This window comes from Osmerus mordax, chromosome 20, assembly GCF_038355195.1.
Source record: "Osmerus mordax isolate fOsmMor3 chromosome 20, fOsmMor3.pri, whole genome shotgun sequence".
Classification (NCBI taxonomy): Eukaryota; Metazoa; Chordata; class Actinopteri; order Osmeriformes; family Osmeridae; genus Osmerus; species Osmerus mordax.
Window position 1 is genome coordinate 13,459,313 of NC_090069.1, and position 144,179 is coordinate 13,603,491.

At 42.9% G+C, this 144,179-nt stretch overlaps 1 protein-coding gene across 1 annotated transcript; it reads left to right on the forward strand.

Moving 5' to 3' along the window:
• Positions 1 to 27,849: 27,849 nt before the first annotated feature.
• depdc1b (DEP domain containing 1B) lies at positions 27,850 to 83,086 on the forward strand. The gene is made up of 11 exons (XM_067258519.1): positions 27,850 to 27,963; positions 47,068 to 47,333; positions 47,476 to 47,617; positions 47,721 to 47,848; positions 47,969 to 48,099; positions 49,423 to 49,470; positions 49,800 to 49,940; positions 57,153 to 57,319; positions 58,673 to 58,849; positions 72,841 to 73,026; positions 81,733 to 83,086. The coding sequence occupies exons 1-11, from the start codon at positions 27,916 to 27,918 to the stop codon at positions 81,901 to 81,903; spliced, it is 1,605 nt and encodes a 534-aa protein (XP_067114620.1). The 5' UTR covers positions 27,850 to 27,915; the 3' UTR covers positions 81,904 to 83,086.
• The last annotated feature ends 61,093 nt before the right edge of the window (positions 83,087 to 144,179 follow it).

Consider the following 144,179-nt stretch of genomic DNA (forward strand, 5'->3'; position numbering starts at 1 on the left):
ATATTGATCATACTTGGTTAATGTGATTTCTGCTCCTGAACCTCAGCGCACAGCGTCTGCACATCAGGGCTGTATGCCGTCACCTTCATCTTCACACAGGATCGTAAGCTGTCATCTGTGAGGCGTGCGCGATGTTTGCTTTTAATAAAGTTCATGTTGGAGAACACCTGCTCACATACATATGTGGATCCAAAGATCGACAGGACTCCAAGTGCATACTTTTTCATGTTCACATAAACGTCGGGGATAGCATTCCAAGTTTCGAACACAAGTTGGTCCGTTTTGGTGAGGTTTTCAATGTCACGCCATTTGTGACATTGAGCAAGAACGGCCTTCTGACGGGCAACATCTTCAAGGTCTGCTGTCAAGCGTTTAAACTTGGACACCCATATTTCTTTGTCGGCTATGTCGGCCAGTTCAATCTCAAGATCAGGTTGACTCACACCTGCCAATGCAGTCGTATTCAGCAGGGATGAATCGAGGCTTAGGGGAGTGATAGGGAAGGATAATGTGTTTTTTTCCTCTCTGAACTCACAGAATCGTTTCCCAAATGATGTTTGCATTGCGATGATTGCAGAATGTAAATACTCCGAATTTATCATGTGAGCTTCTTTGAACTCTCTCAAATTGGGGAAGTGTGACAGTGTACCTTTCTGTAAATCTCTGGCAAGCACTGTCAACTTGCGCTCGAATGCCAAAACCTCCTCCAGCATGTGCAGGGCTGTGCGTCCTTTCCCCTGAAGAGCTGTGTTCAGCGTGTTCAGGTGCGCTGTCATGTCTACCATGAAGTGTAGCTTTTCCAGCCACTCTGGCTGTTCCAGCTCAGAATATTTGAGCCCTTTGCTGCCCAGGAAAGTTTTCACTTCTTCCAGACACGCGGCAAAACGTTTCAGCACCTCCCCTCTGGACAGCCACCGGACTTTGTTGTGCAGCTGGAGATCAGAATATGTGCTTTCCAGTTCGTCCAATAACGAACGGAACTGACGGTGATTTAAACCTTTTTCCATTATTTTATTGACAATCTGAATGACAACATTCATTACTTCTGTGCATTCCGGACGAAATGTTTGAGCACACAGTGCCTCTTGGTGCAGGATGCAATGAAAAGTCAGCAGCTTTCTGTCCAGCGACTTCTGCAGTAAAGCCACAAAGCCCTTCTGCGCTCCTGTCATACTTGGTGCTCCATCAGTAGCCACTGACACCAGGTGGGTGGTGTTTATTCCTTTGGCTCTTAAACAATTCAAGACAGCCTCACAGATGTCCTCCCCCCGTGTTTGGCCTTTTAGTGGTATCAACTCAATAATTTCTTCCTGTGGCCCAGCAGAGTTTACATACCGGCAGAACAGCGCTATTTATTCAATATCACCTTTGTCTTTAGATTCATCACAGGCAATTGGGTAGGCCACAGCTGAATTGATGTCTTTAATTTGCTGTCTGGTGATGTCTTCTGCCATTTTTATGGTTCTGTCTTTGACAGTCTTTGCAGAGAGGGGCATATCCTTGATTTTCTGCACAATTTCACTCTTGTTTTTAAAGTCCGTGAATAGATGTTCTGAAATCTTAATGAAAGATTATTTTATATATTCTCCATCTATGAACGGCTTCCCGTGCCTGACTATTTCCTGAGCGGCTACAAAACTCGTACTTGTACTTGAATTTGCAGACTTCATCCACTTCTTGAAGTGATTTTTACTCAGATCAACCTTCCACATCAGTTCCAAAACGGCTTTTTTTCTCTCATCTCCATCCGGATATTTTTTAGCAAAGCCTGCGTGTTTATTCTGGAAATGTCTTGCGACATTTGACTTTTTGTTGTTTCCTAGTTTCTCATTACATATTAAGCATACTGGTAAACCAGTCTCGTCAGCAGTGAAAGCAAATGAATCTGTCCACGTACCATTGAACGTTCTGTTTTCTTCAGACACTTTTCTCTTCTTAGAATTCTCCATAGTTGTCCTACCTGGGATTTGAAAAGTTCAAGAAATCGCGCGCTGGCGGGTGTCGCACATTGGCGGTTGTGACGCATAGTAACAGCGTAACAGCGACATAACATTTTTTAACACGTTTTATTTAGATGTTACAAGATCACCATAATCTTCAAATTTAGAATTACATTTTAAAAACGAACAAACTAAAATACATTTTAATTAAATACTCATTAATTATTTTCAAAAGCCACAGGGAGCCGCATCAGAGGGATGAAAGAGCCGCATGCGGCTCCGGAGCCGCGGGTTGCCAACCCCTGGGCTAGGTATACATCCACGCTAAAATATCAAGGTGAAAGTCATCATAGCTTGCGCAGTATAGACCCGGCTCCCAACCCAACTTTGAGAATAGATTAACGGCAATATTTTTTTATCGCTGATAAGAGTCGCAGCGCGTTAATGCCGATAACGGCCCACCACTAATTAAAAGTGAACTATTTTCTAAGCATACTTCTTAAAAGTATATCAAAAGTGAACTAAAAGTGTACTATCCATATTTTAGTATACTTATAGTATACTTTAATATACTTCTTTTTTGTAAGGGCTCCTACGGCGTCAGATGGAAGTGACTTATTACATTTACATTTACATTTAGTCATTTATCAGACGCTCTTAGCCAGAGCGACTTACAGTAAGTAACATCCCCGATGTTACTTACTGTAACATCGGGGATGTTACAGTAAGTAACTTGTCTTACTTACTGTAACAGTAAGTAAGACAATATCATATCCCCGAGGCAAGTAGGGTGAAGTGCCTTGCCCAAGGACACAACGTCAGTTGGCATGACCGGGAATCGAACTAGCAACCTTCGGATTACTAGCCCGCTTCCCTCACCGCTCAGCCATCTGACGCCTTATTAGAGGACACTACAGTTTTGAAAAACCCAGCTGCTTTGGAGAAGTTTGGAACCGCATGCTTTGGAAAAGCTTGGAAACCTAGGAAAAATCCAGGAGAACGGGGATTGCTGGTTTCTTGGAACGCTGGACAGTTCGTGACTTAAGGACACATCTGGACTACGGAATTAACCTCGACCAGTTGTGAGTAATGTTGGATTGTAAAACGGGCCGCCGTGCTCATACGATGGTTTGAACTCGAGCCACTGCGCTCATGCAATGTACTGAGTGGGCCTTTGTGCTCGCGTTTGGTTCTCCAATGGACACTGCTGCATAATCCCCGAAGTTTAAGTTTAAGAATCAAGTCTTTAAGTTGATGTTGAACATGGCTGACAAACAGCCAGATGACCTAGGATCATTGCAGCACGATCCTGATCAAGAAGCGTTAGAAGAAAAGGTACTTTTTAAGTTGATCGCAACACGGAGGGGGAAGCTCTGCGTTTTAACACGTAAAAGGAACGAGATTGACAATCTTATACAAAGTGGACAGCCAAAAGAAACTGTTAAGCCACTAGTCAGAGCGTTTCAAGGATATTTGGAAGAATTTGTGAGCTTGCAAGCATCTGTGCAACAATCGTTAAAGGACGAGCACGAAAAGGAAGCCGATCGCCTTGACTGGTACGAGCCCAAATGCCAAAGTCTCGAACGTTATTTAGGGTCTGTTGCGGAATGGGTCAATGATGATCAAAACGAGGATGATGAAAATTATGAAAATGTGGAGGAAGAAAGGCCAGGAGAGGAAAAGGAGAAGCAGGACATAGAGGACGACATCAACCCTCAAGATAGCGCGTCCCAAACAGCGCCCAGTGTTACGCACAGCCGAAGAACGAGAAGCGCTCTCAGCGGTGCGTCCCAAGCATCCTACCTAAAGGCCGAAGCCGAATGCGCGGCTATGAGAGCACAAGCACTCCAAACCAAACACCTGCTTGATCTCAAGGAGGCAAAGTTAAAGGCTCGAAGAGAAAGGGCAGAGTTTGACGGTGAACTTGCTGCTGTAGAAGCAAAGGCTAGAGTATACAGAGAGGCCGAGGAAGAGTGCTCATTGACTGGCTTACCGGGGTACCGTACACCACCAGAGTACATCCCTGTAAGGTCTATGAGAACCCGTCATGGGGACACCTCAGCTCCTCCAACTGGAACTCGAACTCGCTCTGCGCAAACCGCACGCACACCGCCTGTTGACGCTACTCCTTCACAGCCTACAGGCAGGTCAAGGACAAGCCCAAGCACAAGCAGTTCAGGTGACAGAATTATCACAGATGTTTTCAAAAGACAAACTGAGATCACTGAAATGTTAGTGAAACAGCAAATATTGGCACTTCTCCCAGACATAGAAATCCCCATATTTGATGGTCATCCGCTACAATACAGGACATTCACGAAAGAATTTGAACAGTGTTGAAAAGAAAACTGATTAAATGAGTGACAGACTGTACTACCTACAACAGTATACAAGGGGTCAGCCCAGAAACCTTGTTAGCAGCCTACTGCATATGGATCCTGCTGTTGCATACGAGGAGGCTAAAGAACAGCTTGAGTACAATTTTGGAAACTGCTTTAAGGTTACATCAGCTTACATGAGCAAAGCCTTGAACTGGCCTCCCATCAAGCCAGAAGATGGCAGAGAGTTAAGATCCTATGCTCTTTTTCTGCGTGGCTGTTACAACACTATGCAAGACATTGATGGTTTGAGAGAACTCGAAAACGCCACCAACGTAAAGCTCATAGTATCTAAACTTCCATTCAGGATGAAAGACAAATGGCGAACAACTGTGTGTAGCTTGCAAGATAAAACCAAACATAGAGCAACATTTAAGGACTTGCTTGAATTTACAAAAAGGCAACCAAGAGCAATGCTTGATCAGATTTTTGGTGACATACAAACCCCAACTGAGAATAAAGTTCCAAAAACCTATCACAAGAGCTAGTACAAGTGGTAGATTCTCCAGCGTTACCACTACAGTTGCCCAATTACCTGCACTTAAAGGGAATGAATCATTGGGAAACAAGCAGAAAACAAATGCCCTTGAACTGCCTTGCTTATTCTGTGAAAGGAATCACACATTTGAAAGATGTGATGTGTTTCAGAAGAAACCAAATAAGGAAAGAATCGAATTCCTGAAAACAAATGGAATGTGCTTTGGTTGTCTGACCAAAGGACATGTAAGAAAAACCTGCAAATGTAGAATGAAATGTGAAACATGCTCTTTACTACATCCAACAATCTTTCACATTCATACCAGAAGGGAGAAGGATTGGAATAAAAGTGACCAAGTCCTAACTGGAAGTAAACCGCTGAATAGCGCTGTGGTGTCTGTGGAAGATGATGACCCAATGGGGCCAGTCAGTCAAAGCAATAAACTCTTGCCATTGTACCAGTGAAAGTAAAGATGTCAAATTCAGACACAGTGATACACACACATGCAAAATTCTGCAGGACCTCTGCAAGCACAGTTATGCCTGGGACAAAGAGCTACCAGACCACTATGTCAAGCTGTGGCAAGAATGGATGGCAGGGTTAAGTCCCATCAAAGAGCTTAGTGGCTGAGCGGTTAGGGAGTCGGGCTAGTAATCTGAAGGTTACCGGTTCGATTCCCGGCTGTGAAAAATGGCGTTGTGTCCTTGGGCAAGGCACTTCACCCTACTTGCCTCGGGGGAATGTCCCTGTACTTACTGTAAGTCGCTCTGGATAAGAGCGTCTGCTAAATGACTAAATGTAAATGTAACATTGAAGTACATTCAGAATGAGAACAAAAGATTCAAAACATTTGTGGCAAACAGAGTGAACACTATCAGAGAAACAACACAAATCAACAGTGGAGATACATTTGCACCAAACGAAACCCAGCAGATTGTGCATTGCGTGGTCTTAAGGCTAACACACTTCTGAACTCACACACTTGGCTGAATGGCCCAGAGTTTCTCAAAGATAACGAATCAGAATGGCCTAATTCTGACCTTGTTTTACAAGCATGTAAAGTGGATGATGATGCAGAAGTTAAAAAAGGTGCTCTCATCATGAATGTGGTAGTTAAATCACAACACAATCCAACCCATGAATTCCTACACATCACTCAAAGTGGAACAAACTCAACACAGCAGTAGCTAGGCTTCTTAAGCTCAAAGACATACTCTTGCAGCTGAGTCAGTAAAGAAAAGACATACTAGCCAACATGAACTCAGATGTAGAGACACGATACGTGGTGAACAGAAAAATGCAAACAGTTAAAAGATGCATGAAGTTACAACCCCTCACACTGGATGACGTCAAAAGAGCAGAGAGGTCAGTCGTACGCTTCATCCAAATGGAAGAATTTCCATATGAAATTGAAACATTACAAAGGGAAGGTGCCCACGTACGTCGTCAGAGCCATATTCGCAAGCTTGATCCTATTCTGCAGGATGGACTTCTTCGTACAGGAGGTAGATTAAGCAGAATGTCTGTGCCAGAGGACCAGAAACATCCCGTGGTTCTTCCAAAGCGCCACCACGTGTCCAAACTGGTACTAAAACACATCCATGAACAACTAGGCCATTGTGGACGCTTGCAGACTCTTACATTCCCACCTAGGAGAGCAAAAGATGGCAGACTTGCCAAAAGAAAGAACAACACCGGATCTACCACCCTTCACTTACGTTGGAGCAGATTACTTTGGCCCAATAACAGTCAAAAGAGGACGCAGTGAAGTGAAAAGATACGGTGTCATTTTCACATGCCTCACAACAAGAGCAGTACATTTGCAAATAGCCAATTCGCTTGATACGGACTCATGTGTCAATGCAATCCGCAGGTTCATAAGCAGACGAGGCCAGGTAAAGCAAATAAGGTCTGACAATGGAACCAACTTAACCTCAGCTGACCGTGAACTCAAATATGCCATTAGAGAATGGAATCAAAGCAGCACACTCCAAACTGCAGTGCAACAGAAAGCAAGGGCGTAGGTTTGCATAGGGTAAATAGGGACTAGTCACGACCAAGTTTGGGAAAGACACAATTGTCCCCACCAATATTTTGTTAATTTTCTACAATAATATTTTGCACAATATATTTGCAAAACTCATTCGTATTATTATCTATACTATGTTCGTCGCCCAGAAAAGTTAAAAATACATTTCCAAGTTAACCAATGCGCCTCGAGCCTGCAAGACAAGATTATGTCATTTAACTGGCTGAAACTTCGTGAATCATGACTTGCAGAAAGAGGGCAGTAGTCTGACACGGTAAGCTATTAAATACGCCAGGAAATAATAAAGCCTCATATTAGTATTTCGTTTGGTCTCAGCATTGATATTTTTTACCCTTTTGTGCTTTGTAGAAAGGAAAATCAAAATGCCATCCAAAAAAAAGAGGGATATAAGAAGTTTTTTCCCCACCCAGAGAGTAAGTAGCTAACGTCATTGTGTCCAATCCCGACCGGTTTTTAGCTAACATTCTGATAAAATGCCACTTCAAATATTGATAAAAATGATTGTATCACGTTTTCAGCTGATTCACTGATTTCACGTTAAGCTTTAATTACATTTTGAGCTAAATATTGTAAAAAAAAATTGAGTTAGCTTCGCCTTTACTAGAGCCGGTAAAAAGACGCTGGCGCCGGTAAATTAGCCGTGCGCTACCCTTGTCCAAACCCGACCGCACTTCTATCCTCGTAGTAAACACTCGCCGCTGCTGTTTTTACGGGGATATTAACTTGATCCAGGGTCACCAAACTGACCATCAATGCTGTCAACATATCCGGGGACGTAGTTATGTCCTCCACAATAAGATATCACGCTTCAACATCTCCAAACTATGCGAGAACATCGCAATTTGACTGTATACCACCACCTGCTGGATGTTTTGTTGAACTCTTCTCAAAGTTTGCTAGCCCCCATCCCTTCCTCCCCTCGACTACAGATCACGTCACACATGATCGTGTATTTTCATTGGCTAGACAAAGTAGTGTTAAGCTAGCGCTAAGCTGCTATATAACCCATATAGTAGCAGTATGATGACAACACAGACACACTTGTCAGAGTAAAGATCGTTGCCCAAGTGTCGCCCGAGTGTCGCCGAGTGGTCTTTCGGCCAAAGTAACTTTCCTATATTATTTAGACATGTAAACGTCCATATATGTTCATAAAATTTGACACGTAGATTGTTTGGTCATACCAAACAATCTACGTGTAAATTTGTCGCAATACGAAGGTGGATCACAATGACTGATGGGTCAGAATGACCCGAAGATAACACAAGGGTTAAGCACAGCGCGATATGTTAGCCTATACTTTTTGAGAGGATAGCCTATCGTTTTTTTGTGAGGGTGTCATTTACATAATACATTTGTTGAAACCACATCATATGACATTAAAGATGATGAAAATATTAAAGTATGAAAATAAAAACAACATAGGCCTATAGCTTACTGTAATAAGCGATAAAACGCGTCACTCCTCTACATTTAATTTGGTCTGCTACTTTTTGCCAGCCCTCTTTCTTGGATTTTGCAGACTTTGAGGTGTTCCCTGGCGTTCTGATAAAATCTTCAAATTCGGAGTAACCTTCGAGCAAGCTGTTGCTATGTTGGCTCTGTTGCGGAAAAAACAGGGCGCTCATTTTGGCCACGGTGAGCAGCCATTGACTTATGTGAGCAGCCAATAGCAGCGTTGCTGATCAAGGTTTCTACTATCGATACATACCCCCTTTTAGACCAACGTATAACTCAATCCAGCTATACTAATCATAAACAACAAGTGTGTTCGAAGAACCGAATTAGCCAGATCATGATAAACAAGATGATGTCATCTTGGATGTGTCATTTGATCTCGGATGTAATAAGCGACGTACGGAGAATGGGCCCCAGGTCTGCTAAACTGACTCTCTGGTGCTCAGGTCGTAATTTCAATCACACAGCACGGAGCTACAGAAATATCTGGACCACAGCCAATCAGAGGCAAAGACCCACCCCATCTCTGTCTCTGATTGGTTTAGACCACGATATGATCCAACCATGAGTGTCAGTTCCGTCTTAGGATAACAAACGCTTCGTTTCTGGAGAGACAGTGGATGCGAGGAGGTTAGGTGCACCGGTGCGACCTAGAAAAAAATGTAGTCGCACCCGTACACATTTTGGTCGCCCTGTTATATTTATTGAATATCAGGGGCAGAAATACGCAAATATTCAGTGACACTGAAAGTGAGGATGAACCAAGTGCCAAGTTTCCACAGAAGGACCGGTCAGTCATCTCTAAAGGTTTGCCACCTGCACCTGTCATTAGACCTCCAGAGGACAGAAGAGAGACTCCTGGGGGGTATTCGTCGTAGCTCGCTAAGCGGTTTAGCGAGCTAATTTTTAGGCTAAGATAAAAAACGCCCCTCTTTTTGGTTCGTGGAAGCAACTTTCGATAAATCACCATAGTAACATATCAATTAGCACTAACCTGCTCCAGAGCAGGCTAACGTAAGTGTAGCTGGATAAGCTTGCCACACCCCCGGAAAATAACATGGCAGCTCCCTTTTTGAGAGACCCAGTTGACCAAGGAGCTATATTTTAGTTCGATTAGCTTTCCATACCAATAGAGTTCTTCGCGATTGCCAAGATCCTTTATTTCACACGGATGAGTTCTTGTTTGAGCAATAGCGATTCAGCCGACAAGGACTCATTTATTTGCAAGACCTTCTCGGGCCGTACATTGCAAATATATCACACGCCGCAGCAAGCTTTATGCTTTATTATGAGCTTATGCTGCTGTATGTGAATATGTAACGCTATGTTTTACGAAATGTCTTGTCTTATCTGTTGTGCCTGTGCTTTTTATATGTTTCACTGTGGGAGAGTGGGAAACATCATATCGATTCCTTTTTATGTCTTGACATGTGAAGAAATTGACAATAAAGCTACTTGACACTTTAACTGTGCTTCAGACTGCATAGCCTTGAGGTTTTTTGCGTCAGGTAGGCTATCGGCTACATTTTTATACAGTATAGGCGATGCAGAAAACATTGGCAAAGCCGCAGCATGCGTTGCTGTAAGAAAAGTGTACTTGGCGCTTAACCAGCTGATGAATCAATTCATCATATTCCCTGGCCATGTCCCAGTCAATGAAATCAAAGAGGGATTTACACATAGGCCTACATGCATATACACATATATAGTACATGATATAAGCGCAGTAGCCTACATATATCCTCATAATTGTCTATGAATTCGTATCAATTAGATACTTGTTGGCCTTGTTTTTATCTAGCCTACTTATTCTGAAAGAGTTGAGATCATTATTTTCGCTAGCAAGATCTCATTCGATTATTAATTTCCATTAAGTCTATACCAGCAGGCACATTTAAAGAAATGTGATCTGATTGATTGGGGTAATGAGGCACTTAAGATGAGCCTATACATTTCCCCAAAACTTTCGCATTTAGCTTATTGGCAATTTTTTGCCAAGCTGCTTGTCTTGCTCTGGCAGCGGTGTTTGACTTAGCCATGATAATATGCTTATTGTCTTCTTAGAGGCTCATTATAATAGTTTGCTCGGATGGCGACAATAGCCTATCACCGCTCTCTCTTTCGTCTTTTCCGCCATCATACCGTTAAAAAATCACGGTTTTGGTGATCGACCTTTCCTGCCTTTTGAAGTAGGACGTGCACGTGCAATTTCCCTGATAAGTTTAGCCTGATTGAAATTAACCACATGATTTGGATGCGGATCAGCCGTTGACGAACCGATATTTGCTGTTCTCACTCATCTCGCTAATGTTAACGGGCTAAAGGGACAATTGATTAACTTAGCTTCAACCCTTACGACGAACGGGGCCCTGGGACCTCCAATACACTAACAAGGACTGAGCCAAACATTCAACAGCAGCAGCTATGTGATCGTAAGTGTTACTTGTGGCTCCCACCAGAGGTTTGAAACTGGTGGTGCGAAAATTGTATTCCGCTGACCCACTGGAACATAATTCAGGGATCTTAAATTGTATCAAAGGTTTGTCTTTAGATTACCGCTGGTGATGTTTTCTGATTGGCAGTTAACTCTGTATGACTCGAGACAACTATTACCTTGGCAGACATCTTCCCATGGTATGCCTGTGCCATTAATTGTATGTCGCGTTATATACAAGCGTAATATATAAGTTATCCCTTACCCCACCAGGAACAATACTGAACCCAGTATTGGAACCCCCAAAAATATTTAACTACAGCTCAACTTTTACATTGTTACATTCTGTATTGTATTTTTGCAGCTATTCTTCGTGAGATATTAACCTCAATGAAGATCCTTAAACAGCAGCAAAGGCAGATGTTGCTTCAGTTGCAAAAGCTTCAGGCAAATGCATCAAATTTGGATGAAGTTCCAGATTTGACCGACCTTCGACTTCCAATGTCCTTGCTGGAAGATTTGAAGAGAGTTGAGGGACAACTTTCAGACCGAGGCATAAAAAAGAATTTGGTATGTAGCCAAAACATTATAAACTGTCACATGCATTGATGAAAAGTAATCAACCAAGCCACAATCTGACCAAGTAGGCTGCAATTCATAAGCTTTCTTCAAATTGGTGATATCATCGTCATATACATTTTTTGTTTTTCAGACCGCATATTTGGGACTGTCTGGAGGGATGACCACCAAGGAGAATGTGTGGAAAATCCTCTCAAAGCTCCTTACAAATGCCCTGGCCATGAAAATTAATTGGAGAGGGGTCAATGGGAAACAGGCTTTTGAACCTTTTGCCTTAAAAAGTGTTCTTATCGGTAAGATTAGTTTCATGACCACTGCCTGGTGCAGACGCACAATGTCACAGAAATTATTATTTAAATCGAACAGGCTGTTGTTTTGATTGTCAGCAAAGGAAATTCATAATAACAACACAGTTTATATGGCAACGCAGTTTCTGTGGAAGAAAGAATATAATGATTGGGATATATTTTACAAAAAGCCCTCGATTCAAATTTTTATAATAAGGGATATCCATTAACTATTAGTAATATTTCAAGGACTATTTGAATACATGTTAAATGTTCTCTCTTTCTAATAAGGTTCTGTGCGTCGTAACCGTTCTGGAGTTCCTGATTCAGAAATTGAAAAGGACATCAAGAGATGGATGCAGCTAGCCCCAGACAGAGATGGAGAAAGAAAAAGGAGAGAGCGAGGGAAAAGTGACCAGACCTTGGAAGAGTGATGCATATCCCAGAATAGCTGGCACAGCTATACAAAATAGATTGTAAACCCAAAAATAAAAATTATATTCAATTAGGCTAGCGTTAAAAACGTTGTGGATTGGGATGAATTTGTAGGCCTCTGTGTAAAATTAATAATAGTACTTAGCGTAATATTTTATTTAAAAATCCACTTTTGGATTAATTTGGAATTAAAATTTAGTTAAATGTCCATCAGGCCGCTTCTGGGTGGATTCTGGTGAGATGCTGGCATTGTCGGTTATATTCCGTTAGACGGAAACGGCCCGACTTAAGGCTGATTTATACTACTCCGACTCTGTTACGGACAGAAAGACGGATGGAGTTGGACGGATTCGTTGAATTTATAGTACTCCGAAGGCTGTGGGTGCTGAAAACAATTCACCGCCAGAAGAGTAGTTGGTGCTACATTTACATTTAGTCATTTTGGCAGACGCTCTTATCCAGAGCGACTTACAGTAAGTACAGGGACATTCCCCCGAGGCAAGTAGGGTGAAGTGCCTTGCCCAAGGACACAACGTCATTGGCATTGCGGGGAATCGAACCGGCAACCTTCTGATTACTAGACCGATTCCCTAACCGCTAAGCCACTTGACTCCCAGTGCTGCACTGCAATGCTAGCTAGGTTCTGTGCACTTCTACACAGCCATCATTGAGTCCATCCTCACCTCTTCCATCACCATCTGGTACGCTGCTGCCACTGCCAAGGACAAGAGAAGACTGCAGCGTATCATCCACACTGCTGAGAAGGTGATCGGCTGCAATCTGTCTACCCTCGAGGACCTGCACACCTCGAGGACCCTGAGGCGTGCGAGGAAGATTGTGGCCGACCCCTCCCACCCTGGTCACTCCCTGTTCCAGCTACTCCCCTCTGGCAGAAGGCTGCGGTCCATCAGGACCAAAACCTCACGCCATAAGAACAGTTTCTTTCCATCTGCTACTGGCCTCTTCAACAAGGCCAAGGACTCCCATTGACATTCATTCACTTATTTAACTATTATAGGTCCATCTAATGGCAATTCAGTATGCATAAGCCACTTTATCTCAGTATCCGATTGCATTATGTTTACCATTCACGCTGTTCATTATTCTTATTTTTATATATATATTATTTTATATTTAAATTGTTGTATTCTTAGATTGTTTAGTTCTTAGAAATAGTTAAACTTTTGTACTTTTACTTAATTTAAGATCTGTATATGTTTAGTGTTTTGCACCTCCCTGCCACAGTAAATTCCGTGTTTGTAGTATAACATACATGGCGAGTAAACCGAATTCTGATTCTGATTCTAGGTTATCGAAAAGTCGGAGCAAATTTACAAATTTGCCGTTTCATCAATAAAATAAGCACATTTTCAGCAACTACACTGCCCATTTCTCGTCACATTTTAATTCAGATGCTGATTTACATGTACTGTTTAGCACCACCTTACCGCGGTGGAGGGGTTTGCGTGTCCTAATGATCCTGGAAGCTATGTTGTCGGTGGCTTTATGCCCCTGGTAGGGTCACCCAGGGAAAACAGGTTCCAGGTGAAAGACCAGACAAAGCGTGGCTCAAAAAAACTACCATGAAGAAACACAACAATGGTTGCCCTTGCCCGGACGCAGGTCACCGGGGTCCCCCCCTGGAGCCAGGGGTGGGGCCCGATGGCAAGCGCCTGGTGGCCGGGCCTTTTCCCATGGGGCCCAGCCAGCTCAGCCCGAAGAAGAAACGTGGGCCCCCTTTCCAGTGGGCTCACCACCTACAGGAGGGGTCATGGGGGTCGGGTGCAGTGTGAGACGGGCGGCCGAAGGTGGGGGCCTTGGCGGTCCGATCCTCGGCTGCAGAAGCTAGCTCAAGGGACGTGAAACGTTGCCTCGCTGGCGGGAAAGGAGCCTGAGCTGGTGCGCGAGGTAAGGAGGTTCCGGCTAGATATAGTCGGCCTCCTCTCGAAGCATAGCATCGGCTCCAGAACCAGTCTCCTTGAGAGGGGCTGGACTCTCTTCCACTCTGGAGTTGCCCTTGGTGAGAGGCGTCGAGCTGGGGGAGAATGTCCCTGTACTTACTGTAAGTCGCTCTAGATAAGAGCATCTGCTAAATTACTAAATGTAAATGTTTCCCCTCGGTTCGGCGCCTGTACGTTCACCCCGGTGGACAAGAGGGTAGCCTCCCTCCGCCTTCGGGTTGGGGGACTTGTCCTCACTGCTGTTTGTGCTTACGCATCAAACGGCAGCTCAGAGTACCCACCCTTTTTGGAGTCTCTGGGGGGAGTGCTGGAAAGCACTCCTACTTCCTACCCTCACCTATGGTCACGAACTGTGGGTAGTGACCGAAAGAACGAAATTGCGAATACAAGCGGCCAAAATTATTTTTCTCCGCAGGGTGTCCTGGCTCTCCCTTAGAGATAGGGTGAGAAGCTCGGTAATCCGGGTGGGGCTCAGAGTAAAACTGCTGCTCCTCCGCGTCGAGAGGAGCCAGTTGAGGTGGCTCGGGCATCTGATCAGGATGCCTCCTGGACGAGGCCCCTGGTGAGGTGTTCTGGGCACCTCCCACTGGGAAGAGGCCCCGGGGAAGACCCAGGACACGCTGGAGGGACTATGTGTCTCGGCTGGCCTGGGAACGCCTCGGGGTCCCCCAGGAAGAGCTGGTGGATGTGGCCGGGGAGAGGGACGTCTGGGCCTATACTCCATTATCGCACCCTTCATCCTATCCTCCATTGGTTCAACTTTTGCCCTGGCTTCTGGCCTGGCCTATTCTTCTTTGCTTTCCTCCTTTTCTCCTTCCTCCCTGTCCTCTTTTCTGTTATTGGATTCTGAAATAGGACGTACATGATTATTGTCATCATTACTATTATTCATTCCATCTGAAGTTGGCAAATTAATAATGCTAACTAGCTTTTTTATTTTTAATGATAACTAGCTAAGAATTAGCATCGCAAATAGCATTAGCCTTGCTCAATATATATGTCTTTGTTGAAATATCTAGCTAACTATCTAAATTCATAAGGGGTATATAAAAAGGGAACTCAATTTCCCCATTACAATGATTTAAATGGCTGCCCAGTTTGCCAGAAATACCCCAGCTAGCATGGAGGAATCGGCCCAGAAGTGGCCCTTTTCCGGCCGACCAGAACTTATTGAATCGGCCCCGAATCGGCTGTCCGACTCGGGCCGGAATCAAAATGAATGACTGCCCAGAATCGGCCCGTGTAAAGGCCAAATTAGACTACTTGGTTTTTACGGAGACGGACACAAGGAACGCCCTCTACGATGTTGAACACCCTCTCCGAGCCCCTCGGAGAGCTCTACGTGCACCTCCTGATTTTCTTGACTATCCGTCCGCTAGTCCATCATTTTACGGATACCCCTTGGGTGTGATTGGTCCGTATTAAGAAACGCTTGCGTCAGGGGCGGGGTTGCCGTGACCAACAAGACGAACATAATCCTTTGACCGATGAGGCGACGGTCAAAGGATTATGTTCGTCGGTTCCTAATACGGACTGTAGAGCCCTTATCCGCCCAAGTACTTCTACAAAATCTACAATGTGTGTCAAAATAATATATCCTGACAAGCCATGCTGATCAATTTGATCTATAAGGGCCAGCATGCGATCGCTGACATAACTAATGTCTTCCATCATCTACCGAATCTAGGTGTCCCTATCTGCCTACGATCTTGTGCAACTGCGTTGGTCTGAAGATAACCACGCCACTCTGGTTTGCATGTGAGACTGGAAATAAATACAGCACAGAAATAAATGTGGTGCTCGGAAATATATGTGGCATTATGAAATAAAAGTCTCAAAAAATAAATAAATGTGGCATTAGGAAATAAAAGTCCCATGAAATAAATACATTTTGTTTTTTCAAAAACGTAATTTTGAAATAAATAAACTTATTGATTTATTGATGTTTGTAAATGGATTCAGCTATATAATTATATAATGCTATATTTATGTTTATTGCCATCTTTTTTTAATTTCAGAATTTATTTTATAGCCATATTTATTTATGTATGTATTTATCTATTTATTTACCTAGTTATTTATTTATTTAATTTTGACTAACCTGGCGTTCCATATGATGACACTTGACTGCTCTCAGTTCTGACACTTTTGTAATGTAGTCTACATGAATTTCAATCACACACAATATTAAATATCCCATGACATGCTGCTTTTGGATGCTTTTATCTAGGCCTTATTGTCCCTAATACTGTACTTGAAGTCTCTTTCCCGAAATTCAGCCTTGGTGCAGAATTACAGCCGCTACGAGCATTCCCACAATGAGCTTTCCTCAGGACGTGCCGTTTCTGTGTCTGTAGCTTTAAATGCTATGAGGAAGAAATAGGCGGGGCTAACTGCCATGCTTCGGTCGTTTGCAAGCCATGATGAGGAAAAACCAATATCGCGCTCGCACGCTCGTAGCTCATTTTCTCATTGGTGGGCAAATGTTCTGTGCGGGCAAAGCAGAGAAAGGGGAGGTAACCTTCCTCCTTATGACAACATAAGGAGAGGATTTTCAAAACCGAGCTTTTCAGCTTTCATTTTCTCAAAGACGGAGAAGAATACCCAGGGCTTGGTTTACACCTATCGACATTTCTAGCCACTGGGGGACCAAAGGCAGGCTAGGGGAACTCATATTAATGTTAAATAACCTCCTAAAGTGAACATTTCATGTCATGGGAGCTTTAAATGTTGCATCCCAGCACCTATAAATGTAGGCAATGTCATGTAGTCCATGCGCAACCCAGCCCCAGCATGTCATTGGTCATCAATGTATGTTCTCATATGCAGAAACGTAGCTTTAATAAATAGAATAATTCACTGAATTTGGAATATAATTTTGTCTTTCATTCTTTACTATAAACATACAAAAGCAATCAATTGGTGATGTGTAACATGATTAAGCAAACATTTTTTGTATAGCACACCAAAGCTGTATGACACACAATGCACATTTGTGCTCCAATAATTTTGTAATAAAAAAGTGTTAAATGTGATAAAAAGGCAAAGCAACTCTTAAGAGTTTCCTTTCCAAAGACAAGTCATCACAGAATATTACAGTTCTTCCTTAGCAAACCTGATTGGTATATTTGAGGAATACATCAGAATCGGCCTGTCAAAGCAACTACAACAATTGTATAATAATATATATTCTATTTATACAGTACATTTTCGTGCAGAGATTGCCTATGAAGGTCTGCTTTCGCCGTTATCTATGCGAGCTGAAGCACTGAAGCAGCACAGTTGTCAGTAGGGGCTTCTAGGACTTCAGCCTCTCCAGCCTCCTGGTCATGCACTTACTCTGCTAGCCTTCATCTTTCAGCAGTTTTACAGTCTGGACCAGTGGGTTCTTTCCTGTCCATACCATCTCTTTCAAGGAGCTTGGAGCTCTCCCCTTGCTGTTCAGAGAAAACCAGGTAAAAGTATGAGAGACGCAATGATAATTTGCAGCCAATTCTAGATATGATGTTCATTCTTTGTATTTGAATAAAATATCATTTTCCATAGGCTTAGGGCACTTTCACACCTATTAGTCCGTTTGCTTGGTCCGAATCAGTGGATGAGTTGCTACTTTGTTGCATTTTTCACTGGGTCCGGTTAGTGTTCACACGGTCCTTTCTTAAGCGAACCAACATTAGAAAAACAATGACGTTTGTAAAAAACGATGACACAAGGTCGTACAGGTTGTTTATCTATTGGACAGAACATTTTCGAGGGAAATTCACTTCCTAATAATATTGTCACGGGCAATGGAGCATCAGCACCGTATTACGACTCTGATACTATCGTTATTTATTTTGATATGGTGTTACAACCTAATAAGAACGGAGTACGAACACGAGAGCATCTCGAGACGATATGTGGACTACCTTCACAAAAGTCCAAGAGAGTACTGAAGGAGAAGGCGGGCCCTTATGGATGCCGACGAAACGTTGTCGGTGTACTTATTACACAGAAGACAAGTGAGGTATTTTTATTCAACGTTACATGTATTAAACTGCAAAAAAGTAAATTAGCCAGTAGGGATGGATATTACAGTAGTGTAATATTACCAGACATCCCAACCTGCAGAGACTCATTTCCGGGAGGTGATCCAGATTCAGGACACAAGATATGCACCCGTTTCGACCATAAATGATCATTGCACAGTCTCGCGCACGCTCTAAATACAAAATTCCGAATTCCAAGAGATTGTATAGCATTTGCGAGCGTCAGGGAGCCGCTATTGAAATGCGGGAGACTCCCGGAACTTCCGGGAGACTTGGGATGTCTGTATTACTGACGTTCGGTTTGGGGCAGAGCTCCTCAACACACAAACCCACATATGTTTACATAGGCCTACACACACCCTCCGTCCCCTTTCTCTACTAGCAGCACATCAGCAGCAGGAGTAGGCTACAGGATGAGTAACTAATTCATAATTTAAAAATAATATATTTTTTTAAACAACTGTTTAGCAATGAACAGATACTCTCAGATAAGAGTCATAGTATCGATAAACTCTTAATGATACCCATCCCTACTAGCCAGTTATTTACAGATTTTTACCATAAAACTATTAATTAATCAATCAAATATTATATGAAAATTATGTGTCTCTACAGAAGCATGTGGATCTATAGTCCCTGTAGTTGGTGGCAACACATTAGCGACGCCTGGACTGACAGATTGGTTAGTCAATTTCCGAATGAAGAGGCACCTTCTTGCACCTGTGTCACATCCTGCGGCCCAGCCTAACACACCAGAACACCCAATACAGACACCCTGTCCCTGTGGAGCTAAGAGTATCTATATGTCTCTGGAGATTGGCAACTAACTTGGAATTCAGATCCCTCTCTCACTTGTTTGGTGTCGGCCTATCCACTGCCTGCATGATTACACAAGAGGTTGTGACAGCCATAAATAAAGTCATGAAACCACAATACATCAAGACACCTTCATTAAACCTGCCCACACATTGGCAGGTTTAATGAAACCAGGCGTTGACGCTCGCGTAGGGCATTGTGGGAAGGCGAGCGGAGCGTTGCAAGTTGGATTTCTCAACTTTATGTAAATGAGGAGCGTGAAAACGCTAGCGTTGGCCAATCGGATTGGTTTCTTGTAACGTAGCAACTGTTCGTCATGGTAAACATTTCTAGGCTTGACAATTTCAAGATGGAGAAACTTTTCACATGTGTCTGCACACCCAGTTCTGTTCAGAACAAAGTTACTAATGTGACGAGCCTGAATTTAAAGAATACATTAAACTAATAATGCATGGTGCATGGTTGCCGATGTCGTCATTGTTCCTAGTGTGTTTTTATAGCCTACTTTTAAATTTAGTCTCGTCACATTACGTGACTGTTCTGTGCCACTGCTTGCTCGCTAGCCCAGCCTACAAACGACTGGTTGAGTGACCGGTGGCGTAACATGTATTCTACTGTAATCTTGCACTAGTAAAATCTTGCACTTACATAAATGTTGTGTAAAAGTGGTATTTTGATCGATATTGTGAGTACATGAACCCAAATCTGCACGCTTGGCCATGACTACAACAGTGACCTTCGAGAACTACAACTCTGTATTAACTTGTCTAACACGCCCCGAGCATGGTGTACTGTGGGAAGGCAAGCGATGCAGAGCGTTAAAAAACGCTGCAGTGTGAACGCAGCGTAAGGTAGCTACCCCGAAGGTTTACCTAACCTATTTTGGGTTAGTCATATTCTACCCTATTTTATACATGCAAATCTATAGTTCATTATTAGAATAACTTACCCCAGACAACTCTTTAAACAAGAAAGATATCGTTTACTGAACGATAACGGAGATGTTCAAATGATATTTGACATCCGATTGAAAACAAAAAAACATAACACAATTTACACCCTTCAAATGGGCTATACTAACGGCAATATTTCTTTAGATGATATTACTCACAATTATCCCTTTCTTTATCTGTTTCCACTTAAAACATTACAACTAAACAAAAATATTCATCCTTAAATCAGTTTAAATGCAAAAACGTTCTCAAACATATTAACCCACTGTGGAACCACACAAACTCAGACACATGCGTTGCAGGCCTGATGGTAGCTCGTGTGCGATGTTTCCGATGGACGTTTTTTCTTCAGGGAAGCATACCCACAGAAATCCAACCTACAGTTAGTTGTTAATCCAAGAAACACAGCTCCAACACGAAAACCGAAAACCAGTCACAAGATACGGAAAAGTCCTCTTCAACAGGAAACCACTGTCGTCCTCTCTGATCGGAAATCAGCGTCCTCTGAATCAGCAACTCTCCGCCATTAGCTCCAACTGTTAGCCAGCCACACTAGCACAAAATGTGTTCTAAACACTGCGGTTAGACAAGAAAAGTGCCGTAGTGTACCCCTCTTAGCTTCGGTAATCCACTTAGATCTTCTCCAAGCTAACTATTTTCGTGTCTCTCGATGTTTCTCAGCCTCTTATTTCTTTTTCCTCTTCTCCATGTGGCGAATCTATCTCTTCCTGTCTTCCTCGTCCGTCCGACCGTTGTTCTTTCCCCCCTTCTTTCACCCTCCCTCACAATCACTCACCACAGACGACATTGACTGACAACAACACTGACCAATAGTATAACATAGTGTTGTAAAATGGTGCGGCTCCTTTAAGAACAGCACGTACAGGGTGGGTGTGGCAGAGCGAGGAAGAGAGAGAGAGGGAGAAGAAAGTGGTGATGCTAACGTATAAGTTTGGTATGCAACGACCGGAGCATACGTGTGTGCATGTAACTGGATTTCAGTATCAATAATAAATCGAAACCAAAGAACACAGTGGGCATTTATTTGCTAACCAGCAGCAGACAGAGAAGAAAGGGAAATTAACCCCGAAGTCTAGCTAATACTTCGGCCCTGGAACGTTTACGTCTCCCCTGCAATCTCCAACTACGGTCAGAGACAGCTGGAAAGGTTAACAATAGGCTACTTAAAAAATAAAGGAATACGCATAACTATTGTTCCGTTTACTCAACTGTTAATGTTCCAAACTATTAGAAAAATTTATATTAACTCATAGCTTTTAACATCTTGCAGAACTTTGTTTAATTTAGAACTTAAATGTTTACTGACTGTCTCCCCACCTTCAAGAAAAGGCTCAAGACGCACTTGTTCCGGGAGTACAACGGCACTTAGGAATGCTTGGCTGGACCTGATGTTAGTTTCCTCCAGGATCACAATGACTCTTATTGAGAGACTTGTTGCTCTTGTTGGTTAGTTGTAACGGTTTCAAATATTGTACGCGCTATGAAATATTTTACTGTTGATTGTTTTTTTTCTACAGGTACACTCTTGCACTCTTGTGGGGAGTTTCATGTTGTTCAATTGTAACTTGTTTAACTACATGCTCTTATGGTTCTTCCCTTTGGCACTTATTTGGTTTTCCACAATGTATGCTTCATGTTTTGGCTGCTCGCAATGTTTTGGGCTATCTCGTTATGATCAGTAACCTATGCTCTTTTGTAAAGCTCTCTCTTGGAAGTCGCTTTGGATAAAAGTGTCTGCAAAGTGGTAAATGTAAAATTTTAAAACTCAGTTAACCCTTTTTGTTTCTCTTTTAAACTAAATGGCTTTCAGTTAAATTGCATTACTACATTTTTGTTTCCTAGACATACTAGAAACGAATGTAGAAACTAAACGGTTTAAATCCCTTAGATTTACACCAGGGCTACACTCTCCCCCTTCTAAAATATTTGATGTCTTCATCAAATTACATTTTAGATAACTTGAATCTGCCTATACCTACTAGCAGTATTGAAACTATGACAGTCCCGGCATAAGGCCATAGCATGACACCAGACTGTCCGGCACAGACGGCATCTTGACTCTCTGAAGGTCCCGCCTCCCACAAGCACACCGTGGCTTAGTACAGTCAAAGGCTGGTCAGAGGGTTTTCCGAGCTCATCATAACTGAAACGAACCGCTGGTTTCTACACTCTCTTTGAACGTTCTATAAGGTAATGATCTTCATACACAGTTTCACCCGCTCCCTCTTCTAACTCTCTGTCTCCTTCTGGATCAATAGTAGGGAGGCAGATCAGCGTTTGGAATGTTGACAGTATCTAGACTTTGGTCAACTTCTGCGATGCTCCCAGCTGGGACCGCATCAAGGACTTGAGCCAGAGTCTGTTGTGTTGGGACAAACCATGGCCGTGTCGGGACAAACTCTGGCCACGACAAACACTCTCCCCAGCCCATGGCTAGTGGTCGTGGGTTAGATCCAAGATGGAGCCGATGAAGGCTGCCTCGGTCGTTAGGTGCGCTCTTTTTTGTATCGTTTTGTCTGTTAATTCAGTGTTCTGCCAAGATTTCCATGGTTCTCTAACAAGAGAAGTACTTCTAAACATCAGGACTACAACTCCTGTGGATTTATTTCCCACTTTTCTGCTTCCAGCGGCAGAATTAGTGGGAATTATAGTCAAAGCCTTTGACTCGGCTTTGTCCTACCAGCGAAGCGTCGTAGGAGAGGCAAACGAGCCGGTGCATTGGTGCGACTCCGCCGGCGTGGGGCACGCACAGCTCTTCCGGGGATATTTCTCTCCAACGTGCGTTCACTGAGCAACAAACTGGATAAACTTCAGCTACTGGTGTGGGAAAACAGAGACTTTCATTCATCTTCCGTTTTGTGCTTTACGGAGACATGGCTGAGTGAACTGATCCCAGACTCTGCGCTACAGCTAGCAGGTTTCAAACTGCTGAGAGCGGATCGTGACCCTGTGCTCTCTGGCAAAACGAAAGGCGGTGGTATTTGTTTTACACTAACAGTGGCTGGTGTGAAGATGTGACAGTGATTCTGCAGCACTGTTCTCCTGATCTGGAATCATTTTTTATTAACTGTAGATCTTTTTACTCGCCACGAGAGTTTGCATCATTCATTCTTGTTGGCGTCTACATGCCTCCGCAGGCTAGCGTCAACGAGGCTCAACGTGTGCTCGCCAGCCAGATACTGAGTGTGGAGCATGAAAATCCGGATTCCTTGGTTATTGTGCTAGGCGACTTTAACAAAGGCAATCTCACTCAAGAACTCCCAAAATATAGACAATTCATCAAATGCCCTACGAGAGAAGGAAACACCTTGGATCACTGCTACTCTACAATCAGCAAAGCATACCATGCGGTCCCCCGAGCAGCACTGGGTCACTCTGACCACGCCATGGTCCACCTGATTCCTGCATACAGGCAGAAGCTAAAGCGCTGTAAGCCTGCTGTGAGGACATCAAAACAGTGGACCAGTGAAGCTATGGAGGATCTGCGGGCGTGCTTGGACTGCACTGACTGGGACATGTTCACGACTGCTACCAATAGTCTGGATGAGCTCACAGAGGCTGTGACATCATACATCAGCTTCTGTGAGGACTGCTGTATACCAACACGCACCAGGGTAAGCTAAAACAACGACAAACCCTGGTTTACAGCTAAACTCAGAAGTTTGAGGTCAGAGAAAGAGGCCGCGTTTAGGAGTGGGGACAAAGACAGTTTCAAGGAGTCGAAAGAACAGGTTTAGCAAAGCGGTGAGGGAGGCTAAACGACTGTACTCGGAGAGACTAAAACACCAATTCTCTGCAAACGACTCTGCTTCTGTCTGGAGAGGGCTCAGGCAGATTACCAACTTCAAACCCAGAGCCCCCCACTCCACGAACGACTCCCGCCTGGCCAACGACCTGAATGAGTTCTACTGCAGATTTGAAAGACAATTGGACAGTCCTGAATAGGGATGCGTATCGGAGATAAAAACTTTCAGTTTCCTTGTGTTCAAGCTTCTATTACTCAACACCAGTAGGACTTACAGGGGTCCTAACAACAGGGGAAATAACTTCAGTGTCACCTTTCAAAAGAGACCATTTACATGCATGTACTCCAAATGGTTCAACAACAGCTTTCAATGTACTTTGGGTATGTTGTTTAGGCGTTTTCAGGCACATTTAACAGGACTATTAAAAGGTTAAACAATTAAAATGCTAAGTTTAATAATGGATTAAAAATCGATATGCTCAGTTTAATAATGCGACACGCGAACGTTTGCTGATAACACACGCCGCCCCGATAACGTGAAATGATCAATAAGGTCAATACTAATGGGAGACGAATGCCGGAGCTAAAATGTATGCTTCAAACGACGGGACAGAAGATAACTAGATCGACTACACACAATAAAGGCAAATTGCTTCACACAGTAACAAGTGGTTGTGATCACTTTTGAGCAGTTTAGCACTACCTTAGATAGTTAGAGATGAAGCGCGAATGTTAGCTGCGCTGCTGCATGCATCGAACACATGACGTTCCAGTAACTTCATTCCATGCTGTGTGTTCAAATGCTTCTTCATATTTGTAGTATTTCCTCCCTTTGACGAAATAGACTTTTTACACGCGTTACAAGTGGCGTTGTTGTCATTTTGTCGTGTGAAATACAACCAAACTTTAGAACGCTTCTTCCCAGTTGCCATGTTTTCTGCAGTCTATGCGCAAACTTTTATAGTTAATTCAGACAGACGTTCGCGTGTCCCATTATTAAACTGAGCATATCGATTTTTAATCCATTATTAAACTTAGCATTTTAATTGTTTAACTGCACAGAGAATCGTTAACAGAATCGTTACGGAATTTTGCTAATGATTCCAAGGAATCGATTCACTGGGAACCGGTTCTAAACAAGAACCAGTTCTCGATACCCATCCCTAGTCCTGAACTACGCCTTCCCACCCAGGAGGCCTCCCACCTCCCCCCCTCTACAGTGGCAAATCTCTCCATTCAGGAGGGTGAAGTTAACAGAATTTTCAAGAGGCAGAATCCCCGCAAAGCAGCTGGGCCGGACTCTGTCTCTCCAGCCACCCTCAAGCACTGTGCTGACCAGCTGTCTCCGGTGTTTACCTACATCTTTAACACCTCCCTTGAGACATGCCATGTGCCAGCCTGTCTCAAGTCCTCCACCATCATCCCTGTGCCCAAAAAGCCAAGGCCAACAGGACATAATGACTACAGACCCGTCGCCCTGACCTCTGTGGTAATGAAGTCTTTCGAGCGCCTGGTGCTGGCACACCTTAAATCCATCACAGACCCTCTACTGGACCCCCTGCAGTTTGCCTACAGAGCAAACAGGTCTGTGGATGATGCAGTTAACATGGCCCTCCACTTCACCCTACAGCACCTGGACTCCACAGCATCCTATGCCAGGATCCTGTTTGTGGACTTTAGCTCTGCCTTCAATACCATCATCCCGACCTGCTTCAGGACAAGCTCTCCCAGCTGAACGTGCCTGATTCCACCTGCAGGTGGATCACAGACTTCCTGTCTGACAGGAAGCAGTGCGATAAGCTGGGAACACAAGTGTCTGACTCCCAGTCCATCAGCACTGGATCACCCCAGGGCTGCGTCCTTTCTCCTCTGCTCTTCTCCCTGTACACCAACAGTTGCACCTCCAGTCATCCGTCCGTCAAACTCCTGAAGTTTGCGGACGACACCACCCTCATTGGGCTCATCTTTGGTGGAGACGAGTCTGATTATAGGTGGGAAGCGGCCAACCTGGTGACTTGGTGCAGCCAGAACAACTTAGAGCTCAATGCTCTTAAGACAGTGGAGATGGTTGTGGTCTTCAGGAAGAATACAGCCCCACTCACCCCCATCACCCTGTGCGACTCCCCAGTCAACACTGTGGAGTCCTTCCGCTTCCTGGACACCATCCTCTCCCAGGACCTCAAGTGGGAACTGAACATCAGCTCCCTCACCAAGAAAGCACAACAGAGGATGTACTTCCTACGGCAGCTGAAGAAATTCAACCTGCCAAAGACAATGATGGTGCACTTCTACACAGCCATCATTGAGTCCATCCTCACCTCTTCCATCACCATCTGGTACGCTGCTGCCACTGCCAAGGACAAGAGTAGACTGCAGCGTATCATCCGCACTGCTGAGAATGTGATCGGCTGCAATCTGCCTACCCTCGAGAACCTGCACACCTCGAGGACCCTGAGGCGAGCGAGGAAGATTGTGGCTGACCCCTCCCCCCCCTGGCCAGTCCCTGTTCCAGCTACTCCCCTCCGGCAGAAGGCTGCGGTCCATCAGGACCAAAACCTCACGCCATAAGAACAGTTTCTTTCCATCTGCTACTGGCCTCTTCAACAAGGCCAAGGACTCCCATTGACATTCATTCATTATTTAACCCAGTATCTGATTGCACTATAGGTTGACCACTCATGCTGCTCATTCTTATTTTTATATATATTTTATTTTATATTTAAATTGTTTTATTCTTAGATTGTTTAGTTCTTAGGAATAGTTAAACTTTTGTACGTTTACTTAATTAAAGATTGGTATATGTTTAGTGTTTGCACCTCCCTGCCACAGTAAATTCCGTGCTTGTATAACATTCATGGCGAATAAACCGAATTCTGATTCTGATTCTCTATTTTCATAGAAATATATTTCCTTTTTATGGTGTAACTAGTAAGGTTTCACTCTTTATTAGTGTAGTTCACTATGTCTAAATTCACAAGTCCTGTTTTCCCTTGGTGATTTTTGGTGCAGAGATTATGGAAGTCCCTATGGTTTATACATTTAGTTTCAGGAAAAACTTTTTTTACTTTTCATTGATAACAGGCACATGCTTTAACATGATTTGAATGTTTTTATAGGAAGATAATAGTGTCTTGCTGTTGTTATGAACAGGGTATATGAAAAGCCTTACATGGGCCAGAAGCCCTGGGAATTGGTGTTTGGGGGCATTTGTTTTTCAGAACACTTGATCCATAGCTGTCAGATGTTTGCCATATGGTAACTTACTGAAATAACATATGACTGCATGCAGAACTTAATGAATAGTTCAGGTTTGTTTAATGTTAAATGTGTAAAAAAAACGTTTTAAAGATGTAATTGTAAAATTTGTAATGTTGTGTGTGAAGACTTTAGAAGCTTTTAACATACCTGCAAACTTGTCGCTTTTTGGCGAAAATCGCAGTTTTGAATGGGAAAATGTCTCCACGTGAAGCGTATAGATCCGAAGAGTTTTTATTTGTGTGTGTGTGTGTGGGGGGGGGGGGGTGGGGGGTGGATACAATGTAAAAAATGTGTCACCTATTTCAGCCCTTCTGAGTTTGCAGGTATGTTTTAATGTTCTTGAAGGAGCTGGCTTCATGTGCCCATGGTGAATGAGAACACCAAATGTGGAAAAAGCTTACATCTTACGTCAGTCTAACAAATACTGTGTATTTTACTGTTTTACTGAAGACTACCACATTTAATGTAAAACAATTGTTTTATGTTGTAATTAATTATTTGCATTAATCTTTGTGTGAGCTTTAGTGGGAGTTAGATGGCTGAGTGGTTAGGGAGTCGGGCTATTAATCAGAAGGTTGTTGGTTCGCTTCCCGGCCATGCCAAATGACGTTGTGTCCTTGGGCAAGGCACTTCACCCTACTTGCCTCGGGGAGAATGTCCCTGTACTTACTTACTGTAAATTGCTCAGGATAAAGAGCGTCTGCTAAATGACTAAAACGTAAATGAGCTTTAGTTTAGGTCAAATTTGCATAATTGGTCAAGAACGTTATTTCAAACCTATGTTGTCGAATGTTGGCCATCTCCTGATAGAGAAACATGAATAAAAAAAGATATGAAAATGAAATACAATTAATAATGAAGGTCGAATTTTGTTACCAAAATCTCTTCAACTGCTTGTACAAAAGTTGTCTCGCAAAGTCACGTGGGAAGTCTTTCAGCCAATGACATTGTTCAAATCTTACCCTCAAGATTTGAAGTTTGTTGTGAGCCAGCGAAGAATGCAGTTTGTAAGACCCAAGTAGAACCCAAGGTTTAAATCAAAACGGCAAAGTATTTCGCCTATGAATGTTAAACTGTGAAATTTAAACTCTAGAATGGAGGGCAAAGTGATTGGGCCGGGTCCCTACAGGGCAACGAAACTGGTGAGTACTGTATCTCCTGGCAGTCGACTTTGGGTTGTACATACTAGACTACTAGCTAGATGTAGCGCTGTTGAGAGTACTGCATTTCTACTGTGTAGATTAGTTGTGGGCTACAGTGTTTACCTTTGATTTTCCCAACCGAAAACTCGATCAGAACAAATGAGATGTACTATCTACTCAGCGTAGTTATCAAACGCAGAGGACAATACAAAAACTAGGCTACCTACAGTTCCTAGCTAGCATTGTTAGTGTAAGGGGTCCAATTATTGTCCAACTAGCTCTCGACGCTCGTTAGAAAGTTTACCAAAATGACGATATATTATATACGACATTATCGTCCACCCAACCACTTTCAATGGAGAAATGTCAAGTTTGACGCTGCGGAAGGCAGATGCTACACATACGGCTTGAGACCGTATTTACATACTCAAATCTTAAAGTAAGAAGTTTTAATTTGGTGTGCAACAATATAAGATGTGTACTCATCGATGAGTTAATTTATTTCGTTGCTGCTGCATAATCTTCTTTAAGAAATTAACGGAAGAAACGGTTGTGGACGATAATGGGGTCTGGAACGTTGGCGAGTTTGAATGGACGATAATGGGGCCGCTTGCTCTATAGACTAGTTTGCAACTGTATGTCCTGTCAAAGAGCATGGTTTCGAGATGCGGGAGAGGGCCTATTTGCAGTAATGGACGGTAAATCAGATTCTGATATGTATTCATTGTAATGAATGAACAGATACACCCATTAAATTGTGACATGGGCCAACAGTGTATTCCCAACTGCAGTTACAAAGGAGTATGCAAGGACGTCTGATAGGCTCTCTCCATCCATACAGGATCTCACCATCTCACTGACACACACAACTACTTAAACCATCCCCCTTGAGTCTTCCTAGATTACTGCTATTTCATGTTTTCCAGGGGCGATTCTAGGATCAGACCTTTAGGGGTGCTCAGCCCCCAATGAGAATGTGACATGAATACAGTGCTTTGCAAAAGTGCAAAACCCCTTTGCTAATAACAGGCATGCAAACAGGTCAAGGGTGGAAAAGGTGAGAAGGATACAGCGAACCCGGGGTCCGGGGGCATGGTCCCCCGGAAGAAAATGTATTACATTTATAAGTTAAACGCATTAATCTGGTAGCCTGGCTCTGCTGAAATCCCAATTTCTTCCACACTGCCCTCCGACGTACTTCCGCTCAATTTAGATTTTGCTTCTGTACTGCGTCTGGGCTTGAGGTACGTAAGTCAAATGTCTCAGTTTAACTTTCTACCTGTCCAATCAGCGAACAGAGGGAGTGGCTGAGAACGATGACGTTGATGTTGTGCGCTAGTTTGTGTTGTCGTTCGGCGTAGTGTTGTAGTAATGGCGACGGAGAAAGATGCAAGCGAAACCATTCGGTCCGTTATCCAGAAGTTAAAGAACAATCTTTGATCTCCACGGGGTTCGTTGGATTTTCCAGCTAGCTCCGTTAGTCGTGAAGGAGTTGGCTAAGGCGAACGCTAGCGATTGGTTATGGCAGATCCAGAGTGGCTCTGGGCAGAGCCAATAGTTTTAAACTTCAACAGAGTACCCGCCTTCAAGGAAGTTAACGCTTGTCAATGGAGCGAGCCCAGACTCTGTACAAATGAAATGTACGAGAGTCTGGTTAGGACCAGGCTATGAATGTGGTGCACTTTGAGAGCAAAATTAAGAGGCTAGATCTATGTAGAATCTGTGCTCTTGTAAGCAATTTCATGTTCTTTGAAACATAAATACATTTTTTGTATAGCATACATCATAAAAAACAATGAAACAAACAGGATTACCTGTGTTGAACTACTTTAAAAAGCAAAAGTCAAAAGCATCACTTACTGTAAAGCTAACACACACCCAATCAACATCATTTTTTAATATTGGATCAAAATAGTTTCTACTAGATGATGTAAAAAATGTTTTCCTAGGTCGTACCGGTGCACCTAACCTCCTTGCATCCGCTGTCTCCACAAACGAAGCATTTGTTATCCTAAAACTGAACTGACACTCATGGTTGGATCATATCGTGGTCTAAACCAATCAGAGACAGAGATTGGGCGGGTCTTTGCCTCTGATTGGCTGTGGTCCAGATATTCCTGTAGCTCCGTGCTGTGTGATTGAAATTACAACTTGAGCACCAGAGAGTCAGTTTAGCAGACCTGGGCATTGTGTGGCCCGCGGGCCATAACCGGCCACAGGCTGTCTCAATCCGGCCCACGTGAGGTAAATCAAAAATTTTAAATAAATAAATGTGTTGAGTGGTAGTAAATATGTAGTCCTGAAAGACTACAGTGATCAGGCGATTTACATATGTGCGCTTGCGCAACCTCACCGACAGGAGAGTTAGCTGTTGGTTAGCCCTCAAATGAAAAACTTTGCCACTGATTAACTTTTAACAAGACATGGACTTCTAAGTATCTGTTTACTAAGGTCAAAGTGAAAGCTGTGAAGAAAAAAAACTAACGCGGACATAATAAGAACTTGACTGATTCAGTGGGCGCGGGCTGATGGTTTTCTAGTTGAACTGCAGACCCTGATCATTACCTGTCAGCTGTCCTTCGCATATCCACCTCAGACATTCAGACAGATTTCAATGCACTTGTTCAAGCCCAGTGGATTTCTCTCACAGAACAAAATGAACTGAAAAACCGTATAGCTTTTTGTATAAAGTTGATCAATTCCACATCTTTAACATACTGCAAAACAACTTTTCAGTGTTTGTGAAGATTAACTGGTTACAAATAAAATGAAACACTTGTTGTTGTTTATACTGTTTATTACTTCTATAATCTTTCCTATTTGACCTACACCAAAATCTAAAATATTTATATAAATATTTACAGAATATCCTTATTCTTCTGATAACCAGTAGCAGCTAATCAAAATATATACTTTACTGCTTTTTACAATGGGAGAAAATGAATAGTGAGCAAATTGATGACATTGACATTTCAGGTTTCTCATGTGGCCCCTTGTAAAAATTGCGGACCTCTGAGTTACGAAGCTGGGCCATGGAGCTAACCCATGGAGCTAGGATTTTGATGGGAGAGTGTGGCAAGATAATTTAGCCAAGGCCATAGGGCAAGAAGGCCAAATTACAGGTGTTGGCCATCTGAAGGGCATGGGACAGCAAGGTGGGACCCGCTATAAGACTTTGAGCCATGACATGTTAGGTCTCAGTTCAGGGAAGCACTTTTAAACTGTAGCACTTTCTATTTGTTTTATTTTGCTTAAAATGTTTTAGTTTGGTAGCTCAGTGAAGCACTTAAAAGTTGTTTTTTTATATATATATATATATATATACAGTATGATTGTGCTTCAAAAAAAAACCTTATTCTTGTTTAAGATCATTTACATAATATATATGAATGTATATGGAGCGTGATAAAAAGGTGACCTTGAAATTGTGGCGACGCAATAAAAAATTTGGGTGCACCTAAATAAAAAAGTTAGGCGCACCAGTGCAACCAAGGCAACAAGTTAGTCTGGAGCCCTGGGTTTAGGAATTAGGAGTGATGATTGGTTTCAGAGCCAGTTGTAAAGTTGGGAAGCACGGGTAAAACGCTGTGTTGGCCACGCCCCCCCCCCCCCCCCCCCCCCATCGGATCTGCATGAACACGTAGGTTACCCATTTTGGTTTCAAAAAGGTGAGCTCGCCTAAAGGTGAGGAGTTTGCATGCCTGTAATAAATCCCTAATTTCACTGGTTAACAATTAAAGGTGACATGACATGAAAACTTAGCCTGCCTTTGGTCCCCCAGTGGCTAGAATTTTCGATCGGTGTAAACCAAGCCCTGGGTGTTCTTTTCCGCCTTTCAGAAAATGAAAGCTCAATTGCTCTGTTTGAAAATCTCCTCTTTGTTACGTCACAATGAGGAAGGTTACCTTCCCTCTCTCTGCTTTGCCCGCCCAGAGAATCTGGCCCGCCCATAAGAAACTGAGCTACGACCGTGCAAGTGTTTTTATCCTCGAGAGACATCATGGCTTGCAAACGAACGAAGCCTTACATTTGCTCAGTTTGGATGTACAAAGGAAAACAAAAATATTTTTACAGTTCCTTCATCCGAGCCTCTGTAGACCCAGTATCTTAATTTTATTTTCTCTGGAAATGCGCCTACACAACTTCTATTGTAAGCGCATTTGTTTTGTATGTCTGCGCCAAACACTTCAGCCACGACTGTTTCCTCAACTTGAGCTAATACAAAACTGGCCTTGCTGAAATTAAATTCTGGATCAGTACTAACTCTCTTTCGTCCAGCTACTAACCTCGGACAAGTAAGTTAACTAACGCTATATAATTTTGTAGCTTTACTGTATATGGTTACCTAGCTTGCTACCCTTAGAATGTGGCTGTAACATTAGCTCTGCAACTAACAGCTGAGTTACCGTCGCTAATGGAAAGGTAGATAGCATCAAGTATGTGTGTGAATACACATGCTGTAACGTGAGTGTTGTACACTTATTTGTTATTTGGATAACCGTTCTGCTGTTGGTGTTATGGCATGCGCAATATCCGCCTTTCCCCTCATTGAAATGACTGAGTGTGTACCTCTGCAAACCAGGGTTATCAGATGAGAATGGGCAAATTCGAGGCATCTTACAGCAACGGGGCTACAGCCATTGCGATACATCCATTGTAAACATTAGCGCATGGTGCCGCCCCTCCGCTCCTCATTAGCATTTAAAGCTACAGACACCAAAACAGCGCGTTCTGAGGAAATCTCCTTGTGGGACTGCTAGTAGTGGCTGTAATTCTGCACCAAGGCTGAATTTCGGGAAAGAGACTTCTGATACAGTATTAGGGGACCACTAAGGCCTATATAAAAGCATCCAAAAACAGCATGTCATGTCTCCTTTAATACATTTATTTATTATATGGCAACGACAGTACGAGCGTTCTGATTGGCTAGTGGGTCGTCATGGCAGCCGTGTATTGACTTCCTTGCCGGTCTGATACAGATTTTTATTGCCCTCTGACGTCGTCTTCAAAATGAGCGATATCTAGGAGTCAGTTTTACCATCCAGATGATAATAAAGACATCAACAGCGACGAGGGAATTCTTAACTTTCTAAAAGAGCATAAAAGTGAGAACACTGAGAAAACACACCTGAAACACACCGTGGAAAGACTTGAGATATGAACAAAACAACATGTTTTCTATTTACAATTACCATTTATTTTCATTTACGAGATGAAAAGAGCTAAAAATGCCATATAATAAACAACTTACTAACCTCGACCGTTCGGTTACTAAGTAGTTAGTATTATTAGTCAGGTGGAGTCAGGTGGCAGAGCGGTTAGGGAAGCGGGCTTGTAATCAGAAGGTTGCCAGTTCGATTCCCGGCCAGTTCGATTCACACCCGTGCCAGATGACGTTGTGTCCTTGGGCAAGGCACTTCACCCTACTTGCCTCGGGGGAATGTCCCTGTACTTACTGTAAGTCGCTCTGGATAAGAGCGTCTGCTAAATGACTAAATGTAATGTAAATTATGCAAAATATTGAATGAATGAAAAAACTAAGGATGTTCCTTTCTTCATGAACTACCAGCTTCAAATTATAATAAACAATAATAATTTTTATTTGTTATTTTTATATTATTATTTTTAGGGGTGCTGAGATGAAATTTAGGGGTGCTTGAGCACCCCTAAAAAGGGTCTAAAATTGCCACTGCTTCATTTCATTTGCCTTTTATCATTTCACAATTAGTGAGGGCATTTTTATGAGGTGAGATGTCCTCTTACATTGTGCCCTGCAATATTCAAACTAGGTGGAGAGCCACGCTCTTTGCTATGGGTGCATTATTGCTGGACAAATGCAGGAAAATACTTTATGTTAAGGACAAAGAAGCCATTATATAATATTACTTAAGTATTAAGTCAACATGCTCAACTAAGTAGGTTTTCATTGAGTCCTCTGTACAAGGCTCGATGCCATTTGAAGTGCTATACAAATTAGGCATTCTTACGTTTGAAAGTTAAAAGAGGAGTCAGGTGGCTGAGCGGTGAGGGAGTCGCGCCAAAGCTGGGGAACATTCGTCTATCTGGGGGGGAAGAAAGGAAAGGAGGGGGGAGAAAGGGGAAGAAGGAGGAAAAAAGAGGGAAAAAAGTGAGAAAAAGAGAAGGAAGGGATTTTTATGGCCCAGACCTACATCACCAATGTTTTTTAAATGTTGAGGTATATCAGGAATCACAATTAAAACCTTATATTTCTATAGACATATATATGGGGGTCAGGTGGCTGAGCGGTGAGGGAATCAGGCTAGTAATCGAATCGGGCTAGTTCGATTCCCGGTCATGCCAACTGACGTTGTGTCCTTGGGCAAGGCACTTCACCCTACTTGCCTCGGGGGAATGTCCCTGTACTTACTGTAAGTCGCTCTGGATAAGAGCGTCTGCTAAATGACTAAATGTAAATGTATGGGATAAAAGTTAATCCCAAGGTTCTGGTTGGACTAAATTGTTCTAATTTTTATTCTTGGAAATCACATAATCACTGTTTGGATAATAACAAAACAATGGTGATACTAATAACTGTTAAGTGAATATTTAAAATTAAGTTTATGTATTTAGCAGAAACTTTTATCCACAAAACATACATTTACATTTAGTTATTTAGCAGACGCTCTTATCCAGAGCGCCTTCAGTAAGTACAGAGACATTACCCCGAGGCAAGTAGGGTGAAGTGACTTGCCCAAGGACACAACGTCATTTGGCACGGCTGGGAATCGATCTGGCAACCTTCAGATTACTAGCCCGACTCCCTCACCGCTCAGCCATCTGACTCACAAACGAAGCATAGGAAAATACATTTCTGTTGTGATCAAACTTTTATTTTCAGTCATCACAAAGCCATTATGCAGTAGTAAGTGAATCTCTCCATTCACTTATTCAACAGTAACTACAGACAATAACTTAAAGGGGTGATTGACTGGGTTTTTGGGGTATTTCACACTGTTCCTTAAGGTCTCCGAATAGGGTATGTAACATTGGTTGGGTTGAAAATGGCCTGGGTGCTGTTCTATGCCCCCTGATAGATCCTCTGAAATTTTCCCGGGAAAAAACACTAGCTTTTCTCCTTTTATGGTATGCTCCTTAATATTTAGATGAGCTGCGCGCTGATTGTTTGGTTTTCAACGAGTGAAGCTGGGGAGCAAAAACGCAAAACGGCCAACAGCACTCACTGAAACACTGAAGGTGGAGACTTGAAATAAAAACGTGCAAATAAATCTATTGTGTCTACACAACACTGTTTTCAACAGATTTACTAGATATAATTTGAAATGATAGCGTTAGTTGTTTCCACTACTGTTGTCGAAGAAAACTGGATTGACTTAGGTGGGTAGAACGTTACAGCTTATAGCAACCAAACTATATCGTGATTCAACTCAGCTTCAGTTAGCTAGCTCTAGACATCTTGCTGAAAAATAACCTGACAAAGATCTGGACAAACATGCATCGTGAATTGTAGATTTACATAACAACACAGGTTATTTATTTGAATGAAACAGTCAGGAACATGAAACAACTTTAGCCCCATTGCCAATAAACTAGGCTAAATCACCATACATTCTACCTATGCTCTTGCGTTAGCAAGCTAAACTAGTTTACATGCCTACAGTCTAGGTGTTTTCGCTATCTAGCTGTTCTTGCATTCCTTGCAAATCAGCGTTAATAAAAAGCAGATGAGCTAGAGTGTAGATAACATTGACTAGACGGGCATGGCTGATGTTTGTCTATACCGTAGCGTAGAAGATCCCTGTGCAGTTCGACCCTCGACACATTTGCGCGAACCATTTCACCGAGGACGGTTTTGAAAACCTGGGACAATGTAGCTAAAGCAGGATTTGCTATGAAGCTGTTGCTGAAAATAGAGGTGCGTTCCGACCGTCATCACAACCGCAAGCTGTAGTATGATTTTGTCGGTAACGGTTATTAGCAATACTAACGTATCCTGTATCTAGCACCTGCCTTTCTCCAGTTCTTTCAAATAGATAATCTAGACAGGCGTTAGCAATAGGCCAGACTGCTATTTGTTTTCTGGCTATTTTTTCGGAAGCTTCCCTTCTAATGCCGACTGCAGCTAGTCGAGCTAGAGTCATTTGCTAAGTAAAGTATGTTGATGTGTTTAGAAACGTATGTAGCATTCTACCTATGCTAGATACAGGAGACGTTAGCATTGCTAATAACTGTTACCGACAAAATCATATTGTAGCCTACTTACAGCTTGTGGTTGCGATGAGCGTACGGTCGGAACAGCACATCTTTTCAGGTTCAGCTTCTTAGCAAATCCTGCTTGAAATTGTCCAAGGTGGTCAAAACTCTCTTGGGTGAAATGTTCAGAGCAAATGAATAATTGTGTCGAACTTCGCCGGGATCTTCTCATAGACAAACAGCAGCCATGCCTGTTGAATGTTTGGCTCCTTGGGAAGACTATGAGTGTTAGCCTTACCTGTACAGCCTGGAACACAGCATTTACGACCGTGGTCCATTTTCAATATCCTTGTTATACTTCAAAACGTTATTCTTTGTAATTGCTTAGAAGTAGCCTACACAGAGCAGCATACAGCTAAACTAGCATCGGAGATCTACGCTACCTCGGACTGGGCAAGAACACCAGTGAGTGGGCTGGTCTGGATGTACATTTTTGGGCGTGACAAAGATACAGACCAGAGCCAAAAAAGGCGGTCCCCGGACTGACGTCAGTCCGGTGGCTTTGTTGAAAAGCTAGCATTTTACAGCCAAACTTTTTCATTTTTAAGATTTGCATAGGAAAGAGGTGTCAATGGACTTTGAGGTTCACTGTATGTTCATTTTACCCACCGAACTGTCGTTATTCAACTATGACAAGGTGAAATCGGTTTTGCAATCACCCCTTTAAATATATACAGAACAGTAGTGAATCCCTCCATTCACTTATTCAACAGTAACTATAGACAATAACGGAAAACATTAACAGAACTATTGACAAAATTAAAGTGTTCAGTGTCCATGCCTCTGGGAGGGGGGTAGAGGGGCAGTAGCCCAGCGTCCATGCCTCTGGGAGGGGGGTAGAGGGGCATCTACTTTTTTTTCATGTCCTCCAACCACTGCTCCTTGGGAACAGCCTCTACAGAGGGGGGTGTACACGGTTCCTTTGTACTGACTGTGTCCAGTCTGGGCTGTCCCGCATTTCTTGCACGTGTTGTGGAGTACATGGTGGGTTAGTTTTCGGACCGGAGCAGGGAAGATACCTCCCAGGGCCTGTGGAGCAGCAACGAGGACAGGCACCTGTGAGGTCACCGGAGCCAGCACCAACAGACGAGGGGCCGAGGGTGGAGCAGGGAAGAGCTGACGCTGGGCATGCATCTTTATAGCCACCAGTGTCACATCTGTGGGCGGGACCATCTGTGGGTCGGCTGCCGCAGACAAGCGACTGGGCAAGTTCAGCCCCTGCATAACCACAGCGTTGTCCTGCTTCTTCACCCTCTTGTTGTGCCACTGCACAAGGTTGGTGTGGCTTACATCCACTAGCTGCAGTGTGGTCTGCTGCATGACCGTCCCATTTGCCAAAATGCGCTACCTGATTATCCTGTAGTCATCCAGGATTAAATTCCATCTGGACACTGCGCCAGTCCCCTTCTTCTTGGGAGACCGATGGATGGCACAGAGCCTGACAAAGATCAGTTCAATCAGGCGGCAGCAAGCAGGCCATTGGGCAAGCGGGGCAGTGGTGGTGAGTGCGTGCCTCTTCATGCTCTCCACCCCTGGAGTGAACTCCTGCCTCTTCTTTGGAGACTTGAACCTCCCTCTATCCAGCCTGTTCTGGTGTCTGGCAGCAAAGGAAACCCTCTGCTGGTCGTAGTCCAGCAGGTTCTGCCACAGAGCAACAATGTTGCTTACCTACACAGAGAGAACACATGAGAAGACAAAAAGATGTGCAAGTGTGAACATTTTTGGCAGGGCACAAAGGGAATGTAGCAAGACAATAAATGTTATTGACCTGCTGGTTGGTGAGGGCCAGAGAGGACTGGTTCCTCAGCTCCACCAAACGCTCTGCCAAGCTGTCTACTCTGTCCAAGCCGAACATGCCAGAGTCCACAGCCTGAAAATAAATGAACAAAAATGAGCATCACAATGGAAGGTCAGTGAAGTGGGACAAAACGCAGATACATTGATTTTCTTAAGATACCAGGGAGGGAGCAGCCATGGAGGCAGGAGGCAGAATGGGAGTAGCCATGGAGGCAGGAGGCAGGGTGGGAGTAGCCATGGAGGCAGGGTGGGAGCAGCCATGGAGGCAGGAGGCAGGGTGGGAGTAGAGAAGCTTGGGTCATCCAGGAGACTTGACACAGCAAGACTTGGTTTTTCCTGGAAGCCCTCATCTTCTTCCTCACCCTCATGAACATCCTCCAGCATGCCCTCTGTCTCCTCTGAGTCGGGGTTCACGTTGAGAGACTTCCCAGTCTGACTCAGCAGGTAGTCAACACCAAGCAGCTCTCCTATAAAATAGCACAGACAGTCACACACATTATTAGCTGTATTTGTAGCATTCTATATAGATACTGTTTAATATCAGAGTAGTGTTTCTGTATCATGTTATGAGCAAGTAAGTGTATGGTTTGCTTTGGTAATGGGCATAGTAAGATAAAGCCTTGTTGAACTTAAGTTAGAACACAGAAAACCCACAAACAGTATTATATATCCAGATATCAGCTTGACATACCAGTGTATTTGGCAGGTGGCGTAAAGGTTGGCACAAATGCCCGGCCAAACGCTTTCAGGCTGTTTTTACAGTGCTGCAGGTGTTTACACAGTGGGCCACACCCCCGGAGTAGGTGAGGAGGGACGATGGCTTGCTGGTCACTGCTGCAGTCCCCCGATCCTGGTTCCACCTATTCAGGCCTTCCAGGAGGTACAGCTGGAAATTCAGTGCGTGTTCCTGAAGAAAATATATAAATGATGTTGGCCAATTAAAAAAAGGTCTTGCTTTTCAATCTGAATAATGGTTTCATAAAAAAACATAAAATTATTGAAAACATACATAAGAGAGACACCAACCTGGAATGAACCTGTTTTTGAAACGACTCCAGGGATGTGGACCCCCTGGCACAGCGGTACCTGGTCAGTACGACGCCCCCCTTGGTGGTGCTTCCAACCTCAGTGTACAGCTGCACCCCTGGCACGTCCTGGATACACTTGACGGTGTTTCTGCACACGCCAGATGTGCTCCATGCGCACCTGGTCCAGCAGTGGCACCCCATGAGGTCTCTACCTCTTGCAACCCCCAGTTCCTGCAGCAGCCGGTCGATGAGGCTGATGGTGGTCTCTTCGCCGCGTGTCTTCCTGCGGCAGTAGAGGCTCAGCTCCATCTTGGAGATCTTGGTGTCCACCACAAGATCCGTTATGGATGGCACACCCTCCTGCCTGAGCTGCGCTCTCTTTGCCTGCCGCAACAGAGTGAAGTCCCCTGCATCCCACTCAAAGATGCAGGCAGACAGAGAGCCCATAAAGGTGGGGTAGAGTGGGTGAGCGTCGGTGGTGCAGCCGATAGCCATCCTCCTCATAAAGTGCCAGATGTCCAGCCGTATGTGGAGGTCTGGCCACTCTCCAAACCTGGTCTGCAGCTTGCTCGGCCCCTCGCTTTTGCAGCAACCATAGTCCACGCACAGCAGCACTGGGGGTGAAACAGCTGCCTGGTGGTACCGCTCCATCACACCAGACACCATGTGATCCAATCCTGGCCCCTCCTGCACCGTCAGGACACTGGTCAGGATCTGTCCAACCTCGTTCCCAAGGGAGGTCACCCAGAGAGCTGTCCCCTTGCCATGGCCAGACAGCTTCTTTGTGATCTAGAATGTGACAAAAGTTAATGTTTATATGAGAGTAGGGATGCGTATTGATAAGATTTTAACGATTCCGACTCCTTATCGATTCGATTCCTTATCGATTCTCCCCTCTACAGCCAACTAGGTCTGTGCGTCCTGCACCCCCCCCCCACACACACACACACTCGTTTTAAACAAATTTCTCAAACTGGCTTTGACTGGCTCTGAAATGAGCTAATACCTACCGCCTCTTCAGGCCTCTGTTTTCAAAACAAAATCTAGTCGGAGATAGAAACTTTCAGTTTCCTTGTGTTCAAGCTTCTATTACTCAACACCAGTAGGACTTACAGGGGTCCTAACAACAGGGGAAATAACTTCAGTGTCACCTTTCAAAAGAGACCATTTACATTCATGTACTCCAAATGGTTCAACAACAGCTTTCAATGTACTTTGGGTATGTTGTTTAGGCGTTTTCAGGCACATTTAACAGGACTATTAAAAGGTTAAACAATTAATGTACACAGTAATGTACAATTACAGTCAAATGATGTATTACCTTTTTGGTTGAATCAATTTTTTAAATGGAGCCAAAGTGGAGGTGATGCTGGCCTTCGGACAGCAGCCAACGACCGGTGGGAATGTCGATGGGCTCAGAGGGCTCCTGGCAGAGTACTGGGAACAGACTGGGTCGATCCACAAAGTCAGCACACTCCCCGAGATAGTGTGCCAACCGGGTCAGCCATCCCTCCCCATGGTTCTCCTTGAGCTGCTTCACCAGTCGTGTTGGACTGTTGCCAAGGGTCCTTTCCCGAAGCATCCGAATGACACGAATGTCACAAGCATACCTGACATGCCCATTGTTGGAGTGATTAGTTACATGTTTATTGGAGAGTAATGTCTGCCCTGGTTCCCACAAGCTGGGCAGAACACCCTCACCAAAGGCGGTAGGGCATCCACACCATCAGCCGATGGGTGATGAAGTAGTCTGGTGTTGGTGTTTGATGATATATTAGTGCTGGAACAGGGGGCTCATACCACAGCTTCAAATCTGTCCGCAGTTTGCCAGAGTGAAAGAGGGTGTTGGAAATCCACCTCTGATCTTGAACAGGGATCGACTTGCTCAGCTCACCCGGCAACCAGACAGAAGCTGTAGCCCCAGTAGCAGCTGGATGGATTTCTCCTGCCCCATCCTGTTTGGAAGACAACAGCAAATAAGAATGTTTTTTTGCATTCAAAAAGGCTACTCTCAAGATGACTTGAAACATAACCAGACAAAAGGAGACGCTGTACTCACAGTGGCTACTTCCAGGCTGGTGCTAACAGCAGGGCTGGGGGTCCTCACAGAGGTGGTAGACGGGGTCCTCAGTGAGGATGGAGGAGGAGCAGGACTGGGGGTCCTCACAGAGGATGGAGAAGGAGCAGGGCTGGGGGTCCTCACAGAGGTGGTGGACAGGGTCCTCAGTGAGGATGGAGGAAGAGCAGGACTGGGGGTCCTCACAGAGGATGGAGAAGGAGCAGGGCTGGAGGTCCTCACAGAGGATGGAGAAGGAGCAGGGCTGGGGGTCCTCACAGAGGTGGTATACGGGGTCCTCAGTGAGGATGGAGGAGTAGCAGGACGGGGGGTCCTCACAGAGGATGGAGAAGGAGCAGGACTGGGGGTCCTCACAGAGGATGGAGAAGTTAGGGTTAGAGACGTTACCACAGAATAATGTGTTATTAACTACCCATCCAAATTCGAATGAAAAAATAACACCGACAAGTATGTTAAATTACGCTTTGAAATCGTGAAAAAATCATCAGTCTTCTCTGCTTGAGACTGGGGGGGCGTGTTGCCTGAAGGAGCTGAAGCTCCGCCCCTCGCTGCCTAGTGCCTACCTCCGACCCAGATAATGGACGCTATGTCAAGCCGAACAAAACCGTATAGAATTAGAATTTATTTGTTCAATGAGTGAAACATACAGATGCATATAAATGAAATGTTCCCCTGAGCTGTAACAGTAAAAATGGACACCAGAGACAGCAGACAGTGAGCTCTCCAACTAGGCTACTTCTAACACATTAGCTACCATATCACCAAAATACCATCATTCTACACCGAGTAGCCTAATCAATTTAGCGGTTTGCACCAACTCATAGCAGAGATACCTCTGGAAAAGTTAGCTAGTATAATTATAACAAGCACACAGAACTGAGTGATGAACTGCTGGCGGCGGTGGATGGTCCAGGTGCGACCGGAGGATGAGCGGCCGGAGGGGCGATGCTCGGTACGGCTCCGCGCTGCAAGAGAAGCCGTGTGTTGGTGAACCCCGTCTGTCTCTGGTCCATGTTAAAACTGTCCGCCGTGAAATGGTCAGTGCAGAGGCGGCTGTTGGAGTTTATCCGAAGCTTTCCATGAGCGTGTCTCTTCACAAAATCTATCCACCTATTTTTCCTTTCATTATCAATAGGGAACTTAAATGGCGTTGCAGCGCAGCTGGATTTCTTGCATCCAGGGAAGATGCAGTTGTGGGTGGTGGGAGACATCATGAAGCTAGCTAGCTAGCTGATTTAGGCTACAATAACAGTACAGCAGGAGGAGCCATTCAGTGATCTGGCGTAGATAGGGCGAAATGACGTAGATAAGGCTTTTTTTGGCTCCGCCCATTAAAACCTGATCTGAAAACGGAAGAGAAACTGTTCTTTGGTTTAACTCCACATTTCAGTGTGACAAAGTCTTAGCGCTTTGCACATGCTTTCAGGAACTCATTTCACACGTATATAATGTAAGCAAAACATGGAATTTACTTTACAGGATTTTTAACATCCTGGGGCTGGGGACCATACAACAGAACCGCCCCTGGGAGTCAGGGGGCTGAGAGGTTAGGGAGTCGGGCTAGTAATCTGAAGGTTACCGGTTCGATTCCCGGCTCTGCCGAATGACATTGTGTCCTTGGGCAAGGCACTTCACCCTACTTGCCTCGGGGAGAATGTCCCTGTACTTACTGTAAGTCGCTCTGGATAAGAGCGTCTGCTAAAAGATTAAATGTAATGTAAATGTAACATGGGCATTGGAGTGTTCTTGTTTCTCGTAACGTAGCAACCATGGTAAACATTTGTAGCTTTCAGTTTCAAGATAGAGAAACTAATCGCCTGTGTGGCTGCATATCCAGTCCTGTATGATATGTCTCTGTATTTGTACAGAGACATTAATAAAAAGAATGAGGCCTGGCGCAGGGGTCCGTGTACTTTGCGGCCAATGGATTTTCGTTTTCAAATTAGAAAGCCAAAATCGGGAAAAAAGCTGTTTCCCGACTACCATTTAGAAATCGGAAAACTACCCATTTTCCGTTTTTTTGTTTCGATAATAGAAAAAGAAAAACTGACCCGTTATCTGATTTTCTTTCATGTCCTTAAACATGGAAATTGGGAAGTAAAATAGTGTGTGGAAATCTTCTTTCTCAATTTTGCATATATTTTTGTGTTGTGACCCGGAAGTTGCTCCCATGAACTTGACAGTCACTCTGGTCCACATATTCAGGATGTCAGCAGAGGGTGTGCTGCCATTTGTATGGAAGCAAATCAGTGACATCATGTTTTGAATTTTAAAATGCATTGAATACTTAATATTTACATTTACATTTAGTCATTTAGCAGACGCTCTTATCCAGAGCGACTTACAGTAAGTACAGGGACATTCCCCCGAGGCAAGTAGGGTGAAGTGCCTTGCCCAAGGACACAACGTCAGTTGGCTTGACCGGGAATCGAACTGGCAACCTTCGGATTACTAGCCCGATTCCCTCACCGCTCAGCCACCTCACTCACCTGTCAATATTGAAATTTAAACAACACCGAATTCACATATGAATATATGAAACCCCACACACCAAGACAGCGACAGCCCCCCTCGTTTGGAACATGAAATCTGTTCCAGGGGAAGAGAACTCTAAGTTATACTTATAGAATAAGGATGGAAACAACCCGTCCCCCGTTGCCTCCAACTAGTAACATACTTACCTTTAACAGTCGTAGAATTGACTAAACAATAACGTTTTTAACCTAATTTTAAATGTCGAAACAGTATCAGACTCCTTAATTGAGACAGGTAATTTGTTCCAGAGAAGAGGTGCTCTATATGAGAACGCCCTACCTCCAGCTGTTTTTTTCTTAATTTTGGGAACCACCAGATAGCCGGCATCTTGAGATCTAAGTGTCCTTGCGGGGCAATAGGGTGCAAGGAGACCGGAGAGGTACAGTGGTGCCAATCCATGCAGAGATTTGTAGGTTAGTAGTAGAACTTTGAAGTCAGCTCAGGCTTGGATAGGGAGCCAGTGTAGAGAGACAAGAGTAAATGTTATGTGATCAAACTTTCTTGTTCTGGTCAATAGTCTAGCAGCAGCATTTTGCACTCGCTGTAAATTTTTTAGGTGGGTAATTGGGAGGCCAGAGAACAACACATTGCAATAGTCCAATCGGGACGTAACAAATGCATGTATTAGTTTTTCGGCATCATCCTTTGAGAGAAATTTTCGTATTTTGGCAATATTACGTAGATGGAAAAATGCAGTTCTGGTAATTTGCTTAATATGGTACTCAAACGAAAGGTCTGGGTCCATTGTGACAACTAAATTTTTTACCAGCTGGCTTTGAGAGACTTTGACGCCGTCTAGGTCTAAGGTCAGATTGGACAAATTATTTATATATTTTTTAGGACCGAAAATTTGAACCTCGGTTTTATCCGAATTTAGAAGAAGGAAATTTGCAGTCATCCAAGCTCTCAACCTAGAAGCACATTTTTCCATAGCATGTGGACGTTCTCCAGACTTTATAGACATATATAGCTGAGTATCATCTGCATAACAGTGAAAATTTACCCCAGAGCTTCTAATTATGTTTCCTAAAGGCAGCATATAGAGTGAAACTAACAGAGGGCCTAGAACTGAACCCTGTGGTACTCCGTATTTTACAGTGGAGCTCCTGGATGAGCAGCCATCATAGTGGACATATTGTGATCTATCAGATAGATACGTTCTAAACCACTGAAGTGACGTACCCGAAATCCCAACATAGTTCTCCATACGTTCCTTGTCAAAAGCTGCACTTAGGTCTAGAAGAACCAGGACAGAGATAGAACCCGCATCAGAGGCTAACAGTAGATCATTGACTACCTTGGCAAATGCAGTTTCAGTGCTGTGGTGGAGACGAAATCCAGACTGGAGAGGTTCATAAAGCTGATTTGAGGAGAGGTGCTCAGTGAGCTCAGTGGAGAGAAATGGCAAATTTGAAATTGGCCTGTAGTTGCTAAGACAACCTGGATCCAGGTTTGTTTTTTTAAGAAGGGGCTTAATAATAGCTTGTTTGAAATGGTTGGGGACTTGGCCAATTACAATAGATTCATTAATAAAAGCATGGGTGGTCCAATAATAGGGAGAAGTTCCCTACAGAGTTTGGCAGGGAGGGCATCGAGAAGGCAGCTAGTGGGTTTCGAGGAGTCTATCAGCTCGATGAACGCTTCCATAGAAATAGGGTTAAAGTTAGTGAGAGCCTCAACATGCAGCATGCTTGGTATAGGGGCAAGTTCAGTGTTGATGGCCACTCCTCCAGGACTAGCCTGTAGTTTGTCCCTTATTGCATAGATTTGTTGGTCAAAGAAATCTAAGAAATCATTGGGAGAGAGATCTGAACTAACACAGAGTGTACTTTTCTTAGTGAGATTTGCAACAGTATCAAATAGGAACTTAGTGTTGTGTTTGTTCTTACTAATCAACCTAGAGAAATATTCTGATCTGGACCTGATGAGGACTTGCTTGTACTCCATTAGGCTGTCCTTCCAGGCCAGGCGGAAAACCTCCAATTTAGTGGTATGCCACTTACGTTCTAGTTTTCTAGTGGACCTCTTAAGAGTGCGGGTTTCCTCTGAATATCATGGAGCCAGTTTCTTGTCCTTTCTTTTCCTTGGTTTGAGAGGGGCAACAGAGTCTAGGGATAGCTGAAGAACCAAATTCAGATCCCTCGTTTTAGTATTTAATGATTTATTTGGGACGTCAAGTGCTTCTAGTGCAGCGGGTAGAATATTAGCCAGTTCCAGAGCTGTGTTTGGGGTTATGCAGCGGCTAGTATAAATATTCTTAGTGCCTCCAAGGCTCTGGCAGAGGTCCATTTTGAAGGTGACCAGGCAATGGTCTGATAATATAGGATTGTGGGGGTGGACAATGACGTCACTAATCTTAATTCCCCGCGTGAGAACTAAATCCAATGTATGCGAGTGAAGATGGGTAGGTTTGGAAACCACCTGAGTGAGACCTGTGGAATACATTAGAGCAGTAAAGGCCTTACATGACCCTTGTGCTGCCTTCGGGTCACATGACCCAAAGGTTCATAACGAACCATTGTTGCATTTACCAAATTGTACCTATTACAAAAACAAATAAAAATATTTTTCTTTTAACCTTCGCAATGTTGGGGGTCTGAGACAGCCCAACGGTTAAAAGAAAATGCTTCACTTTGTTTTTGTATGCGTTAAAGTTGTCGCAATACGATGGTGGGTCACAATGACTGATGGGTCAGAATGACCCGAAGATAACACAAGGGTTAAAGGATCTTTTGGGTCATCCACATGAATGTTAAAATCACCCATAATTAAGATGGTATCAGTATATGTCACAAGATCAGCACTAAAATCTGCAAATTCCTCCAGGAAGAGGGAATACGGGCCGGGGGGCCGGTATAGAGTAACTATACAAAATGAGGGAGGGGGGCCAGGAGTAGTAGCATTATTCCTTTTTAAAATAGTTGGTGGTTTCATGCAAATTATTTCAAACGATTTGAAGGTATTTACAGATTTTAGGCTGAGGTTGAAGCTTGCTTTATATATCATAGCAACACCACCACCTTTCTTTGATACATGAGGGATGTGTGTGTGTACGCAAAATCCGGAGGCGATGAACTGTAGTTATAGAGAATACAACAAGATCTGTAAAGCAATACCGATACCATTATTAGTTAGTTCAAAGCACATTGTTACATGTAAGAATAAGACCCTTACCAACTTTACCAAATGTTTTTCCAAATGAGACTTAGAGTAATATAATAAAACGTGTTTACCAGTGCTAGGAATGTTTTGTAGCAGTGGGGGCAGGCCTGTCCGACTGTTATTTTGTATTATTTTAACTGGGACAAAATGGGCAAAATAGGTTGATTGCTGAGAAACAGTCTTAGGTACAGTACAGAAAGCATTAGGATATTATTAAATATTTAACACGAGTCTTCCTGTTTTCAACATGCTTTACAAAAATTTGCCTCGCAGTGGAATGAAACCATAAAGCTCTTCCGTGGGGGCATGCCATTGAGAAGACACTGGGCACACTTCCGTATCTATGACACCAGCTTCACAGGCTCCGAGGCCATTGATTGGCTGCATGAGATGCTGCGGCGGAACCATAACTTTGGGCCAACGGTGACTCGATACCAGACCCTACAGCTTCTCAGAAAGTTCCTGAAGAATCACATTATCGAAGACATCAAGGGCCGCTATGGGAATGAAGACTTTGAGGACAGTGGCCAACTCTACAGGTGATGTTCTCTTAGGATATCTGAATGCAATCTTGTATTTCCTTCATATAGCCGATCAATAAAGTGGCTGCATTTTGAAACCACTGTCATATAAATTATATGCCCTTTGTTCTTATGCCATTGTCTTCCTCCTGTCCAATAGATTCCCTCCACTATCGCCCCTGAAACCTGTGCCCCAGAGACTCCCAGTGACAGAGCTCAATGACGTGCCCCGGCTGATCCGCTGGGATGATTATGAGGAGCTGCCTCAGCAGGAGAACCTACTCAGAAAGCCTCAAGCGCTGGTTAGAGTAGCCATGGTCTCTAAATTCTCAGTTTTGAAGATCAGTACAATGTGTGACAAATGTGGGGGGCATAACACTGTTTATTTATTTTGTTATCAATCAGAACTCTGAGTCCTGGAATAAGAGGCACAGCATTGCCATTGGGGAAGTGCCCGAGTGCAAACTCATACGCAGGAGAGAAATCACACCCAAACAAATGGACCGTATCTGGAAGTCAATGACTATAGCACAGTATGCACTTCCTCCCTCTCATGCTTCCGTGTATACCCTTTCAGTGTCCTGATGTTAGTACTCCTGGTCATACTCAATACCATTTTTTTGCCAGCTGTTTTATAACAACCTTTGTGTCAGTTTGCAGAGAGTGCTGGGTTTGAAGTCAATGGACGGAGTGCTGGACGGAAGATATGTAAATGCCGAGCACATCAATCACAATGTGTCCAGTGTCAACCTGACGGGAATAGTTGTCCTGAAAAACAAAGCAGGTAACTACCAGAGCCTGATTTACAAACCATGTGTACAAAAATATGTGTGTTGACTGTTTAGTGAATTAGGGCTATTTGTGCCTTGATTTTGGTTCGTATTATCCTGATTTGTGGCTGTTGAAGTGGTGGATAAAAAAAAAGTGTTAATCAACATTAGGATTAGTTTTGTATGTCATGATCAGGGTTCTAAATTAACACCCGCCAAATGCGGGTTAAAATTAATTTTGGTGGGTGTTAATAAAAACTCACTAGCCAGTTTGGCCGGTGATACATGTTCTCGGCATGGTTCTCGGTCATTTATCCCCCTGGCAGTACTTCCTAAGTTTCCCATGAACACTGTGCCGTAATGCTACGTGACAACGTTTTATACACCCATTGGCTGCGCGCAGTTGAAGTGAAACCGGCGCGAGAAACCGTGGAAACGAACGGAGCATCCACCAGAAAACACAAGGAAGAAGTAAAACGAAGCATAGCGGATCATAGGAGGTAATAAGAGCTAGCTAGAGTAGTAAAGTAAAGTAAAAAGTTAACTTAATGCGGCGGTGGTTAGGACAAACTTCTGGGGGCGAGAAGAGGAACGAGGCAGGGGATGAGGATATTGATAGCACTAGAGAAACGAAGAAAATAAAATGTAATGCAAAATGGCTGGCGGGTCGGGAATGGCTTGTGTTTGACAATGAAAATGTTGTCATGTTTTGTAAGGATTGCCGCATGTAGTCTACACATAAGAAAAATTATGTTGCTTACTGACACAGTCTTCTATAATGTAAATGCACTGTTATTAATAAAGAGTATATTAGGTCAGTTTAATTACTGCCTGCTTAGGACAAAACGTTACTGTAAATGCATGGGCAGGAGTCAATCTCATGACGCGAATGGACGTTTTAGCCATTTACAATAAATCGTGTCCTTACTTAGTCACCTGTTGGTGATTTCACATTCCCTTGCATCATACTTCTGTTCTTCATTTTACTTCATTTTCTGTGTTTTTCATGCCAACAATGTTAATAAAATGATCAAATGCATTCAGTGAAACTCATAATTGTTCTTATTTTCACCGGAAAGAATTTGGCTAGTGGGAATTCTCACATTGGCTGGTGATCAAAAAAGTTAATTTAGAACCCTGGTCATGATTATAAATGGCAACTTTTTTGTGGAAGCATGACTTTGCTTTCCATTGTTGCCTGCAATACACTATGAAATATATAGCAGATTTTATAAATGAGATTATAAAATAGATATTTAAATTGGTTATTTACTGTACTTGCTTGCATATGAACTTGTATTAAACTCTCAAATTTTTCCCTCTTTCTGCATTACCAGACGACATGCCCTATTGGGTTCTGTCAGCTATGAAATGCCTTGCCAACTGTGAGTATGAATAGCCCAACGATTATAAACAGTCAACATAAAAGCAACAAAACTTCATTTTGGTTGTGTTCGAAAATGCTCAACGACATTGTATTGCACACTGTAAACCTTGCCCCATTTCAAATAAACGGTGGCCATTGGTCCATCCAGATTTGGTTTGGGGGATATCTGTTTGAATGGGAAGGTGGCCAGACCCATCTGCCAGAGCAAATAAAGCATGAGCTTGCAGATTAATCTGGTCCCCAGGCTAGGCTTCATCCATTACCGTTTATCATGGCAAAAATTCATTATGTCCGTACATATTTGAATATTTCTCTTCTCCACCCCAGGGCAGAATGAGGGTGAGACTAGACAGCCCATGTACCCAGGCTTCGAGAGAGATGTCTTGAGGACCGTGGCCGAGTATTTCCAGAGACTAAAGGAGCCGCTGTTGACCTTTCACCTCTACGAAGTTTTTGTCAACATACTCAGTGAGTGTTGCATGATAATAAAAAAAAATAATTATACTCGGTGTTTCCCACAGAATTACATTCTATTTGTGGTGGTAGGCCATATGTTGTCAACATTAGGGAGCTCAACAAGTAATGTGAGCACACATAGTGCGCAAGCAAATTGTTTTCACGGTAATTTGTGCTCATTTTTTGGAGCTTTATGTAATAGAAATATTACGTTGGAGTCATATTGTTATATTTGATGAATGAAGCGCCACGATCGGCTGTTCACAGTAGACGCACATTTTACGTGCCGGTCACCAAGCCTTTCACCTTCTCTGAGCTTTCCTTTTTCACATGTAAAGCTGACATGGTACATAAACATGGCATAGGCTATATTTTGGCAACTTGTTATTCCAACAGCCGTCGCAACATCATCTCAACATAACGCCTGGGACACACTGGTTGCGAATCGCCCTGAAGCGCCACGATCGGTTACGAATGGCGCGAGGTTGTTCACACGGCGCGCATTTCTCGGCACCGGTCACCAAACCTTTCACCTTCTCTGAGCTTTCCTTTTTAACATTGAAAGCAGACATAAACATTGCATAGGCTTTATTTAGGAAACTTGCTGCTCCAACAGCCATTGCAACAACATCCCAACGTAATGTGGCAACATTTGTCTTTTTTGCCGTAGGCTAGTCTTCAGGGCCGGCCAGACCCAATGAACAAACTAAACATTCGTTTAGGGTCCCGTGATTGGTTTGGGGCCCCCCCAAAAACTAAAGTTGGCATTCAAAAGGGCCCCATACACAATTTTTGTTCAGGGCCCCCAAAACCCTAGGGCCGGCCCTGCTTGTCTTTGTAAAATAAGCTATAGTGCTGTGGGTCATACAACTCCATGTAGGCCTATGCTACTCAACTTTGATTATTAACTTTGCATCATCAATCTTCCAAAATTTCTCAGCTGGTTTGTGATGTAAGGCAGGGTTTTTCCTGGGTCAAAATGGGTCTTCGGTGCTCCAAAAAAAAAATATATGTTTTCTTTTTTCTAATCAATGTATTTATTCCCAGGTGTTTTGCACCCCCCCCCCCCCCCCCCCCCTGTAATAGTCTAATAGCTAATGTAATATTGCACATATTGCACCTATTTCCCCTAAAGCAACAAGGTTAGGCTACTTAAAGACACCTTACACTCATAAAGTATGCTCTAAATGGCATAAATGCTGCCAATTAATAATTGACGTAACAACTTATTGTAAATGGTCAGTAGTAGCCTAGCCTATCGATTAAGGTAGGCCACTCTGAAGCATGTACACTACCTGCTTCATTTGATCTTGATAGGCTAAGTATTCTGTAGCAAATAATAACAATAAACCCACTTTTTATTAATTAAAACTACTTCAGCACCTAAAATACAAACCTGAGCAAGGGCAGCAATCGCTATCAAATCAACAGACAATTTAGCTAGCAGGGGAAGAATGCAAACAACGAAAATCACCAGTTAACTTGATTTAAATTTGCAAGAACTATACAGGGCTCTCAAGTTTTGAAGACAGGCAAGAGTGACATTTCCCCTCCCCCAGCCCCCCCCCCCACTCAAAATGTATTAATTAATTAATAGCTTTTTACCTGACATCTTTGAAAGGCAGCAATGATTAATGCATCCATGGCCAGGATATAATGATAAAGTATGACATGATTTTAAAAGTCACCTATAACATCGACTATGCAAAACACTTAAATGTATTTAGTGATAATAAAATTATTAAGCCTATTTCGAAAAATATGTTTATAATGTGACAATATGTCAGTCATCGTGTGATAACGAAAATATGACTAGGCCTACACTCAGGGGCGATTTTAGGATCAGACCTTTAGGGGTGCTCAGCCCCCAATGACAATGTGACATGAATACAGTGCCTTGCAAAAGTACAAAACCCCCTTGCTAATAACAGGCATGCAAACAGGTCAAGGGTGAAAAAGGTGAGAAGGATACGGCGAACCCCCGACCCTCTAGGGGGGTCCGGGGGCATGGTCCCAATTGATTACATTTTAAAGTTAAACGCATGAATCTGGTGCACTTTGAGAGCAAAATTAAGAGATCTATGTAGAATCTGTGCTCTTGTAAACAATGTCATGTTCTTTTAACCATAAAGACATTTTTTGTAAGCATTGGTTCCAGAGCCAGTTGTAATGTTGGGAAGCATGGGTAAAATGCTGTGTTGGCCACGGTCACAAATCACTAGGTTACCCATTTTGATTTCAAAAAGGTGAGGAGTTTGCATGCCTGTAAATAAATCCCTAATTTCACTGGATAACAATTCATACATTTATGTATTATTATGCAAAATATTGAATGAATGAAAAAACTAAGGATGTCCCTTCATGAACTTTTTAATTATTATTCTTTAAAGGGGTGCTTCAGCACCCCTAAAAAAAGGTCTAATCGCCACTGCCTAGACTACTTGTTCTGTACAGGTGTTGTCAGTGAACAGGCTGTAAAACCGTTGGTTTAGTTACAGACACTCATGAAAAACTGATGCTAATTATCTGGGAAACATTTTCTAAGTTGTCATTGTTTGTGTTAAACAAGTTGTGAATTAGTTGTAACATTAAAACAGGAGATCATGACTTACTCTGTGCTCAAAGTGATGCTCGAGCTCCAGTGGTTTCCTCTCTAGGTGAACAAAACTTTCAGAAGACGTTGTAGCAGAATCACGTGAACAATTCCAGAATATGATTTTTTTCCATTGGTTGTTGCGTTAAATCTTACCCAGATACAATAGTGGTATTTTCTGATTAGCTATTGTGTAGACCTTTTCTTTTTTTGGATTGGGTGATAAGTGGCAGGCTCAACTAAGAACTCCAGGGGAGACTCGCTTGATTCCTGCCGGTTCCATAGTGAGAGAGGCGCAGCCAGAGAAATTTTGTTTGGGCGCTGCGGCATATTAAATATATTATAAATAGTTTTTCCGCCTGAGAAATACAATGTGTGGTGGGAGTGCGTGACAAAAGACCGAAATGAGTGACTGTCACGCTCAATGCGTGACAATTGAGAGCCCTGACTAAAGATTTATACAATAACAGGCTTAACAAGCAATCTCAACTGCGGTGTGAAGTGCGTGTCCGTGCAATTCTCCGACAAGCACTCTAACAATCAATGCTGATAGACGGCCTAAAATGTTGTACAGCCTGATTTCTGATACCGTGGTGGCAGAAATGTAGCCATAGAGGGAACACTGCACTATATATTATCATTCCAGGTTAAGAATACCAATGGAGGCTGCGTTGGAAATCGTAAATCAAACTTTTGTCAGCATTTTGAGTGGAAATTTCATTTGCATTTGTACAGGTGTATTCGTGCACGTCGGGCTGGCCCTCGCAGCGGAACGACAGTTTACTGGCCGCTCTGTCCATTCGCGCACCTCAAAGTTGCGTATTGATCAGACAAGAAGACACGCTTATCAACTCGATTACTATTGATCAAAACAGAACGAGGGTTCGGCTGTAGCCTACTTGAAACATACTATTGAGAACATATTCGCTGACATGCATTGCACGCGTGATGAACACAGCTTTAAAAAAAAAAAAAATTAGCGCAGACTTTTGTTTGCCTTTGGCGCTCGGGATTTGTCATTGGCGCTCGGGAAAACGGCTTTGGCGCGCGCCAAAATTTTCTCTATGCAGGAAAAACCCTGAAAGGTTTTGGTGTATCTTTTTTTTGAGTGTATGCCAGCTCGTCTATCTCGCTCTTAAACACACTGTTTAGAAACAACTCACTAATATGTTGGCTTGACAGTCAACATAATCATCAACCTTTTTTTTATGTTTACATTTTGAGAATTACAACTAACGTAATACAATTTTAGGTAACACTTTAGAATAATGGTCCGTTGTTAACGAGTAGTTATGCAGGAAGTAATAGGTAGTACTACATTAACACCGGATTTGATACTATTAACTAATATGGAACCAAGGTTAACTAAGCAGTAAGTAATAGCTAATTTACTACAAAGGTAGTTCTTTGGTAGGTATTTGGTTATTACTAAATACATATATCCTCATTGAGAACTACTTGTGAACTATGACCAATTAAGAAAGAATAACCAATTAATTACTAATCACAAAAGTAACTTGTCTAAAAAGTGAACAATTCGTTTTTTTTCACTCTGAACATGGTCAAATAGCATCAAATAGGTTCTTTGTGGAAACCAGTTTATGAATATTATATCCCCCCAAATACGTAGCTACAGGTTGAGATTGTGACTTCTCTTACCAAAGGATGGATGTATGTTCTCTGTTTATTTCAAACTTAAACATGGTATAATACAAATAATGATTAATTTGTTTTAAAAAAATTATAATTGTGAAGTGATGCTGACACGCTCATGATTGGATTAGTTCACTATTATGAGCTCTTGAGTGTCAGTTCAATATATCTCAGACTCCAAAGACCTACCTTTATGTTACAGTATCCATCTGAGGAGGACTTCTCTTTAGGATATTAATATAAACATGTTTTCTTGTCAAAAACAATTTGCATCCTGCATTTATGTTGCGATAAGCGCAAAACCACATCTTCCAGATTACAATGCTTGTTAGAATATCACTAGTGCCTCACAGTATGTGTATAAATATAAAATTAGACTTATATTACTTGTGAAAACCTTGTGAAAACTCCTCACTAATTACTCAAGCATTACCTTGTCATCCTGCAGGAATTACTTGTGATGTGGACCATTATTTTAAAGTGAAAAACATGTTAACTCATCACTAATTACTTAAGCGTTACCTTGTCATCCTGCAGGAACTACTTGTGATGTGGACCATTATTTTAAAGTGACAAACATGTTAACTCCTCACTAATTACTCAAGCGTTACCTTGTCATCCCGCTGTAATCTGGACCATTATTTCAAAGTGAAAAACATGTTACCTCGCAAGATCTACAACATAAAACAACTGCAGATTGGGCAACATTTCTTTTATTATATGCACTGGTAGATTTCCATGAAATCGTAAAAGAAAATCCTACTTAATGCAAAAATGCACATGGGCATGCAAGAATAAAGCACTTTGTAAAATAAGTCTGAAAAAAACATTCTTTGTTTGGCACAATGATGAAACCTAGAATTTAAAGAAAAATGATGAAACTAGAATTTAAAGAAAAATTCTGTATTTTGAATGAAACATTCAACACATTCAACAAACTGATGAAAAACTGAGTCAAACATAATGGCTAAATAAGTATTAAGTAAGTAACGCTACATGCCTAACCCAAACCAACGTATAACGTTAGGCCTATACTCACTCTGAGTATAGCATTGGCCCCTACTACGAAATACAACAGCAACACAATTCCAAAGGGATGAAAATGATGAAGGAAGAAATAACAAATGGCCCAATTCAGAGAACAGGAACATGGCCCAAAACGCTAGCTACAGTTGTTGCTAGCTGTAAAGCCAGGCTAGCTGTCGACTAGCTTGTAAAAAGTCCCATTCATACAAACTGTATATTATTGCAATCGAAATTCGCACTAATTACACAATTCGAAATTCGCACTAATTCTAGCCTACAATTCGAAATTCGCACTAATTCTAGCCTACAATTCGAAATTCTAGTGAAATTCACCTAGTCGTTATCTATGGGATTATGTTAGTCAAATACTGGATATTTACCATCCATAAAAATGTGCCAAATGATTTCGTGCTACAAACTCACTAATTGACGTTGCACCAGAGTATAGGTATAGGGAAAACATGACATGGATTTCAGGACAAACAGGTTTCGGTAAGCCAAGTCGACTGGATTTGGAAAATGGACCGGTCGGGATTTGATATTTTCGGAGCTGCAGAAAGACGTAATAGCAGTCGCATCGAAATTGCATGCATAATCATACAGTATGATCAAATATTGGGGAGGACATGTCCCATAATCATACAGTATGATCAAATATTGGGGTGGACATGTTATAACGTTAATCATAGTCATTCATAAACTGGTTTCCACAAAGAACTCATTTGAGGCACAAGCTTCTGAAATGTTATGACCATGTTAATAGTAAAAAAAACAATTGTTCACTTTTTAGACATTACTTTTGTGATTAGTAATTCATTGGTTATTCTTTCTTAATTGGTCATAGTTCACAAGTAGTTCTCAATGAGGATATATGTATTTAGTAATAACCAAATACCTACCAAGTAACTACCTTTGTAGTAAATTAGCTATTACTTACTGCTTTGTTAATCTTGGCTCCATAATAGTTAATAGTATTAAATTCGGTGTTAATGTAGTACTACCTAACTGAAACTGAAACCGAAACTGAAACCCATAGGTTACATCACAAACCAACGGAAACATTTGGGAAGATTAACGACACAAAGGTAATCATCGAAGTTGAGAAGTAGCCTATAGGCCTACATGGAGTTGTATGACCCACAGCATGTATTTTACAAAGGCAATGTCAAAAAATACAAATGTTGCCACGTTATGTTGAGATGCTGTTGTGATGGCTGTTGCCTCAGAATCAGAATTCGGTGTATTCGCCATGTATGTTATACAAACACGGAATTTACTGTGGCAGGGAGGTGCAAAAACACTAAACATAAACATGTTATAGGCTATATTAAGTATATGTACCATGTCAGCTTTACATGTGAAATAGGAAAGCTCAGAGGAGATGAAAGGCTTGGTGACCGGCGCGGAAAAATGTATGTGTAGTGTGAACAGACTCGTGCCATTCGTAGACAATTATGGCGCTTCAGGGCGCTTCGCCGGCAGTGTGTTCCAGGCATAAAGGGATGGGGCCTAACCGTTAGTAAACTCCGGATTGATTCTCCGGCCGTCTTTTCTGAGGGAAAAAGCCGTTCATCCCGCACATTTATTTAGTGTGTGCACAGAAAAAGGGGGCTATTCAAAGACGGGTCATTCGTAGTGAGAGAGAGAGCGAGCGGGGCAAGAAGGGGCTGAGAATCAATGGGCTGTGCGCAAATCTACAATGAAATATATTTTTGCTATATATGTTAAACAGTAAAAACAAAAAATCATCAATTTGTGGCAGCCAATTTTTTTATGTGGCAGGCCGCCACAAAAGTGGGAAACACTGATACTACATGTTATTGGAATATATTGTGGTTACTGTCAGTGGACTGACTGAATGTTTGTGAGCTTGTGTCTTTATTTGGGTGTGACTGTGTATAGTTTGTGTGTGTTTTTACTCATAGACTGTTTCTGTTTTGCCCCCTTCCCAGGCCTGCTTCAGCAGCGTGAGATGGCATTGGATGCTCTCCAGGTGTGCTGCCTTCTACTGCCCCCGGAAAACCGGCGCAGGCTCAAGCTGCTGCTCCGCCTTATGGCCAGGATATGCCAAAACCCTGCCTTGCCACCCCTCAATGACACCATCGCCACACCCACCCTGGTACATATCCACGTCCCTTCTCAAATACCCAAACTATTTTTATAGCATAGTCTCACTGGCTTTTCTCCCCATGAGGACAGTACGGAAAAGTTGGTTAAAAGAGTACAAATTTTTTTGGAAATAAAGCCGCGGCCTGTATCCTGATTTTACAGTTTTCTAGTGGTCGTACGACTTATATTTCGAAGCGGCCTATAGCCTGGTTTTAGAACAAAACAACAGAAACACTTTAGGGGGTTATACCACTCTTATAACCCTATTCAATCGATGTCACAAAACCGCATTCAAATTTTAGCCATGTGAACATAATAATATATACTGAATAATTTCAGTAAATCAAAGAAAACCCAGTGAAAGGTTATATACATTATACATGTTATATACAATCGCTAACGAGCAATTGGCTAATTCAACTTCGGTAGTGTAACCGAGCTCTTTGTAGGTTTGTTTTAGATATAATTTGATATGGTCGTATGGACAATAAGACACGGACGCGGTCTCTTTTTACAACTTGTATTTTCCCACTTCTCTTCTTGACATCGCCATTCGAACAGCCCTCACTGACTTCACGTAACGCTTACGTCAGCATCATGCCTACGGCAACTCCCGAGGGACAAAACACCCTTTTCCGTTGAACATAGAAAGGTCTGCTACAGTAGGCTGTCCTCAGGATTTGCAAGATAGCTAAACTTATACTATATCTAAAACAATAAATGTTGCCACTAGATGAGTGACTTGGCTTTTTATTTCTGGACATACTATCCACAACCGAAGTGTGTTGCACAATGCTGTAAGATCGCCTATACTCGTGCATTGCTTGGTATTGTAGCGACAATGCTCTTGGTACCCAGAATGCCCTGCGGCCAGCTGAAAAGCTACGAAGTTAAGGGCATTAGCTTAGTTAGATAAGCATTGTTCGGAGTTCTATTGTTGTGTTTGTTCTGTTTTGATGTGATGCTATGGTCTGTAGTTTAGATAATTTGAGTGGTCACCCTTATCGTGAATGTTGTCTAGTTAAATCACTATCCAAGCTGTCCAATGTGAAAGCGTTCCTGGATAAATAAACAGTCGGCTTATATTCCAGTGCGGCCTAGACTCGGATTTACAAACTCAAAGCTTCCATTTTGCTGGATGTGGCTTATAGAAAATGCGGCCTATTTCTGTAAAATACGGTAGTTCACAAATGGGTTTCCTTCATTACTTAAACTTAGAAAACTTTATCAAATTGTATTCAGTCAAATTGAAAGGAAGTATCTAGCTCCCCTTGCAATAACAGTGTTCAAAGTGCTCAGAATCTTCAAAATATCTGCAGTTTCTCTCATACTTTAGCATTTTGTGTTTGTCCTTCCCTGTCAGATGGTGCAAACTTTTTCACGCTCCATTTTGCGCTCCGCTGATGAGGTGGACCTGGACGAGCTGCTGGCCACCAAGCTCGTCACCTTCATGATGGAGAACCATGAGGATGTACTCTGCGTCCCCCACAGCCTGCATCGCCAAGTGGAGGGGCACCTCTCTCACCTCCGCAGGGTTCAGGTCAGTCGGGCTAGATCTGAATATCTTGATTAATATTGAAAACATCCTTTGTTTTGGTGTCACATACGACACAAGGTTGTTTAGATGTCAGTGAAACACAAATACAGATTACTTCAACTATGGATACAGCTGGTGATGACAGTTCTTCTCAGTGGCTTTAGTACGTATATTTCCTCAGTCAAATTCTGTCATCTCTGAAGTACTTGTTCAACTTCCACATCATTTATTATTATGCCACCCTTAGACACAACGCGAAGGCCGAGGTTCCTTTTTCATAGATGTTTAATGTGTTGTTGCTTCTTCAATACAAACACCAACACTGTAGAACTAAATACGAAAATAAAAAATATACAACAAACCATCAGTCACACATTCAGACACATGTAAAACGCACCGTGAACTTGTAAAAACTCAAATACAGTTACATATAACTTTTGCTTGCTTGTGTGCTAAGAGTGGGGTTTATATTCTTAGGTTTCTTGATCGGATGGCTTATAATTGTAAAGAAATTACAACTTTTGACACACTTCTTCATTCTTTTCCTTCTGACAATAAAACAGGAAGTCACATACCGAAAACAATTACGATGGGAAATGAACAATTACGTATTCGTACGGTCATGGAAAACCTGGAAAAGTCGTGGCATTTCAAAATTGTGTTTTCCACGACTGGAAAAGTCATGGAAAAATAAAAACATATTGAAGTCATGGCAAAGTCATGGAAATTTGTTATTTTCATGTTATTAATTAATACTTTTTTCCAACAGAAATATTCTAATAAAAGATCTGCCATGACCTGAACAAGGATCACTGCGCCAGCTCATTATGTACGTTATAGACCTATGCTGAATCCCTGGTGGTTGTTTACAGGCTGTACTGCAGTTTGCCTCCGACTATCACGTCTCGAGCTTGTTACAATATCGCATGCTGACCACGTCAATGATGTAGTGTTGGAGGTAACGGTTTACCACAGATATTAGCACAACGTTAATGAGCGAGCAAGATAAAATTACAGTTGCTATGCCAGGCAAATGTACATTCAACAATGCTTGGCTACATATGCCACAATTCTCATTGTGGATATCTGAAGCTCAAAACGTATCATGTGCAAAATGTAGGGTTGGGTACCGAAACCCGGTTACACTATGGAACCGGTTCCTACGCAACCGGTAGGAATGGGACCAGATTAGAACGCACATTTCAGTTCCTCATTTCGGTTCCACTTAATGTGTTTACTGAAATATTTTATCTCTGTCCCTCCGAAACGAACGTAAAAATATCACACTTTCTCTGTAGTCTACCATTAGCTAGCTACCTTAAATGTAGGCTAGTTTTAAAATGCCATATTGTCCCTATGGGCTCACCAAAACGGACGCAAAAGCATACTAACCATTCACTGCACGTGATCGCTAGTGAACATATTACACTTGCTCTGCTAGTCTATCGTTAGCTAGCTAGCTTTTAGTGCATTTAAAATGCCTACAGCGAATCAGTCGAAAGTGTGGCTGTATTTCACAGCCAAGGATTCCGACATCGCAAAATGCAACAAATGTTTCAAAACAAGTACGTGCAAAGGGGGAAGCACGTCAAATTTATTGAAAAAATTTGGCGACACACATGATACTACTTAATGCAATACTTTCAAACTCATACCTGTGTGTACAGGCCTCTTCGACACCATCTGAAAGAGTTTTCTCCTATGCAGGACATGCCATAAGTCAGGAGAGGTGTCGTATCTTGCCAGAGAAGGCAAATATGGTCATTTTTCTACAAAAGAACTGCTCGTTTGAAGCTGGTTTAGTTAGTATACCAACTAAAAATTTATTTTGTTGTTACTTGTTAATAGTGTAACTGTTATTTATTAGTTAATAATTGTAGTTGTGTGTTAGGTGACTTAGGTTTACTTATTATATATTCAAGTAAGCTACTTTAAATTGTTAATATATTGTTACATTTAAATATTTTTCAATAAATAAATAAAAATCTATAAAAGAGCTTTTTTTTATGCCATTTTTCAGTTATTCAAGAATCCGAATCGTTTAGGAATCGTTTTAAAAGTACCGGTTCGGAATCATAAAAATCCAAATGATACCCAACCCTAGCAAAATGTTAATTTTGTGGAAAAGAGTTTGACGTTTCCAATATGGGTAAGGCTGCGCTAACTAGCCATATGAAAGGCAAAAACACCTATGCCGCGACCGAGACAGACAACACTCTCATCCCCAGCTACTTCAACCCAGGACCAGCCACTATTCCCACTACGAATTCCACTACAAATCCTTCTACCGCTGTTCCCACTACGAATACTACTACAAATCAAGCAAACATCCATATTGGCCACTGTAAATAGGAATGAAGTCCTAGCTGCCGAGGTGTTGTGGACTTTGAAGGTAGTGAACTCTCATTATTCATACAAGTCATGCAAAGATACATCGGTCATATTTCCCAATATGTTCCCAGACAGTCAAATAGCATCAAGATTTTAATGCGGTGAAAGAAAATGTGCATATATCAGTACATTTGGACTCACACCTTACTTTAAGTCCCTCACAGTGCGAGAGGTGTCCAGACAAATTGCCTATACAATGCTCTTTGACGAGAGCTTGAACAAGCACTTACAATGAAAACAGATGGACATGCGTGTCAGAATATGGGATGGTGGAGGCCAAATACATTGGCTCAAAATTCATGGGACATTCCCCTGCTGACGACATAATTAATAAAATGAGCGAAGTCTTGTCTGAGATTGGAACTAAGAATCTCCTTCAACTTTTAATGGATGGGCCAAATGTCAATTGGAAAGTTTTTAACACGCTTCAGAAAACATGCAGAAAGATGTCAACAAAGAGCTTACAAACTAATGTGGTCTACACATACTACATAATGCATTCCGGGATGGATGCAAAGCCATATTATTATATATAGAAAGTTATTCAGCATGGAATTTTGTCGAAAAGTCATGGAATTCCATTTGCCAAAATGTGTATGAATCCTGAATTAATCACTCAAGCACCCTCTAGTGGTAATATACAGAAGGTTTGTGACTGCAAATAGAACTTGAGAGGGTACATTTTCTGGGGAAATTGTGGGGTGTGCTTGCGTCGGTTGCAGATGGGTGCGTTTTTTAGACTTAAATTGTACAAGTCATATTTGGGTCATTAAAATAAGCATGCATACTTATTATGATTCCTCCGTTCCACTACTAACGCCCACACAAAAAGTGGCCCACATCAGACCATAGGAGGTGCCACAGGCCACGCCCAAATGTCTAGTTTACAAAGGGATGGCATTGCAACCCCATTGCTCCAATTCTTCTGAAACTTGGTGTACATGCGTCAGTTTTCATGACGAGCAAAAAAGCCTCAAGGACCCATAAGGTCCGCCATGATGGATTTTCCTGTACAGTGGTGATTTGGGAAAACTGGCTGAAAGGGGTGTATTTATGTAAATGTCCACATTGCCTCAATATGTTTGTGTCACTAAATCAAATGTTATTTTGAATGATGGTTTTTCAAACCTAATAGGCTTTAAGGTGACACCCCCCTGAAGTACCGTGCAAAGTTTCACCTTGATATGTGAAAATGTGACAGAATTACAGCTGTTCTAGCTTGGACCAAATCTGACAATGCTTGCCATAGGAGAAACGTCTTATTTTATTATCCAGTTACTGAACATAGTAAAGTCCAGGGGCCTCATGTATAAACGTTGCGTACGCACGAAAAGCTTGAGTACGCTGGTTTTCACGCACACGGTGTGATAAAAATTAACTTGACGTGAGTGTGCGAGCCATCACAGAAACTTTTGAGCAGACGTGAGAATGTGCGGACCGTCCGCAAAGTCTTGTCTGGCTCTGTAACATGGCGAATTCTAACTGAAACGTACCGAAACTCACAACATTACAAAATAAAGTTTCCACTACAGTTAGGCCTACTGTCATACGTCTATGACGTTGACTATTCAAAAAACATACAATACAAGTTTGATCATTAATGTGGATGATTCACATAAAAATGCCAAAAACAAAATGGAAAATGCTATTAACTGTTTAAATTCCCCACCACTTAATAAGTAAGTAAGTAAGACTTTATTTATATAGCACATTTCATACAAGAATTGTAGCTCAAGGTGCTTTACATAAAATCTATAAAAACAATAATACAAGTGATAAACAAAAGAAAAATCCCAATAAGATCTCTGTTCAAGAGAGAAAACAACTTTAAACATGCATCTTAAAAGTAACATATACATTTGGTTCACCCCTGGTCTGTATATATAAAACCATACACTCTGTTAACAGATCCTTTCCCCAGGTCAAGAGTATGGGCCGTATTCTCTGTTAACAGATCCTTTGCCTCAGATCAAGAATACAGATAGTTTTACATATGTGTTTAAATACTTCACGTGACCAGAGTTCTTGTACGCTATCAGAGTTCGCCAACTCTGACCTAGACAAAGTAAAATTAGCAAGTCATATAATGACCCAAATTTACTAAACCAAGATTCTACAATAAAATAACTAATAAAAGTAGGATTACAAGTAACACACATACATTTGGTTAATTTAACTTATGTTAAACTTGAGTGTCAAACGAACAACAAAATCCCTCAGGAAAGGCATGTTACGCTAACTCTATCTGCCAAGCTGTTACGATGCGACACCACTCGTTTCGTAATTTCGAGTTTAACATCTGACCTTTTTTTCTTAATTTCTGCCATGGTCCGGTTCTCCGAACCCACAGCATTTACGGCCCTAGTAGTAATAATAATGATAATAATAATAATAATGTTATTTGTAATGCACTTCAGTAACCTTTTCCACTGGTGGCACTTGCGCTACTAACATTTTCAGTTACTGGCGCAAAACATGATTTGGTCGCACAAATTATTTATAGTAAGCCGCTCTGGATAATAATGAATAATAATGAACCTGTATTGCATACAGATGTGCACTCTAAAGGTCCCATGACATGAAAACTTCACTGTATGAGGTTATTCAACATTAACATGAGTTCCCCTAGCCTGCCTTTGGTCCCCCAGTGGCAGAAACTTCGATAGGTGTAAACCAAGCCCTGGGTATTTTTCTCCGCCTTTGAGAAAATTAAAGCTCAAATGCTCCGATCTAAAAATCTTCCCCTTATATCATCATAAGGTGAAAGGTTACCTCCCCTTTCTCTGGTTTGCCCGCACAGAGAATTTGGCCCATCAATGAGAAAATGAGCTACGACCGTCCGAGCGCGATATTATTTTTCCCTCAAGAGACATCATGGCTTGCAATGGCAGTTAGCCCCGCCTCTCTCCTCCTCATAGCATTTAAAGCTACAGACACAGAAATGAGGGAGTCAGGTGGCTGTGAGCGGTTAGGGAATCGGGCTAGTAATCAGAATGTTGCCGGTTCTATTCCCGGCCGTGACAAATGACGTTGTGTCCCTGGGCATGTGCGACCTACAAATTTGGAATTTATTGGGTGTGCACAACTGTATCTGAGACTTCAGATACAGTATTAGGGGACCACTAAGGCCTATATAAAAGCATCCAAAAATAGCATGCCATGGGACCTTGGCATCTTTTAAACCACATGCCTTCTTGTTTTCTTTAACATTGATTGGGATAGATTTACTGCAATACAGTAGTATTATACAGTAGGCCTACATTATGAAGTTCAAAATGAATTTATTTTAAATTTCAACATGTTATGGTTGGGGCACAGATGGGCAGACTCCTGAAATCTTAAGGCCAGACACCACAGGTTAATAGGGTAAAATGTTTAAAAGATATCACCATTAAACTTCCCCAGTTGATTACTTAAGACAATGTTTTTTTGCATTAAAAGTTTTCTGAATAATATATTGAGATATGCAAATTATATGCAAATGAGGCATCATATAATTAAATATGCATACTTTTCCAGAACTGAAATCTGATTATTGGTTAAAGCTAGGTAAAAACTTTGTGTCCTTGTGTTGATACTTTGAATATAACGTTTTTTTACAGAGGATATATTCTGCCCTTGCAAAAGAGTCCCCTTCTTAAGCTTAACGGTTAGATAAACTCTTTCCAGTCACCGTAGAATTGAATGATGATTTATTGTCACCAGTTTGTAGGTACAGCGTTAGGAAATGGTTATCGACTGGAAAAGGGTGGAGTGCAATCTCCGGGTCGGGGAAGAGATCTTGTCCCAAGCGGAGGACTTCAAGTATACAAGGGAGTCAGGTGGCTGAGCGGTGAGGGAAGCGGGCTAGTAATCTGAAGGTTGCCAGTTCGATTCTCCGGCCGTGCCAAAAAATGACGTTGTGTCCTTGGGGAAGGCACTTCACCCTACTTGCCTCGGGGAGAATGTCCCTGTACTTACTGTAAGTCGCTCTGGATAAGAGCGTCTGCTAAATGACTAAATGTAATGTAATGTAAATGTAAGTATCTCGGGGTCTTGTTCACGAGTGAGGGAAGGATGGACCGTGAGATCGACAGGCGGATCGGTGCGGCGTCCGCAGTGATGCGGGCTCTGCATCGGTCCGTCGTGGTGAAGAAGGAGCTGAGTCGAAAGGCGAAGCTCTCTATTTACCAGTCGATCTACGTTCCTACCCTCACCCATGGTCACGAACTGTGGGTAGTGACCGAAAGAACGAGATCGCGAATACAAGCGGCCGAAATGAGTTTTCTCTGCAGGGTGTCCGGGCTCTCCCTTAGAGATAGGGTGAGAAGCTCGGTCATCCGGGAACGCCTCGGGGTCGGCTGGCCTGGGAACGCCTCGGGGTCCCCCAGGAAGAGCTGGTGGAAGTGGCCGGGGGAGAGGGAAGTCTGGGCCTCCCTGCTTAGGTTGCTGCCCCCGCGACCCGACCCCTGGATAAGCGGAAGATGATGGATGGATGGTTAGGAAATGAGTAAAACTGAAATAAATAAGGAAAACCACCATGAGTATGCTGAATACTAAGCTTAATTCTCAATAATAGCACAGCATGTATTTTCAGAAACTCAGAAATATTCTGCCGTATACAAAACAATTCCCCAAACATGGCAAGATCAGTTACATAGGACAGATATCTCCAAGCATGCAACAATCAAGAAAATATGTAAATCTATCACATAAACGATTATCCATATAAAATGTAATCATGAATTGAAAGGTAAGTATGTTCTCATTGATTCTACTTACAGACAATGCTTCTACAAAATAATTGCAAGAAGGATAGAGTTTGATAACTCTGATCTGCAGCTTCACAGAGTGGGTGTCACCATTTTTGTGCTAACCAGGATCCTTCTTTACAGGTTGTAGAAACTTAAGCAAACAACAGACCTTTTCAGAAACAGCACCACCTATTGGCTAAATGGAATTAACTAAAAATATGAACTCAAACCAACCACAAGGGCCAGAACAGGATATCTCTTTTTATCACTTCAGAAATCAGAAAATACTGTCAACACTCATAAAAAAGCGATTTTCGCCACTTTCTAAAATAAAATTCCCGATAAATCAGGCTATGAAATATTTATAAACAAACCCCTCAGTAAACTCCTAGACAAAGTAAATAGGAATATAAATAGAAAGTTTGATGTATAAGTACTACAGACTAAAGCCTTTATTTTTATCAACGTTAGGCTACACCATTCCGGGTGGGGGTCGCGGGGCTGAAGCCAACTTCATCTGTTGAATGCTCAGAGCACGTTTTAAAACGTATTCTTAAAATACACATTACTGTTTTAATAAATGCTCATAATAAATCATGGCATATTGCTAAAACTTAAGGTAAGCACAAAAATAATCAGTGATACATTTGCGGTCGCAATGGCATTTCAAAAGGTCGCAAATGCGACCATTTTGGTAGCAGTGTAGTGCCCTGCACTTTATATTTAGCTAAATCTCAAAGTGCTACAGGTTTAAACAAGAAAGGGCACAGTGACAGTTTTCTACTCCGCCGACTTTCTTTTGTTAAGAGTATGCTATTAGTTTTGCTCATATCTGATGACAGGCCGCCAAACAGGATACATTTTCTCGCCTCCACCTCGGTTGTTAGAACCTCTATCTCACAGTCTGTGAAATTTTAGTTTTTTGAGTGTTTAGACATTTTAATTCAGAAAAAGAAATGACCTCAGGAGCGCATTTATAGGCCATCTGCATATTCATTTATGGGAGGAGGCAAGGCGGGGTCAGTGGCTCGTTCACGTGCGGTTATCTCACGTTGATTGTGATTTCGAAAGGAAAGTTGCGCAGGACCTGGCGTACGAACGGTTTTATGCATGCGAAAATTTCTGTGCGTAGGTACTTTTCAAGTTTTGGCTGTACTCCATCTTTTGGCATGAAAGCTGCGCAGTCTTTTATACATGAGGCCCCAGGTCTGGGAATGGCTCAATTGGATGATAAGTTTTGCTGCTAAGCGTATGGTCGTAGGTTCAAAACCAGTCAGAGGCATGTTTTCTTTTATTTATTATTTTATTCTGACAGAACGCTTTCTAGTCTTCTGGTCAATCCTCCAGTTGTAAAACATAGCAATGAGTGTTTATTTGAGCCCATCACAACACTCCGATCATCTGTTTAGCGAGACTGTGTAAACCACTGCAAAACAAGCCAGGTTCACCACAGTAGCTAGCTACTTGTAGTGTACGCATGGTAGTGTCAGATTCACAACCGAGTTAGCTCTAATGAAGTATATTTATTGTTCAGGTGGATCCCTTGCCTGTTGTGTAAATTCATTTCAGTAACCTAAGCTAGGACATTTACATTTATTCATTTAGCAGACGCTTTTATCCAAAGCGACTTCCAAGAGAGAGCTTTACAAAGTGCATAGGTCACTGATCATAACAACAAGATAGCCACAAAAACATTGCGAGTAGCCAAAACATGAAGCACACATTGTGAACAACCAAAGTAAGTGCCAAAGGGAAGAACCATAAGAGCATGTAGTTAAACAAGTTACAATTAAACAACATGAACCGCTAGTGCAAGTGTACCTGTGGAAAAAACAAGCAACAATAATAAAAACAATATATCACAGTTAGTACAAATATTTTAAATCAGTTACCACTAACCACAAGAGCAACAAGTCTCTACACACATCGCCACTGATCCTAGGCATAATTTGAAATTCCCTTCCATGACAAGTTATGGCACCTCAAACAACCTTTTTAAAGCACTACGATTAAGTTATTCTTTACAGCAGCAACCCAGTCATCCCGTTGTCCCGTTTTTATAGGAAATGTACATACCTTGATTGTGGACAACTTTTTCTTCCCCAATCTCAACGAATAGCCGAACACAGCAACAGGATTGACATTGTAAAAAAAATATATATATATACCACAGTAACTTGCTCACTTCTTATGCTTCTAAACTCCATCAAAACAATCATTCGCGCGTCTGAAACCTAAAGCTTTCAAGGGCCAGACTTAACAAACGAAAATTCTAGAATGTTCATCAAAAAAGGTCTATAGGTATTCTATACAAATTCAAAGTTTTACACATTGCCGGTAACATTTAGACTACAATTTTTCTATATCACAGTAGCCTAGGCTATGTCACCGTCTGTAGCTTATCTAGCTAATAGGCTTGAAATTTGAATTTGGTCTCTATGTTGCGATTGAGTAATGACGTGTTTGAAGAAGGAGATAAGATAATTATAGAAGTAAGGGAGCGTTTCTTATCTTTTAACATTTACATCAATGGCCTAGTTTGTGTTTTTGTGCAATACAGCATGTCCTATATCATATGGTATCGCCCAGGTGAATAAAGATGTGCCGCACAGCTCAGTTGGGAGAGTGGTTGGCGTGAGCAAGTCCTACGGGAGTAATTAAGATTAAAATTAAAGCCTATTTCGTTTCATGGAAATACTGGTGTGCCTCCGTGCATTCTTCAACTCAGACCGAAACAACCGCTCGGGCACTCCTTCACATTTGGTGGCAGCGAAAACTACTAGCGTGCTCAGGTCAGACTGAAAGATGCCAAAGAAGCAGCAAATCCTTGAAGATAGGGGTGGGCGGTATACCGGTATGAACACGAATACCGGTATTGCGTTGTGCCATGATATGGATTTTGCCATATCCTGGATATCACGATATATTAATACAATTTAAGTAAAGGTTTTCTGTTTGGTATAAAATATGAGTCAAGTGTTGCTGCCTAGGGGCTAGTTCAAATTTGTATCTTTTACAAAAATAACATGCAGCATGGACGCTGCACACATTGTGCCAGCCAATGAAAGTAAACAAACAAGCTAGCGCAACTCCAGAGGAAGCAAACATTCCTATGAGTAAATTGCTTTTGTTGGAAAGCATTAATGATGTCTGAAAATAACGCCAGTGGGGTTGATTTGCCGGACGAAGAAGAATTGGTAAAAAAAAATTAGCCTCTTCTGTCATTTGGAAATGGTTTGGTTTCAAGTTATCCGACATCGACCAACAAACAGTAGCCTACTCTGTAAGTTGTGTTGTCGAATTGTACTAGCCAAAGGTGGAAACACTAGCAATCTTTTTCACCACCTGAAAGCCATGCATGTGTGCGAAAATGAATCTACCAGAATGCGTTTGACAAATACAATGCCAGGTTGGTTAGAATTGCCAAGAGCAGTTGTGGAAAGGCATGGTGCACCACTTCAATGTGCTCCAAGAGGAAGTGCGGCAAGAGAGAGGAGTGCTCAGGAGGAGCCAAGGGGCAACGGCAGCTCCAGGCTCATTGGCAGCGGCTCCAGAGTGGCCAGTAAGGATGCCAGTGCAATTCACGGGTTGGAGAAGACCCAAAATGCAACAGTACACTCAGGATGAAGATATAGAGCTTTCCTATTGACATTTGAGCACATTGCAACAGCAAGTCTGTGTCCGAAGACAGAGTGGGCACTTAATCTGATGTCACTACTCACCGGCAAAGCAAGAGCAGCATATATCGCAATGGACTTTACTGACTCAATGGACTATGAAAAAATCAAAGAGGTGATCCTGGAGAAGTTCGAGATCCATCCAGAGACCTACCAGCAGCAATTTCAATCCACACAAATATAACCGTATGAGTCATGCAAATTACTTTTCACCAGACTGCGGGAGCTGTATGAGAAATGGGTGTGTCCACAGGCCCATACAGCAGAGGAGATTGGCGACATGCTGGTCCTAGAGCAGTTCCCGAGGATGGTGAACAGCGACGTAAAGCTCTGGATTAAAGAACAAAACCCCAAGTCGGCAAAAGAGGCATTGGTGCTGGCCGAGTCTTTAATTGCTGCACACAGAGACTTAAGACCTTACCAGATGGCCGGGGGGAAGGAGAGCCACGCTGCATGGCCAGGTAAGTCTGAGGGTGGTCGGGATAGTGGTCATAGTAACAAAAGCCCTAGAACCTTCGATGTTAGTCCAAAGGAAGTTGTGTGTTATGACTGTGGTCAGGCAGGGCATATGAAACTTGTGTCCCCGCAGAAAGCCAAAGAATGCACAGGTTGTGTTTATCCCAAAGACCAGTAAGGGGGGAGCCACTCTAGATCAATGGGAGTCCCTAATAGATGTACGGGTGGATGGGGCTCAGGCTCTGGTGGATACGGGAAGTTGCAAAACTATTACATTTAGCAGACGCTCTTATCCAGAGTGACTATTGTAAGGGCAGACCTGGTGGCCAGACGTAACGCACTGTTAAATGGGGAGGTGTTCATCCATTGTGTACATGGGGATGAGGTACCCTACCCTACTGCAGAGGTTTACCTGGAGGTGGATAACGTGTCATATTTGATCGCAGTGGCAGAGAAGCTACCATACCCAGTAGTCTTGGGGAAGGATATTCCAGGGCTAGCAACACTTGTAGATCAGGAGCAGAGTTGCAACGTAGCAGTCATCTGCTTACAGATGAAAACACAAGACAGGGATAATTCATGGGACATGGGTTACCTTTTGCTGACTCAAATAAATGCAAGACAAGGAGCCAGAACAGAAGAGAGAAGTTTATGGATACTAAACTTGGATGAATGGATCCAAACCCTGAGTTTGACAGGGATTTACATTTACATTTAGTCATTTATCAGACGCTCTTATCCAGAGCGACTTACAGTAAGTACAGGGACATTCCCCCCGAGGCAAGTAGGGTGAAATGCCTTGCCCAAGGACACAACGTCATTTTGCACAGCCGGGAATCGAACCGGTAACCTTCAGATTACGAGTCCGACTACCTAACCGCTCAGCCACCTGACTCTCATTTGAATAAGGCAAGACATAGGTAAAGCTCAAAGAGCAGATATGTCCCTGAAACCATTCTACACAGGGTTGGCTGAAGATGAGCATGGGGAGGCTACAGGCCCCAAGTTTAAGCTAAAGGGAGAAATCTTATACCGCCATGGGGATGAGAGAGAGCAGCTGGTTTTACCAGGTCCTCTCAGAGCTATAGTTATGGAGATATCACATGCTAGTGCATGGGGAGGGCATATAATATGTTTATTTTTATATTGTAAATTACTGCAACTTATATTTTATTGTATTTTTTATTTTAATCTAATTCCATTGCTAGTTATGTACCCTTAGTTTGCTAGTTATGTACCCTTAGTATAGTTAGTCCTCATATTTAAATTTTAGATTCCTATACAGTCAGGGCCATAAATATTTGGACATTGACACCATGTTCATCATTTTGGCTCTGTATACCACCACAATGGATTTGAAATGAAACAATCAAGATGTGCAGACTTTTAGCTTTAATTTCAGGGTATTTACATCCAAATCAGGTGAACGGTGTAGGAATTACAACACATTTTATATGTGCCCCCCCCTTTTTAAGGGACCAAAAGTAATTGGACAATTGGCTGCTCAGCTGTTCCATGGCCAGGTGTATGTTATTCCCTCATAAAGGGAGTTCGTTATTTCATTGACAAGGAGCAGATAAAAGGTCTAGAGTTCATTTCAAGTATGGCATTTGTGTTTGGAATCTGTTGCTGTCAACTCTAAATATGAAGTCCAAAGAGCTGTCACCATCAGTGAAGCAAGCCATCGTTAGGCTGAAAAATCAAAACAAACCTATCAGAGAGATAGCAAAAACATTAGGTGTGGCCAAATCAACTGTTTGTACCCTGAAATTAAAGCTGAAAATCTGCACTTAAAGCACATCTTGATTGTTTCATTTCAAATCCATTGTGGTTGTATACAGAGCCAAAATGATGAAAATTGTGTCAATGTCCAAATATTTATGGACCTGACTGTATGTTTAATGTTTGCACCTTCCTGCCAAAGCAAATTCCTTGTCTGTGCAAACGTTCATGGCGAATAAAACCCATTCTGATTCTGATTTAGGCCAGAATAAAACATGGGACAGGGTTGTTGACCGTTTTTATTGGCCTAATATGTATGCAGAGCTAGTTCAGTTCTGTAAATCCTGTGCAGCAGGGGGGCGTGCTAGTTTGTGCAATAAACTAATGTGTTCTGCAGAGAAGGGAGTCTGTTGTTGGTCACGGTTTGGAATGGAAGGGAGAAAACAGAACAACGGCAAATATCGCTATAAAAAAAAGTGAATTGAGTCTGGAGCCCTGCGCTTCGTGAGGTGTATAGTGCGAGCTCAACATGGCTGAAAAAATCCATCGCAAAATTGGCGGCGAATTATGTCAGACTTACCCATTTTTGGCCTAACCTTATGCATGTGTAATCATACTTGTTAGATGGCCGGGTGTGTGTTAATGCCATATTTTACGCTCATTTAAATGCATAAAAAGCATGGGAATTATAAAGGGAAAAAAAACTTGTATCTATTGGTCAAAAGGTGTGGGAACCCTATTTTTTATTTCACTGTGTGGTCAGTAACTTTGGACATTTAATTAAAATATTCTGATTATCCAAAATTGTTTCATTTGCATTTATTTCTTAAGATATTCTGGACTTAAAATTCAGAGGTGCCAATAATTTTGACCATGACTTTTGATTATTCAACTAAGGAGGTTATTCAGGTTATTCTTTTGCAATAACCTGTAGAATTGCAAACTGTTGCAAATGCCTGGAGACACAGCCGTCTGTATTTTTTTCCTGAAATCCTACATGTTTTTCTAACCTCAGATAAAGTACCTTGGTGCGGACGCAGACTCCTCCATGGTGTCCCCAGCCTACTGTAGGCAAATCAGCAGGGCGGAGTTTGAGGAACAGAGGGTCTCAGGCTCCCAGGGGCCCCTGCAAGAGCTACTGGAGGGACTCGTTGCTGACCGAGGGCTCTCAGCTATGGACAAGAGAAAGAGACTCAAACAGGTAACCAGGAGAGGAATGGTGTGTAGACAACATAACTTTGAACATGACTATATTCCTATAGCTAATGATTATGGTTAACAGTTGAGTAGGACTCCCAATATTTAGAGGCACAGAAATTCAAATTTGAATTGCCATGTTGGATTTATTTTCAACTATTGCATAGTGCCTGTGATGCAGTCGGTGGTTAAGGTGTCAGTGAAACATACACGCATACAGATTACTTAAACTATAGATAGTGCATAGTGCTCGTGATAAAATCGGAATTATAGATGTGGTGCAGATGGTGACAACAGTTCTTCTTAGTGGTTTTGATACCTATATTTCTCAGATCACAATTGAAATTCTCTGTCATCTCTGAAGTACTTCACATTTGTTCAACCTCCAAATATATTGTAGTCAAATTACCAATGTTGTGGTAGCCTACATTCATGCAAATGATTATTTGCTTATGTTATGTTGATAAAAATGTACTGAATGTACTGAATGGAAAAGGTATTTAGGTCGATTATTCCTCCCCTTCAATAATACAAATATAATTATACAATATAAAATGTATTTTATATCGTTGGAAAGCCTGATTAGTCACCTTTACAACGAGGTACAACTTGAAAGGATCTTGCGTTCGTGGAATGAGCAACACAGCTAACCGTGTGGGTAGCGGCCCAAAAAAATTTGCCAAAATCCCCTGCAATATTCTTCTGTTGGTGTTCACTCTCGTTTTGAGTTGCTTGGTGGATTGGATGATTGCACTCTCCCACAGTAATAAGGAAAAAACAACACATATTGGCCATTTTTACACTTTATTCATTTTACACTGTCAGGGACCTCAGTAGCGTGTGGAAGATCCATACGCAGCCACAACAGCTTGGCACCTCCTCCTCATGCTGGTCACCAGCCTGGTCACACACTGCTGTTGGATGGCATTCCATCCATCCATCATCTTCCGCTTGTCCGGGGGTCGGGTCGCGGGGGCAGCAACCTAAGCAGGGAGGCCCAGACTTTCCTCTCCCTGGCCACTTCCACCAGCTCTTCCTGGGGGACCCCGAGGCGTTCCCAGGCCAGCCGAGACACATAGTCCCTCCAGCGTGTCCTGGGTCTTCCCCGGGGCCTCTTCCCAGTGGGATGTGCCCAGAACACCTCACCAGGGAGGCGTCCAGGAGGCATCCTTATCAGATGCCCGAGCCACCTCAACTGGCCCCTCTCGACGCGGAGGAGCAGCGGTTCTACTCTGAGCCCCTCCCGGATGACCGAGCTTCTCACCCTATCTCTAAGGGAGAGCCCGGACACCCTGCAGAGAAAACTCATTTTGTCCGCTTGTATTCGCGATCTCGTTCTTTCGGTCACTACCCACAGTTCGTGACCATAGGTGAGGGTAGGAACGTAGATCGACTGGTAAATAGAGAGCTTCGCCTTTCGACTCAGCTCCTTCTTCACCACAACGGACCGATGCAGAGCCCGATCACTGCGGACGCCGCACCGATCCGCCTGTCGATCTCGCGCTCCATCCTTCCCTCACTCGTGAACAAGACCCCGAGATACTTGAACTCCTCCGCTTGGGACAAGATCTCCTCCCCGACCCGGAGATTGCACTCCACCTTTTTCCGGTCGATAACCATGGCCTCAGATTTGGAGGTGCTGATTCCCATCCCAGCCGCTTCGCATTCGGTTGCGAACCGCTCCAGTGAGAGCTGGAGGTCACGGCCCGATGAAGCCAACAGGACCACATCATCTGCAAAAAGCAGCGACCCGATCCTGAGGTCCCCAAACCGGACCCCCTCAACGCCCTGGCTGCGCCTAGAAATTCTGTCCATATAAGTTATGAACAGAATCGGTGACAAAGGGCAGCCCTGGCTGAGTCCAACCCTCACCGGGAACAAGTTCGACTTACTACCGGCAATGCGGACCAAACTCTGGCACCGGTCGTACAGGGACCGAACAGCCCCAATCAGGGAGTCCGGTACCCCGTACTCCCGGAGCACCCCCCACATGAGCCCCCGAGGGACACGGTCGAACGCCTTTTCCAAATCCACAAAACATGTGTAGACTGGTTGGGCGAACTCCCATGCACCCTCCAGAACCCTGCCGAGGGTATAGAGCTGGTCCACAGTTCCACGGCCAGGACGAAAACCACATTGCTCCTCCTGAATCCAAGGTTCGACAATCCGACGGACCCTCCTCTCCAGCACCCCTGAATAGACTTTCCCAGGGAGGCTGAGGAGTGTGATCCCCCTAAAGTTGGAGCACACCCTCCGGTCCCCCTTTTTAAAGAGGGGAACCACCACTCCGGTCTGCCAGTCCAGAGGCACTGTCCCTGATGTCCACGCGATGTTGCAGAGTCGTGCCAACCAAGACAGCCCTACAACATCCAGAGCCTTAAGGAACTCCGGGCGGACCTCATCCACCCCAGGGGCCTTGCCACCGCGGAGCTTTTCAACCACCTCGGCGACCTCAGCCCCAGAGATAGAAGGGCCCCCCCCAATGTCCCCAGACTCTGCCTCCACGTCGGAACGCGTGTTGGTGGGATTAAGGAGGTCTTCAAAGTATTCCTTCCACCGATCCAGGACGTCCCCCATCGAGGTCAGCAGCGCACCATCCCCACCATATACAGCATTGACAGTGCACTGCTTCCCCCTCCTGAGTCGCCGGATGGTGGTCCAGAACCTTTTCGAAGCCGTTCGGAAGTCATTCTCCATGGCCTCGCCGAACTCCTCCCACGCCCGGGTTTTTGCCTCCGCGACCGCCAAAGCCGCATTCCGCTTGGCCTGCCGGTACACATCAGCTGCCTCTGGAATCCTACCAGCCAACAAAGTCCGATAGGCCTCCTTCTTCAGCTTGACAGCTTCCCTCACCTCCGGCGTCCACCACCGAGTCCGAGGGTTACCGCTGCGACATGCACCGACCGCCTTGCGTCCGCAGCTTCGGTCAGCCGCCTCAACAATGGAGGCCCGGAACATGGCCCATTCGGACTCAATGTCCCCGGCCTCCCCCGAGACATGGTCGAAGCTCTCCTGGAGGTGGGAGTTGAAGCTCCTTCTGACAGGGGATTCTGCCAGCCGTTCCCAGCAGACCCTCACATTACGTTTGGGCCTGCCAGGCCTGACCGGCGTCTTCCCCCACCATCGTAGCCAACTCACCACCAGATGGTGATCAGTTGACAGCTCCGCCCCTCTCCTCACCCGAGTGTCCAAGACATTCGGCCTCAGATCCGACGACACGACTACAAAGTCTATCATCGAACTGAGACCTCGGGTGTCCTGGTGCCAAGTGCACATATGGACACCCTTATGCTTGAACGTGGTGTTCGTTATGGACAAGCCGTGTCTAGCACAGAAGTCCAAAAACAAAACACCGCTCGGGTTCAGATTGGGGGGGCCGTTCCTCCCAATCACGCCCCTCCAGGTCTCACTGTCATTGCCCACATGAGCATTGAAGTCCCCCAGGAGGACCAGGGAATCTCCGAGAGGAGCGCTTTCCAGCACCCCTCCCAGAGACTCCAAAAAGGGTGGGTACTCTGCATTGCCATTTGGTGCATAAGCACAAACAACAGTGAGGACCCGTCCCCCCACCCGAAGGCGGAAGGAGGCTACCCTCTCGTCCACCGGGGTGAACCCCAACGTACAGGCGCCGAACCGAGGGGAAACAAGTATTCCCACCCCAGCTCGACGCCTCTCACCGAGGGCAACTCCAGAGTGGAAGAGAGTCCAGCCCCTCTCAAGGAGACTGGTTCCGGAGCCGATGCTGTGCGTCGAGGCGAGGCCGACTATATCTAGCCGGAACTTCTCTACCTCGCGCACCAGCTCCGGCTCCTTTCCCGCCAGCGAGGTGACGTTCCACGTCCCTAGAGCTAGCTTCTGCAGCCGAGGATCGGACCGCCAAGGCCCCCGCCTTCGGCCTCCGCCCGTCTCGCACTGCACCCGACCCCCATGACCCCTCCTGCGGATGGTGAGCCCACTGGAAGGGGGTCCCACGTTGTCTCTTCGGGCTGTGCCCGACCGGGCCCCATGGGAAAAGGCCCGGCCACCAGGCGCTCGCCATCGAGCCCCACCCCCGGGCCTGGCTCCAGGGGGGGGCCCCGGTGACCCGCTTCCGGGCAGGGGCAACTGAGAACCATTGTTCGTTTTCTTCATGGTAGTTTTTTGAGCCACGCGCTGTCTGATCCTTCGCCTGGAACCTGTTTGCCTTGGGTGACCCTACCATGGGCATAAAGCCCCCGACAACATAGCTTCCAGGATCATTAGGACACGCAAACCCCTCCACCGCGGTAAGGTGGTGACTCAGGGAGGGGTCACACACTGCTGTGGGATGGCATCCCATTCCTCAACCAGGATTTGTCGCAAGTCAGCCAACATTAGGGATGGGCGATATGGCCTAAAATCCATATTGCGATATACATTGCAGCCTATTGCGATAATGATATATATTGCGATATTTAAATTATAATAGAACCATTTCAGAACAGGTTACATAGACCCGTAAGGAAAGCCAAACTGCTAAATGTTTTTTTTAAGAAAGAAAGAAACTTAAAAAGAAAAGTACACTAGCTGCAGAAACCTTTAACAAAGAAAAAGCTTAAAGTATTGGGTTTCTTTCCTTTAGTGCAAACCATTCTAAAAGGCACTACACTTTAAGTCCTTGGTTCTTAAATTCCACCCAAGATGCAAATAACATAAAAAACATTTAGGCATGTCAAAAAAAAAAAAAAAAGACAATTCTAAGTGTAGTGCACAGATACTTCAAATGAAAACATAATAAAGTGCAAAATGAAAGCACAATAATGTATTTGAATAAACCTTTTCACGGAGCTCGCATACAATTTTGGCATCTCTGTTTCTGTAAAGTATTTGTGGCTTGGCACCTCGTATAATCAATCAATAGCTCTGAGGAAAAGTGCCTTGTGCGCACAAAGGGAACTCAGTGCTTGTATACAGTGGTTGTATTTCACACAACAAAATGACAACAACGCCACTTGTAACGCGTGTAAAAAGTATTTTGTCGAAGGGAGGAAATACTACAAATATGAAGAAGCATTTGAACACACAGCATGGAATGAAGTTACTGGAACGTCATGTGTTCGATGCATGCAGCAGCGCAGCTAACGTTCGCGCTTCATCTTTAACTATCTAAGGTAGAGCTAAACTGCTCAAAAGTGATCACAACCACTTGTTTTTGTGTGAAGCAATTTGCCTTTATTGTGTGTAGTCGATCTAATTATCTTCTGTCCCGTCGTTTGAAGCATACATTTTGGCTCCGGCATTCGTCTCCCATTAGTATTGATCTTATTGATCATTTCACGTTATCGGGGCGGCGTGTGTTGTCAGCAAACGTTAGCGTGTCCCATTATTAAACTGAGCATATCGATTTTTAATCCATTATTAAACTTAGCATTTTAATTGTTTAACCTTTTAATAGTCCTGTTAAATGTGCCAGAAAACGCCTAAACAACATACCCAAAGTACATTGAAAGCTGTTGTTGAACCATTTGGAGTACATGCATGTAAATGGTCTCTTTTGAAAGGTGACACTGACGTTATTTCCCCTGTTGTTGGGACCCCTGTAAGTCCTACTGGTGTTGAGTAATAGAAGCTTGAACACAAGGAAACTCAAAGTTTCTATCTCCGACTAGATTTTGTTTTGAAAACAGAGGCCTGAAGAGGCTTAGAGGTGGTACGTATTAGCTCATTTCAGAGCCAGTCAAAGCCAGTTTGAGAAATTCGTTTAGAACGAGTGTGTGTGTGGGGGGGTGCAGGACGCACAGACCTAGTTGGCTGTAGAGGGGAGAATCGATAAGGAATCGAATCGATAAGCAGGAATTGATAAGGAGTTGGAATCGTTAAAATCTTATCAATACGCATCCCTACTCACGAGCCCTACTCACCCGGCGTCATCGAGCCGACCAGCTAAATACTTATTTAGCACTAGCATTGCTACCTGCATATACCTACAGCTGGCAGCTGTGTTCCGTTTAGCTCCTAGATTCAGACATAGCCCCGGTAAATAGTAGAGCTAGGGTCAGTCTCTTGTCCAGGGCCCAGTTCGGAGTTTGGATTCTTTCATTTAAAAACTTCTCCATCACCACGACCTGTCACAGGTCGTCAGGGTGACGGGAGTCAGATGGCTGAGCGGTGAAGGAGTCGGGCTAGTAATCTGAAGGTTACCGGTTCGATTCCCGGCTGTGCAAAATGACGTTGTGTCCTTGGGCAAGGCACTTCACCCTACTTGCCTCGGGGGGAATGTCCCTGTACTTACTGTAAGTCGCTCTGGATAAGAGCTTCTGCTAAATGACTAAATGTAAATGTAAGTTCTTGGTCACCTCCCTGACTAAGGCCCTTCTTCCCCGATCGCTCAGTTTGGCCGGGCAGCCAACTCTAGGAAGAGTCCTGGTGGTTCCAAACTTCTATTTACGGATGATGGAGGCCACTGTGCTCATTGGGCCCTTCAATGCTGCAGAATTCTTTCTGCACCGTTCCACAGATCTGTTCCGCGATACAATCCTGTCTCTGAGGTCTACAGACAATTCCTTGGACTTCATGGTGTAGCGGTGTATGCTCGTTTAAGATTAGCGATACTTAATTTATAATAAAGTATCTAGTTCTGGGGGGCACCACCTCATAATTGGTATAAAGGGACTCAGGAATCTTATTTAATAATATTTAATAATTGCGTTCGTCTATAATCGTAAGTAATGAATTCTATGACAGTAGAGTAGATCAGATAATGTGAGGGATAACGCGAGTATTATACACAATGATTTATTTTAAGAAATTTTAATTATAATGAACAAATACCAGAGAAGTTATGGGTTAGTTGAGAGTGAGTTGAGTTGAACAGTACAGTAGGCCTAGCCTATTCTATAATGAGAGCGGAATACACAGTGGCGCATGGGGAGGGGAAGGGAGAGAGAGATAGACTGTCCACCATTGTTCTAAAGAGGCCTATGGTAACTAATCCTAATGAAAGTTAGGTTAAATCATTTGTAAACTAAATCAAACATAGACAAATTAAATCACAACATGCCAATGTCACAAGTAAAAATGTAGCAATATCGCAGTTACTGTTGTCGGTTTTGCAAGAAGAAGAGTCAAAGTTCCGTTATCGTAGTCGAACGAATAGAACAAAGGAATCTTTCGTCAAAGTTCCTGGTGGTCCAGTGAGTTGCTGATTGAGAAGGATAGGTTAGACATGTTGCGAACACTTCAGGTGAATCCTTACGAAAAAGCAGGGTTTGCTTGTGCGTCAGGATTTTATAATCCACGCGAAAGGGGGGTATCCTTTTGAAGGTGAACCCTTTGATTGGTCAGTTAAGGCTTATATATGCTTCTGCGTTTTTCGAAAAACGGACACATGGGAACGCCCTCTTCTCCGAGGAACGCCCTGCCCTGCCCTCTACGATCTCTCCGTCAGCCCTCGGAGAGCCCCGGAGAGCTCGACGTGCACCTCCTGATTTTTCTATCCGTCGTGAGCGACGGAGAGCTACGGAGACCCCCTTGGCTGTGATTGGTCAGTATTAAGAATCGCTTGCGTCAGGGGCGGGGTTGCTGGGATAAACAGGACAAACAGAATCCTTTGACCGCCATTGCTGTAAGTTTTCACAATTCATATTTCAGATAAACAGTACATGTAAATCAGCATCTGAATTAAAATGTGACGAGAAATGGCCAGTGTAGTTACTGAAAATGTGCGTATTTTATTGATGAAACGGCTAATTAGTAAATTTGCTCCGACTTCTCGATAACCTAGGTAAATAAACACACCACGACGATTTACAAAAAACCGTTGCGCCACCTACTCTTCTGGCGGTGAATTGTTTTCAGCACCCACAGCCTACGGAGAACCATAAACGCAGTCTATCCGTCCGTATCCATGCGTATCCGTGCACCCGCCCATCCGTAAACGGAGACGCAGAAGCATATTGCGGCCTTTACTCCAATTTGACATCGTCCTGAGATTAGCATATAGGTGTGAAATGGTTGGTAACTTTGAGTTCTGTTATTTCAAATGTCCATGGATTGCTTATACTTCAAAATATAACATATATAAAATTGAGTAACGTAACTCTTTCTGAATGGAAGTTATAATCAAACATCAATTAAACAACATTCTAAGTAAATAAGAAAAACACACATTATAACACATCAACTACTGTCATTGAAATAGTGTCCATGAATGATGTAGTCCTTGGGGAATGTTTTATAAATCCAGGAAAAGTCTGTTTTCCTCAGACTCTTTGTCTCCATACTGCAAGACCATTTTGTTCTATCTTCTGGTCCCATGCTGGGCTAGAAGCTTTGAAGCTCCTCCTGGAATATAAGAAAAAGGTGGAAACCCTTTTCTCTTGTCGGGGGTACGAGAGGGTGTGAATAGTTAGCCTGGTTTGTCTGTGGCACTGCGTTACAATGGCTTGGTTCGTGCTCTGACATGCACTGTCAACTTAGGGACCTTATATAGATCGGTGTGTGCCTTTTCATGTCCAGTCAACTGAATTTACCACAGGTGGACTCCAATCAAGTTGTAGAAACATCTCAAGGATGACCAGTGGAAACAGGATGTTTTTTTTACTTTAACATTGTGTGTAGGATTTTGAGGAAAAAAAAATATTTAATCCATTTTGAAATATGGCTATAACATAACGTGGAAAAAGTGAAGCAGTGTGAATACTATGTGGATGCACTGTATGTACTGTAAACTAACTGTCCGCCAATCCCTCAGTTCCAGAGGTCCTACCCAGACATCTACCGCCGGCGTTTCCCTACAGCGCAGAGCGAGGCCGCTGTCTTGCCTGAAAAGGAAAGGGGCCTGCGACTCAAACCACAGCTCATGTTCCTGGCCCTAAAGAAACCCCTCCAGCCTTTCCAGAGAAGCTGGAGCTTCAGGGCTTGAAACTTTTACTTCTGGATGATCTTTTACTTTTCTGACTGCCAATGGCTGACTTTCATTGGGCCACCAGGGAGGCAAGGGGGATTGTGGGTGTTGCAGTGTTCAGAGTAAATTTGTGTCTCTGCAGACTGAAATTACAGAGGTCAGTGTTTCCCCTACCATTTGTTTTGGAGGGGCACCACCCCCCTCCCACACACACCCACCAAAACGACCTTCCAGCCCCCTAAAAGAATGACAATAGATATAATTAGGTTATATATTCAAAAAAACTAAAAACGGACGTGCAAGATAAAGCTGTTTTCACACATACAGGCAATTAGCCTCTTGCTCGTCACCTCAAGTTACATTCATTTGCGACTAAAGTTTGCTTTAGTTATGCTAGCTAGTTTCGTTTTGACTGGCAACATACTAACGTTGCTCGTCCACAAATGCCCTAATAAACGCATAGAATAGGGTTTGCTTCTCTTGCTCGGCTACCTGTTCGCGCTGCCAGGTATCTCACACTGCCTTGCGGGGCCTGTCACGTGACTTCCATTGAAAATGAATGGGAGGCCACATTTTTGTCTACCGCCCCCCCTTGAAAAAAGTCCCAGGGGAAACACTGGAGGTTATTTACCGGTGATGGGTTATGATCGTTGTTGTTAATTACGCTACACTGACTGTACAGGTAAAACTACATAAAAATGCAAATATGAGATTTGGTTAAAGGCAGCCAACTGGAAAAACAATATTATGTACTAACAAGTACGTATGACGATGTCTAAGGGCAATTGTAGGTATTTTTTTAATCATAATTACGGAGCCGGAAGGAGGGGGGGTAATATTCCGAGAAAATAACCCGAACCCTGACGATAGAGTCAAGACTAAACCATTTCACCATGGTGGTGTGCAGACTGCAAGAAACTAGTTTTATATTATTCTTAACGATTTTTCAAAAACCAGAAAATAATTCAACAGTATGTCTGTAAAACTGTAGGCCTATATTCACAGTATTATGAATGAATTGTGGTTTATTTGGTAGCGTTTTGTAGTGTGTCAAGTTCTACTAATAGCATTACAGTACAAAGTTGGAGGTAGATTTGATAGATTACCCCTGCTTCCAGTGGGGAGACCTGAGGCCAACCTATCAACGCCCCCCCTCCCCATGTCGCCTATGCCTAAATCTGCCAATGGCATGGTCCTCATGTTGCACATGATGAATTTCTATTTAATTTTACAGAAATGGTCTCTGTGTAGAATAAAATATTTTGTGTTTTCTTCTGAAATGATGGTCTTTTCATTGAAACTTTATCATTCAAATACATTTCGGTTGTTTCATTTCATCACGGTACTGGAATTGTCTTTGTTGATGTAGTAGCACATAGTAGCACATAGATGGACAATTTAATTAGGGTAGGAGGAACCCTGATCATAACAACGAGATATCCCCTAACATTGCGGGTAGCCAAAACATGAAGCATACATTGTGAAAATCCAAATAAGTGCTAAAGGCCAGAACCACAAGAGCATGTAGTTAAACAAGTTACAATTAAACATGAACCTCAAAAGTGCAAGAGTGTACAGAGTCAGATGGCTGAGCGGTTAGGGAGTCGGGCTATTAATCAGAAGGTTGTTGGTTTGATTCCTGGCCGTGCAAAATTACTTTGTGTCCTTGGGCAAGGCACTTCACCCTACTTGCCTCGGGGAGAATGTCCCTGTACTTACTGTAAGTTGCTCTGGACAAGAGCGTCTGCTAAATGACTAAATGTAATGTAAATGTGTACCTGAAGAAAAAAGCAGCAACAATAATATATTTTGCAGCGAGTACAAGAATTTAAATCAGTTACAACTAACCAACAAGAGCAACAAGTCTCTCAATAAGAGTCATTTGTGATCCTGGAGGAAACCAACATCAGGTCCAGCAAATCATTCCTAAGTACCGTTGTACTCCCGGAACAAGTGCGTCTTGAGCCTTTTCTTGAAGGTGGGGAGACAGTCAGTGTCTCTGATGGAGGTGGGGAATTGATTCCACCATTGGGGGGCCAGACAGGAGAAGAGCTTGTGTTGGGACCGGGCGCTCTTGAGCTGTGGGACCACCAGACGGTTGTTAGAAGAAGACCGTAGGTGGTGGGAGCATTGGCAGCCCAAAGGTCCCACAATTCTGATACATGTCTTTCTATAGGCTGGTAAGCAATAAGGAATATATTACAGAATTGCATTTACTTATGTTAATAAAACTTTACACGTGTTGCACATATTTCATGTGTCCATAAATAAGTGCCACATTGACCTATGGACTAGATCTTTTCCACACACGAGGAAGACACTACAAAATGTTACCATGTGCGAAGGCAACTTCATATCTCCAAAGATGATTGAATTAAATGAATGGATGGTTGTGGATCTTGGTGTAATTGTGTAGGGGGTTAAATATTGGCCAAACAACCAAAACCAATTTCCATATGGTTTAAAGGAAGATGGGGAAACTGAACAGTGTAAACATGAACCAAATAATGCCTACGCAAATGAATGAAATCAATTACAAGGCAAGGCTTGCTCACCTCTTGCTTTCTCTTTGCTTTACAATGATCATGGTAGAGTCGGTAAGATATAAAGCCTTCATTTTGTAACATGTTTGCCTTGTAATTGATTTCATTCATTTTCAATGTTATTAAATGTATATTTCATTTAACCTTACTTTGACCATTCTTGCTCTGATTTAATCCATAGTCAAATAACTGTAATTTCCATTGGTATTGGCATTATTTGGTTCAAGCTAATACGCTGTTCAGTTTCCCATCTTCTTTTAAACCATAGGGGAATTAGTTTTGGTTGTTTGGACAATATTTAACCCCCTACAATATCATCTAGCATAGATTAAAAATGGCAATTAAAGCAAAACAGTGTTCTTGGGTCTAAAATAAACAAAACACATTAAACTGAAATAAATATAAATACAAGTTCAACCAATCTACATTTACAGGTCAGGATCCATAGTGAGTTTAGCTGAAGCCTAGGACATTTACCACCAACTCTATAAAAGGTACATACTGTTCCACAATACCCATACTCATCCACACAAACCAACATAGGAACCCATGGATGGACAAAATAATATGCACTGTGTATATGCTAAAGGAACTGGCGCAGCAACAAATAAACTGACCACAACTGAATGTTTTAACTACATCAAAGACTAAACACAGGGGCAATACAGTAGTAATGTAGCAATATCACAACTTGGACCTGAATTAAAAGTAAATGTAAGAGATAGTTAGAATGACATGTAATCACGTTTCAAGTTTAAGGTTTGTTTGTCTTGATGTAGGCTCAGCATATGCTGCATACAAAATGGAGGAGGCCTACCCTTTCCCAGATCCCAACATTTTGACTCGGTCTGGCCACTTCTTAGACAAGCACGACACAATCTACTTTGTTGTTAGAATAAAACACTATAGCGTGTGGGCAGAATACTTCTGCCAAGATCCCAATGTTCCACATTTCGGTGTGTCCCTGTCTTTTACAGAAGTTACACTGTCTAGTAGTGGGCTGCTGGGGCTTGGGGTTTACCTCGGTCACCATTTTTATGGCAGCAATGTGTGGCGGATCAGGAGCACGAACATTCTTTGTAGAACGCGGTTTGGGAATTTGCGCACCAATTCCACTGTCTGTGTCTGAACACTCAGTAGAATGTGAGCCAGCATGGCTGGTCTCGTCACTGCTTTTGATGGCGGTGTATTGCATTGTGGCACAAAAAGGGGTCGCAGCTTTGAGGACAGAGTTGGGAAGACATTTGCCAATTAGATGTTGATATGCAGATTTTCTGTGTACATAGAAGCTTGAGTCTCTGTAAGGTCAAGAGATCATGCAGCGAGGCCCCCTCTGAGCAGAATATAGCACACAGCCCAGACAGTTAGGGGAAAGTAAGGCAAAACATGTACAAATAGGGTTTATGTGATTAACGACCACTTCACCTGTCTTGTACGTTCTACTGTATCGGTGTACTACCACTAAAGACCCGTTAAAGGGGTGATTGACTGGGTTTTGGGGGTATTTCACACTGTTCCTTAAGGTCTCCGAATAGGGTATGTAACATTGGTTGGGATGAAAATGGCCCGGGTGCTGTTCTATGCCCCCTGATGCATCCTCTGAAATTTTCCTGGGAAAAAACGCTAGGTTTTCTCCTTTTATGGTTTTCTCATGAATATATAGATGAGCTGCGCGCTGATTGGTTGGTTTACAGCGAGTGAAGCTGTGGAACAACACGGCCAACACTCACTGAAACAACGAAGGTGAAGACTTGAAATAAAAACGTACAAATACATCTATTGTGTCTACACAACACTGTTTTCAACAGATTGACTTGATATCATTTGAAATTATTACGTTAGTTGTTTCCACTTCTGTTGTCGAAGCAAACTGGATCGACTTAGGTGGGTAGAACGTTACAGCTTAGCAACCAAACTATATCGTGATTCAACTCAGCTTCAGTTAGCTAGATAAAAAATAACCTGCCAAAGATCTGGACAAACATGCATCGTGAATTGTAGATGTACATGTACGGGTTATTTATTTGAATAAAACACAGTCAGGAACATGAAATAACGCGTTAGCCCCATTGCCAATAAACTAAATCATCACACATTACCTATGATCTTGCGTTAGCAAGCTAAACTAGTTTACATGCCTACTCTAGGTGTTTTCGCTATCTAACGTCACTTTGTCCAATCCCGACCGCTGTAAGCTACTATTGTCCAAACCCGAACAGGGTTTGGACACTCAGTTTCCGGTCTTTTTGCCAGCATTTTCTTTTGCTATCGCCAGCAAAGTGTAAGTAGTATTATTTTAGGCATACCAAACAATCTACGTGTCAAATTTCATGAACATATATGGACGTTTACATGTCTAAATAATATAGGAAAGTTACTTTGGCCGAAAGACCACTCGGCGACACTCGGGCGACGATCTTTACTCTGACAAGTGTGTGTGTTGTCATCGTACTGCTACTATATGGGTTAGCATATGAGTGTATTTAAACGCTAGCTTAACACTACTTTGTCTAGCCAATGAAAATACACGATCATGTGTGACGTGATCTGTAGTCGAGGGGAGGAAGGGATGGGGGCTAGCAAACTTTGAGAGTTCAACAAAACATCCAGCAGGTGGTGGTATACAGTCAAATTGAGATTTTATTGCATAGTTTGGAGATGTTGAAGCGTGATATCTTATTGTGGAGGACATAACTACGTCCCCGGATATGTTGACAGCATTGATGGTCAGTTTGGTGACCCTGGATCAAGTTAATATCCCCGGAAAAACAGCAGCGGCCAGTGTTTAGAAGTGCAGTCGGGTTTGGACAAGGGTAGCGAACGGCCAATTTACCGGCGCCAGCGTCATTTTACTGGCTCTAGTAAAGGCTAAGCTAACTCAATTATTTTTTAAACAATATTTAGCTCGAAAGGTAAGAAGTTAAAGCTTAAAGATCCTGTAAAGTAAATTCCATGTTTTGCTTCTAAGTACATTATATACACGTGTGTAATGAGTTCCTGAAAGCATGTGCAAAGCGCTAAAACTTTGTCACACTGAAATGTGGAGTTAAACCGAAGAACAGTTTCTCTTCCGTTTTCAGATCAGGTTTTAATGGGCGGAGCCAAAAAATGCCCTATCTACGTCATTTCGCCCTATCTACGTCAGATCACTGAATGGCTCCTCCTGCTGTACTGTTATTGTAGCCTACATCAGCTAGCTAGCTAGCTTCAGGATGTCTCCCACCACCCGCAACTGCATCTTCCCTGGATGCAAGAACTACAGCTGCGCTGCAACGCCATTTAAGTTCACTATTGCTAATGAAATGACAAATAGGTGGATAGATTTTGTGAAGAGACACGCTCATGGAAAGCTTCGGATAAACTCCAACAGCCGCCTCTGCACTGACCATTTCACAGCGGACAGTTTTAACATGGACCAGAGACAGACGGGGTTCACCAACACACGGCTTCTCTTGCAGCGCGGAGCCGTACCGAGCATCGCCCCTCCGGCCGTTCATCCTCCGGTTGCACCTGGACCATCCACCGCCGCTAGCAGTTCATCACTCAGTTCTGTGTGCTTGTTATAATTATACTAGCTAACTTTTACAGAGGTATCTCTGCTATGAGTTAGTGTAAACCACTAAATTGATATTAGGCTACTCGGTGTAGAATGATGGTATTTTGGTGAAATGGTAGCTAATGTGTTAGAAGTAGCCTAGTTGGAGAGCTCAGCTGTCTGCTGTCTCTGGTGTCCATTTTTACTGTTACAGCTCAGGGGAACATTTCATTTATATGCATCTGTATGTTTCACTCATTGAACAAATAAATACTAATTCTATACGGTTTTGTTCGGCTTGACATAGCGTCCATTATCTGGGTCGGAGGTAGGCACTAGGCAGCGAGGGGCGTAGCTTCTGCTCCTTCAGGCGACACTCCCCCCCCAGTCTCAAGGAGAGAAGACTGCTGATTTTTTTCACGATTTCAAAGCCTAATTTAACATACTTGTCAGTGTTATTTTTTCATTCGAATTTGGATGGGTAGTTAATAACACATTATTCTGTGATGTGGCGAACTTAAAACTCGTTTCCAGGTCCACTTTACAGGATCTTTAACGTGAAGTCAGTAAATCAGCTGAAAACGTGATACGATCATTTTTTATCAATATTTGAAGTGGCATTTTATCAGAATGTTAGCTAAAAACCGGTCGGGATTGGACACAGTGACGCTAGCTGTTCTTGCAAATCAGCGTTAATAAAAAGCAGATGAGCTAGTTTAACTAACATTGACTGGACGGGCATGGCACATGTTTGTCTATAACGTAGCTCTAGCGTAGAATATCCCTGTGCAAGCAAACAGGATCGACTTAGGTGGGTAACGTTAGCACTAGCTACAGCTTAGCAAACAAACTATCGTGAGTCAACTCAGCTTCAGTTAGCTATACCTATCTTGCTGAAAAATAGATCTGGACAAACATGCATCTTGAATTGTAGATTTACATGACAACACGGGTTATTTATTTGAATGAAACACAGTCAGGAACAAGAAATAACGTTAGCCCCATTGCCAATAAATTAAATAATCACACATTCTACCAATGCTAGATACAGGCAGGATACGTTAGTATTGCTAATAACTGTTAGCGACAACATCATACAGCTTGTGGTTGTGATGAACCTAAGGTTGGAACAGCAGCTCTTTTCAGCAACAGCTTCATAGCAAATCCTGCTTTACATTGTCCCAGGTTTTCAAAACTCTCCTCGGTGACATGGTCCGAGCAAATTAATACTTTGGCGTCGTACTTAATAGTGTTGCGATCTCAGTCACTGCGCAGAGAGGTTTTTCTGGAATGATCGCTTTATTACTTCACATCAATGCACTGCTACTAAACCGTGAGCACGAAGAGGCTCATCAACCAGAAACACATCAATTTATTCAGGTGTCCCCGCCCCCGTAGTGCATAGCAACCCCCACATGAGCTTCCGCTGCTGCCAGAGCAAGGACACCAGCACACAGGCACACATACATCACAATGAACTTGAACAAATCAACACATACAAGACACTTCAATAGGGATATTCCCATAGATAAACATCAGCCATGCCTGTCTAGTATCTTGTTCTTTGGGAAGATGGTGAAAAGTGTCAGGATTCCCGGTACAGCCTGGAAAACTGCATTTACGGCGCTCAATTTTCAATATCTGGAAAACTTATTAACTTTCTTATTTGTATGTCATGTGGATGTCAAAGCAGCGCGCCGCTAGCTAAAAAAGTGTCGGAGATTTAGGCAACCTCCGTTTATGTTCCTGGACCAGAAAACCAGAGGGTGGGTAAATGTAAATTTTGGGGTGTGACAAAGTTGATGCTGCCTGTTTCAAAATCTAGCGTTTTCAAGCTTCAGTTTCAAAAAGTGAAATTTTGATAGGAAAGAGGTTTCAATGGACTTTGAGGTTCACTGTATGTCTATTTTACACACCAAACTGTCATTTTTCAACTATGACAAGCTAAAATCGGTTTTGCAATCAATCGCCCCTTTAATTCTAATTCCACTTAGTATTGCTAGTTATGTATCCTTAGTATAGTTAGTCCTCATGTTTAAATTTAAGATTCCTATAAATCCCTTTCTAATGTATGCACCTTCCTACCAAGTCACTTGTTTTGTATAGCTGTCTGGCTAGTCCTGTCCTCCTGGGGGGTGTTCCATCAACGTCGATTAAGGAAAAGCTATACTTATCTCGCCAAGTCTCACTTACTTTAGCGAGAGTTCCGTTCCATTAAGGTGGCTTATTTTAGTTCTAGCTACGTAACCAAGGTAATTTATACTTCGGAACTAGCCTGATCCGTGTCAGGCTAAAAGTCAAGCTAAACTAAAATGTGTTGCAAATAATTTCAAACTGGCGGAAACAGAATCTCAAAAGATAGTTCCGTCGAGTAAATTCCTGCGCGCAAACCACTTTAGTCCGTGTTCGGAAACGTAAATTCAGACTTTTTGAAGTGCAGACATTAATGATTTAGCTACATGTTTACTTAATCTCCAAAAAATATATTAATTTAAATAAACAAGTTAAGAAATAATGTCACTTTTGTTTTCAAAAGCCATTGGTTAATTGACATAAAATAAGGACTTAGAAACTAAGCAGAGCGTCTAGACAAATTACAATCAATTATGGCGTATCCGTTCTTTGACAACCCTGTGGTGGATGAAGGTGCTCAGATTATACAAAGAGCGATTATCCCACCAGCCCCAAGGGTCTTCAGAGACAGAAGTAATGGTTCCCTGACCAGTATCTGTGCAAGAAGTATAGGTTCAGCAGGCCCAGCATAGTTTATCTAGATAAATGTAATTGTCATTCTTAAAAATAAAAATAAAACATAAATATATATATATGAAATAACACTTTAGCGACTCTTAAGGATGGCAATGAACACATAAGAGCAGCCTACCATCCTTTGTAAAAAGTAATAGAAAGGAGAGTAGACTATAGTAGAAAGGAGGGTAGTAGACTGCAGTCTATGTAGGTAGGCCTAGACTATGTAGTCTGCTGGAATCACACACAAGGAAGCAAACCCACTGTAGCCAAGCCTTGACACTGTTCAGTCTGTCTGCATCTGTCTATGTCTTTGCATGTGGGACATTCTTGAACGGGCAACTATGCCAGGAAATATGAAGGGTATACCTTGCTTCAAAGCAGTACCTGAATATTATCATCAGTTTTTCAGGTAATCTTGAAACACAAAGAATCAAGGAGGACTTTTTATTCAATTGTATAAAGTATTTTCATTGTTTAAAGTAGCCTATATGTTGACAAGCCTGTATATTACCTCTCCTCTGGCTTCCCCAATATTATAGGTGCAATATACTGTCCCCATGGGTATATCCAGGCCCATTGGAAGACTCGGGTGACTGCCTGGTGCCCCCATGGTTGAAAGCGTTTCTAAAATGCCCAGAGTGGCAAAAATTAGACCAAGTGCCCTACTGTCTGCCATTCACATTGTGAAATATGCTTGAGTGCACAGGATGCCCCGTGCAATAAATGACAGTGTGCCCTCTATAAATGTAAAAAGAGTTCCTTTATAGTATAGAAAATGTGATGCAGTACCCTATAAGGTGCCCTTACAATGGCCTAAATTGGACTGTTCCCATGCCCTTACTTCCAATGGAAAAAGGTGCTGTTATGAAGTGCCCTTTATGCTGCCCCTACATGACAGTGTCCCAAATGTTGCCCTTTCCAAAGAAGACAATTAGATTCTGTGCCCAACAGTCTCACCTAATGTTCCCAGTAGGGCATGCTTTCCCAAAGTGAGGCTGTGACAACACTTGGCACAGCCACAGTCTGTCACTGTCCAAGCCCCCTCTGGATCTGTGGAGGCAGACTATGTTAATTGGAAATACTCGTAATATAATAATGATAGTCATGCTGAGCAATTTTAAATGACTGTTCTGCCAAACAAAGTGTGCAGTTTGGGTCACCTTCTGATCTAAAAAGTCAGTGCTGGATCTGTGCAATACTAGTCATTTCAGTGAATCCCCATTTAAGTCATGGTTATCTTTCCCTTTTATCTTAAAGCTCAGCATTTAACCTATCAGTTAATAAATGTGTGTGGCAAAGTTATTTTGAAGTAATGTTTTATTTTGTTCAAGATGTGAAGACAAAAACATTATTAGCCCACATCAAGTGCAATTAACCATGGCCTTCTTCAGTGTTTTGAATTTTATCCTACAATTTTCAATTGCTGCCACGTTCTTTTTTGGGCTATTATTCTCAATCTCCTGTTGAGAATATCGACCATAGGCTAGCCTGCCAGAACGGTTTCAGACAGCTCATCAAATTACGCTAATTATCAGTAGGCCTATATATATATATATATATATATATATATATATATATATGTTAAGTAGATTTGGTAGGTCTACAATTTACGCATTTTAACGGTCGTAATGGTTTGACAAGTTGTGTCCCTTGCCATGTTAATTGCGGCAACATTGCCCTTTTAGGGAACAAAAAAAATCAATTTACGCTGCTGAAACAACAAACCTCTGCTGCTTTACGCTATACTTTTTGCGACATAACTCCTCTTTTCGACGATCGCCTGATCTGGGCTGCACAGTCTAAGCTTATTGAGGTCTAGCTTGAATTAGCGTTGCCTGTTAGTGGAACGGGACGTTAGTGGAACGGATTGAGGCTTAAGTCTAAGTTGACGTTTACCCAAGTGAGACTTATTCGTGTTAGCGCGACTTGCGTTAGCGACGTTGATGGAACACCCCCCAGGGCTCCTGACTTCTCATCATCACACTTGTAGTGTTAACTCTTTAATAATGAGCAAGCTCAAATTAACGCCGCTAAACTAGACCTTATAAGGCTTTGAATATTGCGTTACTGAATGCGGTTATGTTACTGAAGCCAGCAATCTCAAAGAGTTGTTTAACAAGCTTTGTTGTAGTTAGCCTAGAGCTACCACTGATATATTTTGTCATGCTAACAGGTTAGAGATCATGGCGACGAGCGTTCGCTGGAGCAGAGGTCTATGGAATATGGGGGGTGATTAGTGCCATGCAATGTTAACAAAGCTAGCAACCGTCGCTACGCCTGACAATGATGCACGCCGCTACGCCAAGCGTCTGCAATGATGCACGCCGTATGGAAGGCCTAGTGGGCAAGTATGGACGCCGACTTTGCATGCAATGACGGCGTCCATTACGCCGACTTCCATACAAAGTCGGCGTCTTTTTCGCCTCAAATTGAACCGTGTCACGTGACACGTTCAAAGCACGCGTTTATTTAGACGCGTGCTTTTTTGAGACGTGTCTATCAAACCACACGAAGTTAACGCCTGGTTTGGCTCAATCAGCGTCTGGTTTTCCAAAATTAAAGTCTGCTGGCTTGAATCTCCGATGGGAAATTATGACAATAATTGTAACAACTAATACGTAAAGTAGGTCTGAGGATGCTCGTGCGAGCTACTATCAAATACAATGTTGGTTAGCTAGTTAGCTATTAGTATGAAGTTGGTGGTCACAATTGCAATACTCTATGATATAACAAGGGATGCAGAGACAAATAAATGCAGTAATATCAGGCTGGCTAGCTGTCTGGCTTGGAGCTTTGTGAACTTCCCTTGCACTGCGATTGTGTTGCCTCAGTATTGTGCGCAAATGTGCAAACTTAGTTGGTGGCAATATACAACTGTTGTTAGGCTAATCTTCAAGTCAAGTGTATTTTATTGTCATTTTCAATTGCATATGGTTTTACATAATAAAAACGAAACAGAGTTTCAAGTTCAATCAGAATCAGAATGGGATTTATTCGCCATGAAAGTTTGCACAGACAAGGAATTTGCTTTGGCAGGAAGGTGCATACAATAAACATATACCTAAAATTTAAATATGTGGACTATCTATACTAAGGGTACATAAACTAGCAGTACTAAGTGGGATTAGAATAGAATTAAATATACAATAAAATATAAGTTGCCGTAAATTACAATATAAAAATACAAATATAAAAAAAAATACAAATGTACAAGATACCATTATTGTAATGCAGTGCAAAAAGCAGTGTGTTTTAAGCAAGAAGTCATTAGAGTCAGTGTGGTCCCTTGGCCTTGTTGAAGAGGCCAACAGCGGAAGGGAAGAAACTGTTTTTGTGGCGTGAGGTATTGGTCCTGATGGACCGCAGCCTTCTGCCGGAGGGGAGTGACTGAAACAGGGAGTTGTATATTGTCACTGTTATAGTTTCCGTTGCTGTATATTGTTACTGTTATTGTTTCTGTTACTAGTTGGAGGCAACAGGGGACGGGTTGTTTCCATCCTTATTCAATAAGTATAACTTATTTTAGAGTTCTTTCCCCTGGAACAGATTTCATGTTCCAACCGAGGGGGGCTGTCGCTGTCTTGGTGTGTGGGGCTGCATCAAATACCCCTTTTTTGCTCTGTTAAATTGCTGCACCAGTCCACACTTGACCGGTGGGGATCTCATTCTATTATGACTGTAACTGGTAGCGATCATTGTCAGTATACAACGCAAAATGCGATATAGCCCTGTGTGGAGAAGCTGCCCCGGTAAATTGTACTAGTACACTACTAGACTACTGCTGTGTTCGTCTTGGTAGCGATTGCGTTGGTTGAATTCGATTTAACGTTCCGTTGTACGGTTTAGGCTGAAATTAATTATTTTCATGAACAGATTGACAAAGTTTAGGCTGTGGCAACAGGGCCGGATCCAGGGGGGGGGGGGGCTGGGGTGGGCTGCGCCCCCCCAGATTTCTTCCGCCACCGTTAGCTTCACTTTTCGCCACAAAAACTTAACTTGAGCCTAAACCATGCAACTGAACGTAAATAAAAATACAAGCAAGTCAATCGCTACCAAGACGAAACGTTTGACACCTAGGTTGTCTATGTAGGCCAAATATTGACGAGGATTTAGGGGGGCAAAAAAATTAAAAGTAGAAACGGCTTGGCCACCAATAACAAAAACAGCCAGTATGATGACTTGAGCGAATATCATTCATGTCTTACTAAAACAGCGGCCACGCGAAAGGGAATGAGGAAACTGTTTCCTCTACTAAAAAATACAATGCGGGTCACATGAAAAAAAGATCCAAAGACTCGTAGAAAGACCGAGTCGGGAAATGAACGAATCGTTTGTTTCCTCTAGCTACCAGTACTCGGAGGTGTCAAAAGTATTCACATTCATTACTCAAGTAGAAGTAAAGATACTAGTGTTTAAAAATACTTCTGTAGAAATTGAAGTATCAATTCAAGCTTGTTACTCAAGTAAAAGTATAAAAGTACTGGTTTCAAAACTACTAAGTATAAAAGTAAAAGTAGCAAGGGGAAAAAATGTCATTAGGCACAGGGGTCTATAATGCACGACCCCACCTCCCCCCCAAATTTTTTTTTTCCAAAGGCCATAATGACTTCTTATATTGAAATGTTAATGTTGAAAAGTGTGGGCTGCACCTGTTTATGCCCATTGAAAATGAACACATTTTAGTACAATCCAAATACATTAAAGAACCATATATGTGTAGTCTACTACTAAGCATTAACATGTGTTTCATGGAGCGGAAGATATGATGACTAGTTGCCTATAAGTATTGTAATGCTGCAAAAAGTCAAACTTCAGAGGCATGTTATCAATAGCCTTTATTCAAATTAGACGGCGAGTTTGTGAAAGCCATTAGCTCGTGGTAGCCTACTTGGGTGCGCAGAGCTTGCAGCGCATTCGAAAGGAGTTGTTTTTGCATCCAAACATGTCGAAAAATTATTCCAGGTATGGCCAGAGATGTAGAAGGGTTGGCTAATCTTCCTAGCTACCAACCTCCTCGCTGGTGCTTGGTTCGGACATTTTGCTTGAGTTCTCTTGAGTCTCTGCCACGGACATCTTCGAAGGCTACATACGTCTGCTATTTCCTTGCTGGAGTTTGACGTGATTTGTGTCATGTGCAGGTGATGGATCACGTATAAACCAATCGGGTGTCAGATGGTATATGTTTATAATTCTCATCCAACTACAATCAAATTCACTCTATCCAGATTTTTTTTGTGTGTGTGTTTTTTTGAACAATGACAAGCCGGAATGAAAACAAGCCGAACTGAAATTGGAGTAACGAGGCTATTTTGAAAATGTAAGGAGTAGAAAGTACAGATAATTGCATGAAACTTTAAGGAGTAGAAGTAGAAAGTTGGCTGAAAAATAATTACTTCAGTAAAGTATAGATACCCAAAATTTCTACTTAAGTAAGGTAACAAAGTATTTGTTCTTCGTTGACACCTCTGCCAGTACTGAGCCTATGCAGGTCACGTGAAAAAGGACTCAGTTGGCAGATGTAGCAGAGAGTCAAACCGCCAACACAACCATTTCTGATCCACTCAGTAAGAGACAGTACTGATCACCAGGACGACTGATTGCATTATATGACGTCTCATACAATGCCACTATCTTCTGGATAAGCCTCAAAGGGGCTGATGCCATACCTGGTGTTCCCCTCTCCAAGGGGGGGAAGAGCCAGCCAACGGCCCACCTTTCAACCTCTCTTACTCCAGAAAATCTGAATTATAAAGGATTCATCCCAAACAGACATTTCATGGATTTACAAACATCTCTCAAAGACAATACTGCTTATGGACACTAGAATAACTATTGGAATCTGTGTGACAATTTATGCTTTACCTTTAAATGCTGTGTTGATGTAATTTGATGTTTTAATGAAACTTCCTTTTCTGTTATGATAAGTCAGTCAATCTTGATATCAAAATGATTGTACCATACTAACAAAACTATTTCTGAACGTTGTATTGTTATATTTTGAAGTTTAAGCATTCCATGGACATTTGAAATATTGACTTCAATCTACCGACCACTTCACACCTATCTTATCTCAGGACAACGACCAGTCAGGTAAACTGACCAATGAAAAGTTCACCCCAAAAACGGGATACACCGCATTTCTTGGATTATAAAACCCAAGATGAACAATCACACCCTGCTTGTTCGTAGGATTAAACTGAGGTGAACCGGTCACTCTCTAACCTATTCCTCTCAATCGGCACATTCACTGAGCGCCCGGAACTTTGACGAGAGATTCCGCTTTCTATTCGTTGGACATAACGAACCTTTGACTCTTTCTTCAAACCGACAAAAGTAACTACGATTTGCAATATTTCTTACTTGTGATATATTGGCATGTTGTGATTAAATTGTTGATGTTTGATTGTATTTTACAAATTAGTTAACTTAACCCTTGCTAAGTCAGTTACCCTTGCTCGTCCATTGTTACCCCAAAGGCCTACCTGTCCCTCTCTACCCCTCTCTCTCTCTCTCCCTTCCCCCTTCACACGCGCTCTACACAGCCATTGTGTTGCTCGCCCTCATTTGCATACAGCCACTGTACTACTCTGACTAACCCATAACTTATCTGGTATTTGTTCATTATAATTACATTCTCCTAAATAAATCATTGTGTATAATCCTCGCGTATCACTCCCGTTATCTGATCTGCTCTACTTTCATAGAATTCACTACTTAAGATTAGACTGATTATTACGAAGGCTATTATTTCAATATTATTCAATAAGGTTTCCTCTATCCCTTTAACAATAAGAGGTGGTGCCCCCAAGAACTACATACTTTATTATAAATTAAGTATTGCTAATCTTAAACGAGCAAACCCCGCTACACAGAAGAACGGAACACTGATCCAAAGACATCTGCCGGGTACGAGCAGAGGATCCAAAATGTGTGTTCAGCTTCATGCAGCGCCGGCGTCGTCTGCAGCCGCCTGCAGCCGCCTGCAGCCCGGCTGACTTGAAGCAGCCAATGGAATTCTCAGATTCAAGGCAGCCGGCTGCAGCCGGCTGTCGGCGCCGCTGGGGCTGCATGAAGTCGAACACACCTTTTGGATCCTTTTTCATGTGACCTGCATAGGCTCAGTACTGGTAGCTAGCGAAAACAGAAATGATTTGTTCATTTTTACTGGGTTTTTGGATACGGATCTTTGGATCATTTTTCAAGTGACCTGCATAGGCTCAGAAGAGGAAACAGAAAGGATTTGTTTACCTCGTTCACTTTCACGTGACTAGGTATATTAAGACGTGAATGATAGTTGTTCACAAGTAGCCTAATAATAACAGGTTTTGTTATTTTAACTTTTTTTGTACTTTACTTATAGTTCAGTGCAGCGTAATTGTTTGCCGTGATAATTAAATGCTAGTGTGATAATAAATGACCAAATCATACAAACTGTCATGATACATTATTTTAATGCAGGAATTTCTTTTAAAATAGTATCTGCTGGTGCACATGCACTAACCTACATGAGAATATGATACGTGTTTGCAGTGGACGTATCCCTTCCGCTGTTGGCCTTGTTGAAGAGGCCAACAGCGGAAGGGAAGAAACTGTTTTTGTGGCGTGTGGTATTGGTCCTGATGGACCGCAGCCTTCTTCCGGAGGGGAGTGACTGAAACAGGGAGTGACCAGGGTGGGAGGAGTCGGCCACAATCTTGCGCACTCGCCTCAGGGTCCTCGAGGTGTGCAGGTCCTCGAGGGCAGGCAGATTGCAGCCAATCACCTTCTCAGCAGTGCGGATGATACGCTGCAGCCTGCTCTTGTCCTTGGCAGTGGCAGCAGCGTACCAGATGGTGCTGGAGGAGGTGAGGATGGACTCAATGATGGCTGTGTAGAAGTGCACCATCATTGTCTTTGGCAGGTTGAATTTATTCAGCTGCCGTAGGAAGTACATCCTCTGTTGTGCTTTCTTGGTGAGGGAGCTGATGTTCAGTTCCCACTTGAGGTCCTGGGAGAGGATAATGCCCAGGAAGCGGAATGACTCCACAGTGTTGACTGGGGAGCAGGGCCGGGGTGGGTAATCGGGAGAGTCCCCGGTGGGCCGCTTCACTTTTGGGCCGGGAGGCCGCTTCACTTTTGGTCCGGTCGAGGATTTTTTTTTGACATTTGTCACGTTAGTCTATCTTCTCTTAAAGTATGCTACACACGTTCCGCATTTTGACACCTCAGCCTCTGCATGGGTTGTACCATATGAGCCAAATAGAGTTGGTTGGGTCCATAGCGCGTATTTTCCTAAATGTTTTCTCAGATCGGCTACCGATAGCTGGGACGGGCGGCCCTACCGTAACGAAACGCGTCATGGAGGATGGATGGTAGCAGGGCCGGAGTGATGGCATCACAAACCAAGATTTTACCAATTGAAAAATGTCTATTTATTTTACATAAAGCTCAAAAAAGTATTTTGCGCTCAAATAATGGCGCTTTGCGCTTTGTGTAGAAGTGCCTATCTTGCATCACATCACACTCATATGTCCTAGGTTGGGGCAAAGCTCCGAATGTTTACAACGTCTGGCTCCGTGCCTGATTAACACTCGGATCGTTAAGCAGTCTCAAAAATGGTATCAATATAAAAGATAATACAATCCCTTTCTGTAATCATGATACCCCCCAGAAAAGTTCACTGCACCCACAGTCAAAGCAGGCTGCATCCGGCCCTGTTTGGTATACAAAAAAAAGGGCCGGTCTTGGGCCTGAAACTCCCGGGCTGAAAAGTGGCCCCACTCCGGCCCTGCTGGGGAGTCACACAGGGTGATGGGGGTGAGTGGGGCTGTATTCTTCCTGAAGTCCACAACCATCTCCACTGTCTTAAGAGCATTGAGCTCTAGGTTGTTCTGGCTGCACCAGGTCACCAGGTTGGCCGCTTCCCACCTATAATCAGACTCGACTCCACCAGAGATGAGCCCAATGAGGGTGGTGTCATCCGCAAACTTCAGGAGTTTGACGGACGGATGACTAGAGGTGCAGCTGTTGGTATACACGGAGAAGAGCAGATGAGAAAGGACGCAGCCCTGGGGTGATCCAGTGCTGATGGACCGGGAGTTAGAGACTTGTGTTCCCATCTTAACGCTTAACTGCTTCCTGTCAGACAGGAAGTCTGTGATCCACCTGCAGGTGGAATCAGGCACGTTCAGCTGGGAGAGCTTGTCCTGAAGCAGGGCGGGGATGATGGTATTGAAGGCAGAGCTGAAGTCCATAAACAGGATCCTGGCATAGGATACTGGGGAGTCCAGGTGCTGTAGGGTGAAGTGGAGGGCCATGTTAACTGCATCGTCCACAGACCTGTTGGCTCTGTAGGCTGATGCTGATTTACATTTAATTTATCTTGTTAAAAGAAGCGTTTCTTTTGACATCTTGCAGCACATTTTTTCAATCAGGGATATTTCCACAGTTTACCAGTGAGTCACAAATCACTACGCCAGCATCTGATACAGCGCCAGCGACGGAAGACAAGAGCATCATATTACAGTTATCGTTAACTGTAATATGATTTAGCATTGTGGTTGAGGCTTCCTGAACAAGATGTTATGAAAGTTGAGTTGCTGGGCTGCAGAGCCATAGAAAATCACGATGCATATTGGCAATTTGGTTCCATAACAGATTCAGATAAGATAAATGTCTCTGTTTTTGTTTAGCACTTAGCACTACCTTAGTAGCTAACAGCGCAGTTGTCGTACTGTGGTATTGTTGATTCAATTTTTTTCTTTTCATTTTCATAGCACACTTTTAAAACAACAACAGTATCATTCAGCCATTTGAAATCTATTGTAATGACCTGACTAGGTCAGAAAGGAACAATCGTCCAAAGTAACAATCGTCCAGGCATAAGATTAAGTTCCCGAATTGACGTTTATTAACCACACGGTACACAGGCTACTAGTAAGCCAAACAGCTGTTTGGCCCTAGCCCACGCTAAATAAAAGAAAGGCAGCCCACAAAACAATAGTGACCGTCTCTTGTGAAACCCAGACGTAACAGAAAGAACAGACGCTAAACTTGGTCTTAACTTCGAATGCTCCATCCCCCCTGCCCAACCCCCCTCCATGCCTCTTCGCCAACCACCAGGATGCCCAGCATCCGAACATTGATTGGCAGACAGCAGGTTGATCGGCATGTCAGACCCCGCGAACACTCCTGGTAAACAACACGTCTCTCTATTTTTGTACTTTAACTGCTAAGATTCCTTGATGAGATGCCTTATCAATCTATTAACGTTACAGAATCAGAATGGGTTTTTATTCGCCATGAAAGTTTGCACAGACAAGGAATTTACTTTGGCAGGAGAGCCTACCTAGGCAGCCATTTTCGGCGCCAACTAGAAAGTTACAGCATAACATGAGGAGAGAGGAGGAGAGAAAAAGGCAACACCCAGACAATGCTCCTAGAGGAGTACAGTGTGGGAACAGACAAAAACCTCAGCACATAAGCTCAACAACATTTACAAAAACACATGACTTGCAACGGGGAGTGGGGGGGGGGTAGACAAGCAGCATCTGGACCTGCAGCCATGGTAGGCACTGGACACAGACCCGCCAGCCACCCTGGGGAAACAAGCAGGCGAAGGCGTTGGATGGGGGTGGGGGGGTGGTGATATCTGTAGTAGGTGAAAGTTAATGTGTGAGTAGGTCTGGGTTGGCGCCCTCGACCTAGGCCACAATCAGTCCGATTCTCCCTATGCAGATTGTGTTGGCCAGGAGACATCCTTGCTCATGACCCGGGAAGAGACCAAACCACAGATGTCAGTGGGGGGGGGGGGGGGGGGGGGGGGAAGGGAGGAGCAAGATAGTCTCGCTTCAGCGCTCTCCAGGGGAGTTGTTTTCCAGCAACGACCTTGGCCAGGGCCTGTGCTGGTTACGGAGCCGAAAGTGGATAAGATTGGGGTAGTTGTTTTGACGAGTAGCCGCAACTCAATTTTCACGTCCACCCTTCTTCTAGTTTCGGAGAGTGATGATGAGAGAGTATCTTGAGACAAACAAGACACAAGACACAGCCAAGCAGGGAAGGTCAGGGAGGGGAGGATAGAAAAATGCGACCGCCTTCGTCGAGAGTGAAGGATTCTAAATCTTTGTGTCTATTCCAATAAGTAATGATGGTATTCTATGACACAAATCTGTGTTCTAGAAAGAGTGGTCTGGAGTCGCAGAGGTCCGATAATATCAGCTTTAATGCAGCAGTTGGAAATCAACAAGTACAGAGCTCTGGGGCTGTCTACGTTTCCCTACCCGCAACAGAGTTTGGGCTGGTTCACGAAGTCCAACTGGCTATCTGTCCATCCCCAGCATATATTTATACAGTGCAATTAAAACAGAAAGATGAAAAGAGGGTTGAGCTTGTTCTCTCCTGCATCAGGGAGTTGTTCTTGCCTCCGCGTCCCACCTGCTCGGGTGCCATCTCCACCCAGATTCAAGGTTGTTTCTGAAAATGAAAAGATAGAGACACAAAGAACAGCCTGCTTCCCACACTCAGTGTGAGATCCAATGTTTAAGCCTGGGCACACTTCTAAGTTCATAACTTTAATAAGCACAATGCATAACTTTAATAAGCACAATATATTCTTTAAGACATGCCTCCTTCATAAATCCTGTTGTTATATTCACTCGTGCACAGTGCCCGTGATGCATTCAGTGATTAAAATGCCACACATATTAATAACTGGGATCATAGTTAGTGTCGTGCCTGATATGCAGCTGGTGATTACAGTTCTAGAATATGTGTTGTAATGTATTATACATTCTTTAATCCCTCTTTTGATCTCTGAAAACACCAGAGATCAATCAACATAGCCCGGACCAACCACCGTCTCCTCGTCCTGGTCAGCCAGCCCCAGCAACGGCATTTGGAACCCCGTCTTTGGGTTCTCCACAGCCGAGACAATGATTCGGTTTCACAGGGATCTGATACACGGGATACAGCAACAATCATGTTGATATTGATATAGCACACTCTTAAGTAAAATAGCGGAAACCTTCTTAGTCCAGTACAATTCTAGTGTGGTCAAGCAGTATCACTCTTGACCTAGTCGTAACCCTCTTTTCCGGACTCTCACATTCGCAGCAATAGCAAACGGTTCACTGGCCCTCCTGGCCCTTCTCCACCAACTCCTGCAACGTACAACTGGATTCTGGAGCAGCACAACACATGCTCCAGTGGTACCACGTACTTCCTTTCCCCAGCACCCTTAGGGCGTGCGAGGTTCTCTCGATGACCTTGAATGGTCCTGTCCATAAACGTACAACAGGCTTCCCCGAACATCTGATGATATATTGGGGCAGGTGGGACAGGGTCTTCAAGGGGAAGGGGTATATCATCCAGTGAGAAAGGGGGGGACATGGTCTCCAGGGGAATGGGGCCTTAGAACAGGGGTTAGGTAGTCAGACCCGCCGGTCTGACTCATCCTGAAGCAGAAAAGAGTTACAGTCCCAGCATCACCTTATCTCCCATGATCAAGCAGTAACTGAGTCAAATGAGATGCGAACAGTCGAACACCAATGATTAAACACAGATATTGAAATCAAGAACCCATTTAAGGATTTAAAGTGGATATTTTTAAAGTTCAAATAAATCCCTCCTTTCACACCCTTTTAGGGTGTGACAACAAACACAAATTTAAAAATATCCCATTACTGATTACACAATGTTGGCATACAAATCAACAATAATGATGAGACTATGCAGCGTTATGGCCAAGTGGTGAGGACACACTGGACACAGTGGGAAAACCCTAATGATGTTATAGGGGAAAACCCACCGTCACTCCACAGAGTGGACATTCGACATCCATTTATCCACGGCAGACCTGGACATGCTCACAGGCCCCCTTCACCACATACATACAACTTCAGCCAAGCTTTTAGAATTGTAATAAAATAAAATAAATTCGAAACAAATAGAAAAACCAGAAATTAGACAGGATATTTTAAAGATTTCATAAGATCCCTCCTTTCATTGATAACTTTAATCAATACCCAATCTCCTCGTTTGACTCCTCCACTCTTTGGTTTACTGCTTCACCTGGAACAGAATTTAGCAGAAGACATCTCTTTTCTAGTTAGCATTTTTTATAAAATTGGTTAACCATTTGATTCGCCTCTTCATCATGCTATGTGAAAGGTTTAAGTTGTGGTATTACATATGATCTCCAATAAATCAATTCAAATGGTGTTATGCATCTGGTATAGGACTGGGAAAGACTTCAATTCACATAGTAAACATACTGTATCCATAATTACCAGGCAGTATTGACCCTTCAGTTTTCTTATTGTTGAGCAAACACATGTAACAGCATCTAATAAGACCATACATCATCATTTGATATTCAACTCCTATTAGTCATGCCTAGAAATGACAATCTGTTTCTTTGTTCCCTTCTTTAGAAAATCAACTGTTAGTCTAATTTCTTTCACTCCAAAAAACCTTTTCTGTCTTTTAAAACAGTTAAGTTTAAGACCAATATTGTTTTAGATTCTCTATTTTACCAAATCACAGCTCTTTTTATCAAAGATATGATCAAAGCAATTTTCATTATGCCAAACCAGAATCCGTATGCTTCTTAAATGAAATATAAACCAAATCATGTTCTTAATGTAGCTATTAACCAAACATTTTTCCCAACTATATTTTCTATAAAGGTCAGATAGGTAGAACTTCATAACTCGTTTTGCTGCAGTTCAAAACGAGCCAATTAGCTCAAACCATCATAACCACAATTTATCAGACTTGATGAGTCTTCCCAAATTATTTCAGAACTTAATGTTATAATAACCCTCTTCATAATACAACATTATCACAGCCTAACTGTTTATCCCAAACAGTATGCCAGGCTCTGATAAAACTCTCAAATAAAACTTAAAACCAAATTATAATTAAACTCCAAATAAAAGTACATTTATTTATTTTCTCTTTCTCATTTTTAACCAAATTACATCTAATACCTTTATCAAAACTCTTAAAAACCCTAGATTTTACTATTTTGACTTAAAATGTTATCCCATATACCTTCAAAGTATATTCATAGTTTCCTCTTCAAAACATCAGTGTTTAAACCAATCATCTCTTCACATCCACAAAACGTTCTTGTTTTATTTCATAACCTTCCATGATCCTCTCTAAACCAATCCTTTATGTAACTTTCCAATTGCTTCCTCATAATTTTTCACATACATTTCCTCAAACCATTCTTTGACCAACACAGCTGTTTAGCGTTTACCGTCTATTCACTTAATTTTGCTCTAGTATAACTCTTCCAATTGTATTAGAACCTATTTATAAACCAGGGGTATACCCTCTGGGATAACCTTTGTAAGATCTCGACGTAACTGACTCTTTTAGCCCCCACCTTTCTCCAACTCTCCTCGGGATTTCTTTAACTTCTTGGTCAAAGGAAAAAACACACCACACTCCTCTCTATTTTTATTAAACTCAATCTGACTCCACACAAATAGACAGTGTTCAGGGATTCTAACCCTTGGAGAGGACTCTAACCTCCCTCTGGACAAAGACAACGAGTTTAGGGACTCTAACCCCTGGAGAGGACTCTAACCTCCCCTTGGACAAGACAACGAGTTTAGGGACTCTAACCCCTGGAGAGGACTCTAACCTCCCCTTGGACAAGACAACGAGTTTAGGGACTCTAACCCCTGGAGAGGACTCTAACCTCCCCTTGGACAAGACAACGAGTTTAGGGACTCTAACCCCTGGAGAGGACTCTAACCTCCCCTTGGACAAGACAACGAGTTTAGGGACTCTAACCCCTGGAGAGGACTCTAACCTCCCCTTGGACAAGACAACGAATTTAGGGACTCTAACCCCTGGAGAGGACTCTAACCTCCCCTTGGACAAGACAACGAGTTTAGGGACTCTAACCCCTGGAGAGGACTCTAACCTCCCCTTGGACAAGACAACGAATTTAGGGACTCTAACCCCTGGAGAGGACTCTAACCTCCCCTTGGACAATACAACAAGTTTAGGGACTCTAACCCCTGGAGAGGACTCTAACCTCCCCTTGGACAAGACAACGAATTTAGGGACTCTAACCCCTGGAGAGGACTCTAACCTCCCCTTGGACAAGACAACGAATTTAGGGACTCTAACCCCTGGAGAGGACTCTAACCTCCCCTTGGACAAGACAACGAATTTAGGGACTCTAACCCCTGGAGAGGACTCTAACCTCCCCTTGGACAAGACAACGAGTTTAGGGACTCTAACCCCTGGAGAGGACTCTAACCTCCCCTTGGACAAGGACAACGTGTTTAGGGACTCTAACCCCTGGAGAGGACTCTAACCTCCCCTTGGACAAGACAACGAATTTAGGGACTCTAACCCCTGGAGAGGACTCTAACCTCCCCTTGGACAAGGACAACGAATTTAGGGACTCTAACCCCTGGAGAGGACTCTAACCTCCCCTTGGACAAGACAACGAATTTAGGGACTCTAACCCCTGGAGAGGACTCTAACCTCCCCTTGGACAAGGACAACGAGTTTAGGGACTCTAACCCCTGGAGAGGACTCTAACCTCCCCTTGGACAAGACAACGAATTTAGGGACTCTAACCCCTGGAGAGGACTCTAACCTCCCCTTGGACAAGGACAACGAGTTTAGGGACTCTAACCCCTGGAGAGGACTGAAACCTCCCCTTGGACAAGGACAACGAATTTAGGGACTCTAACCCCTGGAGAGGACTCTAACCTCCCCTTGGACAAGACAACGAATTTAGGGACTCTAACCCCTGGAGAGGACTCTAACCTCCCCTTGGACAAGACAACGAATTTAGGGACTCTAACCCCTGGAGAGGACTCTAACCTCCCCTTGGACAAGACAACGAATTTAGGGACTCTAACCCCTGGAGAGGACTCTAACCTCCCCTTGGACAAGGACAACGAGTTTAGGGACTCTAACCCCTGGAGAGGACTCTAACCTCCCCTTGGACAAGGACAACGAATTTAGGGACTCTAACCCCTGGAGAGGACTCTAACCTCCCCTTGGACAAGACAACGAATTTAGGGACTCTAACCCCTGGAGAGGACTCTAACCTCCCCTTGGACAAGACAAAACACAAAAACGGTTGATTTCCCACCACTGTTGGTTTGACTAGGTACGATGAAACATAGTAATCGTCTAAATTTGGTTCTCAGTTCCGAATAGCAGTACTTTGAATTAACAGGTGTCTGCTTACCTTTTTTTTTTATGTTGAGGCCTCTGACGATTACGTCTGTCTCCTCGCACCGGTGTATGGGTCTCTCCCCCGATCCGTCGGTCGGGCCGGAACCCTCTGGACTCCCTCTTTTCAGCGTCGGGGTCACCAGTTGAAGGATTCTAAATCTTTGTGTCTATTCCAATAAGTAATGATGGTATTCTATGACACAAATCTGTGTTCTAGAAAGAGTGGTCTGGAGTCGCAGAGGTCCGATAATATCAGCTTTAATGCAGCAGTTGGAAATCAACAAGTACAGAGCTCTGGGGCTGTCTACGTTTCCCTACCCGCAACAGAGTTTGGGCTGGTTCACGAAGTCCAACTGGCTATCTGTCCATCCCCAGCATATATTTATACAGTGCAATTAAAACAGAAAGATGAAAAGAGGGTTGAGCTTGTTCTCTCCTGCATCAGGGAGTTGTTCTTGCCTCCGCGTCCCACCTGCTCGGGTGCCATCTCCACCCAGATTCAAGGTTGTTTCTGAAAATGAAAAGATAGAGACACAAAGAACAGCCTGCTTCCCACACTCAGTGTGAGATCCAATGTTTAAGCCTGGGCACACTTCTAAGTTCATAACTTTAATAAGCACAATGCATAACTTTAATAAGCACAATATATTCTTTAAGACATGCCTCCTTCATAAATCCTGTTGTTATATTCACTCGTGCACAGTGCCCGTGATGCATTCAGTGATTAAAATGCCACACATATTAATAACTGGGATCATAGTTAGTGTCGTGCCTGATATGCAGCTGGTGATTACAGTTCTAGAATATGTGTTGTAATGTATTATACATTCTTTAAGAGCCAAAGAGAGAGAGGACAAAAGATGAACAGTCTGCAGTCAGATAGCTACCCTGTTTGCTATTGTATACTGCCTGTTTGAAATACGTATTTCAGAGTAGGGCTAGCCATGATCTAGTACCTTAAAGGCTGGTAGTTGATTGAAGATAATAATGGGGATATGTTTAAGATTGAGATTGGACTCAATCTCTTGAATTTTTTTTTCTCATCAGCAATCATGAATAATTTACACTGCTTAGATGCCTGGCTAAGGTTATACACATTTTCAGTCTTGGTCTGTGGACCCTCTGAAGTAGCCCTGGCCACCCCTTTGCCACCCCATATATAAAAGTCTGGTTCTGCCACTGCTGTTGTTAGGTCTCAAAACAGACGCATTGTTTTTAAACCCTTCATATTGCTGTAAGCCTAGCCTACTTTACATTATCTGCAAAGTGTAACATGAAATTATCAGATTTGTTTTCTTTATAGCTTACACATATTGAAAATCCGCCTGCAAAAAAGGAAGACATTTTTTTAACACTTTCTTCTTGTAATTTTAACAGCATTGTATTGATTTCTGTATTCCAAGTTAAATCACAGTATATTTAAATTCTACAAATAAATGTGAGTGTAAATGTGTGTAAAATATACAGTTCTGTTTGGTTCAGCATTTAACATCAGTATTTTTATATTTTCCAAATATTACTGTAAATTTAACAAGATGTAATTGTTTTTCAATTTTTAAAATTGTTATGTCACGCTTTGACAACATTTTACAGTTACTTTCATAATTTTTTACAGTGTGTGCTAGCCTAAATTCATGCAAATGATTATGTAGTCTTCATTTTTCTGCTGTTTCCTACGTTGTAAATTGACAAAGAATGTACTATATTGGTTCTCTGTTAAATTAACACCACAAACATCTAAACATTTAGTTCATAACAGAAGTCATTACATGCACAATAGCTGAGCCAGTTGTCATAATTGTAGGCCTAACGGTGCGTGTCCACTACAGCAGAGCGGGCGGCGCGGGCGGCGGCTTCCAATTGACGCTCGCGTAGGGCATTGTGGGAAGGCGAGTGGAGCGGAGATTACTTTATGTAAATGAAGAGCGTTAAACGCTAGAATTGGCCAATCGGATTGGTTTCTTGTAATGTAGCAACCGTTGGTCATGATAAACAATTTCTAGGTTTTACAATTTCAAGATGGAGGAGAAACTTTTTGTATGTGTCTGCACACCCAGTTCTGTTCAGAACAAAGTTACTAATGTGACAAGCCTGAATTTAAAGATTACATTAAACTAATAATGCATGGTGCAGGGTTGCCGATGTTGTCAGTGTCCCTAGTGTGTTTTTATACTTTTAAATTCAGTCTCGTCACATTACGTGATTGTTCTGTGCCACTGGTAACTCGCTAGCCTAGTTTACAAAGACTGGTTGAGTGACTGGTGGCGTAACAGGTATTCTACTGTAATCTTGCACTAGTAAAAATTTGGTATTTTTACACAAATGTTGTGTAAAAGTGGTATTTTGATCGATATTGTGAGTATTTTAACCCAAGTCCGCATGCTTGGCCATGACTACAACAGTGACCTTAGAGAACTACAACTCTGTATTAACTTGTCTAACATGCCCCCGAGCGTGGGGTAAAAACGCTGTGGACACGTACCGAAATTCACCATATAGCGCTTGTACATTTGCAATGTTTAGCAGGGGCGAATCTACCGGGGTGGCATGGGGTGGCAACTGCCACCCTAAAAATAGCCTTGCCACCCCAGATGCCATTAACAACATGAACTAGGAGCGTCGAAATAATGTTAAACTGTTGAAGATTGAAGGATTCTAAATCGTTGTGTCTATTCCAATATGTAATGATGGTATTCTATGACACAAATCTGTGTTCTAGAAAGAGTGGTCTGGAGTCACAGAGGTCCGATAATATCAGCTTTAATGCAGCAGTTGGAAATCAACAAGTACAGAGCTCTGGAGTTGTCTAAGTTTCCCTACCCGCAACAGAGTTTGGGCTGGTTCACGAAGTCCAACTGGCTATCTTTCCCTGCCCCAGCATATAATATACAGTGCAATTAAAACAGAAAGATGAAAAGAGGGTTGAGCTTGTTCTCTCGTGCATCAGGGAGTTGTTCTTGCCTCCGCGTCCCACCTGCTCGGGTGCCATCTCCACCCAGATCCAAGGTTGTTTCTGAAACTGAAAAGATAGAGACACAAAGAACAGCCTGCTTCCCACACTCAGTGTGAGACCCAATGTTTAAGCCTGGGCACACTTCTAAGTTCATAACTTTAATAAGCACAATGCATAACTTTAATAAGAACAATATATTCTTTAAGACATGCCTCCTTCATAAATCCTGTTGTTATATTCACTCGTGCACAGTGCCCGTGATGCATTCAGTGATTAAAATGCCACACATATTAATAACTGGGATCATAGTTAGTGTCGTGCCTGATATGCAGCTGGTGATTACAGTTCTAAAATATGTGTTGTAATGTATTATACATTTTTTAATCCCTCTTTTGATCTCTGAAAACACCAGAGATCAATCAACATAGCCCGGACCAACCACCGCCTCCTCGTCCTGGTCAGCCAGCCCCAGCAACGGCATTTGGAACCCCTTCGTCGGGTTATCCTCAGCCGAGACAATGATCCTGTTACACAGGGACCTGATACATGGGATACAGCAACAGTCATGTTGATATTGATATAGCACACTCTTAAGTAAAATAGCGGAAACCTTCTTAGTCCAGTACAATTCTAGTGTGGTCAAGCAGTATCACTCTTGGCCTAGTCGTAACCCTCTTTTCCGGACTCTCACATTCGTAGCAATAGCAAAAGGTTCACTGGCCCTTCTCCACCAACTCCTGCAACGTACGCCTGGATTCTGGAGCAGCACAACACATGCTCCAGTGGTACCACGTACTTCCTTTCCCCAGCACCCTTAGGGCGTGCAAGGTTCTCTCGATGACCTTGAATGGTCCTGTCCATAAATGTACAACAGGCTTTCCCGAACATCTGATGATGTATTGGGGCAGGTGGGACAGGGTCTTCAAGGGGAAGGGGGGGGCAGACCACTCATAGGTCTGATGAGGCATAGGGGCAGATGGGGCAGGGTCTCCAGGGGAATGGGGCCTTAGAACAGGGGTTAGGTAGTCAGACCCGCCGGTCTGACTCGTCCTGAAGTAGAAAAGAGTTACAGTCCCAACATCACCTTATCTCCCATGATCAAGCAGTAACTGAGTCAAATGAGATGCGAACAGTCGAACACCAATGATTAAACACAGATATTGAAATCAAGAACCCATTTGAGTATTTAAAGTGGATATTTTTAAAGTTCAAATAAATCCCTCCTTTCACACCCTTATAGGGTGTGACAACAAACCCACATTTAAAAAATATCCCATTACCGATTACACAATGTTGACATACAAATCAACAATAATGATGAGACTATGCAGCATTATGGCCAAGTGGTGTGGATACACTGGACACAGTGGGAAAACCCTAATGATGTTATAGGGGAAAACCCACCGTCACTCCACAGAGTGGACATTCAACATCCATGTATCCACGGCAGACCTGGACATACTCACAGGCCCCCTTCACCACATACATACAACTTTAGCCAAGCTTTTAGAATTATAATAAAATAAAATAAATTAGAAACAAATAGAAAAACCAGTAATAAGACAGGATATTTTAAAGTTTTCATAAGATCCCTCCTTTCATTGATAACTTTAATTAATACCCAATCTCCTCGTTTGACTCCTCCACTCTTTGGTTTACTGCTTCACCTGGAACAGAATTTAGCAGAAGACATCTCTTTTCTCGTGAGCATTAGGTTTAAGTTGTGTAATTATGATCTTCTATAATTCAATTCAAATGTTGTTAATGCATCTGGTACAGGACTGGGAAAGATTTCAATCCACTGTAAACATATCTATAATTACCAGGCAGTATTGACCCTTCAGTTTTCTTATTGTTGAGCAAACACATGTAACAGCATCTAATAAGACAATACATCATCATTTGATATTCAACTCCTATTAGTCATGCCTAGAAATGACAATCTGTTTCTTTGTTCCCTTCTTTAGAAAATCAACTGTTAGTCTAATTTCTTTCACTTCAAAAAACCTTTTCTGTCTTTTAAAACAGTTAAGTTTAAGACCAATATTGTTTTAGATTCTCTATTTTACCAAATCACACCTCTTTTTATCAAAGATATGATAAAAGCAATTTTCATTATGCCAAACCAGAATCCGTATGCTTCTTAAATGAAATATAAACCAAATAATGTTCTTAATGTAGCTATTAACCAAACATTTTTCCCAACTATATTTTCTATAAAGGTCAGATAGGTAGAACTTCATAACTCGTTTTGCTGCAGTTCAAAACGAGCCAATTAGCTCAAACCATCATAACCACAATTTATCAGACTTGATGAGTCTTCCCAAATTATTTCAGAACTGAATGTTATAATAACCCTCTTCATAATACCACATTATCACAGCCTAACTGTTTATCCCAAACAGTATGCCAGGCTCTGATAAAACTCTCAAATAAAACTTAAAACCAAATTACAATTAAACTCCAAATAAAAGTACATTTAGTTATTTTCTCTTTCTAATTTTTAACCAAATTATATCTAATACCTTTATCAAAACTCTTAAAAACCCTAGATTTTACTATTTTGACTTAAAATGCTATCCCATATACCTTCAAAGTATATTCACAGTTTCCTCTTCAAAACATCAGTGTTTAAACCAATCATCTCTTCACATCCACAAAACGTTCTTGTTTTATTTCATAACCTTCCATGATCCTCTCTAAACCAATCCTTTATGTAACTTTCCAATTGCTTCCTCATAATTTTTCACATACATTTCCTCAAACCATTCTTTGACCAACACAGCTGTTTAGCGTTTACCGTCTATTCACTTAATTTTGCTCTAGTATAACTCTTCCAAATGTATTAGAACCTATTTATAAACCAGGGGTATACCCTCTGGGATAACCTTTGTAAGATCTCAACGTAACTGACTCTTTTAGCCCCCACCTTTCTCCAACTCTCCTCGGGATTTCTTTAACTTCTTGGTCAAAGGAAAAAACACACCACACTCCTCTCTATTTTTATTAAACTCAATATGACTCCACACAAATAGACAGTGTTCAGGGATTCTAACCCCTGGAGAGGACTCTAACCTCCCCTTGGACAAAGACAACGAGTTTAGGGACTCTAACCCCTGGAGAGGACTCTAACCTCCCCTTGGACAAAGACAACGAGTTTAGGGACTCTAACCCCTGGAGAGGACTCTAACCTCCCCTTGGACAAGGACAACGAGTTTAGGGACTCTAACCCCTGGAGAGGACTCTAACCTCCCCTTGGACAAGGACAACGAGTTTAGGGACTCTAACCCCTGGAGAGGACTCTAACCTCCCCTTGGACAAGACAACGAATTTAGGGACTCTAACCCCTGGAGAGGACTCTAACCTCCCCTTGGACAAAGACAACGAGTTTAGGGACTCTAAAACCTGGAGAGGACTCTAACCTCCCCTTGGACAAGGACAACGAGTTTAGGGACTCTAACCCCTGGAGAGGACTCTAACCTCCCCTTGGACAAGGACAACGAGTTTAGGGACTCTAACCCCTGGAGAGGACTCTAACCTCCCCTTGGACAAGGACAACGAGTTTAGGGACTCTAACCCCTGGAGAGGACTCTAACCTCCCCTTGGACAAAGACAACGAGTTTAGGGACTCTAACCCCTGGAGAGGACTCTAACCTCCCCTTGGACAAGGACAACGAGTTTACGGACTCTAACCCCTGGAGAGGACTCTAACCTCCCCTTGGACAAGGACAACGAGTTTAGGGACTCTAACCCCTGGAGAGGACTCTAACCTCCCCTTGGACAAAGACAACGAGTTTAGGGACTCTAACCCCTGGAGAGGACTCTAACCTCCCCTTGGACAAGGACAACGAGTTTAGGGACTCTAACCCCTGGAGAGGACTCTAACCTCCCCTTGGACAAAGACAACGAGTTTAGGGACTCTAACCCCTGGAGAGGACTCTAACCTCCTCTTGGACAAGGACAACGAGTTTAGGGACTCTAACCCCTGGAGAGGACTCTAACCTCCCCTTGGACAAGGACAACGAATTTAGGGACTCTAACCCCTGGAGAGGACTCTAACCTCCCCTTGGACAAGGACAACGAGTTTAGGGACTCTAACCCCTGGAGAGGACTCTAACCTCCCCTTGGACAAGGACAACGAATTTAGGGACTCTAACCCCTGGAGAGGACTCTAACCTCCCCTTGGACAAGACAACGAGTTTAGGGACTCTAACCCCTGGAGAGGACTCTAACCTCCCCTTGGATAAGGACAACGAATTTAGGGACTCTAACCCCTGGAGAGGACTCTAACCTCCCCTTGGACAAGACAAAACACAAAAACGGTTGATTTCCCACCACTGTTGGTTTGACTAGGTACGATGAAACATAGTAATCGTCTAAATTTGGTTCTCAGTTCCGAATAGCAGTACTTTGAATTAACAGGTGTCTGCTTACCTTTTTTTTTTTATGTTGAGGCCTCTGACGATTACGTTTGTCTCCTCGCACCGGTGTATGGGTCTCTCCCCCGATCCGTCGGTCGGGCCGGAACCCTCTGGACTCCCTCTTTTCAGCGTCGGGGTCACCAGTTGAAGGATTCTAAATCTTTGTGTCTATTCCAATAAGTAATGATGGTATTCTATGACACAAATCTGTGTTCTAGAAAGAGTGGTCTGGAGTCGCAGAGGTCCGATAATATCAGCTTTAATGCAGCAGTTGGAAATCAACAAGTACAGAGCTCTGGGGTTGTCTACGTTTCCCTACCCGCAACAGAGTTTGGGCTGGTTCACGAAGTCCAACTGGCTATCTTTCCCTGCCCCAGCATATAATATACAGTGCAATTAAAACAGAAAGATGAAAAGAGGGTTGAGCTTGTTCTCTCGTGCATCAGGGAGTTGTTCTTGCCTCCGCGTCCCACCTGCTCGGGTGCCATCTCCACCCAGATCCAAGGTTGTTTCTGAAACTGAAAAGATAGAGACACAAAGAACAGCCTGCTTCCCACACTCAGTGTGAGACCCAATGTTTAAGCCTGGGCACACTTCTAAGTTCATAACTTTAATAAGCACAATGCATAACTTTAATAAGAACAATATATTCTTTAAGACATGCCTCCTTCATAAATCCTGTTGTTATATTCACTCGTGCACAGTGCCCGTGATGCATTCAGTGATTAAAATGCCACACATATTAATAACTGGGATCATAGTTAGTGTCGTGCCTGATATGCAGCTGGTGATTACAGTTCTAAAATATGTGTTGTAATGTATTATACATTCTTTAAGATGTATGCGTTCATGCTGCACAGCCTTTATTTTTTTTATTTTCATCTCAGGTTATTACAAATGAATTTTTTATTCAAAATAAATCTTCAAACTTCAGTAGCTTTTTGGTCATGGGACCTATACTCCTCAAATTAAGTGTTCACTGACTATTGATGGATTTACATTCTTTGTGTCTATTTAGGGTTGCAAAATTCCGGGAATATTCAAAGTTGGAAACTTTCCACGGGAATTAACAGGAATAAACTGGAAATATTGGGGTAATTTAACTGTATTTACCTTGTCATAAGCAGACATGCATGCAAATATTTATAATACAACTTTTGTGTGGACATATATACATCCTACTCTCACTGCTGTAAAAAGTTAGTCTACTGTATACAAATAAACTTGGTATTAAAATGAACATGGCTGGGGTTCCGGTGACGTCAGCACAGCGAATGGCAGCTTGAGAACACAGCTCCTCCAAAAAACAATATATTTGGCCCCAAAAATAATCAAATAATATTCGTTTTTACTTATACACGATCAAAATGTCGGGGCCGAAATCAAGAACAAGGGAAGCAACTGGGAAAAAGGGTACTGAACAGCAAACCGAGTTAGTTAGCTGAGTTAATTCTAGCTCATCTCATGGAGATGCTGGCTCAAGCCAAGTCACGGCGGCTAGCCTGGCTAAAGTTCTGGAAGAGATTTGGGACTTTCGTCAAGATATGAATAAACAACTGAACGACATCAAATCTGAACTCACTAAAGTTGACCAAAAAGTTGAGGAAGTGGAAAATTGCGTTGGTGAGGTAGAAGACCGCACTCAGAATATGGAACACGTGGTAACAAAAATTATAAAAGAAGTGACCCGGCTCGAGAATAAGATGCTCGACCCAGAAGGTAGGTCCAGACGGAAAAATATCCGAATGTTCAATGTACCATAAGACGCAGAGGGGATATCGATGGTGGAGTTTGTGGAAAGGCTACTGCGTGATACACTGGAAATACCCGAAGCAATGGTTATTGACATCGAGAGAGCACACAGGGCCCTTGTTCCTAAACCTACTGGGGAAGACAAGCCACGGTCAATAGTGATTCGATTCCTGAGCTACAAGACTAAAGAAGAAATCCTACGGACAGCATGGGGGAAGAAAAAAGTGCTTATGAAAAAGAGGCAGATATTTTTTGACCAGGATTACCCACCAGCAGTTCTGCAAAAGCGCAAGGAATACTCCAAGGCAAAACAAGTTCTGAAACATAATATTCGCTTCCGAACTCCATTCCCAGCCAAACTGCGAGTGCACTACGAGAATGGGACACGGCTCTACCAATCAGCAGAGGAAGCGACGACAGATATGAAGAAGAGAGAACTTCCCATCACCGTGTTCAGGGCTGAACCGAAGGAGGATTTAGCCGTACAGCTGTCTCGCACTGCATGGGAGACAATGGAAGCCTCAGGTAGTGATGGGCAAATCGAGGCTTTTCGAAACACTGATACAATTGAAACATTAGTCGGGGCCTTTGAAACGCTCGAAACCTTTACTCAACAGCGACATCTGCTGGCAGCTACGAGTATACCATAACTAACAGTCTTATAGCTAATTCCACATTATGATATTAAGGATCCTTGTGGTTGAACAGAATTATTGCCGTCCTGCATTGCAGATGGTGTGGTATCAAATACGGGAGCGATGGCTTTCATCTAACAATTTTAGCCCAACTATGATTTTCGAACTGTATGAGACAATAAACTCAGTATAAAGTTGTTACATATTCATATATATATGTAATTTTTGTTATACACACAACAGCACACAAACAGACAAATAAACAAACAGGATTTCGCTAATGGAACACAAGTAACTAACTTTCTCTAACGTTCTCTAACTGTCTCTGACGTTCTTTAACTCTCTCCAACTCTCTCAAACTGTCTCAAACTCTCACAAATCTCTCAACCAAGGTTTCACGCATTCAAAACCTTGGCTTTGCCACCTCATTTTATACCCCGACACGTCAGAGTCTTTTGGCAAGTACGAGACAGGTTTCGTTCAAGATCACGTCACAAAACGTTTCGAAACACTTTGACACGTGACCGGAAGTGTGTTTAAAACCCGTCACGAAACGTTGTTCCGATGCAGTAAGTGTTGAATGTGTCGGGACAGTATCGACACGGTAGTACCGAGCAGACCATCACTAGCCTCAGGTCACAGACGAGTGGCCACACAGCAAAGGGCCGGGGGACCCGTGAATGGACGGAAGATTCTATGAAACGGTGGTAACTGTCCCAATTCTTTGAAAAAATCACTATCCACACGCAAGTAGATTCCCTTCCCTGACAAGTGTAAAAATATTAAGTATAATGGAGGGATCGGACCTTAAGTTAGCCTTTGCACTGATGGACAAAGATTTTCTTTTTTTCTTCTCCCTTTTGGGAAATTTCAGCGGAGGCCCTCGACTTATTAAAAGGAGAGGCTTTCCTCCCAAGCTAGACGATCTCTCGAGCTCTCGAGTCATTTCAGGACCTCAGCCTTGGAATCTCTGTTATTGTGTTTTTTGTTTGACTGTGTGAAAATGTTCGATTGTTGATTTTTCAGGAAGTAAACCATTTGAAATTTGTTTAAGCATAAAGATACTTAGACATAATCTATGGCTAGTGACAAGGTTAAAATAATTTCTTACAATGTTAACGGGCTGTTAAATCCAATCAAACGCTCTAAAATTCTGACTAAAATGAAGAAAGAGAGGGCACATGTCGTATATTTACAAGAAACCCACTTAAATGATAAGGAGCACGAAAAACTGAAGAGAATGGGCTTTACTAACTTGTTATTTTCATCATATAAGCTAGGACATAGCAGAGTAGCCATTCTTATTTCCAAACAGGTCAATTTTGAAAAAATATCTGAGATGAAAGATAAGGAGGGTAGGTATGTTTTAGTTAAGGGAAATATAGATGGAAATATAATAACTTTACTCAATATCTACGCACCCCCGGGAAGTGATATGGGATTCTTTCAAAAGATAATTGATATAATGATAACAGAAACAGAAGGCCTACTAATATGTGGGGGGGATCTTAATATCCATCTACAACCACAACTTGATTCTTCAAGTGGGAAAACACATGAAACAAAATCTCTAAATAGAAAAGTCAACACACTTTTCAAGGATGTGGGACTTATTGATGTATGGAGAGAACTGTTCCCATGAAAAAGAGATACACCCACTACTCTGCTCCTCATTCCATATACACAAGAATAGATTATTTCATAACATTTGGAAAGGAAAGGTATAAAATACATGCATGTGATATTGGGACGATTGATTTGAGTGACCATGCACCTATATATCTGACTGTTAACCTTGACCTACCACCCCGAAATACTATATTGAAACTAAACTCTGGCCTACTTAATGATCTTTGTTTCAAACAAGATATTAGAAAAGAAATTAGTGTCTTCCTAGAATTTAATGATAATGATGAGGTCTCACCTCCTATATTATGGGATACTATGAAAGCTGTTTTAAGGGGGGAAATTATAACAATAGCCTCACATAAGAAAAGACAAAGAAAAAAGGCTCTAGAGGACCTACAACAAAAACTGAAGAATTTAGAATCAAAACATAAGACCAATTCAGATGGAAATACATTTCAGAAATGAAATCAGAAGTTTAACCACACAAGACATTAAAAGAAACGTTGTATCTGAAACAGAGACATTATGAAAGTGGCCCGAAATCAATGAAAATACTGGCATGGAGACTGAAGAAAAAACTAGCTGAAAATACAGTTCATAAAATACAACACCCTAAAACGAAGGAGGTCAAGAACAAACTAAGTGAGATTCATGAAGCATTTGAAGCATTTTACAAAAAATTATATACAAGAGTCCCAGGAGGTGACATAGCCCAGATTGATACTTTCTTGAACACCCTGAAATTACCCACTCTTAATGAAGAGCAAAACCAAGAGTTAATCGCGGAGATAACAGAAAACGAACTGCAAGCGGCAATAAGCAGACTTAAAGTAGGTAAAGCTCCAGGTTCTGATGGCTACACAGCAGAGTGGTACAAGGAGTTTAAAAATGACTTGATTCCTATCATGCTTCCTACACTAAACTGGGTCCTGGAAAAGGCACAAACACCTCCTAGTTGGAAGGAGGCCATTATTTCTGCCATTCCAAAGGAAGGCAAGGATAGAACGGAGTGTGCGTCATTTAGACCAATATCTGTTTTAAATATAGATTATAGGATGTTCACCTCTATTATGGCCAGAAGACTTGAAAAGTTTATGACTAAGTTGATCCACAACGATCAGACAGGTTTCATACACCAACGTCAAACACAAGACAATATTCGAAGGACGTTACATATTATTAATCATATAACAAAAAACAAAATGGAAGCAATAGTAATTAGTATAGATGCTGAGAAGGCTTTTGACTCCGTCGATTGGGTTTTTCTTTACAGAGTTCTACATAGATTTGGTTTCCATGCCAGGATTATTACAACCATACAAGCATTATACAATAATCCTACTGCAAGGGTCAAGGTCAATGGTTACTTATCAAATAGGTTTACCCTGGAAAGGGGTACAAGACAGTGCTGTGCATGGTCGCCAATACTTTTCGCACTTTTCCTTGAACCACTAACCCAATATATAAGACAAAACAGAGAGCTAAGAGGCATTCAACTTGCGGAAAGAGAGCATAAGCTAGCATGCTATGCGGATGATGTACTAATTTATCTTAGTCAGCCAACATACTCCTTGCCCCAGCTGATGCTGGCACTAGAGAAATATGGGCAATTATCAGGGTATAGGGTTAATGTGGGTAAAACCCAAGTGCTATCTTATAACTATAATCCAACATCAGAAATGGAGAGCAAATACCCATGGTTGTGGCAAGCAAAATCCTTTAAGTACCTCAGCATAAATATTCCAAAAGATCTGTCAAAAATATCGGAATATAACTACTCACCTACCTTTCAACTACCTTTCTTTAGTTTCAGTTCAAGAGTACACCCTATTAAAATGAACATATTACCCAGATTGTTATATCTATTTGAAACCCTACCAGTTGAAGGTTCTCAAAGCCAGCTTAATGAATGGGACAAAATGTTGTCTAGATACTTGTGGCAAAGCAAGAGACCAAGGGTTCGCCTCAAAACACTACAGTTAGTGAAGGAGAAGGGAGGATGGGGTCTGCCATCCCTCAAGGAATACTACTATGTCGCCCAGACAAGAGCTATAATATGCTGGTGCAATCCCTCATATGATGCACAATGGAAAGATATTGAAGGGAAAATATTTCCCGTTCCAATACAAGCAATTATAGCTGATTCTAAACTGCAACACTACATAAACAGTTCTGATAATCCATGGGTCAAATTGACCCTTAAGGTGTGGAAAAATATAATCAGAGAATATAAACTAGATGGAGATCTACTGCCCCTTAAATGGTGTGGATATGACTCAGACTTCACATCAAATAAAATGGACACCAGATTCAAGAAATGGAGAGATAATGGACTAACAGCTTTATGCAATATTATGAATGGAAACAAACTGTTAAGTTTGAAATGATTCAAGAAAATTATCTGCTGGAGAAACAGGACTTCTTTAGATACTTACAGTTGCGGCATTATGTCAACGAAAATGTAAAAAATGTAACAGAGGCAAACTCCAGTCTCATAGAACTGTTTAGAAGAGCATATACGTCAAATTGCAGTAAAGGGGTAATATCATCCATATATAAATGCTTTCTAGATCTGAAAACTCATTCAACAGCATACATTAAAGCAAAATGGGAAAAGGAATCCGGGATAGATATTTCTGAGGAAGAATGGACATTAATATGGGGATACCATTGGAAATTGTACATTTCATTACACCATCTCAGACATCTCATTATAGCGATAACATCCCTGTTTGCTGGAGAAAGTGTGGACACCAAAGCGCAAACCACTACCACATCAGAATCAGAATGGGATTTATTCACCATGAAAGTTTGCACAGACAAGGAATTTGCTTTGGCAGGAAGGTGCATACAATAAACATATACCTAAAATTTAAATATGTGGACTAACTATACTAAGGGTACATAAACTAGCAGTACTAAATGGGATTAGAATAGAATTAAATATACAATCAAATAAAATATAAGTTGCCGTAAATTACAATATAAAAATACAAATATTACAAAAAATACAAATGTACAAGATACCATGTTGTAATGCAGTGCAAAAAGCAGTGTGTTTTAAGCAAGAAGTCATTAGAGTCAGTGTGGGACTATCGTCTGGGACTATCCCATCATTAAAGACTTTTGGAAGGCGATACACAATACTCTACAGGACATCTTTCACAAGGACATTCCTTTGGACTTTAAGATCCTGTACCTTGGAATTTTACCTCAGAGTTGGCTGAAAGGGGACAAACACTTGATGAATGCAATGCTGGTGGCCTGTAAGAAGAATATTACTAGAAAATGGTTGTTACCAAAGTGTCCTACAATTACATCATGGAGAGACATTGTAATGGAAATCTACATAATGGAGCAGATCAGAATCAGAATCAGAAAGGGATTTATTCGCCATGAAAGTTTGCACAGACAAGGAATTTGCTTTGGCAGGAAGGTGCATACAATAAACATATACCAAAAATGTAAATATGTGGACTAACTATACTAAGGGTACATAAACTAGCAGTACTAAGTGGGATTAGAATAGAATTAAATATACAATAAAATATAAGTTGCCGTAAATTACAATATAAAAATACAAATATTACAAAAAATACAAATGTACAAGATACCATGTTGTGGTGCAGTGCAAAAGCAGAGTGTTTTAAGCAATAAGTCATTTGACTCAGTGTGGTCCCTTGGCCTTGTTGAAGAGGCCAACAGCGGAAGGGAAGAAACTGTTTTTGTGGCGTGAGGTATTGGTCCTGATAGACCGCAGCCTTCTGCCGGAGGGGAGTGACTGAAACAGGGAGTGTCCAGGGTGGGAGGAGTCGGCCACAATCTTCCTCGCTCGCCTCAGGGTCCTCGAGGTGTGCAGGTCCTCGAGGGTAGGCAGATTGCAGCCAATCACATTCACAGCAGTGCGGATGATACGCTGCAGTCTGCTCTTGTCCTTGGCAGTGGCAGCAGTGTACCAGACGGTGATGGAGGAGGTGAGGATGGACTCAATGATGGCTGAGTAGAAGTGCACCATCATTGTCTTTGGCAGGTTGAACTTCTTCAGCTGCCGAAGGAAGTACATCCTCTGTTGTGCTTTCTTGATGAGGGAGCTGATGTTCAGTTCCCACTTGAGGTCCTGGGAGAGGATAGTGCCCAGGAAGCGGAAGGACTCCACAGTGTTGACTGGGGAGTCACACAGGGTGATGAGGGTGAGTGGGGCTGTGTTCCTCCTGAAGTCCACAACCATCTCCACTGTCTTAAGAGCATTGAGCTCTAAGTTGTTCTGGCTGCACCAGGTCACCAGGTTGGCCGCTTCCCACCTATAATCAGACTCGTCTCCACCAGAGATGAGCCCAATAAGGGTGGTGTCGTCCGCAAACTTCAGGAGTTGGACGGACGGATGACTGGAGGTGCAACTGTTGGTGTACAGGGAGAAGAGCAGAGGAGAAAGGACGCAGCCCTGAGGTGATCCGGTGCTGATGGACCGGGAGTCAGAGACTTGTGTTCCCAGCTTAACGCACTGCTTCCTGTCAGACAGGAAGTCTGTGATCCACCTGCAGGTGGAATCAGGCACGTTCAGCTGGGAGAGCTTGTCCTGAAGCAGGGCGGGGATGATGGTATTGAAGGCAGAGCTGAAGTCCACAAACAGGATCCTGGCATAGGATGCTGGGGAGTCCAGGTGCTGTAGGGTGAAGTGGAGGACCATGTTAACTGCATCGTCCACAGACCTGTTGGCTCTGTAGGCAAACTGCAGGGGGTCCAGTAGAGGGTCAGTGATGGATTTAAGGTGTGCCAGCACCAGGCGCTCGAAAGACTTCATTACCACAGAGGTCAGGGCGACGGGTCTGTAGTCATTATGTCCTGTTGGCCTTGGCTTTTTGGGCACAGGGATGATGGTGGAGGACTTGAGACAGGCTGGCACATGGCATGTCTCAAGGGAGGTGTTAAAGATGTAGGTAAACACCGGAGACAGCTGGTCAGCGCAGTGCTTGAGGGTGGCTGGAGAGACAGAGTCCGACCCAGCTGCTTTGCGGGGATTCTGCCTCTTGAAAAGTCTGTTAACTTCACCCTCCTGAATGGAGAGAGTCGTCACTGTAGAGGGGGGGAGGTGGGAGGCCTCCTGGGTGGGAAGGGGTAGTTCAAGACTGTCCAATTGTCTTTCAAATCTGCAGTAGAACTCATTCAGGTCGTTGGCCAGGCGGGAGTCGTTAGTGGAGTGGGGGGCTCTGGGCTTGTAGTTGGTAATTTGCCTGAGCCCTCTCCAGACAGAAGCAGAGTCGTTTGCAGAGAATTGGTGTTTTAGCCTCTCTGAGTACAGTCGTTTAGCCTCCCTCACCGCCTTGCTAAACCTGTTCTTCGACTCCTTGAAACTGTCTTTGTCCCCACTCCTAAACGCGGCCTCTTTCTCTGACCTCAACCTTCTGAGTTTAGCTGTAAACCAGGGTTTGTCGTTGTTGTAGCTTACCCTGGTGCGCGTTGGTATACAGCAGTCCTCACAGAAGCTGATGTATGATGTCACAGCCTCTGTGAGCTCATCCAGACTATTGGTAGCAGTCGTGAACATGTCCCAGTCAGTGCAGTCCAAGCACGCCCGCAGATCCTCCATAGCTTCACTGGTCCACTGTTTTGATGTCCTCACAGCAGGCTTACAGCGCTTTAGCTTCTGCCTGTAAGCAGGAATCAGGTGGACCATGGCGTGGTCAGAGTGACCCAGTGCTGCTCGGGGGACCGCATGGTATGCTTTGATGATTGTAGAGTAGCAGTGATCCAAGGTGTTTCCTTCTCTGGTAGGGCATTTGATGAATTGTCTATATTTTGGGAGTTCTTGAGTGAGATTGCCTTTGTTAAAGTCGCCTAGCACAATAACCAAGGAATCCGGATTTTCATGCTCCACACTCAGTATCTGGCTGGCGAGCACACGTTGAGCCTCGTTGACGCTAGCCTGCGGAGGCATGTAGACGCCAACCAGAATGAATGATGCAAACTCTCGTGGCGAGTAAAAAGATCTACAGTTAATAAAAAATGATTCCAGATCAGGAGAACAGTGCTGCAGAATCACTGTCACATCTTCACACCAGCCACTGTTAATGTAAAAACAAATACCACCGCCTTTCGTTTTGCCAGAGAGGACAGGGTTACGATCCGCTCTCAGCAGTTTGAAACCTGCTAGCTGTAGCGCAGAGTCTGGGATCAGTTCACTCAGCCATGTCTCCGTAAAGCACAAAACGGAAGATGAATGAAAGTCTCTGTTAGCGCACCTAACGACCGAGGCAGCCATCATCGGCGCCATCTTGTCAGAACCAGATTACAGCTCATGTTAACCAGAGAATGGAAACATTTCTTAAGCACTGGCAAAAATGGTACAACTATGTCACAGATAAATGGCCTGACTGTATTTCTTTACTCTATGGAAAATGATTTCTCCCTCTTTTTGTTTTGTTTTTGTTTGTCTATTTGTATATGTGTTCGTTTGTTCTAATTTCTATACTTGAATAGTAAGAAAATAAGTATACTGTTTGCCGTATACATAGAATCTGAAACATTGAAATATGTATATGTGAGATTCTGAACGCTAATAAAATATAAATAAAAAATAAAAACATGGCTTCAGTTTACAAAGTAATTAATATGCTAGCTAATGACAAACAGTGTTGGGAAAGTTCACTTTCTACATGAACTACTTCAGTTCATAGTTATTTTTTTTAAACTAAGTTCACAGCTCCAAAAATGTCTTTCAATATGTTGCAAGCAATAATTGAAATCTCTGTCTGCAATACCGCTCTTGGCCTCTACGCAATTAGGCGCTCTCAAGGCATAGGGCTGAAATGTTCAGTCGCAACACTGATGACAAAGACGTTCAAAAACAACAGAACGTTTTACGTTTAGGTTTATGTTTCTGGCAGACAATGTTCCCAAACAGCTGCATTCATGGTCCAGCTGAGCTAGGCGTGCATAGTCTTGTTCTCAACTACATTGAAGTTCCCTGTTATATGCTTTTTCAAACATTGCACGTTTTTTCAAAATTCCCCAAATTCCCGAGCCAAAATTCCCGTGGAAACTTTCCGGAAATTTACCGGAAACTTTCCGCCCCTTTGCAACCCTATGTCTATTCCAATATGTAATGATGGTATTCAATGACACAAGTCTGTGTTCTAGAAAGAGTGGTCGGGAGTTGCAGAGGTCCGATAATATCAGCTTTAATGCAGCAGTTGGAAATCAACAAGTACAGAGCTCTGGGGTTGTCTACGTTTCCCTACCGACAACAGAGTTTGGCTGGCTATCTGTCCCTGCCCCAGCATATATTATACAGTGCAATTAAAACAGAAAGTTGAAAAGAGGGTTGAGCTTGTTCTCTCGTGCATCGGGGAGTTGTTCTTGCCGACGCATCCCTTACAAAAACGAAGTATATTAAAGTATACTATAAGTATACTAAAATATGGATAGTACACTTTTAGTTCACTTTTGATATACTTTTAAGAAGTATGCTTTGAAAATAGTTCACTTTAGATATACTTATAAGTATTCTTTGAAAATAGTTCACTTTTGATATATTTTTAAGAAGTATGCTTCGAAACATAAAATTGTATACATTTCTTCTGGAGTAGGATGTACGTTTTCTATTATTATACAGCAAAAACAGTCAAAATCATTTTTAAGTACATTACTGGTTAAATTCTTTAGATCCATCTCATTCTAATTATTCATGTCTAGGAAAATCTATTATGCATTGCACATTGAATCTTTTTTCGTACTGAAGCTGTAACCTTAATTACTGCAAAAACATTTTGAAGCCCTATACTCTTATACTAATAATTATCAATTGGAGTATTAATGGAAAAAACGAAAAAGCTACTTGAGAAAGAAGCAGACAGAAGGGTTGCATTGTGCATTTAAAGGTTATACTGTCAAACTGACTGAAGAACGATATAAGGACGTGAAAAAAGGAAGATAGCGTTGCTCATTGGCTGGTCAATTCCCATGATGCAAGGCGGTAAATAATGTAAACATTTGCAGATAAGTTTGCCGTTTGTTCGAAATACAAATGTAACTTCATGAATTTCGTTTTTTTTATGTGTCTGCTTAGAATGTTGTGTTTTGTTCAATTCAAAAGTCAAACATAATACCACAATATATTCATATTTGACACATGTTTTTATAAGAGTACATCCAGGCATTTTCTAAAAGGGCCTTTTGGAGACTCCAAAATGACCCTTTGTAACCAAGGTCGAATACTTAGGATAAAAAGGAATTCCTTTTCATAATTGTTATCTCTAATGAAAGGTGGTACTTAGAACTATCATATACAATAGCTAAATCCCTAATTAGTATTACTGAAACACAAAAACTGAAGCATGAACACATTGAAGTGCTTTATCTGATTCCCAGGATTGGCGCACAAAGAACACTGATTCTGTCAACCATATTGCGCTATTGACTTTTATTTTGAAGGCTCCACAGAGACATACAAATGAGGTATTAGCATTTTCAGCTAGCTCTCAGCTACAAGGCTAACGAGCTAATTTCAGAGACCGTCAAAGCCAGTTCGAGAAATTTGTTTAGAACGAGTGGGGGGTGGGGGGCAGGGAGGGGGCAGGACGCACAGACCTAGTTGGCTTTAGAGGGCTGTCAACGGGGCATGGAAGCTCCTATTGGGTCAAACAAGGTGTCAATCGAAAGGGGAGGGTTCAATGGACATTTTGATGCCTTCATATCGTAAATACTCCGTTGCTAACCGAAGAAAAGAACACTTTTATGTGAACAAGTTGTTTCTTCCGTCGGCTAACTTGCATAATGAAACAAAGGATAATGGCTATTCATGAATGTAAAACATTGTATTTGGACGAATTACTTTACATGGTTAGATACTTTGAACCCTTGGGAATGTACTCAGATCAAGTTTTGATGTGTTGTTTGCATACCTGGACGACACTGAACCTTTGAGGGTAAGTAGAGACGTTTGGCTTTGGTGTTGTTTACAAAGTAGTGACTGGACAAAGACGTTGACTAAACTTGTTGTTGTGACTCAATCTTGAAATGGTTTACATATCTACAAGCACAAGAATCGTAGCTTTCCAATGATGTATAACATGTGTAAAAGTCAAAAAAATATATTTATGAACATTTAGTGGGTAGTAACTGGGGGAGGAGGGGGCAGTGTTTCGGGCCGCGGGCGGGCCTGGACAAAAAACAGGCTAGTGCACAGTGCCCGTGATGCATTCGGTGATTAAGATGCCACAAATATTAATAACTGGAATTATAGATAGTGCCGTGCCCGTGATGCAGCTGGTGATGACAGTTCAAGAATTGTACTGTAATGTATTATACATTCTTTAATCCCTCTTTTGATATCTGAAAACACAAGAGATCAATCAACATAGCCCGGACCAACCACCGCCTCCTCGTCCTGGTCAGCCAGCCCCAGCAATGGCATTTGGAACCCCTTCGTCGGTTGCACAGGGACCTGATACATTGGATACAGCAACAATCATGTTGATACTGATATAGCACACTATTAAGTAAAATAGCGGAAACCTTCTTAGTCCAGTACAATTCTAGTGTGGTCAAGCAGTATCACTCTTGACCTAGTCGTAACCCTCTTTTCCGGACTCTCACATTCGTAGCAATAGCAAAAGTTTCACTGGCCCTCCTGGCCCTTCTCCACGAACTTCTGCAACGTACGACTGGGTTCTGGAGCAGCATAACACATGCTCCAGTGGTACCACGTACTTCCTTTCCCCAGCACCCTTAGGGCGTACGAGGTTCTCTCGATGACCTTGAATGGTCCTGTCCATAAATGTATAACAGGCTTCCCCGAACATCTGATGATGTATTGGGGCAGATGGGGCAGGGTCTCCAAGGGGAAGGGGTAGATCATCCAGTGAGAAAGGGGGGGACAGGGTCTCCAGGGGAATAAGGCCTTAGAACAGGGGTTGTATATCCAAAAGTAGTCAGACCCGCCGGTCTGACTCGTCCTAAGAGTTACAGTCCCAGCATCACCTTATCTCCCATGATCAAGCAGTAACTGAGTCAAATTAGATGCGAACAGTCGAACACCAATGATTAAACACAGATATATCTCTCGTGCATCAGGGAGTTGTTCTTGCCGACGCATCCCACCTGCTCGGGTGCCGTCTCAGCCCGGTTTCAAGGTTGCTTCTGAAATGGAGAGATTAAGACACAAAGTACAGCCTGCTTCCCACACATTTTACATTACATTTACATTTTACATTACATTTATTCATTTAGCAGATGCTTTTATCCAAAGCGACTTCCAAGAGAGAGCTTTACAAAGTGCATAGGTCACTGATCATAACAACAAGATAGCCACAAAAACATTGCGAGTAGCCAAAACATGAAGCACACATAGTAAACAACCAAAGTAAGTGCCAAAGGGAAGAACCACAAGAGCATGTAGTTAAATAAGTTACAATTAAACAACATGAACCGCTATAAGTGCAAGTGTACCTGTGGAAAAAACAAGCAACACTAATAAAAACAATATATCACAGCGAGTAAAAATGTTTTAAATCAGTTACCACTAACCACAAGAGCAACAAGTCTCTAAGCAAGAGTCATTGTGATCCTTGAGGAAACTAACATCGGGTCAAGCGAACCATTCCTAAGTACCGTTGTACTCCCGGAACAAGTGCGTCTTGAGCCTTTTCTTGAAGGTGGAGGACAGTCAGTGTCTCTGATGGAGGTGGGGAGTTGATTCCACCACTGGGGGGCCAGACAGGAGAAGAGCTTGTGTTGGGACCGGGCGGTCTTGAGAGGTGGGACCACCAGGCGGTTGTCTGAAGAAGACCGTAGGTGACGGGTGGGGGTGTAAGGCTGCAGGAGAGACTTGATGTAGACGGGTGCAGTCCCGTTCACTGCTACGGGCCATGATAGGTAGCCAGTGGAGAGAGATGAGGAGCGGCGGTAACATGGGAGCGTCTGGGTAGATTGTAGACCAGGCGGGCCGCTGCGTTCTGAATCCTCTGAAGAGGGCGGGTTGCACGTGCTGGGAGACCAGCGAGCAGCGAGTTGCAATAGTCCAACTTGGAGAGGACAAGTGCTTGGACTAGCAGCTGGGTGGAGTGCTCAGACAGGTATCTCCTGATCTTCCGGATGTTGTAGAGGGTGAATCTACACGACCGGGAGACTGCAGCAATGTGGGCCGTGAGGGAGAGCTCGTCGTCCATGGTAACCCCAAGGTTCCTGGCAGAGGATGAAGGGGTCACCGTCGCAGATCCCAGGGTGATTGAGAGATCGTGGGAGATGGAGGGTTTAGCCGGGATGATGAGAAGTTCTGTTTTGGCGAGGTTCAGCTGGAGGTGGTGCTCGGTCATCCAGGCGGAGATGTCTGTGAGGCAGGCCTAATTCCTAGCTGAGATCCCCGGATCGGTCGGGGGGAACGACAGGTACAGCTGCGTGTCGTCAGCGTAGCAGTGGTAGGAGAAGCCATGGGAGGTGATGATTGGTCCAAGTGAGGTGGTGTACAGAGAGAAGAGGAGGGGTCCAAGGACGGAGCCCTGTGGGACACCAGTGGAGAGTTGGCTGACAGTTTGCCTCCCCAGGAGACCTGGTAGGATCTTCCCGACAGGTAGGATGAGATCCACTGGAGTGCAGTGCCAGTGATGCCCATCTCAGAAAGTCTGGAGAGCAGGATCTGGTGGTTAACCGTATCAAACGATGCAGAAAGGTCCAGCAGAATGATGACGGATGACCTGGAAGCCGCTCTGGCAGACTGGAGGGCAGTGGTGACTGAAAGGAGGGCAGTCTCTGTGGAGTGGCCAGTCTTGAAGCCCGATTGGTTGGGGTCAAGCAGGTTGTTCTGAGAGAGAAAGTTTGACAGTTGGTTAGATACAGCACGTTCAATTGTTTTTGAAAAGAAGGGTAGCAGTGATACTGGTCTGTAGTTCTGGAGGACGGCAGGGTTAAGGGAGGGTTTTTTGAGTAGAGGGGTAACTCTAGCCTGTTTGAAGGCAGTGGGGAAGGTGCCAGAGGTAAGAGAGGAGTTTAGGACATGGAGAAGAAAAGTTATGATGGAGGGGGAGATGGTTTGAAAGAGAGGGGAGTGGATAGGGTCAAGGGGACAGGAGGTGGGGCGATGAGAGAGAATGAGGTCAGAGATCTCTGCCTCAGACAGGGGAGAAAAAGAGTTTAGACATTTAGTTGGGTCAGTCATGGAGGGTGAGAGGGTAGGAAAGGTGGGTTTAGGGAACCGACTGCTAATGTCGGCGACTTTTTTCTCAAAGAAGGAGGAGAAGTCGTCTGCTGTCAGGGTGGAGGGAGGGGGTGGGGGAGGTGGGTTAAGAAGGGTGGAGAAGGTAGAAAAAAGTTTGTGGGGGTTTGAAGCAGAGTTAATTTTGTTCAGAAAGTAGAGGGTTTTAGCACCAGTTATGTGAGAAGAGAAGGATTTGAGGAGGGAGTGATACTTATCAAGGTCCAGACCGCCTTTGGACATGCGCCATCTCCTCTCAGCTGCCCAAAGGGTGGACCGTTCTTCACGAATAACATCCGTAAGCCACGGGCAGGAGGGAGAAGATTGCGCAGGCCTGGTTGACACGGGACAGAGAGAGTCAAGTGATGCAGTTAAAGTGGTTAAGAAGGTGTCGGTGGCAGTGTTAGTGGGGTGGGACGAGAACTCGTCAATGGGGGGGAGGGAGGATGTTACAATAGAGGAGAAATGGGAGGGGGATAAGGAGCGGAGGTTGCGCCGGAAAGTTACAAGGGGAGGGGAGGTAGGAGGAGTTGGAGGGAGAGAGACAGAGAATTGGATAAAGTAGTCATCAGAAATATGCAGTGGGGTTACAGAGGTTAGGTCAGTGATACAGTTACGTGTCAGGATGAGGTCTAGCTGTTTGCCTGCCTTGTGGGTCGCCGGTGTGCTCAGCAGCGTCACGTCAAAGGAGGTCAGGAGAGACAAGAAGTCGACGGCCTGCGTTCCTTGGAGGTGGATGATGAAGTCCCCAAAGACTATCAGGGGGGTTCCATCATCCGGGAGGACGCTGAGGAGCATGTCCAGCTCCTCCACAAAGTCGGCCAGTGGGCCTGGTGGGCGATAAAGAACAATTAAGCATGCTTGGATAGGATCAGTTAGCATCACATAATGGTGTTCAAATGATTTGGCAGTAACAGGGAGTGGTGTGGATGTGTATTTAATATGTGGGGAAAGAAGCAACCCTGTCCCACCACCCCGCCCGGTTGAGTGGGGTGAGTGAGTGAAGAAGTGGTTGACGGAGAGAGCAGCTGGAGTTGCAGTGTTCTCAGGGCAGATCCATGTCTCTGTCAGCGCAAGGGCATGAAGAGAAGCATGAGATGCAAACGCTGGGATGAAGTCTGCCTTGTTCACAGCAGACTGGCAGTTCCAGAGCCCTATAGAAAGAGAGAGGGCAGGTGGAGAAAATCTGGATAGGTAGTGAAGGTTAGAAGTTGACCGTATATACTTTGTGATATATCTATGTCTACGAGTAGTGTAATGAACGGGAATGCTGAAGAAACACATGCTAGCTATGAATATGTTCTAGGTGGATTAGAATACAAATAGGGTGATGCTTATCAGAAGGGGTGATCCGCCTCGTCGGCCATCCTCAGTGGACTCCCGCAGGTAGACTCCCTGTCTTTGTTCGACCGAGTATTCATGCACCAAGGCTGCCAGACGAGGCTGCCTCTGCAGTGCTAATCGCCTAAATATGCTAAAGGCGCAGAGTCAGATGGCAGTCACGAAGTACACTCAGTAAGACACTATTCGCTCACACCCTGTGTGAGACACAATGTTTAAGCCTGAGCACACTTCTAAGTTCATAAGACATAACTTTAATAAGCACAATACATAACTTTAAGATATGCATCCTTTATAAAGTCGTACGAACATTGTTCCTGTTGCTATATTCACTAGTGCACAGTGCCCGCGATGCATTCGGTGATTAAGATGCCACACATATTAATAAATGGAATTATAGATAGTGCCGTGCCCGTGATGCAGCTGGTGATGACAGTTCAAGAATTGTACTGTAATGTATTATACATTCTTTACTATGCACACATGTTGCACAGTCTTTTGTTTTTAAATTGTTATCTCACACACTTCTGCCACGGAAGTGCCTTGCCCAAGGACACAACGTAATTTTGCACGGCCAGGAATCAAACCTGCAACCGGCAACCTTCTGATTAATAGCCTGATTCGCTAACTGCTCAGCCATCTGACTCCCAAAGATAGATGATTTTGCTGTCCACCAAGTTGTGATAGGCTGTTTAATTTCAATTATAATGAACATCACGTTACTTGAAATATAGTATGTTAAGATGTGTGACTTTTGAAATATGACGACGTGGTTAGTTGTTGTATTTACCTTATTTTAACAAGCCTTCAGTCCCAGCACCACCAGCGGGAAAGACTGCTAGCTTTAACATTTGAGCAGCCAGGCTGTGAAAAGTTCAGGAAGCGTATGCTCGTGATTGGGTCAGGCGAGTGTATGGGTGGGACCTCGATTCCGCGGCTCCACCACCTGATCACTACTACACCGACACCACCAGTGCAAGATGGCAGCACCCGTATCTAGGATATGTTTGTACAGTGGAAGAGAGTGGAGATGTGTCGTCCATCTACGTATATACAGTCTATGGATGAGATTGATAGTGATTCATTGGGATCCTCAGATAAAGGCAACCTAGCAGATGCACACAAACTTATGCATACAGTACGCAAACACACAATGAGTGTGTTCATAAGACACAGATGATGAATTGGGTGTGATACACAAAATACTAAACTGAGTAAGTGAAGGAGTGCAGCTGTCGTTTAGCTTTTTAGGGGCATGCCCAAGCTGAACATCTGTGGTAACAAACCTTTTTTTCTTCTCCCAAAAAGCTAGAGGGTGTGGATGAAGATTTGTTCAATTTATTTTTAATGGCAAACTGGTCTTAATCATAAAACCTAGCACTTGCAATGAATCACAGAACAAAGCACGTGTCAAAGCCAGATTACATTTCCCTAAATCGTACATCAATGATGGAAGTAAAGAAGGTATCACTTTGGGAGGAAGATACTCTTGTGTGTGGGCTCACTTGTTTGTTTGCATGTGTGTCTGGGTCTTACATTCTCTCATGAGGTGACCTGTGAAGATGGTGTGTGGGGTACACATTCCTGTCATGAGTGTGACTTTGAGGAAATGTGCATCTCTTTATCTCTTTCCCTATTCCCCCTTCCACCGGAGCCCAGTGACATTGCTGTTTGTGGTATTGACTCTTACAACTGCAACTGTATCAATCAAATCTGCATTTAAGTATGTGACAACATGTTCCACAATAACTGTACTTAGTAGAGCAGTTCATGCTATTAGTAGTGCTAGTAGCAGAACTGTGATCATTTATCCACGTTTTAGGGATCATAAAACCCCTGGACCAAGAAATTGTTCTTTGTATAGCTGCTTTCAGATTAAACTAATTAAACATTACTGGGTAGGTAAGTAGGCTGGCATGTAGGTTGTAGCATTGTGTGTGTGTGTGTGTGTGTGTGTGTTGTAAGGGCTATATCATGTGTCTTTATGTCTGTCAGAGTACAACCTGATAAAACCATTCACAGCAGTTTCTCCACATCTCCATTCTATTCTCTCCAACCATGCTGTGTAAGGTTGACAGCTGGATGTGACGGCTGCTACTGTTCTGGCAAAGGCCACATCTCTCAGAGGAGACTGAGCTGTGCGGAGCTCAGTGATACTAAGTGACTTTTGGCGTCAGGCTGTCGCTGGAGCGCACCAGACAAAGTGACGTCTCCCGTCATGCTGCCCTGTGAGTAAATGGGGAGAGTAGACTGACAGTCATCACTGCTCTTGACGCTGTGGACAGGAGCACTTGGAGCCCTGTTTAACTGCAGTGAATATCTGGAAATTGATTTTTATTTGATATTACCATGTCTACTGACTACACAATGTCATGTTGCTGTAAATGTAAGAGATGTATGTGTCCATATAAAGACCCAACCAAACAAGTAAAAAAAACAAGAGAGAGTAATGACTTAAGCTTCGCATTACTGGAAAGTTGCCTGTTTACAATTTACTACTTGTCCTAAAATGGCATGAACAAAGCATGATGGGGCCCACTAAAGGTCTTGCTGCCCTGTCTCTGCAAAAGTACAGAGCATTTGGTTCACTTCAGACTCGGCAATCCTGTAGTTCTTAAAGGGCTTGAGGGACAGTTCGATTTAAGATATTCTCTCAATTCTGACTTTTAAAATGATAGGATAAAGAACTGTAATGGGATTTTAAAATATGAAAAATGGGAATCCGTTTCATGAGTGTTGGATATGTGATTAAGTTATTTTGAGGATTCATAGTTCAGAATGTTCCAACATTTTGACGGACACACTGTGGAACTTTGCCTACTTCCGTAAAAGATTTGGTACATAATGAACATTGTGACAACCCTAGTCATTTCAAAAACTGCACCACACTGCTTGTAGGAAAACCCCTTATAAGGGGCCCCACTGACTGACGGTGCCTCCGAGATTAGTGAGCACGCACACATACACTCGCCTGTCTCGCACTCACAGTTACACTGCTGCTGACTGTAACTGGTTCTGAAGCCCACAGACAGACAGGACAGGGCTTCTTTGGAAATGGACACTGATGGACATAAGCAAAGGGTTTTCATGGAGCCGGCCAGCTGAAGGCAGTCATATAGGATCTTACCTTACAGGAACCTTCTTAAGAATTATAAGGACGGTTCAGAGGCACCTCTGGATTGGAGAGGTTTATTCCTTCACAGAGAACTGAGCATGAGGGACACAGACAGGGAGATAGTGTGTGTATGACTGAGGTGTTTTTGTCGAGTGTGAGGAGAAGTGACAGTGTTTATAACTGTGATCTGGCAAAGGTACTTTAGATTGTCTGTTGAGTGTGTGCATGCGCTGTTAGTGTGTGAGTGTGTTAGTCTGTGTGTGTGTGTATACTATATGTGCATGTCCCACACACGCTACAGGGCTTAGAGGAGTTTTTCACACAGCTTGATGTTTCATTGAATGGGATATCCTCCTGGGTGTCTCCTCCTACAGTCCCCCCGTCACCCCTTCTTTGCTGGGTTTCTGTGGTATATAACCAGGAGACCAGGAGGACCACAGCACCAACCAGAAAACAGGGACCTTGCTCACAGAATACACCAAGGTCATTTATACTACCTCTGTGGAAATATGTACCGCTACCAAGCTTTCCCCCAGCCTTGAAACTCAAATATCTGCTGTCATAAAAGGATTAAACGAGATGGTGAAACGCAAAGAAATACAATTGTCATTGGTTGCGCAGTAGCACCTGTAATGTATCTTGCTAGTGCTGGATATCAAAGATCGATGGGCATATTGTTTTGGGTTCCAATTGGATGAGCCTTTCACTAGCAATTATTTGTGTCTGTGAGTGTTGTCTTTTTGGCCCTTTAGACGTTTTTAAAAGGGAGAATAAATAAAGCAATAATATCTGAATATGAGTGGAAGTTAAGCCACCCCCATGGGTTCGACTGACCAATGACATCAACAAAAGAAGAATTAAGGCTGAGCTTCTGTTTTGTTGACGATGGCATCAGACAAAAATATGTTTGGGTTCAGGGTTGCAAGGGTTTTCTCAGAGAACATTGTTATTCCACTTAGATGTCCAGTGTGATTGAAAGAGGCAGGGCAACTGAAGGGGAAGATTCCAAAAACAGGAAAGCATTTGATGGAATCCAGTGATGAGTTTTCTTCACAATGACTAAGTACCGGAAGGAGTTTGATGTCCTGGCTGGAAGACTTCCCAGGAAAAGGCAGAAGAGAGACAACCATGCCAATCTTAAAGGGAAAGCGAGTCTTCTTGACAGATTATTTTTTACTTAGTCAAAAAGGCTGTAAGAAGTAGAGCCATATATACCCAAGTATTGTTGCACACACATCGTTTTCTGCCTTACCTCTGCACCCTGGACCAATATTTACCATGGTGCTGTAGTGGATACCCGTGACCTAAAATTTTTCTCCAGGATAATAACTTTACTCCAAGATGCCACAGGGATAATGTTTTCCTCTACCACGTTGAAACCCCCCAAAGCGTTGAGTGAATTTCAAACTTCAGAATTATGAGAAAGGGAAGAGGGAACTAAGCCATCAGGCAAAGCTTTTGAGGCTTGAGGTCTGTTTTGTAGTAGCAGAACAAAGCAAGTGGCCTCCTACCTCCCTTAACCTTTAGCTTAAATGAAGGCTGGTCGCGCTCAGGTAGGACGGGAGACGAAAATGATGCACGTGAACAACTTCCCCTTCAGGAGACATTCCTGGATCTGGTAAGTAGGCCTCTCTGTTTAAACTGGAGCGCCTGTGGGATATTACGAAATGGAAAAAAGTCCAAACTGAAATTCTGGAATTTGGGCAGGGTGTTTGTGTGTTGTGTGTTCGGTGTGTGTGTTGGGTTTGGGAATTGTGTGTAATTATGCATTTGACCTTTTTGAATAAGCTTGTGTGTGTGTGTGTGTGTTAAATCTGCTGGTGTGTGTTTTGCCTCTTAATGACTTGACAAGCGCACTTGTCAGAGCAAGCCTGTTTGTGGACGTGTAAATAAGGAGCTTACTGCTCCAGACCCAGTCATTTCTGGGAGGTTATAGTATTTGTAGTGTAAACATGACTCCCTGTGGGCCCACACCCATACAGTGGCACTTAGAAGGATGTGGAGGAGACCACAGTGGTAAATAGGTCACCCTGAAAAATTCACAGGAGTCTGATGTCAAAAGAAGACAAAGAGGCAAGGCATTGGATGAGGGAGGTGTCCATATTAGCCAATAAGAACTGCTGTCGGATATTGTCCCGTTGCTTGTAATAGGCCAAAACTTGACAGCACAGCTCTTTGTGTTAAATATAATGATAGTAGCAATTCTGTGTGTATGTTTTGACTGTTATGTCATACATTTCTCATTGTTTTTGATAAGTCTACTTCATTTACATTTCATTTAGTCATTTAGCAGACGCTCTTATCCAGAGCGACTTACAGTAAGTACAGGGACATTCCCCCCAAGGCAAGTGGGGTGAAGTGCCTTGCCCAAGGACACAACGTCAGTTGGCATGACCGAGAATCGAACTGGCAACCTTCGGATTACTAGCCCGATTCCCCCACCGCTCAGCCACCTGACTTCATGACATAGATTAGAGAAAAAAAGAATACTGTACCTGTCAATGAAAACATCAGATAACATACTGCCACTGTGAACTGAACACACACATACACAGGTTTCTAACACATTGATTGATTGCAGAAAAGGTATGCATTACGAAAATAACTCATGTTCAGGATAATGAACAGAGAATATTGACATGCTGACAAACTTACCAAACGAGCACTCTACAATTATATCAGCCTGCAAAAGTTCAAATATGACAGCAACGTCAGAGGAGCTACTTTGAATGGAAAGAAAGAATGTGCTGCTCATCTCCTAAGGCAACTAAACAAACAGAGATGTCATAAATGTAGGTTGAGGTACTGCGAGAGATAGAGAAAGAAGGAAAGGCACCCTTTTCTACGCTGTAATTTTTAAAATTAAATTACCACACTTTTTCTGTAAATTATACGTGTTTTTTTCTGTATTTCTGAATTACAGGAAATACAGATAGAAAGACAATGGCAAACTATACATTTATATTTTGACATAAAAATTTCTGCCAAATGTTGTTACTTAAAAATACACAACAATGTCTGTTTTTTTACAAATATTAATTACATTTTCACCAAAATGTTCTGTTAAAACACATCATTTCAAAACTAGCTATTTTAACAGTTATTTTGCAGATATTTACTTTCATCCCACTGACAAATAACTTCTTAATAACATAATTTTTGGTTTAGACATTGAATTGTGAACTGAGCTCAGGGAGTTGACGTCATGCAATCCCAGTGTTAATTGGATAATTGACAACTGATTGTGCTCCCAATTATTGCTGATGTATTTCAGGTGTGTGTGTCATGTGTCATGTGCTGTCTATATAAGCTGATGCAACTGCACCAAATAAATGAATTGAGTGTTTTCTCAGAACTTGCATCCAGTCTCTGCATGTTATTTGTCCTCCCATGTTTATATATATTGAGTCGGTATATCTAGCAGTCAAGCTCTGTTTAACAGGTTATGGGCCCAGATGCGTTTGACGCTTGTGCGCAGAGATATCCGGCGTGAGTAGCCACGAGAAACATTTGTTTGTATGTGCATTTGAATGCGCGTCTCACGGATTGGAGTGCCAGCACCATGGGCGAACGTACGAGTTCACGTTGGTCTCGTCTTGAGTTGGACGGAGACGAAAAGAACTATGAACTATGGGAGACAAAGTTTTTGGGCCATCTGCGGTTGCAGAAATGGAAGGACACAATTTTGAATCGGCCCGCCGATGGCGCGGAAGAAAACGCACTGGCTGAGGATGCGGCGAAGAACGCGGAAGCGTACGCGGAACTTCTCCAATTCCTTGATGATAAAAGTCTGTCTCTGGTCATGCGAGAGGCGCGACTATTATGCAGGCAAGGGTAAGCCCCGCATTGTATGCCTGTATACAGAACTGACTTCTTTGCAAAAGATGAGTAGTGAGAGTGTGACTGATTGTCATACGCGCCGAGACCTCAATCACAGCGCTGCGTAATGCTGGAGAGGTTTTAAGCGATGGACAATTGGTTGCAATGATTTTGAAGGGGCTGCCAGAATCATTTAAACCTTTTTCAATTTTTGTCTCTCAAAGTGATGAGACTCAGGGCCTCATGTACTAACGCTTTTGCGCCCACTTCAGGCGTATTTGTTTCGCAATTTGCGCGTAAAAGCATTACGAGGTATGTACAAACATGCCGCACTGAGGTAAAAGCGCAGACTGCCTGTCGCGGGAACTGAAAATGGCAAATTGCGCTTTTCCGAGTCATGCATATGCATTCACGGGAGGGGAAAGTGGGAGTTCCCATGAAGAGATGGGAGGAGATGCGCAAAGTGTGCCTAATTATGTATTCCGCGGTATGTACAGAAACCGCCCGTGAAAGCGTGCTTCCATTTTGCGGTGAAAATTATCCGCCTTTTAAAAGCAGGCGTAAACCAGGATGTGGGTTTACTCGCTTATGCTTCCTGGTGAAATGGCAGCAGTAATCCGAGCCAGACGGCAAAGGAGACGAGCTGAAAGGATTTTTGGCACAAGGATCACACTTTTTGAGTTGAGTGAACACAAAATAATTACGCGTTACAGATTAAGCAGCCATGCAATATTACAGTTACTGGAACAAATCAAAGATGACATTGAATCTTCGACTCAGCATTCACATTCCATTCCAGAAGTTGTTAAACTTTTGGCATCAGGATCATTTCAATCAGTCATAGCATCAGCAGTGGGAATATCGCAGTCTGCACTCAGCCGTATCATAGAACAAGTACTCAACGCTTTGCAACAGCGCACTAGTGAATACATTCATTTCCCCACCACTAATGCCGAAATAACACGCATCAAGCAGGACTTTTTTGACATCGGCAACTTTCCGAACGTCATAGGAACCATTGATTGCACCCACATACCAACTGTCCCCCCGTCACTCCAGGAACACGTTTACAGAAACAGAAAAACATATTCCATGAATGTGCAAGTTGTATGTGACGCAAACATGCTGATCACAAACGTTGTGGCCAAATTCCCTGGGTCTGTCCATGACAGCTTCATATTCCGCAATAGTGCCATCTATCAAAGATTGTGCAAGCAGGCTTTTGGAGAGACGTGGCTACTTACATTTACATTTATTCATTTAGCAGACGCTTTTATCCAAAGCGACTTCCAAGAGAGAGCTTTACAAAGTGCATAGGTCACTGATCATAACAACAAGATAGCCAAAAAACATCGCGAGTAGCCAAAACATGAAGCACACATTGTGAACAACCAAAGTAAGTGCCAAAGGGAAGAACCATAAGAGCATGTAGTTAAACAACATGAACCGCTATAAGTGCAAGTGTACCTGTGGAAAAAAGCAAGCAACAGTAATAAAAACAATATATCACAGCGAGAACAAAAATTTAAATCAGTTACCACTAACCACAAGAGCAACAAGTCTCTAAGCAAGAGTCATTGTGATCCTTGAGGAAACTAACATCGGGTCAAGCGAACCATTCCTAAGTACCGTTGTACTCCCGGAACAAGTGCGTCTTGAGCCTTTTACTTGGTAAGCATGTTTTTTTTTTGTTTGGTATGGGGATGTTTCACATGCAGTAAACATAACATCTATTTATCTAGCCATCTGCAGTATCTGCACACATTATCAAACACCCCATGCATTAATACCACACGTTAATTTATCTTCAATATCTTTTAATTATGTTCTATAATTTGCTGCAGGTGATGGTGGGTATGCCCAACAACCATGGCTAATGACCCCATTACACTGGGTACATTCCCAAGGGTTCAAAGTATCTAAATCATGTAAAGTAATTCGTCCAAATACAATGTTTTACATTCATGAAAAAACATTATCCTTTGTTTCATTATGCAAGTTAGCCAACGGAAGAAACAACTTGTTCACATAAATGTATATGTATGTCTCTGTGGAGCCTTCAAAATAAAAGTCGATTGCGCAATATGGTTGACAGAATCAGTGTTCTTTGTGCGCCAATCCTGGGAATCAGATAAAGCACTCCAATGTGTTCATGCTTCAGTTTTTGTGGGGGGCAAGTACCACCTTTCATTAGAGAACAATATATGAAAAATAATACCTTTTTATCTGAAGTATTTGACCTTGGTTACAAAGGGTCATTTTGGAGTCTCCAAAAGGCCCTTTTAGAAAACGCCTGGATGTACTCTTATAAAAACATGTGTCAAATATGAATATATTGTGGTATTATGTTTGACTTTTGATTTGAGTCAGGTGGCTGAGCGGTTAGGGAATCGGTCTAGTAATCAGAAGGTTGCCGGTTCGATTCCCCACCAGGCCAATGACGTGTCCTTGGGAAAGGCACTTAACCCTACTTGCCTCGGGGGGAATGTCCCCTGTACTTACTGTACAGGGACATTCCTGTACGACCTGTAGGTCGAATACTTAGGATAAAAAGGAATTATTTTTCATAATTGTTATCTCTAATGAAAGGTGGTACTTAGAACTATCATATACAATAGTATATGATATGACTAATTAGTATTACTAAAACACAAAAACTGAAGCATGAACACATTGCAGTGCTTTATCTGATTCTCAGGATTGGCGCATAAAGAACACTGATTCTGTCAACCATATTGCGCTATCGACTTTTATTTTGAAGGCTCCACAGAGACATACAAATGAGGTATTAGCATTTTCAGCTAGCTCTCACCTACAAGGCTAACAAGCTAATTTCAGAGACCGTCAAAGCCAGTTCGAGAAATTTGTTTAGAACGAGTGGGGGGGGGGCAGGGAGCACAGACCTAGTTGGCTTTAGAGGGCTGTCAACGGGGCATGGAAGCTCCTATTGGGTCAAACAAGGTGTCAATCGAAAGGGGAGGGTTCAACGGACATTTTGATGCCTTCATAACGTAAATACTCTATTGCTAACCGGAGAAAAGAACACTTATGTGAACAAGTTGTTTCTTCCGTCGGCTAACTTGCATAATGAAACAAAGGATAATGGCTATTCATGAACATTGTATTTGGATGAATTACTTTACATGGTTAGATACTTTGAACCCTTGGGAATGTACGCAGATCAAGTTTTGATGTGTTGGAGCAAGGAGGGGGCAGTGTTTCGGGCCGCCGGGCGGGCCTGGACAAAAAACAGGATAACCCACTGAACCATGTAAAAATGAAAATGGAGGATAAAAATCGTACTAATAACCCAGACAAACAATTGCGTTTTTCAAAATGTTGTATTTATTATCTCCTTTTAGTAGCTGCTTTATCTGACTGTTTGGTTCAGACTTGATTTTTCTTTTTCTCAGACAACGCGTCGGTACAGTTGATGGCACAGGGCTGGGTGGTGCAGATTGAGATGGCACAGGGCTGGGTGGTGCAGGTTGAGATGGCACAGGGCAGGGTGGCGCAGGGTTGGAGGTTACGGTCATGGCTGCTATGATTGCCTTGAGGCAGTTGTTAGTCTCCTGCTGCTGGCGACATAACTTTGTGACAGCTCGCGTCATCCCATTCACTGCAACCACAAGATCTTTTACTTGCCGACTGTCGCGCCTCATATCCCTGATGTGCCCATCTGCTGCACATCTAACAAGATATTTTGTAGCGCCTTCGTTTGGCCCCTTTGCTCGGTCAAGAGCATTTTATCCAGGTCATCCACCATGTGTGCGGGTGCAGAGGGTCGAGACGAGGTTTCACAGGATGCCGCAGTAGCACCAACATTTGAAGATGTGCTTGCTAAAGGGGAACAATGAAATGTTTGCCTGTAGATATCAATCAAAAATATTAAAACACTCCATTTACAATCACCACTACTTATCTTAATCTTAATCAATCAGACTTACCTTCATTTTCTAATGTGGTCTCAGCAGTATCAATGCCTTCCACGCCTTCCACCTGTTCAGCAGCCAGGGTTTGCTGTACAACCTCTTCAAATGTGGTCAATTCCTGTACTTCGGGGGAACCTGCACCAGTTTTCTTTGCCTGTGATCTGTTAAAAGCTACTTTTTCTTTAGTTCGACGTTTAATATCCTGCCACCTCTTTTTCACATCTTCGACTTGCCTGCGTGTTGAGGATATTGCATTAATTGGGTGTGCTCAAGCCTTCGGCGAGAGCACAACCTTTGTTCTCTCACATATATATTTATTTATTATTATTTATTTTCGCCCCCCTAAGGATCAGTCAATATTTGGACTACATACACAACGGCGTTGTCAAAAGGTTCGTCTTGGTAGCGATTGCGTTGGTTGTATTTTTATTTACGTTCCGTTGCATGGTTTAGTTTTTGTGGTGAAAAGTGAAGCTAACGGTGGCTAATTTGCTAGCCACAGTCACTGACGTTACTAACGTCACTACGTCACTAACGTCACGAAAACACACGTGACTACCTGTAGCAGAACATTCGTTTCACATCTGTTAACTTGGGGGATAGCTAGGCTAACTATAGCTTTACTGCAAGGCAGCTGCAGGAACGCCACAAGCAAAGAGGCCAGGGTGATAACTATTTACTCATTTTACTTTGTGATGTGAAACACAATTATGAAATGTAATGTACAATATTAGCTGATATTATTAAGGAAGTAGGCCCACATCTACTTTTGGAAACGGTAGTCTACTATTTCACTGAAGCATTAGCATCATGACATTAGCCTCTGTTGCCCGGGCAACACATACTACAGTGGTCTAGGCATCTGTTTTCAATCTTTAAAATAAACATTCCTCACAAATACATTTTCGTTGTAGGATTTATTATGACATTACATTACAAGTAAACGATTTGTGGGTGAAATTATCATTACCTGTGGTTTCAAACCAGTGTTGCTCACTGCAATGCTGTAGCCTACGCGAGACACTACTGTACAAAAACATCTACACAGCTGTAGGAAGTCAAACGGCGACAGAACATGTTCGGCACTCCCCTTACTTAATCAAAAGTCTATCTAACTACTAACCTGAACTTCATTGCCACAGCCTAAACGTTGCCAATCTGTTCATGAAAATAATTAATTTCAGCCTAAACCGTACAACGGAACGTTAAATCCAATTCAACCAACGCAATCGCTACCAAGACGAACACAGCAGTAGTCTACTAGTACTGTACCGTAGTAGTACAATTTACCGGGGCAGCTTCTCCACACAGGGCTATATCGCATTTTGCGTTGTTACTGACAATGATCGCTACCAGTGAGCTTTTTATGAATGAGCGATTTTCCACTAAATAAATGTCAAGCTTATTTACGTTTTGGGGGGCATATTTTCAGTTAGCAGATGGGACTGTCTGAATCGCGATTCCATCTTCTACTGCTGGGTAACGTC

Excerpts from the sequence above, each read along its gene's own strand:
- depdc1b (XM_067258519.1), top strand. The coding sequence starts at position 27,916 with ATGGAGGGCAAAGTGATTGGGCCGGGTCCCTACAGGGCAACGAAACTG. Across the intron at positions 27,964-47,067 it reads CCTACAGGGCAACGAAACTG|TGGAATGAAACCATAAAGCT; the intron begins GTGAGTACTGTA and ends TTTGCCTCGCAG. Across the intron at positions 48,100-49,422 it reads TGTCCTGAAAAACAAAGCAG|ACGACATGCCCTATTGGGTT; the intron begins GTAACTACCAGA and ends CTGCATTACCAG.